At 39.4% G+C, this 144,179-nt stretch overlaps 3 protein-coding genes and 1 long non-coding RNA gene across 10 annotated transcripts; 1 reads left to right on the forward strand and 3 right to left on the reverse strand.

Annotated features, from left to right (window-relative positions):
* Window positions 1-7,034: 7,034 nt before the first annotated feature.
* LOC133273447 (uncharacterized) lies at window positions 7,035-8,838 on the reverse strand. Its single transcript, XR_009744807.1, has 2 exons — window positions 8,055-8,838; window positions 7,035-7,183 (listed from the first exon to the last, which is right to left on the reverse strand). It is a non-coding gene; the product is annotated as an uncharacterized LOC133273447 (long non-coding RNA).
* An 18,123-nt stretch (window positions 8,839-26,961) lies between these two features.
* On the reverse strand, window positions 26,962-78,253 carry SH3YL1 (SH3 and SYLF domain containing 1). Of its 3 annotated transcripts, none has more exons than XM_061460706.1 (10): window positions 78,132-78,253; window positions 64,720-64,830; window positions 62,651-62,764; window positions 62,078-62,142; window positions 58,655-58,767; window positions 54,630-54,758; window positions 53,354-53,516; window positions 52,600-52,672; window positions 51,888-51,944; window positions 26,962-27,543 (listed from the first exon to the last, which is right to left on the reverse strand). In XM_061460706.1, coding segments are annotated over exons 1-10 (1,026 nt in total). In that variant the 5' UTR covers window positions 78,133-78,253; the 3' UTR covers window positions 26,962-27,343. The 3 variants fall into 3 exon arrangements, with proteins under 3 accessions (XP_061316690.1, XP_061316691.1, XP_061316689.1); XM_061460707.1 differs by lacking the exon at window positions 78,132-78,253 and adding an exon at window positions 72,417-72,447 and having other exon boundaries at window positions 53,372-53,516; XM_061460705.1 differs by lacking the exon at window positions 78,132-78,253 and adding an exon at window positions 72,417-72,447.
* Window positions 78,254-78,520: 267 nt separating this feature from the next.
* Window positions 78,521-99,388, forward strand: ACP1 (acid phosphatase 1). Of its 3 annotated transcripts, none has more exons than XM_061460713.1 (6): window positions 78,521-78,578; window positions 89,399-89,472; window positions 89,585-89,698; window positions 94,273-94,334; window positions 96,574-96,679; window positions 97,619-99,388. In XM_061460713.1, the coding sequence occupies exons 1-6, from the start codon at window positions 78,536-78,538 to the stop codon at window positions 97,694-97,696; spliced, it is 477 nt and encodes a 158-aa protein (XP_061316697.1). In that variant the 5' UTR covers window positions 78,521-78,535; the 3' UTR covers window positions 97,697-99,388. The 3 variants fall into 3 exon arrangements, with proteins under 3 accessions (XP_061316697.1, XP_061316698.1, XP_061316699.1); XM_061460714.1 differs by lacking the exon at window positions 89,585-89,698 and adding an exon at window positions 89,754-89,867; XM_061460715.1 differs by lacking the exon at window positions 89,585-89,698.
* Window positions 99,389-101,487: 2,099 nt separating this feature from the next.
* On the reverse strand, window positions 101,488-115,731 carry ALKAL2 (ALK and LTK ligand 2). 3 transcript variants are annotated; one of them, XM_061460710.1, is made up of 7 exons: window positions 115,212-115,731; window positions 114,611-114,679; window positions 113,385-113,716; window positions 110,896-110,949; window positions 110,704-110,784; window positions 108,307-108,373; window positions 101,488-102,157 (listed from the first exon to the last, which is right to left on the reverse strand). In XM_061460710.1, exons 1-6 carry the CDS (start codon window positions 115,370-115,372, stop codon window positions 108,309-108,311), a joined length of 762 nt encoding a protein of 253 aa, XP_061316694.1. In that variant the 5' UTR covers window positions 115,373-115,731; the 3' UTR covers window positions 101,488-102,157; window positions 108,307-108,308. The 3 variants fall into 3 exon arrangements, with proteins under 3 accessions (XP_061316694.1, XP_061316696.1, XP_061316695.1); XM_061460712.1 differs by having other exon boundaries at window positions 114,489-114,679; window positions 115,212-115,271; XM_061460711.1 differs by lacking the exon at window positions 115,212-115,731 and having other exon boundaries at window positions 114,489-114,910.
* Window positions 115,732-144,179: the final 28,448 nt, after the last annotated feature.

The following is a 144,179-nucleotide window of genomic DNA, read 5'->3' on the forward strand; positions in this document are numbered from 1 at the left end:
AATTCCTTTCTCAGTAAGAGGTTACATACCAAGGAGTGGTGGTGGGTGACATGCTTACTTGTTTATTTGCTTTATTTTTAAACTTGGATGTGTTTTTTTTAAGTGTTGCCTGTAACACTACACGGCTGGGAGGGATCCCAGTGCCTTTCATTCCTTGAGGTTTTCGGATGTGTAGTTACTCTGCTGGTCTCTGGAAAGCATTTACTACACATGCTTATGACCAGGGAGCCATTCGTGCTATTGCAAACATATTGCTGACTAAATAACCCTGCTCTATTTTGAATTTCGTATTGCACATCTTCTCAGGGATACCCCGGCTTTCAGTGCGCACCAGGCAGACCGTGGTGATGCTGCCTGCTCCTGGACTGCTCAGCTAAGCACCACGGGTCCGGGCAGTTGTGCACCAAGTTTATTCTCCTGCTGCTCCACTGAGAGCAGTGATAGCCGCACACAAGGATGTGGCTTCTGTACATTGCTGAGCAAAGAAAGCAGCTTGTGCCTGGTTGACCTTGGATGTAGGTGGAGAGGGCATGAGGCTGTCACCGCAACTCCACATGCCTTTGCCCTGCTGTTCAGTGGTCACCTGAGGTTCCAGTTCTTCTCCCTTCTGCCATCTGCTTCATACAGGCTTTTCTCATGTTAATTACTAACTTAGTTATTTGCTTATGAATAGGATCAATTATATTTCTCCCTGGAGAAATCAAGTGCTCCCCATCTGAGGTTCCTTCAGAGAGAAACCTGTGTCCAGGCTTGACAGAAATAATTGCCTTTGCCCCAGTGAAATGACAAAGAGATAAGCAATCTCTATGGCCTGGCAGTTTAGCGAATCTATAGTCTCTTCCTAACAGCTGGATTAGATGCTTTGTGTTCCCAGGCTCTGAGGTAGTTTCCATGTCTCAGAGAATACAAATAATTGCTAAGAGCAAACCATGCTATCACAGTTGTCATATATCTCTTGGTTGAGTTATCAGCAATAACTTATCTGTTATCCAAGGTTTATTGTTTTGGCACCTTTGGGAAACATATGCGAAGCACAATGAATACAAATTATGTTCCATTTTGACAGTATTTTAAGATTTATGGAGAAACTAAAGAGAAAAAAGAACCACTTTGCATGTAGAAAGGATGGGAAAACTATTGATTCAAAAAACACTTGAATGTTCTTGGTCTGGTAAGACAATGTGAGCTTAACTTCAGATCCATGGAATAGTGCCAGTGACCTGAAAAGAGTCAGGGATTTTTAAACAGCTTCATGGAAGTCATTGGAGTGCTGGGAGGGAAATGTTTTTGATTTCCAAAGTCACAGGTAGACTGAACTGACGGACAATGCTTTTGAAAACCTGCCTGCAATTTGTACTGTTTAGAATCAGTTACCAGTCACAAGGAAGTCTTTTCTACTTGGTTTTCAGAGAAAAATGTTTGCTGTCAGAATAGGGGGAACAGCTAAAACACAGGGAAGCCTGATTACACCATGAAGCTCTGTTCAGCCCAGACAACATGAAACTATAACACCACTGCCATTTTCCCTGAAAAACATTTGAGTTTTAGTCTCTCTTGAACAAATTCTTAATTTCATCCTAGGTCTTATAATAGACCTCTAATCACTGAGGTGATTCCCAGAGCATGGAAGTGAGTGACCTAATTCCTTATAAACTTTATTCAGCCCACCTGAGTCCTAGGCAAAGATTTCAACTTTTAATCAGATAGAAAATACTTTGTGGCAGTAGGTGTTTCTGTTTCCCCAACACAGGATGAGGACAAGTTGGCTTTCAGTCTTGCCCCTGGCTGTCCGCTCAGCTAAAGGTGTTGTTATCATCTCTGATGAGAGCACAAGTCTGCATCCTCAGGAAGACACATCTTACCATTACATTGTTGCTCCACTAAATGTCACCTAGAATACCAGGTGGGTGCATTTTGATGAATTAAAATCTGATTACAACTGGAAAATGCCACTGTCATAAAACCTAGACAGTTTGAATCAAATTAAATGGCTTTGGGTTGGATTAATGCCTAGTTTGAGTAGTGTTTTTTTAAACATATGACAATATTTCCACCTTCAAATTAGTAACTGTATTAGTCTGGCCATAAACTTTCATCAACCCAGATTTTAGAGGTCAGCCATTAAACCAAGTTATTAATTAAGCACTTAGGCATAATCTTTAGTTTCTAAAATAATGACAAAGTATTTATAATTCACAAAAAGAAGCCAAATGAAGAGAGGTTGATTAGGAAATTCTTAGAAAGAAACCTAAATCTGAAGAGACAAATGTCTTAACCTGGTGATTATCACAGAAAAACATAGCGAAAAATAACAAGTCTGTAAGTCAGAAAGGATACAAATTGAGAAGAATATCTACACTAACAGCTAACAGGCATGAAATATTCTTGTGCTAATAAGGCCTTAAACACATATACTTCAATTTCGTGTCCTCTTAAAAAATACTGATGATCAACAACAGGAAAAGTGACATTACAGATTTCCAACAGAACATGCAGAGAAGCACATGCATCACCAAGTATGGAACATCAGGTCCCGGGATAATCACTTCTCCAAAGGCTTTTTTACTGCATGAAACCAACAGTTTAGAAACACAAGACTAATGCTCCTTTGAAAAGAAATGATAACTGATGGTTCTTTTAATACACTACACAACCAGATCTTTGATCATCAGTGACAGAAGGTGCAAAAGTTTTCATTGCCTATAAAGGACAGTCTGAACAGCAAACATCAAACATCACATTACCTACTCAATGGCAGTTCTGTTTACAAGATTATTCCCATTATTTCCACTTTTTATAATCCTTAGGTATTATAGGAACTAACATCTAGGCTTATCTAGACTCCTATCCTCACGAAAGATTGGACCAGATAGTTTTTCAAATTCCTTTCCAACCTGGGCTGTTCGGTGATTCTATGATGCTATGAAAACATTGTTTGTTCATTTTTTTTTTTATACTTTAAGAAGTCCAGGTTATATATACTATTAAATAATGAAATTCCTCAAAAAAATATAAACATCCTGGTTGTGTGCCATTCAGCAAACTTCTACACAGATGAAACAAACAAGCAGCACCTGGGATAAATAGTTTTTCTTTGAGTCTGAGGTAGAAGAAAATCTGAATTGAAAAAAGGTCAAGAACGGATTGAGAAAAGCTGAGAACAGAACAACTGCTCTGAGTATATTTTATTTATTTTAAGGAATTAGACAATTTTGAAAGAAAAAAGGAGTGACAGAGGATTTTAGAAGAGCACAGATGATAAGGTCATTAGTTTCAGTAGAACAAAAAGAAAAAGATTTGTGGGAGAGAAAGCTTGATAGGAAGAAGTATTTCTATTGTCTATAAAACAAGTGGAATTATTAATTTTAGTTTTCAAGTTCAGCCTTTGAAGGGGAACAGGGTTGGTAGCTCAAAGTGTCTGCTTTATGAAATATATTCTCCCAATGCTAACCTGATGTTAATGTACATTAGTGTTGTGTTCACCTTGGTACACGCAGCTTGGTTAGTTTTGTCCTCACAGCACCCACCATTCTCTGCTTGATACCTGGATGAAGCATTTCACATTCAGAAAAGGACCAGTGAACTGTCTATACATTTCTTTGGCTCTGTTGGCAAGGGACAATTACTGTGATGGCTGCAGCGTGGTGTTGACTGGTTTTAACACTTAAAAGGCATCATTTGGCATATCTGTTAGGACCATAACAATCAAAATGAGAATAAGGTATTTAGTGTTTTATCTCAAAGTAAATCCAAATATTTTCAGGTCAGCATCTCACCTTGTATCAAGGCATTGCAAAGAGCATAAGGGAGGAGCCAGGATCTGTCCTTACATTCAGTTTGTTCTTGGAGAAGACAACAATTAATCAAAAAGCAAATCTTAATCTAAAACAACCCCATACATGGTCTCATTGTTTGTTTGTAGCCCTTTTCATCAACAGTTTTAGCTATAAAAGCTGCATGCCTACTCATGAAACTCCACACAATTTACACATCCCATAGAGACTGGGCTCCTGTTTAAATAACCAAATCTTTCTCTTTTTCCACTAAACAGCACTAAGGAGCTATGCTGACTTTGCTATAAATGGAAACCATGACGTATAAGACAATTACAGCCTTATATTTGAAGAAGAAGAGTTTCTCAGAGGGGAAAAACCCCAACCAAACACAAGTAGCATTGTTTCAGGTTAGGCTGTGCACTTCTGACACAAACACTGTCCATTTGCTTGTAAATATTATGAGAAAATCCTCCCTGTGATGCAAACACTATGATTATTAAGTACTTGAAGCCTTTTATTTACATATGTCTGCACCAGGTATTTTTTCGAGTCTTTTTCACACCTCTACTTCCATTAAACTGTGGTCTCAATTAACTCTCCTTAATTTTAGGCTATGAACTGAATTAAGACACTGTGAGGCCCCTCTAACTGTCCTACAGTCATGTCTGTTTCCTTATGAGGCCATGGAGTGCTCTTGGATGCCTCAGGCACAAGCTCAAGCAAAGCTGGATGACTGGTTTAGTGCTGAAGTTATAGAGGGAGAAGGGACAGGGGGGATTTCCTCTCTTCTACACAAAACTTTTAAGACTCTTGATTAACTCTGTAGTTGAAAGCAGGCAGTATTTTCCTTCTTTAGACAATTAAAGTAAAAGATTTCAAGTGACCATGGAGGAACAATATATGCATAACTCTTTTTCTTCATTACCTCTCTAAAACACAGACTCCTGATGGATTCCTGATGGAATGGAACTTGGAATGGGGAGGAAGGGGAGAAATTTAAATGCACAGGGGATTCTAAAGAGTTTTTATGTTCACTGTAACTTGACTCTCTTCAAGTTAAGCAAAAGATGGCAAAGCTATAATCTAGTGTTGAATGGGTCCACATACCAGCCTGCAAACTCGCAACCTTCGTTCAGGCTATGAATCAGATTGCGAAAGCTGATGTTCACATAACTAAACATTCTCCAAGCCAAATGCCATCCCTGGCTGCTGCCTGCCTCAGCTTGCTGTGCTGGAGGGGATATTCATAGCACTGACCCCAGGAGGGGCTTGGAGGAACCCAGCAGCTGAGGAATACCAATACAATTTCATAGCATGAAATGCAATGTTCTTGCCATATCCCTTTGAAAGGAGAGAACAATAGGGAATTTCTGTAATAGTGGGTCCATTACCTTCATTCTCTGTGGCCTGCATTTCCTTCTACTTATAAAAATGAGCAGAGAGTAGAATAGCAGTAGAGCATTACAATAGCTTGACTTCTGGGATGGGTGGATTTGTGTCTCCTTGCCCAGAATCTCACATTCTGGGTACGGTGTAAGCAGTGCCTACAGTGCCCTCTGCGCTCAAATGTGGTCCTGAGGCTTTGGTGCTCCCCTGTATCTGTTGTTCCTGCATACTCCCAAATGTTGTGATGCTCTTTGTTCAGTTCCTTTGTCCTTGTGAGGGGGCAGGATGCAGAAACTCAGGGCACAGCTGAATGCCTGAACTGTGATTTAAACTGAGGTCATTTGAGTTAGAGCTAGGTAAACAAACTGGCTGAGCCTGTTAATAGGTCTTTTAAATGTTTATTTACTGCATTCCAGTGGTGTGGCTTACACATTATCAAAACTACTTTTGTCAAAAGCAAGAAGAAAAGAAAACCTTTCTCCTCTGCACCAAGAGTCTGGAAGCCAAGTTTCTGTCTGGAACGATCTTGAAGGGCTGATTTGCACACATCCAGAAATACAGGTTTAGAAAGAAGAGCAGTGTCCCAATGCCATATATACAAGCAAGGATTGCTACATTGCCTGAAAAAGCAGAAACACAACACACAACGTCCTCTAGAGGATGTTAATAATAAGTTTTTAATCTGTTCAGTTTGAAGTAGTTTGTAAATGAAAAGGAGTGAGGGAGATCTATTACTTTACTAGCTATCAAGGTTTCCTGCCTAAAAACTACTTTCATAAGATTTTTGTTAGGGTTTGCATATCCTTACAAGTGTAACTGTTTTTCTCCCCAAAATGCAGTCTTTGGGTAGCAATATCACACAATTTCATGAGATGGTGTATGTGAACATAAATTCAGAATTGAATTTTCCCATGCTGAGAAACTTCTAAAATGAAGTGGTTCATCACTTTTCAATGGGAATATTTGATAGAAAATGGGGAGAGCTGAATTATGGATATGAACATTATTGTATACAATAAGGCAGACAGTCTTCAATAGTTCACCATGGTTCAGCCAGAGGGATCAAATGATCCCAGGACACTGAGAGAACTGGCACGTGGAGCTGGAAGTCTGGTAGAAACTGTTATAAATACACCCATCACACTGACTGTGGTAGCTTTTGACTAGAGAATAATAAACTTACTAGCTATATTTAATGAAAGAAAAACACAAACCAGGCATCTACAGATCTATTTGTCAGTATTCATGAATTCAGAACAATTTTGAAGAAAAACATAAATAAAGACATGGAAGAAGTGCAACAATACTTACCAAATATGGATAACGCAAGGCTTATCTGGCAGCTTTTGTGATAAACTGTTCCTGGGTAAGGGTGATGAACCAGATATAAACTGTCCAGACTTGTCTAGAACACTTGCAGTAACCTTTGATTATGTTCTACATGAGAACTGAACTGAGATGGACAAGATGTATAAAATTGAAAGTGATCGTCAGAACAGAAATACTAGGGAGAAAGTGAGGTGTTGCTTCAACCTAAAAAGGGCTTTTTTTTGACAGAGAATGGTCACGAGATGTTGCTGATTTAATAGTTTTATTGATGGTCTTCCCTCAAAATGGGTCCTTAAAAAAATTGCTAGAAAAGAACACTAAGAAGCATTCAAGCATAGAGGAGGGTCAGGATCTGGATAATCTTGAGACTTGGGTTTGTAGAAATAGGGTGAGAGTTAACAGCACAAAGTGGAACTTAGAGCACCAGGGGACTGTGAATCAGCTTCAGAAGTAATGTCTTTTAAAGATTAAGCAGTGGACGGTCCACAGTGTTCTGATGACAAAGTATAAACTGGCTTTAAAAGCCCAAAGGTGTGTTTTAGCTCTTGCCAAACTCTTCTCAAAAATGTAGTTTTACTGAATAAGCTTGTGTTTCATGATACATTTACCTGCTATTTGGCTTTCCTTCTTCAGCACTGTATTTTTCTGTTTCTCAGCTTCTGAGTGTTTTGAAGCTATTCTCATGACAATTACTGGGAAGGAAAATGGAAATGATAAAGAAATAAAAGGAAGATCTTCTGCCTTTCAAGCTAGCAACAAAATAAGTAGCATGCTCAGTGAATTTGCTTTTGGCAGGATTAGGCAAAAGGGAGAAGAGAAGGACCTTTTTTAAGAGGTAAGGCAGATGTTTGCTAGAAAAAGTAGCTCCTACACAGGGTTTCAGGCAGCTTGATGGGGTCACACATTTTCACCGACGCACAAAAAGAAAACCTCAACATGGACCTGTAACACAGTTATTAAATAGGGTGCCAATAAGCACATTCGACGTGCAGATGGGCCTAACCAGCAGCTTGTGCAGGGTGAGACTGAGGGAGGGGGGGAATGATCTTGCCACGTTGTCCAGCTCTCATGGAACACAGTTCCTGGACCTCACTTGTGGGAAAACTAGTTTCTGGGGGTACCCGCAGGCAGTCAGGAGGATTACATTAATCAGTGCAGGTGCAAGGGACGAGATCTGGGTAGCTTATTGAAGAACAAGCTTGGGGAGAATCAAGGGAGTGTGTTTTCTTCTGGTGGGGATTTTTTCAGGGCAACCTGCCAAGCATTTCAGCAGCTAATTATATTGGTAGTTTATTTTTTGAAGTGTGTATAAGTGATCCAAAAAGAGGGAGGTTTGATTCTTCCACTTGACATGTGCCAAATATAATTGGAATGATCACACACTGGTCAATCTGTGAACAAATTGGATTTGCAATTTTGGCAATCACCCGGCTTTTGAAAGGCCCTCTGGAAATCAGGATGGTTTGTTTCATGCAAAGCTGGCAGTTTGTGCACAAAAAAAAAAAAGAATAGAAAAATAAGCACTTTCTTGCTAAACAAATAAGATCAAGGATGAAATCTTACTCTTTTGAAGTTGATGGCAGAATTCCCATTGGCCATGATTTCACCCCAAATCTTTCAACAGTGAACCTTATAGTGCCTAGGAGATCTGCAGAAAAAACCCTGTGAAAAGTAATCTGATAAAGTTATCTTTTCTCCTTGCAAACATTCCCAACTGTAAACACTCTGCATGGTGAAGCTGACATTGTCCTACCTGTAAAAAAAACATAATTTATAGAAATTAGGAAGCGAAGGAAGTCATTATTCTTTAAGTCAATAACACAACGGCAGGAGAAATGTCTAAAAGTACTTAAAACAAAGGCTGAGTACTTTTTCTGTCCTTTCTTTGATATTCTTTTCTTGTCCATCTGCTCCTTTAACTTTGGCAGCCTGTCATTCTGAAAGACTGGTTTAAGGTCAGCTGTTTCTAGTAATTTCCTTGCTTGTACTCCTTATGCACTCTTCTGGATTGTTTTTATCCTTTCTGTTTTCAAAGTTTGTGGGGCTTACTTTTTAAAAACCTGGAAGGAGAAATCAGAAATAAGTAACAATTTCTTGTTATGAATTTTGTCTATTTCTCCTTAAAAAAATAAAAAACTTACAATTTCCCCAATATCTTAATTAGAGATGAAAAATCTACAAGACTAGAAAACTCTTATTTTTTATTTTTTAAAACGATTTCATTTAGGCCCTCATTCAGCAAAGAAACTTAATTCTCTGTTAAATGTAAGCATTCATTAAAGTCTAGTGTGACTTAAGTACATTAAATGTATTTTTCAAAAGAAATGGAATATATCTTTCACCTATACAGCATTTTAGATTGCTACTGCAACTATCCATAACCTTGACCCTAGGTTCTCCTACTGTTTGCTTGGTTCTTTGACTCCAGTGGGAGCAAGATACATTTCTTTAGTTACTTTTCTTTGTCAGATGTTAGTTGTTAGAACTCAGGACAAAATCCAAACTTCAAGAGAGGTCATTTAAACTTTTCTCACTGATAGATATTTGTGTTTGTGACAAAGAGCAAAACCTCAACAATTACTTAGCCATGCTAAAAAATGGCATTTACACATGGTATGCTCAAAGCAAAGAAAATATACAAGTGTTTGTTCAAAGAAAATAAAAGGAATCCAAACAAAAAAATGCTGTTTTAAATGCAACGTATTTATACATTGACAATACAGACAAGGAGGACGCAAGATTCCTTTCTAATTCAGACTTTCAATTTCAATGATTGCAAGTTTTTGTCAATGCAACACTAGATAAAAATGCTTTCAAAACTGTTTACTAACACAGCTGGCTAGCAAGAAGCTCTATCTGTCAAAAGCCAAGTTAGCTATTACTCTGCTGGCTACCACTGACAACAGCTTAGACCGATAGAGAGCAAGGCTCCCACTGAAATGAACTGAGGCATCAGAATTCAGCAATTTTGAATGGCAGCCAAACTATACTCAATATTTGCTTCCTTCATAAGACTTTATCTCTTCTGTATATTATTTCCTTGGTAAATTTTATTCCCTAATGTGAAGTACAGATACACAGTTAATGGCTAGGTAAACACAAAAATTCAAAAGCAAATTAAAATCTATGGAGCTCATACCAATGTTAGCATTTTAACATCACATAAATGTGCAGAAAGGACTATCAGATCATGTAAGCAAATGAATTGTGTTAATTTTCTGTAGTGACAGAACCATCTGAGATGTCAAGATACTCTTTGTGCTTCTCTTCCCAAGAAAATGTCTGCGTAGGTAGGTGTGGCCCCTGCAATAATAGTAGTGATGTGACACAGAAGTATCTGAGAGGAAAAGTAACAATAATTGCCTTTTTCCCTCTCTTGCCTGTGTCCTAAATTTTTTATTGAGCTTTAAAGCGTAATTTTCTTTGAAAGGAACTGAACTGATATACCAGAAGAGAGTGTGTGTGTGAGGAATTCCAGGACAGGGAATGTGAAGACATCAGACTAAGACTTTCTACTTAGTTCTCAAATGTTTTGGAAATCACACACATTAGGGATAGGTGCACAAAGGCTGAAAGGAGAACTGCTTCTTTGGGATTACTACGGTCTATTGCTTACATATTTGCTCACTGCTGAACACTTTCTACTTACTGCTCATACCATTATCGTGGCACGCTCACCTCGGCCAGCACTCAGAGCTGCTATTAATAATACACAGGAGGGAAAGTTTTGCTATCAAACATTACAAACATCCTTGCTTGCAACATCACTTTTCTTGACAGGGCTTCCAAGTTTTGACCATGTTTCTGGCTTAGTAGAACACTTTACAGATTTCTGTGTAATCCCTGCGTGTGGGGGCCTTGCTAATGTTTGTGTTGTGCTAATTTTATGCTTTTGGCTTTATGGGAAGAGGATAAGGAGAAACAAAAGGATGTTTAGTATCACTGGTAACTCAACAGAACAACAGACATCTCTTCCATTTATCTTTAGTTTATGAGAGCACATGGACTGTTCTTCCTCCTAAAAGACAACTCCCAAAATAAAATGAGGCTGACACATCAGCCACAAAATATCTGTGGTTAATTGGTGATGCAAATCTTCTGATACAATCCTTTTTCACTCTCTGTTCTACAGCTTCTTCCCAAGCTTTCTCTTCCTTTCCCAACCTCTCATTTTCTCACAAATTCCAGTGTTCTCTGGCAGTGGTACTGCAGCTACTCTTTACTGAAGCAGACTGGTAAAACCACCTCAGCTGGTTGGATACTTATTTATCCTCTCTATTTATTTGGAATCACAGGATCTTCTTCCAGGAGTGACATATCCCTTTCTCCTTTCCCTTTGTCCCTCACAAGTCGGGCATTGACTCCTCCTGCTCCATACGCATGATGGAACTGGTATCTGGGCAGTAGTGTCTTCTATGTCACATAAATGCTTATCAAGAAGCCTTGATCAGCTTCTCATGTTGTCCAAATGAAATTAATTTGATTTAGAACATTTAAAATATTAGAAAGAAAACCCAAGAGGTAAGAAGATGGTAAACATAGTTACTCTTGAGCTAATGTAGAGCCCACTGCTGCTCTTGCTGACACTGATGTTATATTTAATCTATGATTTGCCTGGGGCTGTGACCACTGTAATTCTGTGAATGTTGGTACATTAGCCCACAGCTCTGTAAATGAATGTTTTTCACTTTACCCCAACCTCTTCAAGTCTGTTCAGTGAGGCAGCTCATTTATTATAAGAATGTCCTTAGGCATTCAGTATGAAACTCTCTCAAGTTAATTTCTTATGACTTCAAGAGCAATTGGATCAAACCTTTTTAGCATATAAACTGTTTTAATCTAGTCTCTGATGATGTTTTTTTTTTTGTGTGTGTGTGGTTTTTTTTTTTATTTTTTTTTTTTTTGTTGGTTGGTTCATATTTTTTACATTCTGGCATTTACTAGAGGACTTGTAGGACCATAGTGGAAAAGCAGCAAAAAATTACCCTTTTCCTTATCTTTTTTTCATTTCTGCATGAGAACCTCTTATCCCATATTCATCGTTCATATGTTACTTCTACTTTCCTCAGATGTTTCAAGTTAGGATATGTAGCATCTGTATACTCTCACCAGCCGACAGCACCCAAACTTGCCAAACTAGAAGGTGCATTTGCTTAGCCTGGTCTCCCACTGGCTCTGGACCTAGAAAGCACAAACTAAGGCCATTTTTATGGTCTATTTGCTCTCAGATTGCTTTAGGGTAAGCCAGGAAGATGCTCAGGCAACAGTGCCTTTCTAAATGATATGGATACGTATGCAATAGACTCTTGCAGAGACTTGCACTCTGCTGTGAAGGAGAGCTGCTGCCCTCACCACTTTTACCCCACCATACTCCCACAGTACAGATACTTATTTTAAACTTTTTTCTTTCCCATGTTCCTGCTTCTTTTTGATAACATACATATAATTATGAAAATATAAAGGGGTCAAAGGTTTGCTTTTGGAGTGATGGCTGCCCAGGACAGCTGGGGTTTACCCAAGATGGCAAGTCTTCTCCAGGATACAGCTTTGATTACTTTGCAGACACATAGCAGCATTACAGCTAATTTGCTTTCGGTTTCTTTAACACCATAGAGGCCAAAGGAAGCTCAGCATATTACTGTGCTGTCCCCTAAAATAAGCTGCTAGTCCAAAAAAACTCCACACAAGCAGTAAGTTGAACCTTGCTGCCAAGTTACCAACATGGAGAATCTAACAAGAGTGGTTTTGAAATACACTTCCATCTTTTCAAATGTGCCTGTGTTTAGTTCCTTCCATGTATGAAGTGTTCTAAACACATGATATTCCTCACATTGCACATGGGGAACAATAAGCAGCAAGGCTGGCTCAACCAATAGATTGCATGCAGCAAGGGCCAGACTGGTGAGCTGGATGGGCACAAATGCCCAGCTTTTATCTCTCTGCTTGCTGCTTTGCCATTTTTCCAGCCTGGCAGCTTGGTCCCTGATCACTTCTGTTTGCAAAAAATGTGTGACCAAAACTTCAGCTTCTGGCCTAAGGAGATGGTGCTTTCTCTCATGCCCACTCTGAAGTGAAAGCTGCATGTAACACCTCAATTCAGGACTATAAAAGACAAGGTTGTCAGACTTTGAGAACAAACTTACTATTTTTACCCAGAGACTACATAATTTTAATAATAGAGGTTACTTAAATTTCTATGCTGACTTTAGAAATTCACTTTATTCTTACTTAAAGGGGGAATTTTTCTGTGCCAGTTCACTTGAACTCCTTGCTGATTGAGTGCACTAACCTGTCATCTATGGGACAAAATACACTTCTTATAATAGAAAGCAATATTATTTGGTTCTGTTCTGTTTCGGATTCATCGGGTAACATCAGTGAAGAAATTATACCCAGGCACTCAAAATCAGTCCTCCATCGTATCTGCACCCTGAGTTATATTTGGCTATATACAAGTAATCTGAAAGTCATGGGAAGTGAGCAGACCTTGAGAAAAAATATGGATACTCCAAATGCTGCTATCGCTGCTGTAAACTTTTTCATTGCTCTGGTATTTGGAGTACTCTCCACTGTTTAATTTGGGCTATTAACATTCCAAAAGAAAGCAGCAAGAACTCCACCATAAGTTTATCTTTCTTTGACTATCTTAACATGCACCCAAGTCTCTGTCTAGCTTTCTAAGAACCACACGGTACGGTTATATTTCAGAACCACATTTTCTATGCTGTCTGCTTTAGTCATTTTAGTGACACTGCCTAAGAGGCTCCCTGGGAGCACTTACCTCTTTCCAGTGACTATGTAGGGAGTTTGCTCATTTTTCTCTTCTGAATCAGAGTAAAAATAAATTTTTCAGTAGATTAAACCAAATGATGCCAATATGTCCACCAGTGTCAAGTTAAGAGTTTTGATCCTTTAAATCTTACTCATGAGAGAAAATCAGTGGTTCTGTTTGTGGAGTGGAAGACAAACTAAGCTATGTTATTAAAGATCATGGGACCAGGGCTTCAGAACATCTCTAGCTTTTGCTCCACTCAGCCTTAATATTCCCATGCTCAGCCCCCTCCCTCCATGGCTGTGCTTTAGCCAATTTCTAATATTCTCAGCACAATATAATCCTGAACTTCAAAGCAGGATTTTATTTTTTTACAGATGTAGTAAAAGAATGGTTATGAAAATAAACATTAGCTAATAATATAATAATGATGGAAAGGGCAAAATGCAATATAATCCAATCAACAAGGTTCAGTCTAAATATTTCTTCACCAAATACTACTCCTAGATACATACGCATGCAGAGACACACATAAAAACTGCTACACAGAATGTTCCCTTATCTTACCCAGTCCCTCCACTTTATTACCTAGTGATGCAGTAAAGCTTTTCGACATTAATTTAATAAATTAAATAAATACTTATAAAAAAGATACCCAATATCAGGACTCAGAATAATATTCTTTCTCTGCAACAACATTTTCAGCTGGCTTCAGTGTGTTTTCCTCTAACATTTAAATCTGACACGTCAGTGCATAGGGGATAGTTTGCATTTTTCTTACACAGACAATTACTAGACTGTTGTACTCTTAGTGGAAGAAAAGTAATGCCAGGTGAAGAAAAAAGGAAAGAAAGAACTACCACCACAAAGTGCACATTTACAGCTTTCTGTATCTCTGATGCACACATTGTACTGCAAGGATTTCAATCCCTTTTTATTTCAGTAAAGTTTCTTTGCTTGGAACAGCCATGAAATGCATATACACAAAGCTAAAAGCAATATGTATGAAAATTAGAGAAATACTGCAGGATGACAAAACTACTGGGAACTGTAGAAGAAAAGTCTCAAGGGGCTGGAACACGTGAAACATATTTGAAGAAAAATTAAATTTGCCTGATTTTTATTGAAATTATCCTTCAACTTTTTTTTTTTTGGGGGGGGAGGGGGGACAGAGGGTTGGGGCTGGGGGTGTGGGAAGTAAATGTAACCACTTCCTTTTTCAAAGAGTAAAAAAAATAGACAATTCTTGTGAAAGGGTGTATTTTGTGTAAAATTCCATTCTGCTGAAAAACTGACTTTTGGTAAAAACAAAAACCACAGCTGTGATTCAAAGAATCAGAGAAGACCACATACCAAGAAGAACACATTCCCCTTTCAGCACCCAGAAACTTACCTTTTGCTACCTGCAGAAAACTTTGAAGAATGAACAGAGTGCATCTATGGAAATTATGTATTTATTTAGATCTGTCAGAATTTTAAGGCTTCTCTGGTAATTCCATTACTCTGGTAATTCCATTAACCTTTACCTACCTCCTAGTCTACATTGTTCAGACACCTATTCTGGTTTCCATGACAGCTTATAAAACACTTTCATTAAAATCCAGAAAGGTATTCTCCATCTATCATGGAGGTGCACAACTTTCTTTAAAAACAACAGCCTAGGCTTTGCTAAGGAAGAATGTCTTTTTATCTCTGTGACACAAATCCCAGCTGACAGCCCTGTTTACGCTACAGAAAATAATGACTGCTGACAGTCTCAAGGACCACCCAGTGGGTTATTTACATTTGAAAGATTTGAAATCAACTCTGTTTAGATAATGTTTCAATTTTGCATCTGGCTTGCCTGCACATGTTGCTTGTACACTGTATGAAAGCTAGTACATCTCATTGGAGCTGTAATCAATAACGTCCAAGTCGCACACTGTCAACCAGGATCTATTAATGTGAAACTGCTGAGTTTCATGTTAAATATTTTGTTCATTCGGATTTTGGAGCCCAGTTTTTAACAGAGAATTCTTCATGTTTAAGAAAACTAGCATCTTTAAAATGCAAGTGAATAACATTCAGGCTTTTTATTCTGACTTTACCCCCAGGAGAATATAATTTTTTAACATGATAACATGCAAAAGAAAGATACTCCAGGCTGAGTTCTTTAGTATGTACATGGTTGTTAGGTATGATCAACAATTAATACTGGTAAATTAAGAGCCCTAGATGAAGATAATCCATTTAGCAATGTATGATTTGAACAGATTTAACTTTTCATGAGATCTGTATTTTCTTCAGTTCAGGGAGTTCTCTTTTCAGATCATTATTTTCCATCTCTTTGTTTTGCCAAGAGTATTTCTAAACTGATCAAAAGAAGAATAATTTAAAGGCTATTCTATTGATCTAGAACAGTTATCTGAATATGAAGTTAGATTGACATGCATTTTTATCCAGCATTTGTCTTAGTACCAAAAAAGGGAATGATGAAATAAACAGATAGCTTGGGTGTGTCAAAACTAGCAACAAATACCCCGTATTAATTCCTATTACCTAAGTAGATAAAAACTTAAATTGCTGTTAATTACATCTTTCCCTTTCTTAGATTTTTCCATTCTTCATTCACAGTGGCAGTGATCCATAGTTTCAGTTCATGTTCCAGTTTTGAAACTTTCTGTTAATAGGATTTGAAATTGTGTCTCCTTGCCCAATTTAGTAGGTCATGGAGAAAAAAATCATCTTTATTTCTGAAATGAGAGAATAAAGTATTTATATACAGAGATCATCCTGAAGGATTGCCAACAAAATGACATTAGGATGACAGTTTCAAGGAACAAGTTAATCTTCTCTAGTACATATTCTAGAAGGCATTTCATGCAACCTACCTTTCTTGACTGACTGCTTTGGAAAAACAGACATCTAACTTGGCAGTACTCCTAAACCTACCTGAACAGCTTCTCAAAAGCAGATGGCACAAATATAGATGTATTTTCAAAAATAAAAATGCTCTTTGGATGATGTGTTGGTTGGTGCTGAATAACCTTACCCTGCATTTTGTTTTTTAACATTTATCAGTAGTGTAGCAGTGAGTGCTACTCTACAGAAGGGGAACTCTGTGTATCAGAAGAAAAAGCTTTGCCACAAAAGGAAAACTCTTGACATCATGAAACACTCTACCTTAAGCTGAGGTAATGTTCCAGACCTTGAAAAGGCAAAATAAGGAAATAGCTATAGGCTTTTACTTTTAATATAGCATTTATTTATTTTTTTAATATGCTATCCAAAGAGCAGTTGTGATTTGGAATCCTCACAAAGAAAGTCTGTTTCCTTTGGTTGCCATGTTCATGACCAGAATCCAAGGGATCTATAGGAAAAGATGCTGGCAGCCTGCACAGGAATCTGCAAAGGCCACCAGGGCTGCTTCAGAGCTTCAGTTCTAACTGGCTTCAAACATGTGAGATGTATGGGGTGGCCTTTTCAATGGCAGAAGTAACTGACCAGAACACATAGATGGCAATACAGGAAGAATCCCCATACTTAGCATGTCAAAGTCAGTATTGTTTCTGCTACAAAAGTGAGCTACTGGAAAGTTACATTCAGAGTATTTATTGCTTCAGAGTGTGTTGGCCATGGAGAAAATATTTATTGTATTGTTTTCAGAGGCATATAACAATAATCTGTTTTATACACAGTTTGAGCAGCAGCCTAGGCTGTAGTCAGCAGAGTAACATAGGTTTCAAGTAAATGTAACACCATGTAGTGTTTAAAGTCTACCTCAAAGCTACCAAAAGAATCCTACTGATGTAAAATCAGATGGAACAGGCCCAAGTATTTTCAGCATTGCCGGAAGGCAACAAGGGGTTAGTATGAAAAGCATGAAATCAGATATGCAAAAGAAGTGATCCAAAGCACATCAAATACAATCTTTGGCTGCAAAATCTTAAAGCAGCTTGTCCTGGTTCACATTTGTAAGACTCTGATGGCTGACAAGAAACCAATTAGTGTAAGAGACTGATGTTTTGAATTTCTGGCTTAACTGTGGCCTTAATTTTGACATCAAATATGACAGAAGGAAATTTGGAACATTAAAATACAAGACACACTGAATACCAAGCTGAAAGCAAGTAATAGCCTAAGACAGGTTTTAAAAGGTAATAGGCAGACCTAGTTTCCATTAAAAATGACCACCACAGAATGTATAATTCAAATCAAAACCAATATTTTAACAGATCACCTTTGCTTAAGAAAAGTTCATTCTGCCCCTAATGTCTGCAGGTGATAAAACCTTACAGAATGGCACCTATTTAAGTGACTTGATACTTTAGTAATCAAAAATGTCTCCCAAGCAGCTGGAACTGTCAATCTGTGACAATACTTTTGCATCCAGGTGCTTTATTTATTCCCTTCAACAGCATTATCTAAATTTATTGTGAGGCATAACTCACATTTGATTGCATGAAAATTAGAGTCTAAAATTATTTTAAACCCTTGGAGACAATAATTTGACTAGTATTTGCATTTGGAAAATAAAATTAAAATGTCTAAAAGCATAAAAGGCTCTGCAAATATTGTGAAAGAAGGATGTTCAGAATTCTAATGATGCTTGTTGTGAGACCATATATCTCATTTGACAGAACAACAACTTTCATTTACAGGAATGACGTGAGAATTTAGGCTGCCAAAGCTAGTTAAGTAGCCTCTTTTCCCCCTTGCCCCACCTATTTGATACAGTAGCTAGCATTACTCAGATGTTTCCAGGGAGGCCACAGGAAGGTCGGGTTTAATTGCCCTGGATACTGTCAAACACAGTCCTGAAGCATTCAGCAAGTCAAGATACTTAAAGGCCATGCATAGCACAGGAGTAGTACAAGACTGGAGGAGGATACACAGGTGGAAAAGAAGAAGAGAGGAGGGAAAATTTGCTTCAAAACTTCTTAACCAATAAAATTACTTTAAACATGATTATTGTTTTTGTGAACTGAATTAACTGTATTGCAGTAGTTTATGGATACACTTCATATACTTAAAAAGACCTTCAGGCTCGTATTACCACAGCAGACAACATCCTCAGATTCAACAAGCAAGCAGCTCCTGGTCCTTCAGCTAGGCAGATCTTCCATGTGGTAGACAGCTACGTTCTGCTCCTCTATGCACTGCCTGGCTTGCCTTCTCTGATTCTCATACAGACCCTTGTATGAAACAAATTCTCAAGCTGGAAGACAGAAGTATGAATAAGTGTGCTAGGAGTATTTGCCTTTTTCATAACATTAAATGGAATGTGAACTTTGCCAGGTAAAATGTTCAGGAACCATTGAAGAGAACTCCAAAGCTGATACTACCTGCAAGCTTTATAAAGGCAGATGCAAAGGCTCATCTTAATGATGTAGATGGCAGAATTCCTCTGCAGTCTACAGTTACCAGAATTTTTATTTCTACTGCTAAAAACCAGATGTAGGTAAAGAATTACAGGATGGATCAAAGATATAGAAGAACACATGGATATCAATCTAGTGTTACATTAGTTCATACACTCCTGATATTTAAGGAACTATCTGCACTTAATTTTAGATGAAATTAGCTAAAACCTTTTCCAAAGAATGAAGCTTGCTATTTCTTTTTATTTATTTTTCTTACATTAGTTATGGCATGGGAAAAGCCCAAAAGATTTTTTCTGCAGTATTTCTAATTCAATTAAGAGCAAGAACCAATCGAAAACTCACAAATATTTTCCCATGAATGTTCAGACTGAAGATTTGGATAAATTTAGATCTCAATACAACCTAATTCGATTTTAAAATGTTCTGGCTAAGTTTCTTAGAAATAGATGCCTATCGGTAAGATGCTGTGTCTAATTTAGGTACAACAGAAAAGAGGTCTACATTTCAAAAGTTCTGTGGATCTACATATCCACAATAAACCAACATAAACACCTGCAGTTCAGCTCCCTCTAGATCAGACAATTCTTTAAAAGATTTACTGCAAAGGCTAGTAAACAACTATTTTTGTCTTCCTTGTGATCCTACTGGCACAAGTTATACATAGAATTCATAGAAATATATGTGATACTCATTTAAGACTGTAAAGGTTGACACAATTGGTGAAAATCTGGTTTAGGAATTTGTGCAAGCATGATTAGAGCTGCTGTAGAAATTTACTGAGCTTTTAAAGGAGAAAATAAATTTTCAAGGAGATACCAGTACTCAAACTTGAGGAATTTCCTCCTGCCATCCTACTCTCAATTTATTAAGGTAAACAGAATAGAACATCACTGAGAAAGACATTTAGTCAGGCTGAGCTGGTCCTTATCCAAACATGGATCCAAAATAAGCACCCAGTAAATATGTGCATGCATGTACATACAGAAAGAATGAAACAGAACAGCTAATCAAGAAAGACTGTGCTGAGATGTTTTTCTGAAAGGGTTGATAAACAGGAATGTTTGGCCTATTATGAGAAGGGAGAATGGGATTACATGATTACTTGTTGCTGAAGAACTGCAGCTATTAGCCACAATGGAAATTTTGGAAATTTACACCTACACCTAAGAGAAATACTTTTTCAGAAGAAATGGTCTGCAAGGAAAAAAAGAATGGAAGAATATGTTAGTACAAAAGTTTTTCTGTTATACTATTTACCAAAGACATTTCTAAAATTATGATTTAAAATTAAATTACTAGTAAATTAACATATTTTTGCAAAACAGGTATTACAAAAAATAGAACCTGGGCACACTGTAATTATGGTTATGGTGATATACTAACCACAAATGAACATAAAGGGACAAAATTATGCAAGCTGTCAAACAGATGTTTGGAATAAACTGAATAAGGTTAACTTCTTGAAATTTCAGAAAGCATAGATACCATTTCAAATAGTTAATTAAAGTGTGTGCATTAATTAAAATGGATATGGAACAAAGATCTGTTGATAACAGTTTCACGCTGTTTCTGCCCTAACAACTAGCTGACAAAACACCTGTAAGAAAAAAACTTCTTTTTCAGTTTTCCCCCTGCATTTTGTATCTTTGGCTGGTATCAGGGTAAAATGAGTGCTTTGGGTTTTAAGCTAATCCTAATGGTTTAAAGATAAACTTCAAAATGTACCATCCTGCCCTATTACCAAAAGCTGAATACTTATTTACATAATTTGTTGACAGATGGTTGCCTAAACATTCTGAATATTGAAAATTTTGGAAGCATGGAACTGTCAGATATTATTGTTTCACCAATACAAACTTGGTGTATTTGGTGATTATGACTGGGTTTGGTTTTGTTTTTTTTTTTTTTTGTTCTGATTTCTTTCAATGGATTCTTCTTGCAAAACTGACAGAACCTGTAGTCAGCTAATGTAAATGTTGCTACATCCCAATATAAAACAGATATAATGTCATTTGAAGTTTTATTCCCTGGAATGGACAGACTTGAAGAAACTAAGTTGTCATATGACTTGAAACCACATAAAATACAGAAGTAGGAGAGCGAGTCTGGATCCAAAAGCTGGAGAGTATATGCATTAGGATCTTCCTGTGAGTTGAATTCTTGCTGGGTAGACCTGATAATGACCATCAATATATATTCTCTGGTAGTAATTCTCTTTTATTGTGGAAAAATGGGAATTTACGTGATGAACAGTGAACCGTCTCACAAGGAAAAACTTGCATGCACTGAAAAAACTCAGATCAGTGGAGAAGATATGTCATCTTAACATGTCTGAGGCTCTAGGAGTGCCTTCCTATAGGTGATACAGGTTGCTTAGGAATGAATTCAAACTCTGCCCTGTAGCTGTTGCGCAGAGGTAGGGGACCAAAAAGACGACGAGGGTTGGAAGCTAGTTCCGGGTCGACGTCGTGGGAAACCCTCCCCCCTTCCTGCCCTGCTTCCCCAGGTGTCCCTCCATAATAGGTTCGAGGCCCTGGATCTTGAAGGAGAGGTAGGTGAGAATGTGGGGCAAGGCCAGCCCACAAGGCCACATAGGAAAAGGGAGTCGACTTTGCACCTCAAGACTGCCTCTGTTAAGAAAGAAAGAAGGGTCATTGTAGTAGGGGATTCCCTTCTGAGAGGAACAGAGGGCCCGATATGCAGAGTTGACCCTCATCATAGGGAAGTGTGTAGTCTGCCTGGAGCCCGGATCAGGGATATCACCAGGGCGCTCCCCAACCTGGTGCACCCGACAGACTACTACCCGCTGCTGGTTTTCCAGACAGGTGGGGAGGAAGCTGCTTCCCGCAATCTGAGGGGGATGAAGAAAGACTACAGGGCCTTGGGGCGGATGGTGAAAGAGTCTGGGGCTCAAGTGATCTTCTCCTCTCTCCTTCCATCTTCCACTGATGATGTGGGAAGGAATGGGAAGATTCAGTTCATGAACAATTGGCTTCGAGACTGGTGCTACAGGCAGGGCTTTGGATTCTTTGATAACGGCTGGTTTTATAGGGCACCAGTCTGGACAATGACAAGTGAGAAAGGTTTGTCTCACAGAGGGAAAAGGATGCTGGGGCACGAATTAGCAGGGCTCATTTGGAGAGCTTTAAACTAGATTCGAAGGGGGATGGGGTTGTAGCTGGGCTTGCCCCAGTGGGGCAGCGCTCCAGAATTAATGAAGACTGGGAGGCCTCCTACAATCCTAGGGTGAAATCGGTGTGCTCAGCTCGCTCCCTGAAATGCCTGTACACCAATGCGCGCAGCATGGGAAATAAGCAGGAGGAGTTGGAAACCTGTGTTAAGTCAGGAGATTATGATCTGGTGGCAATTACAGAGACGTGGTGGGACAGCTCACATGACTGGAATATAGTCATGGAAGGCTATGTCCTTTTCAGGAAAGACAGGCCAGCCAGGCGGGGTGGTGGGGTTGCTCTTTATGTGCGGGAGGAACTACAGTGCACCGAGTTCTGTCCAGGGACAGATGATGAGCAAGTTGAGAGTCTGTGGGTGAGAATTAAGGGGCAGGCTGGCAGGGGGGATACTGTTGTAGGTGTCTGTTACAGACCACCAGATCAGGGTGAGGAAGTTGACGAGGCCTTCTACAGGCAGCTGAGAGCGGCCTCACAGTCACAGGCCGTGGTCGTTGTGGGGGATTTTAACTTCCCTGATGTTTGCTGGAAGGACCACTCGGCAACCCAGCCGCAGTCCAGGAGGTTCCTCCAGTGTACGGATGATAACTTCCTCCTGCAAATGGTGGATGAGCCGACCAGGAGAGGAGCGCTGCTGGATCTCATCCTCACTAACAAGGAGGATCTGGTCGAAGCAGTAAGGGTTGAGGGCTGCCTTGGTTGCAGCGACCACGAGATGGTGGAGTTCAGGATCTTGTGTGGCAGGACTAGTAGAATACCAAGTAGAATTGCAACCCTGGACTTTAGCAGGGCAAACTTTGGCCTTTTCAAGCAATTGCTAGGGGAAATCCCATGGGCAGGGCTGCTTGAAGGTAAAGGGGCCCAAGATAGTTGGTTGACATTCAAGGACTACTTTTTCCGTGCTCAAGATCGGAGCATCCCGACACGTAGGAAGTCAAGGAAGAGGGCCAAGAGACCTGCGTGGCTAAATAGGGAATTGCTGGGTATGCTCAAGTGGAAGAGGAGAGTTTACAGGTCATGGAAGGAGGGGCTGGCCACTTGGGAGGAATATAAGGCTGCTGCTAGAGGATGTAGGAAGGCAGCTAGGAGGACTAAGGCATCCTTAGAATTAAACCTGGCAAGAAGGGTCAAGGACAGCAAAAAGAGCTTTTTTAAATACATGGCAGACAAAACTAACACCAGAGGCAATGTAGGCCCACTGATGAACGGGATGGGTGCCCTGGTGACAGAAATTAAAGAGATGGCAGAGTTACTGAATGCCTTCTTTGTCTCTGTCTACTCTGCTGCGGGCAGTCCTGAAGAGCCCTGTACCCCTGAGACCTTAGATGAAGTCAGGTCGACGGAGCGGTTTGCCTTAGTCGACGAGGAATGGGTTAGAGACCAGTTGAGCAATCTGGACATCCATAAATCCATGGGTCCAGATGGGATGCACCCGCGGGTGCTGAGGGAACTGGCGGAAGTCATTGCTAGGCCACTCTCCATCATCTTTACCAAGTCTTGGGAAACGGGAGAGGTGCCTGAGGACTGAAGGAAAGCAAATGTCACTCCAGTCTTCAAAAAGGGCAAGAAGGAGGACCCGGGTAACTATAGGCCGGTCAGCCTCACCTCCATCCCTGGGAAAGTGATGGAACACCTTATCCTTGGTACCATCTTAAGGCATATCAAGGATAAGAAGGTTATGAGGGGCAGTCAACATGGCTTCACCAGGGGGAAATCATGTTTGACCAATCTCTTAGCCTTTTATGAGGAAATAACACGGTGGATGGATGATGGCAGAGCGGTGGATGTGGTCTACCTTGACTTCAGCAAAGCATTTGACACAGTCTCCCACAGCATCCTCACGGCTAAAATGAGGAAGTGTGGACTGGATGATCAGGTAGTGAGGTGGACTGCGAACTGGCTGAAGGAGAGAAGCCAGAGAGTTGTAGTCTATGGGGCTGAGTCTAGTTGGAGGCCTGTGACTAGTGGAGTGCCTCAAGGGTCAGTACTGGGACCGGTATTATTTAATATATTCATCAATGATTTAGATGAGGGAATTGAGTGTACTATCAGCAAGTTTGCTGATGACACTAAGCTGGGAGGAGTGGCTGATACGCCAGAAGGCTGTGCTACCATCCAGCGAGACCTGGATAGGCTGGAGAGTTGGGCAGGGAGTAACTTGATGAAATATAACAAGGGAAAGTGTAGAGTCCTGCATCTGGGCAGGAACAACCCCAGGTTCCAGTATAGGTTGGGGAATGACCTGTTAGAGAGCAGTGTAGGGGAGAGGGACCTGGGGGTCCTAGTGGACGACAGGATGACCATGAGCCAACACTGTGCCCTTGTGGCTAAGAAGGCCAATGGCATCCTGGGGTGTATTAGAAGGGCGGTGGTTAGTAGGTCGAGAGAGGTCCTCCTTCCCCTCTACTCTGCCCTGGTGAGACCGCATCTGGAGTATTGTGTCCAGTTCTGGGCCCCTCAGTTCAAGAAGGACAGGGAGCTGCTGGAGAGAGTCCAGCGCAGGGCAACTAAGATGATTAAGGGAGTGGAGCATCTCCCTTATGAGGAAAGACTGAGGGAGCTGGGTCTCTATAGTTTGGAGAAGAGGAGACTGAGGGGTGACCTTATCAGTGTCTATAAATGTATAAAGGGGGAGTGTCACGAGGACGGAGCCAGGCTCTACTCAGTGGCAAACAATGATAGGACAAGGGGTAATGGGTACAAACTGGAACACAAGAGGTTCCACTTAAACTTGAGAAGAAACTTCTTCTCAGTGAGGGTGACGGAACACTGGAACAGGCTGCCCAGGGAGGTTGTGGAGTCTCCTTCCCTGGAGACATTCAAAACCCGCCTGGACGCATTCCTGTGTAACATTATCTAGGTGTTCCTGCTCCAGCAGGGGGATTGGACTAGATGATCTTTCGAGGTCCCTTCCAATCTCTAACATACTGTGATACTGTGATACTGTGAATTAAGTTATCTGCTGACGCTGAACACAGAGCATACAGTCCTAACTATGACCCTTTGGGAATTACCTTGATCAAAATAAACCCTATGAAGACTGACAGGAAATTGGGCTGCCATATATAAAATATAGTCCCAAAATAAATACGTAAAGTACTTGTATTATATATAAATTACTACTGTCTGATTAACTGCACTTCACCGATAAAAACAGTTGGTTTATATGCTGAGGGCAACTGCTTCTAAGAGTATGATGACGAATGTACCTGCTCAATGCCACAGCAGTACTTTGCCTGTAATCTCTGTTGCTTTCATTAAAGTATTTCCTTCAGGGAAGCCCACGGCTCTGTAACTCATTTCTTCTCTTCTAGTACAGGTACCCACTGATTTGGTCCTATCGACATCTATCCTCCCAACTCCCCACCAAAACTCAGATGCCAGGCCATAGCTGCTCTACAAACACATTTAATGCTTCGTGCTGGAGGCACCACCTTCTTCAGTATCTTTTCTTTCCTCTGGATCTGAGCAGGCATCCTACAGCAAAGGAACACATACATAGACTTTTTTTCATGGAAAACCCTCTCTTACCAGAACAGAAGTCTCTTGGGTGACCCTTTATCTCTAGGTTTTTCTTTCTACACCTGCTTCAGGGAACCCTCCTATATAAACTACTGGTTTCTTACACATCTCTTAAGTTTACTGAGTCGTGCAGACTGCCTTTAACTGTAAAATATTTTTAATGTAAAAACACTTTTGGAATTAGCCTGAGCCCACTGATGTGGGTCAATCCAGCCTGTGTCAAAGGCATGTAGGATGAGACAGTAGAGTTCTGTATTGGTTTAGGAAGGTTTGGTTTTGACAACCAATAGCTTTTCTTGCATTAGGCTAATTCACTGAATCCTCTCTTTCCTCCATTATATTTAGATGAAGAAAGGAATGTTCCAGGTATGAGATACACTTCCCATTCAATATTTTCTCCTAAAAATGCAGCCTGGATTTAGTAATTACTCAACACTATCCTGCAAAGTCTACAGACTATCATGAATACTTAGATTAGCCAATCCTCATTTTCCCCCAAACTCAGCTAAGGCAATCCAAGAAACCGAATTTATATAAACAATAAAATGATTTTACTGTGCAAGTTCAGAAATACTGACAGTTTCATGGAAGAAGACACTTGAGATGAATTAAGAAGCTTTAACAACCCTACAGAAAGGCAAGTACACTGGCTGAAAAAGCAGCCAGCATCTGGAAATGAGTAATGAGGTACTACAGCACAATTCAGCTAGTGGATGCTTCAGCTTTTACTGCATAACTAAAGTGCAGCAACATGGTATGATAAATGCAGGAGTGATTCTTCATGAATATGAGGCATATAGAGCTTCTGGGACTATGATATTAATTCTATTTGCTGAGTCTTCATATTGGACAATTTACTGTTTTCTTGCTTAATAAGCAATAGATGCAGCCTATGATAGGTAAACACAGAATTTGCTTTCTCACCTCAAATTGGCAGATGCTACAACAGTCCTTCTAAAGACATATATTAACACTTCCACTGCAGCTATGTAAGCCTATATAACTTTTTCCAGCTGGTTGGAAAATAACTTCTGAAAAAAATACCTGCAACAGTATGGATCTGTTTGGTGGTGGCATCTGTCTGAAGACAGACCACAGGCATCTGTTCTGTCTGTGAGGCAAAGAATATGAAGGATTTTCATTGAAAGCTAGTAAATACATTTCACTATTCCTTCAGTCTCTTCTGTCTCATTTTGAGTTTCTTAAAAACCTGCAGCCCTGTCTGAAAGAAATCCAGGAACTTTTGCCAGTGAGTGTAATGGAATGATTTCCTAATGATGCCTTCCTCTCTACGAGGCTAGAGGAAGTATAATTTTCTGGGAGGGACTATTCATGCATTTTATTAAGCAAACTTTCAGAAGTGCTTAAACTCTTCAAAGTTGAGGGCAATATAAACAAGCTATCAGAGAAGCTGAACTGCTTAACTGTTACAGAGTTGTCTAAAAAAAGGTCTTAATATGCCTAACAAGGATAAATACTGGGAACAGGACCTACAGTAGTTACTAAGAAGTACTGCAATGCCTAAAGTGATTTTTAAAACCAAGTATAAAGGTAATTTCTTCCCCTATACCTGTGAATAAAAGATCTGTGTTTACTAAAAGTAACAAACTCCAACTCAGAGATGCTTTGAAGCAAAATTGAGAGCATTTATTAGAGACCATAAATTATAATTTAATAAATTAGTATTTATGTTTAGTTTGAAATTGTTCATAATTTTTCCCTCATGTGAAAAATAAATCCATATAGCAAGGCAGAATTGAAACAAGACACAAACTGGAGTAGATTTATACAGCAACTTGCTAAAAACTAAAACTTTCTCATAAATGGATTATCAATTACTGTTTATTTAAGAAATGAATTTAGAGGAGAGTTAAGGTCATTTGATGCATTTCAACTTTATGTTAGAATAGTCTTGACCAAGAATCTCATTTTAACAAGATCTGAAAAGTTAAAATATATTTTTCACTGTAAATATACTACTGCTTCAACATTTTCTTTTATATGAACTCAGTTGTTACTTATGGCAACATAATTGGCTGGAAAGATGCCAGTTTGTCCTCCTACTCTACCTTCCCACCAATCAAACTGGGAATCTGTTTTGGTTGTGACCATGATTTTGTCTCCAGCTTTGAAAGTCAAGTCACCTGGCTGTTGTCCTTCGAATGAATAAAGTGCTGTCACTTCTACCGGCTTACTCCAAGAGTTACCTGAAATGACAGAAATTAAATAAAATTACTAAACTACATATACAATAAGTCCTTACATACAATATTCTTAAATGACAGTAGAAATCTGTGACAAAGACACCAAAATAATTTATCTGAGCGTATAAACTGCTGGTGAAAAAAACCCCTCCATTTCCACTACAAGTGAATGGAATATGGATTCCAGCCTATCAGCACAGTCTATTTAATAATGTAGCCTATGCAAAATAAAGATCAGCAATTTTTTCTATATGCCTCATATGTCAGAGACAGTAGGAACAGAAGCAGTGGGTTGAAGAAAGCACGAGCACTTTCTGAAAGATTGCTGAAAATAAACAGTTTTGGATTTTAGTTTTGGTATGTGTTCTCTGTGACATTTTCACCACAGAATCTGCAAAACTTAAACCAGGTATTTGATTTTTTTATCAATACTCAGGATAGAAGATGGCAAAATACAACATCCACAGCACTTCCTTACTCTTTCCAGGGGGTTTACTGCATCTAGATGCTGGTATACCTTGCATGTTAAACAAAACACACAAAACATGCTAGCAGAAAGAACCGAGTATGGTTTGATGTACGGGAAGTGACTTGGCTTGCATTGTGGTATGTTAGACCACATACACATGTGGCTTTTATTCTCTTCCCACCAGTCTCTTACATAACTCTTCCAGTCCTTAGCTGAGGTTGGAATCATGCCATGAGTTTTCTGATCTAGTTTTAAAGGGATCTAAATTCTTGGATACCATCATCCAGCCTCCATTCCTGCTGACACATTTTAGCCAGTATCTCAATGGTTATTACTATTGAACTTTTAATCTAACTGAATATCTTTAATTTGATAATAACTGTTTTTGCTCTCAATTCCTTCAACTGTCTGAATTATAAGAGGTATCTGTGTCTGTTTAATGTTGATGTAGAAAGTAGTTACATCTCTTGCATGAATGCACCTAAAAGTGAAAAATGGAAGGTACAATGGAAGCATAGTCAAGACGAAATAATAAAGATGTTCAGACAGTCAAGTGGAGAGATTTCAGGAGGTATGGATCATATGGACATGATGGCTGCACAAATGCTGAAGATTAAAGGTTTCTAGCACGACTTGCACCTGCTTGCTGGCAAAACTGTGCTGCAAGAGAGGAAACCCAGGCTCTTTTTAGTCTATATGTTGCAAGTACAGAGCTAGAAAGGATAGTGAGAGAAGCACTGATACAACTCTTTTTTTGTTTGGAAGTCTGTTGTCAACAACTGATACCCGCAGAACTTTTCTTCTAGTTGCTTTTAGCATTTCAAAAGAAAGAGGAAAAGTCCTTTCCCCCAGGCCTCACAAATATAAACTGCAGACAAAACAGGACAGGCAGAGAAGAATAATGGACTATAAATACATGCATGAACACCATAGATTTCCTCCCCCCCCCACCATCTGTCAATATATATATTCATTCCATAGTCCAGTTCTTTGCCTTCATGATCTGCATTTGTAGCAATTATCAAAGATTTATGCAAAATTATTTGGTTGTGTGCTGGGAGAGTGTTGGTTGCAGAGAAGCCAAATCCTGTTTTCCTTGATTCCAGTCTCTCCCTCCTGATATCTATATTCATGATCTAAAGTCAGACACCAGTATTCCTTTTAATGTGAGAACAAAACCAGATGAGAATATCCATGTTTATCAGGTCCGTATCTCCAGCAGTTACTCAAACCAAAAGAACAAAAAAAAGGCAGCAATACAGCTTTTCTAAATATACTTTTACTTTCACACTTGAAACGCACCACAATATTGCCTCCAATTATTATTTGCACTGTCATATTAAAAAGATTGGTTTATGCATTTCCCTTCCCACTTTCTGTATCTGTGTAAACATACAGAAACCTCAAAGCACTACAGCTAATTACGAACATGGGTTCTGTGTCCTTGCTCCATTTGCTACTTTGCTACCATTTAAAAGCATTTTCCAACTTTATTCCTGTCAGCTATTTCATAACAATTCCTATTTAATTTTCCCAGCAGCTCTTTCCCATCCCATAGTTCATTTTATTTCTCACAGAGATTCTAATCTCTCTGTTTTACTTCTGTATTTTTGTAGCATAAAACCAGATAAAATACGTATTTATTGCCTCCTGATGGCAGTATCCCATGCCTCGTATTTATTTGGATCATCCTGGCATATAGGTATCTTAAATGAATGCATTGTTATGAAATCTACCACATACATTATAAGGGGGAATTATTTCATGCTCCTGTTTCCCCAATTTCAGTTTTACATGAAAGGGTTTTAAATAAAATTGTTACAGTCAATATGAAGATTGCTGAATGCATATACTGAAACCACATTTGAAGCTCACACAAGATGGTGCTACAGGGCTACACACAGGAAAAGATACTGAAATCATTGAGATTTATGAGTGTGCACACTGAAATAAAAACAAATTACATTGTAGAAAATCATTAATTAATGGTATCTGAATAAACACAGCACACTTCTACAAACAGTGGTCAAAACAGAAATACAGAAATTTTGGCTGAAGATCAATTAGTGCAGCAGCCAGCATACATACTCAATGCTCTAGCATACATGTGTATGGTGTATGCTTTATAACAAACTGCTCTGACCACAATATCTTTTCATTTTTATTCATCTTTACATACCATAATGATTTGAACCTTTTGCTAAGGACTACTGCTAGAGACTTAATGGGGTATAAACTAGATTGAATTTACAGCCTCTTGGCTGTGCTGCAGTACCCATCCCAGAGTGACTGAAAGAGTGATAAAATTACCTTTAATTAGAGGGCATTTAGCACAGAACAAGAACATTCTCTAGAAAGTTGCTACAGAACAGATACATGGTCTGCATTTCTAATAATTGGCTGAAGAGTGCCAGGAGCCTTTTTTTGACTTCAAGACCAATCGGCATGTACTGGCCACATACCTACCAGTATACACTCACCACACAGGCGGGAGAGCCAAACTACCTACTGTTTCATGCTGGAGTAACTCCTAAATTACATCTGTGAATTATATGGAAAAGTGCAAGGTGAGAATAACGCCAAAGAATTTTATAACACCACAACCACACAGGTAACTGAGTTATAGTGCACAGGCCTGTGCCTTCACACTCTTTAATGTAGTAGTAAGTGTAGCCATTAGTTTCACATTCTAATGTAAACCTACAAAATATTAATTAAACCATAGGGTGTTTCTAAGACTGTTTTTTAGAGAAGAACAGTCATTTTACATCATTTTAGGTTCAGCTTATTATGCTTCCATAAATCTGAGCTGGAAGACAGAATAATATAGTTCAGCTGTGGGTCCCAAATTTAATTTTACTGGCATAGATGCACATATACCCTAGCCACTGAATGTCTGATCTTGAAGAGCTTGCAGAAGAATTATACAAAAACTGTAAAGTGCTGCTTTTAGTCCTTGGCACAGCAAACTGAAACAAATCTCACGTATTTGAGATTAGTGGTGAGAATGCTAAACATCCACTTTGGAAAATTTACTAATTATCAATAATTAGAGAGTTAGCATGATTTTGTGGGTCATGTGTGCACCTATGTCATGGTTCAACCACAGCTGGCAACTAAGCACCACACAGCTTCTCACTCACTCCCCCTTGATGGGATAGGGAAGAAAGGAGGGTAAAAGTAAGAAAACTCACGGGCTAAATGGGATAGGGAAGAAAGAAGGGTAAAAGTAAGAAAACTCATGGGCTAAGACAAGAACAGTTTACTAGTAGAAATAATGATATAATGATAATAATTGTAATGAAAAGGAAAATAAGGAGAGAAACGAGCCCCAAGAAAAACAAGTAATGTGAATGAAAAACAACTGCTCACCACCAACCCGACTGATGCTCAGCCTGTTCCCAAGCAGCAGCTCCCTGGCCAGCTTTCCCCCTAGTTTATATGCTGAGCATGATGCCACATGGTATGGAATATCCCTTTGGCTAGTTAGGGTCAACTGTTATGGCTGTGTCCTCTCACAGCTTCTTGTTCAGCCCCAGCCTGCTCACTGGCAGGGCATGAGAAGCTGTAAAGTCCTTGACTTAATGTAAGCACTGCTCAGGAGCAACTAAAACATTGGTGTCTTATCAGCATTGCTCTCATTCTAAATCCAAAACACAGTACTGTACAGATACTAGGAAAAAAATTAACTCTATCCCAGCTGAAACCAGAACAATCCATATGACAGAAATGATAACTGTACTAACTCAAACTAGTACTTCTGGCTTTGGGTTAATCTAAACCACATTAAACAGCTTACACAAAAGGAGTCCTTGGACTCAACTGCCACGGCCAACAAGCCATCTGATCAAGGTGACTGATGACTGGCAGGGTAATCCTACTGTTGACTGTCCATATATTACACACTTTCTGCTAAATCTCTCCTTTGGTAAATGGGACTGGTTTCTTCTGCAGTTGAAAGGTCGTAACATTGCTTCTATTGGGATGCAACATACCATATGGAGATGTGATTGTCTAGATAGATATATTTTTCCTTGGAACTGAATAGTCTATCATACTCTTTTTTTTTTTTTGTGCAACCTTTAGAATGCATGGCTAGTAGCTTTTGATATTTAAAAAACAGTGTGGATGAGTAACACATTCTAAATACTAAATTCTACTTTCTCTGCATATTGTAAAGAAATACAAGTGACTGGAACTGCAATACAAAATGTTAAAAGTCAGATGAGTCTCCAGCATCAGAGATGACAGAAGTTGTACCCTGCTGCCATAAAAGCTCCACCAAAAAGTGTCAGCTTACAGAAAAGCTGCAATAGAATTCTCACTGGTTAAATGGAGACATAGAAAATTAAACAACCACATGAATCCTGTTTGTGCAGCAGAAGTAAAAGAAAACTGACACAGAGACCAAAGCACAGAAAACAACTAATCAATCTAGGCAGACTTAAACATCTATGCTTTTAAAAACAAATATATCAAGTATCAAAAAGGTTACCTATCGCTAATACACTGTTCAGAGACATTGAAAGCTTCAGTACTGCTTGTAGGTTTAGGATGAGAGCTGTAACTAGCAGGGGACAGAAATCTTAGTTCTTTACCTGTGATGGGACACTGGGCTTTTGTTTGGAAAGAATTAATACTGAGTTTATAATTAGAATTCGGGAAAGGATTCAAGGCAGGCTAATGAACTAAGTTAATTACAGTATCCTGCAAATCTCCAAGTGAAAAATGATAGTTGGTGCCAGCAACAACGAAGAGTTTATAGGAGATTTTAATTATTATCCTCAGCAAATGGTCTGGACAACACCACCTGCTAAGACACTATTATGAATATAAATACTTGGATGACATGGTCTAGGGTGAGGCATCCCTGCCCATGGCAGGGGGTTTGGAACTAGATGATCTTAACGACTTTTCCAACCCAAACCATCCTATGATTCTATCAAATACATACACTGATTATAATAAACTGCCTGAAGGATATCTGTCCCAAATTATCATATTAAAAAGGAAGACTATTATCAGGCCCCAAATGGGCATGTTAAAGTGGAAGACAAACATCAGCTTGATTCAACATCGTTAAATGAACCAGCAACACGTTGTTGCAGCAAAGAAGGTGAACAGTATCCTGAGCTGCATTAAGCAAGAGTCAGTGGAGGAATGTAAAGGATGCGCAAAGTGATAGGGCAGGAAATTAGCTTTGAATCAACAACTGAATCTAAATGAAAATAAAGGAATATTGAATTTGCAAAGGTCAGACAGAAGGATGTTGTAACAATTGAATCATAACAAGACGAAACCCTGGACAAAAGTGGAGACAGAAAGAAAAGGCAGCATCTTTCAAATGGTACTGAAATGGAGGAGAACAATCTATAAGACTTATTGCTCAGAAACTGAAATTCCAAATTGATGATCACATGTGCTCTGCACTGGTTAGGAACAGGCAGTTTCAGATTCTATTTGATCATTTTTAGCTTGAATTCATAATTAATTAACAAAAGAGAACCAGAGTAAGGGAGGAAGAGAGAGATCTGGAACAAAGATAGTTATGAATTGTCTGCAGAAAATGTTATTTAGCAAATGAAAATGGACAAAGGCCAGCTAGCTGGGAAATCTTAACAGAAAAATAGAGGGCTGATAAGAATGCCTTCTCATTGAGACATTGGAAATATACAGAATCATAGAATCATAGAATAGTTAGGGTTGGAAAGGACCTTAAGATCATCTAGTTCCAACCCCCCGGCCATGGGCAGGGACACCTCACACTAAACCATATCATCCAAGGCCTCATCCAACCTGGTCTTGAATGCTGCCAGGGATGGAGCATTCACAACCTCCCTGGGCAACCTATTCCAGTGCCTCACCACCCTAACGGGAAAGAATTTCCTTCTTATATCCAACCTAAACTTCCCCTGTTTAAGTTTGAACCTGTTACCCCTTGTCCTGTCACTACAGTCTCTAATGAAGAGTCCCTCTCCAGCATCCCTATAGGCCCCCTTCAGAGACTGGAAGGCTGCTAGGAGGTCTCCACGCAGCCTTCTCTTCTCCACGATGAACAGACCCAACTTCCTCAGCCTGTCTTCATACAGGAGGTGCTCCAGTCCCCTGATCATCCTCATGGTCCTTCTCTGGACTTGTTCCAACAGTTCCATGTCCTTTTTATGTTGAGGACACCAGAACTGCACACAATACTGCAGGTGAGGTCTCACAAGAGCAGAGTAGAGGGGCAGGATCGCCTCCTTTGACCTGCTGGTCATGCTCCTTTTGATGCAGCCCAGGATGCGTTTGGCCTTCTGGGCTGCGAGCGCACACTGCCAGCTCATGTTCATTTTCTCATCAACCAACACCCCCAAGTCCTTCTCTGCAGGGCTGCTTTGAACCTCTTCTCTGCCCAACCTGTAGCTGTGCCTGGGATTGCTCCAACCCGGGTGTAGGACCTTGCACTTGGCATGGTTAAACCTCATGAGGTTGGCATCAGCCCACCTCACAAGCATGTCAAGGTCCCTCTGGATGGCATTCCTTCCCTCTAGCTCATCAACCGAACCACACAGCTTGGTGTCATCGGCAAACTTGCTGAGGGCGCACTCAATCCCACTGTCCATGTCAGCAACAAAGATGTTAAACAAGACCGGTCCCAACACCGATCCCTGAGGGATGCCGCTCATTTACTGGTCTCCAGCCAGACATTGAGCCATTGACGACAACTATTTGTGTGCGGCCATCCAGCCAGTTCTTTATCCACCGAGTGGTCCATCCATCAAATTGATGTTGCTCCAATTTAGAGACAAGGATGTCGTGTGGGACAGTGTCAAATACTTTGCACAAGTCCAGGTAGATGACATCAACTGCTCTACTCCTGTCCATCAGTTCTGTAGCCCCATCATAGAAGGCCACCAAATTGGTCAGGCAGGATTTCGCCTTAGTGAAGCCATGCTGGCTGTCACCAAGCACCTTGTTGATTTTCACGTGCCTTAGCATGCCTTCCAGGAGAATCTGCTCCAAGATTTTGCTCCAAGATTTTTATATATAAAGGCAATTATAGACATAGGCCAGCAATGGAATTCAGGGAGCACAAGTATTAATGAAGAAAACCAAAGGTGACAATTAATCTGTCTATTAGGGCAAGGGAGGATGGAATGTGATTTCTAATATGTGGTTATAAAGAGGTCACCAGAGATTTGGAAGTAACATTTACATCAGTGAATGGAGCAGTACCAAGGCCAACTGCTAGTCTGGCCCTGTCCATGCTATTAAGTTCCATGTCTCCAAATCAGAGTAGTTTCATTTACATTGACTACTGGGGACAGTCTCTGGCACATCAAACTTCCAAAATACTAAGAACAGCCCACTACATTTCCTAGATCAAAATCACACTGGGAACTTGCTAGCAATTTGATAGAATAAATGATAACATTTCAGTGCCAAAGCACATTCTCTGGCAATGTTTAATTTATCAGCATAGGCAGAACTGATGTTTTGAACCACATGCAAGAGAAACTGTTTTAAAGAGGGTCCAGCATAGTACTGAAAAACGCCAAAGCAACAACATAAAAGATTAGGTTAACAGGATTGTGATCAACTATGGGATTTATAAGATGAAAAGGGATGAGATGCTAACACTGGAAAGATATCGCTAGATGAGCTTGAAAGCTCAAAAGTCAAAAGGAGCAACAAGATATGATGGAAACCTGTAACAGAGAGGTGATAAAACAATGAGAATCTCCTGAATCTGTGAAAACTCAAAAGTTTATAGAAGATATGAGTTGAGGATGAGTAGAACCATCATATCTGTTATTAGCATACTCCTGAAAGATACCCGGTATGTACTGCTAAGAAAGGACAGGAACTGGCTAGGATCTAAGGAATGTTATAGTAATGCAAGACCTCCTTGCGGTGAGACTGGGAGCATGTAACTAAATAAAGCACATTCTCTGAGACCCAGGTTGGAGTCTGGTGTGTTGCCACACATTAAACCACCTTTTTGGCCTGTCCTCTTTTTGCCCCCTCTATTCATTTGGAGAGGCTATTTAAGAGCTGTATTCCCCCTGCTGGCAAAATTGCTTTCTTTATGTCCAGCTTCAAGTAATGTGCTACCAGTTTACATCTATTTTGTTGTTTGTTAACATTGGCTTTTGGCTGAAAACTTGCTTTCTTGACAGTTACCTTTCTTATGCTTTTATAGTCAAACCCCATTTTATTTTTTTAACCTACAGCTTAGACCTGGATTTTCTAGGAAATCACTAATTATTACTACATGCTAGTTTCCTGCAAGCTGTTCAATCCTTTAATTTTATGGATCTCATGCCTTGCATCATTATTACATTTTGTAATTGCTTTTAACTAAGAATTTTAAACAAGAATGAATACTAGTTTTAAATTCCAGGTATATGAATTAACAGTGGTTTTCATCATAATAGTTCTTATGAATCACACTCAAATGACTTGGAACAAAGGATACTTTTGAAAAAACAGAAAAAGATACTCTAGGATGTAAAGAAATAAAGGCGCAAAAGTACATAATTTTATGTTTATTAGTAACTACATGCACACATCCAAGAAAAAAAAAAATAAATCTCAGATTTTAGAAAGCAATCAAGATCATTAAAACTACATCAGAAAACAGGATTCTGTTACTGGAATAGAAAATATATGGCTTGTAATGTATGTGACTACCAGTTTAAATATTTCCTTAAACTTAAAAACCTCTTGCATACGTAACTCCTTAAAAAGGACTGGTTCATTTATGTGCTAGAATGTAAACCAAGAAAAAAAATATTATAAGTTTTATATAATTAAAAAAATATATCAATGATGTTCTAAAATATTGAAAAAAACCTGCCTTAAAATATCCACTTTATGACCACATGCACTAATAAAAACACGACAGATACAACATCTTGCTTCATGTGACTTTTGGAAAATAGGCACCTTGGAGATTAAGACTTCAACAGGTATAGTTCAGTGGATCTTCATAATGCTTTATGGATGGGAGAATTTTAATGCAACTAACAGTCCATGCTTTGATGATATTTGAATTCCAACGCTTTACTATTCTTAAGTATTTTCTAACAAATATTGTTTAGGTAATGTGAAATTTGGCTCAAAGTTGGGGTTCAGACCCACAAAGGTAATGCTGAGTTCCTATTCACAACTAGGTTGCACAGAAGTCAGATTACTGAATTACCTAGGTTACAATGTCATGATAAGCAGAAAAAAATAATACCTGATAAGGTTAGATTCTCTTATTAGGCGACATCAGTTCCCAGGCTTTATCATTCACCATTCCTACCGATAGGTCTAAACCAGCAGCATTTCTGGAAAGTGACAAGGGGTCAGTGTTTAAAGACTTAAAATGGAAGTGAAGTAAGGTAAATCAGAGAAAGGATGAAAGGAAGTGCTATATGAGTGTCCTGGGTTCAGCGGTAGCAGTCATTTTTCTCCTTCTTAGTAGCTGGGGCAGTGCTGTGTTTTTGACTTTCAGCCTGGGAACAATGCTGATAACACCAATGTTTTCAGTTGTGGCTCAGTAATGTTTACTCTGACCAAGGACTTCGTGAGTCTCATGCTCTGCCAGGGAGGAGGGGAAGCCGGGAGGAAGCAGACACAGGACACCTGACACAAACTAGCCAAAGATGTATTCCATACCACAGCACGTCATGCCCACTATATAAACTGGGGGCAGTTACCTGGAAGGGTTGGTTCACTGCTTGGTTGGGCTGGGTATTGGTCGGCCGGTGGTGAGCAGTTGTATTCTCTTCCCTTGTTATTTCCCTTATCATTATTATTACTGGTGGTAGCAGCAGTGGTTTGTTTTATACCTTAGTTACTGGACTGCTCTTATCTTAACCTGTGGGAGTTACATTCTTTCGATTCTCCTTCCCATCCCTCCGGGAGCAGGAGAAGAAAGAGAGGGGAGTGAGTGAGCAGCTGCATGGTTCTAGGTTGCTATAACAGAAAAATTGGACAGCAAACTAGAAGATGTCATGGGGTTCTTCTCAAGACAAGATGAAACATCAGCCAGTGGAGTGGGGAAAACTAAAACAGCAGTATACTGTAGCATGTCACAGAATGGGACTCTGAAGAAATTACCTTTTCAGGACCTGCAGAACAACCAAATATTACCTGTGCTAATATACCAAGAAAGAAAGTCTCCATGAGCTCCCATTCAGAAAGAAAAATAATAGCCCAACTGTATCTTAAAGAATAGAAGTCATGAAAATAATTTCAGTTCCTGATAATAACAGTATACAGATAAGTTGTTTTTCAACCTAATGTACTTTATTTTCCATATTCTTGGATCACACCTCTCAGGCTTTAACCTAAAAAGAAAGGGTTTTATCCTAGCTTTTAGAACAGAACAGACATATACCTACTTACAAAGTTCATTTTAATTGTTTCTAGACAAATTACAAAGTGTTTGTTCAACCTTAAAAATGAAATCTCAAATGTCCTATCTACATTAAACTACTAATTTCCATAATGGCTTTTACTTTGTTTGTTACATGTAGATTCACCTCAGCATACACAACACAACAACATCAGATCTCACTGAACAGATGTTTGGGAAGGCCGAAATATGCACAGTAGATTTGACATTTTAAAGCTACAGGTACTAATCTGCCATAATCAGATATAAACATAAATCTTTCCATACAGGTACTTGAAGCATCTCATATGCCACCAGTGATTCAATTAATCTCTAGTAATGCTCATCTGATCAAAGGTCAGGAGACATGATACCCAGCAAATCATGCTCAGAACAAATAATTTCTTGCCTTAGTTGTTGCTCTGCCACTAAGTATAGCTTGCTTGCGGTAAGTAAACAAAACCTCTTGTCTTTCTCCGCTTCGTGAAAAAAAACCAACAACAAAACCTTCAACAAAACCAACTCTTTTAAGATTCTCAAAGTGTTTAACGTTAACACTGAAATTCGAAAACAATTCCTTCTTCATAACTAAGAAAATAAGGATGGATTTTTTTGGGGAACCTGAGCTTCAGTGACACTACAGTAAAGGAATACTCCTAAATGCCTACAGAAATTCCTCTGTGCTATCAGTCACACAAACCTGCTCTGAAAGGGAGGTTAGGCACTAGCTGCTTTGCTCTATTCTACAATCACAGGCAAAGAAATGTCCTACATCCAGAAGACCTGATGTCTGTTTTGTTACAGCAGCTGTAGCTTTAAAGCAATTTCAAAAAGTTCAGCATACCTTGGATAATACCAAGGAAGGCCTGTATCATTCTAGGAACTACACTCTTTAATATCTCTTGATAATAAATGTACACCCGTCATGGAAAGGAGTGCAAACCCAAGTGTTAAGCCCTCTTCGACTTCCATGGGAACTGCCTCAGCAAACCCTATGTTCTGAATTAGCTGCAGAGACAGATGTTACAAATTACTTCAACTAGGTAATTCCTTCAGATTGCAAGTGTTACAAAGCCCTCCAGTTGATTTCTGGAATAACTTAATAACTATGTTCTACATTAACAAAGAAATGGCGTCTGGAAAAAACTATTCCATGCTGTTAAAGACAGTACAAAGCAAAGTTAGCCACAGCTGTTCCATACAAGGGATGCCACCCTTAATTTTGCTCCAGAGCCTCAACAGATTCATCATTAGCTGCAAATCTGTTATGCACAGAAGAGAGATATTATACACACTTCTGCAAAAGACTCACAAAAATGAGAAAAAGGATCAAGTATTTTTGACTTCTTTCACATAAGCTAGAAATGGGCAATTTAAAAGCAGCTTCCAGGTCATCAACTTGTGTCACTAGCTGAACAGTCTCAAGTCTAGCAAACAAAACTGGTGGTTTCATTGGTGGTTGAAACAGACCTTACTATATTTAACATTTAAGTTACTGTGCAAATTAAGCTCATTCAGTATGAAACATATTTCACTGTTTTTGAGTTTCTGGCCTAGTAGGGAACATGCTGGCTCATCATCTTCATCTGCTGATGGAATGCTTTCTATCTTTGTTGCAGCACAGTCAGCTTTTGCATTAAAGAAGTGCCTTTTCTGTTAAGCATCTGTGGATGTATTTGATATTTAGGGTATAACCCCCCCCCCCCCCCCCCAGCTTGCAAGAGTCAATTCCATAATAGTACTTCTGCTGACTACTTTTTGGATTTTTCTGCCTTTCCAAAAAGCATTTAAATTTTCATTCAGACTGAAATGGTCAAATAAACTATATTAATACCAAGGCTTTATTATGTTCAAGATTACTTTAATGCAAATAATGCCTGTGTTGAAATCATACTGCAAAAGCTGAAATGCAATGCTAAGTATAACCTTCATATTTTGAAAAGAAATAAGCACTGTTTTATTCAGGTCAAACTGACAATATAGGAATGATTTGTGGATCTTTTATTACATTGACAAGTTTCTCCATGTTTCCTCTACACATACTGAGTTAACATCTCAACTTGAATACACTGTCTCTGTATTTTGCTTCTCAAATTTCTGCACTATTAGATTCAAAATTCTGATAATTAGGTACTTGCACATGATTCTTGATGTAAGTCTTAGCTTTTTTCCCAGTCTGGGAAAGAATAAAATAAGCCAAACCCAAACAACCTCATAACTAAAAAACTCTCCAAACGCCTAAAGAAATCCCAAATCAAAAGGAGTAAACTCATATTAATTCTATATAGTTTCTGCCAGTTTCTTAGGGTAATACCAATTTAAAATTATTTTCAGCCTTTCATGGAAAAAAACTTCTTTGCATTGGTTAGAAAAAATAGTTAAAAACAGCAAAGTTATATGAGACAAAGAGTCATCTCATATAGAAATATAAAAAATAATTGAAATAATATCATTGTATAAGGCCTCATTTGAAGTGCTGCTGACAACCCCCATTACCAGTGTTTAAAACTGGACAGGGAATAGGATGACCAGGAACAGAAACCCTTTTTCATGGGGAAATGAAAATGAGCTTCACAGAATAAAACTCAGACGAAAGAGGTTACTACTACCAGATAAATAGATAAGACAGAAAAGTATTTCAGCGAAAGAGCATGAAACAAGAAAGATTTAATCTTGCTAAGAATGAATTTAAATGAAAAGCATAAAGACATGGCAAGTGATTCAAGATCAAAGTCAATCAAAATCAAAGTCATCAAAATCAAAATAAAAAAAAATAACAAAAGCAAAGGAAAAAAAAGCTGGAATCTCATCTCTATTTTAAGCTAATTTATGTGAACACCTGCAATATATAGAAAAATTTTGTTAATGTTAGTTGGGTTAAAGGGTTCAGGGGCTGTTGAAATCTATGCTAGAATTTATTCTTGCCACAATTACTTATTCTCATTGCTGTAACATTACTCTACTGCAAGTACAGCTATTATTAACTCTACCTATACCATAGTCTCCATCAGCTTCTAAATTCAAAAGGTATTCAACAGATGTTTCCTTCCTCTGCCAAATGGCCACACAAGCAATTGTACTTCCAGTTACAGCATCCCATAGCACAATCCTGTATCATCTGAGTACAGTGTAAACTTGTAGGAGAAAGGCAAACACCCCTACTTCATCACAGAACAATTTCTGTAAACTGAGGCTAGAAACAGCACATATCCATGAACTGATGCCTAAACTGATGACTGCAAATATTGCAACTTACAACATTCGCCCTCATGAGGATGAAGTATCCTGGACTGTCACCATCACCTAACCTGTGTTCACACTATGATTCCCAGGCTAGCCCTCCCAGCCTTTGCCGAATACTCACTGCATCCGTCTGGCCAAAAAGCACACAGCTACGACAAAGTTCATGAAATGAAACAGCAAACAGTTCTGAAGCTTTCAGTTAAAATTAAAAATGGTATTGGCAGTTGTCCTGGGTTCAGCTGTAGCAGTCATTTTTCTCCTTCTTAGTAGCTGGTGCAGTGCTGTGTTTTTGACTTTCAGCCTGCGAAAAGCACTGATAACACCAATGTTTCTAGCTGTTGCTCAGTAATGTTTACTCTGACCAAGGACCTCGTGAGTCTCATGCTCTGCCAGGGAGGAGAGGAAGCCGGGAGGAAGCAGACACAGGACACCTGACCCAAACTGACCAAAGAGGTATTCCATACCACAGCACGTCATGCCCACTATATAAACTGGGGGCAGTTAACTGGAAGGGCTAGATCATTGCTCGGGTTGGGTATCGGTTGGCGGGTGGTGAGTGGTTGTATTCTCTTCCCTTGTTATTTCCCTTATCATTATTATTACTGGTGGTAGCAGCAGTGATTTGTGTTATACCTTAGTTACTGGACTGCTCTTATCTCAACCCGTGGGAGTTACATTCTTTTGATTCTCCTTCCCATCCCTCTGGGAGTGGGGGAAGGAAGGGGGGAGAGTGAGCGAGCAGCTGCATGGTTCTGAGTTATCAGCTGGGCTTAAACCACGACAATAGTATTCTTCATACTTTTGTGAACATGATGCAGTGCTGCATATGCTTTAGGTCAAGTGAAATATTGGATGTGCAGATGCTCCTTCAAAAGCAAAAGCTTATAGTAACTATATTTGTGGGGGAAAAAAAACAAGCCAAACCCCTGAAAAACAACCCACACAAGACAACAAAACCCAAACACAAAACAAAAACAAACAAACCAACCAACCAACCAAAAAAAAACAACAAAAAACAAAAAACAAACCAAACCCAAAACCATCCCTTAGTTCAAATATGAGGAAATTCTAACTTGCGGGTTGGATTCAGCCACTAACTCAAATTCATCCAATGTGCAACAAACATGAAGGCAGATTTTGCCCCAGCTCTACCTCTAAACTGCTGCCCCATACCCAGCTGTACCACTAATCCCAAATTCTTCCTCATCCTTCTATCGTAGCTGACAAACAACAGAACTGGTGGAAGGACTAGGGAAGAGATGGTCTGAACTTCACAGCAAGGGACCAGGTACATAGAATTGTGTACCAGAGCAAGTTTTTCCCTTCTATTTTTCTTTGCAGAAGAGTCTATTTTTTTTTTTTTTTATTTTCCTTTGACATCTTCCTTGCTAATAGCAAAGGGTCTGCTAAGAACACAAACATGAATCACTGAGTGGTAACAGGGACGACTGTTTCAAGCCTCCCAGTGTATGAACAGATTAATAATACCTCACACTTCCTTTCCATTAGAGGTCATTTCCAGCTGGGTTTCTTAACGAAACAAACAACTGGAAATGGACTATTTGAAGGTTGCCTAAGATAGTGATAAAATTGTTAATGAGAAAGTGAAACTCAACGGAATATAACCACAGAAGCCTCAATTAAATCCTTGCCAGACCTCCCCATGATCAGGTAAGAAACTCTTGAAACTGTAACTTTTTGTAAAAGTGAAAGCATTATTACACCAGTTCTAGAACAGTTATTTGTCACACTAATTTAAGTTTGTATTAGTGTTTGCCTTATTGATTTATTTTTGCAATTTTTATTTATTTTTTTTTATTCAGAAACCTACATTTTTTTCTACAATATATGAATGACCTTCTTGGTGCAATCAGCAATATCCAGCTGTCTATCTGCACAATCTAACACTGAACTAGCACAGCCAAAGTAGAGGCAGGACCCCAGGTCCCTCCATGACAGAGAGCACATCACTTTTTTGGGAATCATGGCACTTAATTTTACTGGTCATGGAAAAATATATTTAAAGTGTTTTTTCGATCAGGGCAAAACCAAATGAATTCCCAATGAAAGGAAAGTAGTATCAGAGTTTTCCCTTAGCACTTAGTATAGATGTTCAGTATCCTTCCAGGAACTTGTACACAGCATTTCCTTCCATCTCCTTCCTGCCCCTTAGCAGAGATAAGGGGACTATGTGGAAAACAAGATGTTCTCAAACATTCAATTTTCAGATAGAGCAAAACTTTTTGTCCCTGCTACCGTGATGGATCTGTAGGCATCACCTTACCATTACTGCAAAATTATCTCCATTTCTTAAATCAGTGTTGGCTTTCATCTCAAGTCGATCAAGCACAGGGCACTTTGCCACAGTCTGGACAAAAATCCTGTATATCTATCACTTCCTTGAGGTACTTGAAAATCCTGTTTGGCTTCTACTAGTATTAATGAAGCAGAAGCTCTCATACTCCCAAAGACTTTGAGATAAATAGATAGGAAAGCAATTTAAACTTGCCTTTGTCCTACTCCTTGAATAATAAAGAAAGAAAATACTATCTAATGCCGGACACAGCATCGAAACAACTTTTTAAGCATTTATTTATAAAAATGCCAAAACATTACGCTGCCTGATTGACAAGGGCTTCAAACAAAAGACTTTAACCCATACCATTTAACATTTATGTGTTCACGTGAACCTTTTCATATTTTATCTGCTGTGAACCACACTTAAAAAATAAGTATAGATTGCACTGAGATTTTCCTGTGATTTAGCTCCAGTTATCTAATTTTTATTCCAAAATGCCAAGAAAAAATACTGCTCCCTGTGCCAATATATGTGGTTCATATTTAGCACAACAGCTCTCTGCCCCTGCATGCTCGCATCAGAAAGACACCAATTTCATCCTAGCATGTCTGACCTCAATCTCTCTGTGCCTTGTTGTATTTTGAGTTAGTTGATTAAATACAGTAATTTATTTGTTTCAGTATGACCAGTGAAGTCCTGCATGCTACATATTTTCCTCTCAGCTTGCCACAACATAAGCCACAAGCAGCTTGATTATCTGACTTATTACATTCACGTTAGTAATAGTATGAACCTAGTAAAAACGAATCAGGGATAAAAATAGTCTCAAAAATAATTTCCTGGGATTTCCTGGGTTCAGTTAGTATTAAGAAAGAGCTCATAATAGCAAGAAAATTAATACTGTGGGGGACCTCCAGATGGATGTTTTATTTTTCTAAATATAAACACGTCACAAGCCTTGCCATGAAAAACAAAAATAGACCCAAGCTTAGCTAAAACTCGTCAAACAAACAAACAAAAAAAACCCAAACAAAATCCCACAAAGAAAAAAAAATAAAAGGTATTTTTTTTACTTTTCTGGGAATTAACTTCTTCACGTTTACTAAATTACTAGACAGTGTCATGAAGGATTATGACAGATACATCATATATCTTACTTTGTAAAATTTTTCTACAGCAAATATCTATTAGTCACACTGAGCTGTCTTAACTGATTTTACAGTTTATAATCTCCTAGACTTCCTCCTCAAATTATAGTACAGAAGGAACAGATTTCTGCACAGCTTGATGAGGGTTCTTGCTTACAATGTGAAATGGCTCAACTTGATCCTACAGCAAATCTCTGCCTTTCCTGGAAAAGGAAAAGTTCATGAACTGAATAATGAAGAGTGGCTTTTTATCAGTTCCAGATATACAGCATCTAAAGGAATATGCACCTATGTGATTTTATTATTTTATACAGTTTCAGTTAATTACTGAAATAATTATCTTTTATTCACCATAAAAAATGTTTACCCCACTCCATGAATACACACAATGGGAGAAAAATTTCATTAACCAGTTAACTTCCTTATCTACAAGGAGTGAGTAATAGCTCAGAAATATGACAGGAAAACATGGAAAATTCAACTGAAAGGCTTCCTTTATCAATGCTCCATGAGGTGGAGCAGATTTTTCTATTTATCTCCAAGTTATCATACATCCATTACTGAATAGACTTTTTAAGTGTACAGTCTAATGCCTATGAAAATGACTCAGGGCCAACATTTCTGAAATAATCAGCTAGTGACAGAAATAAATCATATTTCCATGGATGACTTCATTTCCAGTTCAAAAACAAAATGCATTTTTTCCCTTACTGTGAAACATGGAGCCTTCCTTCATCCTTAAACCCAACAGATTTTGGATTCCTTCTCCATTCCAGGTCTATGCAGATAGCATGGTACAAAAACCACTTCTTAATCTCGCTTAAGTAGAAGTTAAAAGCTTTGATTCATTTTTCCTTCAAGTTGGCAAATCAATCTCCAGAATGATGACACTATTTTAAATCATCTTGATTCAGAATATACGGAAAGAAGCAAGACCTACAATAATTGTCAATATCCTAGAAAAACAGGCTTTCAGTATGTTTTTTGACAACAAAGGAAAAGCAAAACTTCAGGTATTACAACAAAGCAAAAGCAAAACTTCAGGTATTACAACAAAGCAAAAGCAAAACTTCAGGTTCAGGTTAAACTACTGGCTTCCAAACTGATGAGATACTTTTACTTTACTGTTGCAGTGTTTAGTTTTAATTACCATAAAAATACACAACTCAAAAGTCACTCATCAAGCGAAGATTTGGGAATGCTTACGTTTCTCTTATAGTTTAGTTGTCAGAATTTTTTTGTCCATGGGTATTTCTAAATATGGAACTGCATAGCTGATATAAATAGCCGCATGTTAGATTTCCAGTTAAGTTTGCGTTGGTCTAAAATAGTACTAGTTTTGTTAAAACTAATCTGAGCTGCATATTAGAAAAACAAAGTGATTGCTTCAACACACATTATGTGCTTGGAACTTAAAAACAGGCTTGCTTTGCTTAGAGTGATGCTCTCTTCCAGCAGCTCGAACTAAAAATTACATCTTTTCACTACATTGTTTTTAAATAAGCTCAGCAGTGCACATGATTAGAGGTACTAACTAATGAAGAGACAACTAGAATGCTGTCAACGTTCCAGGTTATATTTTGTCCTTTCCCCGAATTTGATCAATATTATTCTACAGGATAACAGTTCTAAGAATAACAAGATCATAAGTCAGATGGAAACTGCACTGCAGAACAAGCATGCATGTAAAATAAGAAATGGGAGATGAAGTTACAAGTAAAAATTATGCTATCGCCCTCAGAGAGCTGCAAAACAGAACAACAGACATGAAAAACAGCATCTCTGAGAGGGTTTTAGTTAACACAAATTGAGGTTACCGCAGCTTCATGATACTGCCTAATCAAAAAGGGTTTCTTCACTATGGGAGTGGAGAGGCACTGTAACAGGTTGCCCAGAGAAGTGGTGGCTGCCCCATCCCTGGCAGTGTTCAGGGTCAGGTTGGATGGGGTTTTGAGCAACCTGGTCTAGTGGAAGGTGACCCTGCCCGCGGCAGGGAGGTTGGAACTGGATGATCTTAAGGTCCCTTCCAACACAAACTCTTCTATGAAACTGTGACACTGTCTCAACCATTTTAACATAGAGTAGCAGTATGTAAGAAGGTTAAAAAAAAAAAAAAAAAAAAAAAGGTAAGGACTGGAGTTTTGTCCATATTCATTATGGTTTTTAGGAGCCCAAATCTTAATGAGCTTGCATCTCAGAATTTGCTATTTGTAGTACTATTTAAAACTGGAGAGGAAAGAGAAAATTACTTATGACAAAGAGCTCATCAGTCTGTTTAGCAATCAAAAGAAAGATCAAGGAAGATCAAAAGGTGACTTGATTACAGCACAAGTGTCTCAAAGGGAACAAGAGGGGAACAAAAAAAACCCTGGGCAGGAAAGGACTCTATAATATAGTGAAGAAAGCCACAACAAACATCATTGTCTAAAAGATGCAGACAAATTCATATGGGAAGGCAAGAATTTTCAATAATAAGGTTGGCAAATCACTCAAACCATCACTGAAGGAAGGAGGGAAACCAGTAACATTTCTCATTTGCCTGTGTCTTCATCAGTAGGCTTGATATAGCACCTCTTTCAGCATGTAAGAATACAAGTATATGCCTAATGGGGCAGTAACAATCTATTAATATTTTCATGGTTTTTCAAAGTAGAACATTTCTGCTAAAAAATTAGATTAAAAAAAAAAATTACTGTAATCATGCTTGGGTGTGATGACTTTATGCACAATAATAATCTTAAGAGTTCAATGTCTGCATAAATAACTTATTCGGTTCAAAAATCAAAATCAGAGGGCACACATTCTCCCCAAGATAAAATGAAATTTAAAACTATTTAGCTCAATTAATTGTGGATGGTAAGAAAGCCTTCTGAGAGAGTTTGAGAGAAATCTAAAGAAAACCTTGAACACAGGCTTTAGGGTACAAGTTCTTATGAGTTTCTTAAGCAAATCATGACTGCCTAAAAGAGGCAAACAGTATCATTACTTTTGCCAAATTATGACAAAATTATTAGTTATACTGTTATAAAAAGAACTGCTTTTGTGTTTACGATTAGCATTTGGACTTACAGTATTGTAGCCGTAGGCCTTGTTATAAACATTTTTGAAAGGAAACACATTACTGAGCAAAGGCAGAATGAAGCACTAAGCAAGCACGCATTTGTGAGGCCAGAGAACTCAAGCCCATAATGATTTTTGATAACTGTGAATGAGTAGTGAAAGAACAGTGCTTGGATGGAAAACCTTTTTTTTTTGCATTTTCATCCCCTTTCCTGCCTCACATCTGTTTCCCGATTGTTTCTGCATCTTGGCAATTTGAAGGGATGATTTTCCAAACATGTGAACAAGTCCTTCCCTGATTAGCTGAGCTAAAGAAAAAGTGAAAAAATACCTGACTTCCAATTCTGAACAATTTGTCTGTTCATTATTTGCTTCTCACCAACATTCACTTTAACCCAGCTCCTACTTTTACTAGAAGATTGCTACCCCTGCTACTACCAGTTCAGCTGGGAAATCATGGCACTGATGTTTTCAGAATCCTACAGTATTCAGCAAACTATTAGGAGGATAGAAAACTAAGTCAAGTAACCATTTATCTACATTTTTGGTTACTTGCTGCTCCATGGGAGTACCCCAAGCAGAAATAATTAGAAATCATAACACTAATGAAAAACTACCATGCATAAATAGATATTCTAGTGTGACAAGCTACCAAACTAATGTATCTAAAACAAAATGTTCTAATAAAATAAACTTCTCCTGAGTCTACAATGCTGAATTAGTCCATTGAAGAGTCATGGGTCATTTATATTATAGATGTAGTACAGAAACTGTCCATCCAGATAAAGTGAAGCTAGATCACGGTAACAAAGTTGCAATGCCTTGTCGACCCTTTTGTTAGATTGTACAGCATAGAGGTGAAAAGTAGTAAAACGAAGCTGCAAATCCCTAATTTTAGTAATGGAGGAGGTATGAACTATCATAAGCAAATCCAATTTCTTTATCTGAACAGTCACCAGAAAAATCTCTGCTACTGTAGAAACTTCGTACTTCACCGAATCTCAATAGCTGTATCAGTTATTGGGTTTTGGTTGGTTGGTTTGTTTGTTTCTTTTTCCTCAGAATTGTAAAAGGCTTTTGCAAATTGATAATTAAAAAAATAATAAATTGTGGTATTTTCAAGTTTCTGGAAACATTTTAAAGCATTACTGAATTAATTTTACAACTAAATGCATTACCTTAAGTACTATTCAGTTACATGAAAACAATCTACTTGCATCTGAGTTCAGGTATCACACTGTCAGTTAAGAAAAACATGTTTTTCATTTAAAATTCTTCTTGCATTTGAAATAGGTTATATTATATTACCTATCTAGATAATACAGCCCACATAAAATAATTAAAAATGTTTCATCCAGAAGTCTAGCTCTTCTTCCACCCGATGAGAAAAATTAATGTTTTAACCTCTCTACTACTTTTGTAACTGTTGCAAAACCAAAGCTTCATAACACAATGCCATCCTCCTCCCTTCCCACCCAAAAGCAAGTCCTTGCTACTGGCAATCCAGAACAGCTTATTGCTCAGCATCAAAACCTACACCTGTATCAGCCATTACACCTAAAATGTAGCTTCCTAAAGGTTAGTTTCACACAGTCTTCTATTAGTTAACTAATACATATATTTTTTTTTTAATTAGGAAGATGCAAAAAAATGCTGAAGCCTTTTTTTTCAGATCACTGCAGCACATCAGTTGCAGCAAGTAATCCTGCAATCAAAATTGGCTAGTATGAACTGTAGGTGCTAGGCAGCTCTACTGAAATCAGCCGGACTATAAACATGCAGAAAGAGATTACTGACAGGTGGTATGGCCTTAAACCTCCTTCTATTCCACCATCCAGCATTAATCCACTCTTATGTTACTGCTGTAAAAGGGGCTTCAACTCTATTCCAGCCTCCCATCAACATGCATGTAGGCTATAGTATTGAAACACTCAGGGTAAAGGACTTTAACCTTGATTTTTCCCTGGGATAAGAACAATTCTCTAGCCTTTAGAAACATACAGTACTTCTGAGGATTCAGTTGGCATTTGAACTGTTTCCTATGGAAATACAGTCTGCAACAGCAAGCAAAATATACCATGCCAAGCTTGTAAAGTAAACAGATTTACCATGAGACATCATTTCTTGCAGGGAGTAACATTTACACAGATGCTACTGCCCCTTGCACTCCTCAAAAATAAGCTTGTGTATTTCTAGAAACTGTGAGAAATCATCAGTAGTAGACTGATCAAGTCTACATATTTATTTCAAAGAATCCTGAATCAGAGATAGTTCTTGAAGATTTCTACCTTGTCTCTTGCACCTGAGAAAGAACACTCCCTTTAATAGAGCAAATGTGTGTGCAAGATTTTCCTACTGCTTTAGTAATCTTAACTGGTCCAAGAAAAGTGAGAAAGTTTAATTTGAGTGGCCAGAAGATTAATTTTTTTTGTTTGTTTTGGATCACAGCTGCTGAGTACAGATCACTAGGATCATCATTCTTTTCCTGGTAAAAGTGATAGAGCACAACAGCAAACTTTGATTCTCAGAAAGTCTCTAATCTGGAGAACTCACATCAACAATTGAGCTTAAGATCCTGCTATGCTGGTCCCCTCAAGAGATACACACATCAACAGCATGTATACAGAAAAGGTATAAAGAAGAATGTAAAGACAATGACACAGATAATTTATCTTGCTTTTTAGTGAAAAATCTCTAATTACATTAACCAAGAAATGAAAAAAACAATGATGATTTGACCTTCAGACAACTATTTAAATAGCGTGTTAAATCACAGTACTCTACCTAAAACAGACTTTTCACTGTGATCTATTATCAAGCTTGACTTTAGCTCCATTTTCAAAAGTTTTTTTACTTTCAAGTGGTGCACGCAATATATGCAACTGTGCGTACACATTCACATATATATATATATACACAAACATATATGTATGTAATATATAATGCCTTGGTCTTGGTTTTGATCATAGCAGAGACCATGAAAACATTTGTTTATCAAACGGACAATATATTTCATGGTAGGAATAATTAATTTCACTGACTTTAAACAGCTAACAGTCTTCTACCTGTGAAACATGAGATCCTGGTGGGAGAGAACACTACAGCAGGCAAGTGAACATAAGCACTTTTTATTATGATTTTTTTTCTAACAGATCACAGATTTCCAGATGACAGGCTCCACACAGATCAACAGTACTGTGCAAGTACTACACAGTAAAATTCTTCCATTAGAGCCAAAAGTGCTTTAAACTTAAGAGAATCGGAACAGAATAAAAAAAAAAAAAAAGTCCTGAACTCAGTACATAAACCTGATGGAGTATAACTGCAAGAAAATCTGTGTTTATGCCAGCATAATCAGATATGACCTGCAGAAACATTTTTTAATTAAAACACCAGTTACAGTACCTTGCATAAGGAGTTGGGCACAAGCTTGTTATATCAGTTTTCTATTTCATTTCAATTAGGTAGTAATATAAAACAGTTTTACTGCTTTCAATTAGTTTTTCAAGCTGACTGAATAAAGCAAAAGAACTTGCGCTGTTCAGAGAAAGAACACTGATAGTGGAATATAAGGCCAGGGAATAAGATTCACATTTGTGAAATATTTTCAGAAAAGCATAAAAGATCTGAATCTCATTTTAACATATGGACAATGAAGAAAAATATGTATAGCCCGATACTGTTAGATGTCTTTCAAAGTACTTTCAGGATTTCTCAGATTGCACATTCCATTAGTAAAATATGTGTAATCTTAGTACTTACCCACAGAGGCATAATCATTTGGAAGCTCAGGATAAAGTTTGTTTGTATTCTTTTTAGCTGAAAGAGAAAAAGTAGCAAGTTATATAATATACATCACATATTATTATATTTCATATACTGCTTTTGTAATACATGTTCAATAGTTATAAAATGATTGCAGTTACCTAAGGAGCAATACCCAAGAAAGAAACAAGGACTTTGCCTTCTATCCTTGTCTGGAGAAATAAATCAAGTTAACAATAGGAGCTACACATTAAAGCCTCACTTTCAATGACAGCACTTTGGTAGTCAAACTGTTACAGAGCCCAAACTCTGCCTCCTCTGCTCTGTTGTGAGATAGATAATGACAACCTAAAAGAGAAACTAAGCTTTCTAGAAACCAGAATTTCTAGGAGTAGGACTAGCAGTTTCTAGTAGAACTGTTGTTTTTACTAAGAAGCTTCATTGTACCATGGGGCTTCTAAGCATGCAATAAACATGAATGGTTCCTTTTGAACACTTACATGCTTAAGTAACTACACAAACACTATATATAGCAAACCAAACAAAATATTTACCTTTTAGTGCTCATGGCACTATCCCAACATGCTTTCAATGTTTGCCCAAGTTTTTATAGAGACAGCTACTACTATAATAATTGCATAATATTCATTAGCTTCAGTGTCTAATTTTATTTAGAGAATAAATTAATGATTATCAAAATGCTTTTAACCTGGTGGTGTTGGTCTAACAGTGGGTTTAGGTGGTTCAGGTCTCAACGATGGTCTAGCAGGGGGGTCATTTACCTAAAATGTACAAATTTTAATAAAAAATTTGTATCACACCTGGAACTAGATTGTAACTTCAGAGCCTAGAGGTAGGACAAGTTACACTGGAAAAAAAAACCCATAAAAATCACTCTTTCTCCACTGAAACGGTGTGAACTCCAGAAGCACACTGAAGAACCAGTGACATAAATAACTGTAATGTAATTCACCATAGTTTAACAAAGATGTAAGTAAATTACTGTTTATCTGTAACATTAACATCTACAAGAAAATATCTACAGTCTTAGTATGACCTTGTAAATGTGATTGTTTAAATGGAAGAAAAGAAAAATAGAAAGAAAGTATCCACATCAAACCTGGTATTAACTTCATTATTATTAAACCCACGTTACTTGCAGATTAACTTGATTAGGAATAGTTGAACAAACTTTTCTAATCATCATCTCAGATTTGATTACACACTACTGTAAAAACAAGGATGTACTTTATTATCCTGGAGGATGCAAAGCAAAATCAAAAACATTCTTGTCCACAAGAGCCTACCAGGGCAATGCTTGAATGAATGTATTACTCATATGAAGTATCTGCAATGTGCTTAAGCATCCAATAGTGAACAATGGTACATGACCATCAACATTACCACTGACTAGGAACAGCTCAGGAGCAGAGAAAGCCTATGTGAAAGAGAGGTGCACAAACCCTTCTTTGTTCCCTTACAGTTTTCCCTGGATTATTTTTTTGCTCTTCATTTTCATATACTTCAGTGAAGGATGCTAGAGTTTCATAAAGATCTTCTGCTTGTGCAGGAAAAGGCACATCACCAAGCAAGATGGCACTAGCACGAATATCTTGGCCATAAAACCTGATACAGGAGAAAAGATGCCAGGTATTTGATCATCATTACATTGCAATGTCTAGATAAATTAATGTGTGCAAATGTTGCCCCCCTCCCTGTCCCTGCATTTCTCCTACTGATCATACATTGAGAAGCGACAGAATTAATTCAATTATGTAAATCTCGAATGATAAGTAATTGCAGCAAACCTCAATGCCTATCTACCATCTTACTTCTACCTATTCTTTGTGAGTAATATTTTGTTCCTGGTCACACAGTATAAATCAACTAGACCTTCTGAAATCCAATCACATAGCAAACTGAATAGAATCATAGAATAGTCAGGGTTGGAAAGGACCTTAAGATCATCTAGTTCCACCCCCCCCTGCCATGGTCAGGGACACCTCACACTAAACCATGTCACCCAAGGCTCTGCCCAACTTGGCCTTGAACACCACCACGGATGGAGCATTCACAACTTCCTTGGGCAACCCACTCCAGTGCCTCACCAATAAACACCACACCACTTTTCAAAAACACTTTAATAGATTCTTTCCTGAATGGAATTTTTTGAAGATAGCTAAAAGTTACTGACATGCTGTGATTAAAATCAGTCTTAAGTCTTTGCTGATGTTACCAGAATCACAGTTTTCAGAAACACAGAACATAGAAGTGCAAGACACAGAGGTTCTGTGGATTTTAAACTTAACAGGATGCAAAAAGAAAGCACCATTTCATAAGCTGGGCATTTTTCCAATTTCACTGGTGCTCTAAACTAGATATCTTTTTTTTGTTTCAAGTTGCCTAAAAGAATATTATTATGCAGTAAACACCTCAACACCTATCTTCTACAATATGGTGCTGGGTTTAGATGGCGAGGTTTTGGTAAGAGGCAGGGCTGCAAGGGCGGCTACTCTGAGAAGCTGCTAGAAGCACCTAATATATACATAATCTTTGAACATTCAGCATCACCTCAACACCCATTAGAAGATGTCCAAATTGAAGAAACCCTTGTCCCTCAAGAAACTCTAAACTCAGCACAGTATGTTCTTACAACAAAGATTTTTCCAGATTGAATGTGTCCTAGTTAATTTTATCACTATGAATTCACTGAATCTTCTAGATTTAAAGAGAACTTACTTGCGATTTGTTTCTTTCCTTTCTATTAAACAGGTTCCTTCCAGGGATACACCTGCAAACAGACCTCTAGATTTGCAGTATGTATACACAGCCGCAGAACTTCTCAGGGCAACATCCCCTTCTAAGTTTCTAGGAGGAAAAAAAATTTGATTAACATTTTTCAATATGGCTTTTCAACAAGAATAGCAACTGTCTTTTTTTTTTTTAATCCTACAAAACACTGCAAAATTTCACTTCCCTCTGCTCTTATAAACTCTACTGAATACACTTAAGTGGGTCAGACTTGAAATCCCTTTTCAGTTCTTAGTTTAGACAGGACCCAGTACAATGTAATTTAGGTTGGTTCCTCTGAAGCACAGAACAATGCTGTCTCGTGTGAATGTTCCACATTAGACCTCCTCTTGCATTCAGAAGTCTGAAATATTACCCCATGTTTTAATCATGTTTTCAAATTATCTGATTATGTTTGTGGTGACTTGGGACCCTATCCAATACATACAAATCTTCCCTGATTTTATGGTGCCCAAAACAGCACAAAATATACCAAGTCAGACCTTATCAAACCTCAACAGAATTGGAAGATTACAATTTTTGTCCTACACAGGACCACATAATATTCTAGGTTTAAAGATACTTCAGGCAGTCAGCCAGTCCAAAACAGATACAACATCAAACTGAGAGCAGGCAGCTCTGGGCTTTGTTTTGAAGACTTTCAAGGATACAGATTCCACAGACACTCTGAGCAACCTGGATGAGTGCTCAGTTATAATCATAGAATAGTTATGAAAGGACCTTAAGAACATCTAGTTTCAACCCCCCTGCCGTGGGCAGGGACACCTCACACTAAACCATATCACCCAAGCCTCTGTCCAATCCGGTCTTGAACACCGCCAGGGATGGAGCATTCACAGCTTCCCTGGGCAACCCATTCCAGTGCCTCACCACCCTTACAGTAGAGAACTTCTTTCTCATATCCAATCTAAACTTCCCCTATTTAAGTTTGAACCTGTTGCCCCTTGTCCTATCAATACAGTCCCTAATGAAGAGTCACTCCCTAGCATCCCTATAGGCTCCCTTCAGATACTGGAAGGCTGCTAGGAGGTCTCCACTCAAGCTTTCTCTTCTCCAGGATGAACAGACCCAACTTCCTCAGCCTGTCTTCATACAGGAGGTGCTCCAGTCCCCTGATCATCCTCATGGTCCTTCTCTGGACTTGTTCCAACAGTTCCATGTCCTTTTTATGTTGAGGACACCAGAACTGTACACAATACTGCAAGTGAGGTCTCACGAGAGCAGAGTAGAGGGGCAGGATCACCTCCTTCACCCTGTTGGTCATGCTCCTTTTGATGCAGCCCAGGGTAGGATTGGCTTTCTGGGCTGTGAGCTCACACTGAAGCCGCCTCATGTTCATTTTCTCATCGACCAGCACCCCCAAGTCCTGCTCCACAGGGCTGCTCTGAATCTCTTCTCTGCCCAACCTGTAGCTGTGCCTGGGACTGCTCCGACCCAAGTGGAGGACCTTGCACTTGGCATGGTTAAACTTCATGAGGTTGGCATCAGCCCACCTCACAAGAGTGTCAAGGTCCCTCTGGATGGTATTCCTTCCCTCCAGCGTATCAACCGAACCTCACAGCTTGGTGTCATCAGCAAACTTGCTGAGGGCGCACTCAATCCACTGTCTGTGTCACCGACAAAGATGTTAAACAAGACCGGCCCCAACACCGATCCCTGAGGGACGCCACTTGTTACTGGTCTCCAGCCGGACACTGAGCCACTGATGACAACTCTTCGCATGCAGCCATCCAGCCAGTTCTTTATCCGAGTGGTCCACCTATCAAGTTGACGTCTCTCCAATTTAGAGACAAGGATGTTGTGTGGGACAGTGCTGAACGCTTTACACAAGTCCAGGTAGATGACATCAACTGCTCTACCCCTGTCCATCAGTTCTGTAGCCCCATCATAGAAGGCCACCAAATTGGTCAGGCAGGATTTCCCCTTAGTGAAGCCATGCTGGCTGTCACCAAGCACCTTGTTGTTTTTCATGTGCCTTAGCATGCCTTCCAGGAGAATCTGCTCCAAGATTTTGCCAATAATGCAATAATTTTGATCCAATTATTTTTGTCATAATCATGTTTTTTTTTTTCTCATATCCAGTCATAACCTTTCTTGTGTCAATTAATGACTATCATTTCTCACTGCCTTGACATGCACCTCAGTAAAGAATTGGGCTCCGTCTTCTTGGTGATTCCCTTTTGGGGAAGACCTCAAAGTCTTCTCCAGGTTAAATAAACTGAGCAATCCCATCTTCATTATACATGTAATCCATGTCCCTGGCCATCTTGGTAGCCACTCACTGCACAGAATCAAATTTATAAACACCTTTATTGTAATGTAGGGCTGAAACTGGACGAAATATTCTAGACTGTCTATGAAATGCCAAGTAAAGGGGAACAGTTATGTCTCTTATCCACTGGTTAGAGCTTTACACTGTTCAGGATGCTGTTTTCTGTTCTGTACGCTTTCATATTCAACTTACTGTCCACCAAGGTGCTGGTACCTTCCCAATAGGGCAGCTATCCAGCCTGGCAGGCTTGCCTACATGACTGCAGAGGGTTCATCCAACCAAGGGTGCAGAACTTTGCATATGTCCTTGTTTAACTTCAGGAAGTTTCCTGTTGGATATTCCAGGTCTATCACTCAAAATGGTGGTCCTACCCTGAAGTGCACCCCCTGATTTGGTGTCATCCACAAACTTGAAGAGAATGTTTTGCAACTGCTCCTCCAGGTAACTGATAAAATATCAAGCAGGAGTGGTCTCATAAGACTCTTCTGAGGAATTCCACAGAAACCTGGCTTCTGAGTACAACATGAATCATTCACCACTGTTCTTAAGCCTGCTTATCTGGTTTTTCACCTATTTGCTAGTCTGTCCCATCCTGACACCTAGGCCGAAATAGCCCTGCTTGGACATGGAGATGTTGCAGAACGCTATATTGAATGACTTTGAAAGGCAGATGACATTCACTGCTCACCCCTGATCCATAGATCTCTCTCATCTGTGGAACAGGAATCATCTTATCCTTTTATTTTGTCAGAGAACATGGAAAAAAAAAAGGTCAGTAAAAAAAACCCATAATTAAAAAAGGCATAACGAGGCACATGTCCCATGAGAATAGCCTGAGGCAAGTGGGCTAGGTAAGTCTGGAGAAGAGATGACTTAGGGAGAATGTAGCAGCCTTTAAGTATCTGTGAAGAGGCAATCCAGAATATGAAGTCACCAGCAGTATATGGTGGAAGGATAAAAAGGTACGGACATAAATTGAAGCAACAAATGTTCTGACTGGATGTAAGGAAAAAAATTAACCATGAAGACAGCTGAACAGTCAAGCAGGTTGCCCAGAGAGCCTAAGCAGTTTCCACCTTTTGAAGTTTCCAAGATGCAGCTGGAATAAAGGCCTGAGCAACCTGATCTGAAGTCAAAACAGACTCTGCTTTGAGCAGGAGGATGGAGTAGAGTTCTCGTAAGATCCCTTTTCAAGTTAAATTATCCTGTGATTACACCATCTTAACCTTCAAAGTCAGCTGGCTTAACCTGCTTTAAGGTTTAAAAGTAATTATTTGGTATATTTTTATTTACTGTCAGGCAGATCTGTGGTGACAGAAAGCAGAACCTGTAATTAACAAAATGATAGCTCAGGCACAATAATGCCTGTGCTCTTTATTGAGCCTACTCAAGCAGTCTCCTGTAAAAAGAGAATAAATGTCGGAACACTTTCCTTCTACCAATAAGTGCCTTTATCAAAAAAAGAAACCAAACCAACCAAACAAAACCCCCACAAACAAGTGACTTAAAAGGTGTAACACTACAAGAACAGTATGATCCAGTCAACATACAGTACAGGTTGCCCAGGTTGTTTTGTAACATATCAGAAAAAGCCACATTAATGTCTATATATAGATTTAAAAACTATCTTCCTTACTTAACTACCCTATACTCAAATCTATTAGGAAAGTATTTCACTCACCTCCCCAGAGGTCCAATTGCCACAGTAAGATTTCCTCCAAGTGTAAGATTACCTCCTTTGGCAAAAGCTTCTACTGCTCTTTCATGATTCAGTATGATTACTAAGTCTGAAACCTACAAAATATCAAATAAAAGTAGTATGCTTTTTAAGAAGAAAATTAGAACATCATGGGAGGAGTATCTTCAGTTTTGTAGGAAAGCAGGTGGAAGCCGCAAATGAGCTTGTTTAAGCTCAGCTTGTTTAAGCACCAGCTTGTTTAAGGCTTTAATTCAAGCAAGAATCACTCATTCTCTCAGAGAATTACTTCTTTACTTGTAAAGGATTCATTTGAAACAGTTTTCATACTAAAGTTGGTTCTTTTTCTGCAAGGTATTTTTAAACTAAAAATCAAATTTGACTGATTTTTTCCCAAGCATTGATATGGTCAGTATGTGATAAGCAATAGCTGCAACTGAAACCCTGTTTTAATTCAAAATTTCCAAATTAACAAATTTTTATTTTCTACAGCTTTTGCAAGCAGTTATGAAGGCATTTTCAGATGAGAAGTGAGATTAGATTAAGAAAATAATTTTGATCCTTCAATAATGGAATCAATAATAGCAAGACAGATCTTAGTAAACAAAATTACTGTTCAAAGAATAAACAGTAAAAAGGATACAGTTTATCCCATTATTGACTTTATTTTCTTGAGAAAATTAGCTGTTTAATATATATATGTATATATACATATATAAATGTATATTTATTTTTTTAAGATTTGAATACATGAGATGTAGCCAGTTTCTTCAAGAAACCTAACTAAATAACTGAAAAGCTAACGAAGTATTTTTGAAAGGTTCAAATGCAAAATGGAAAAAAAAAAAAAAAGAAAAATCACTATTTCTAGAAGACTTTATTTGCCTGAAGTGTGACAGAAAATTACATCAAAGAACTTCTACTAGTATTTAAGTTTATGCCAATTACCATCAGCACTGTAAAACTATAACTGTCTTTGATTACAGAGCCTTGGGAGACATGGTCTAGGGTGAGGTGTCCTTGCCCACGGCAGGGAGGTTGGAACTAGATGATCTTAAGGTCCTTTCCAACCCTAACTATTCCATGATACTACGATTCTATGATTTAACAAATTTCAATAAAAGTCTCCTACAACTCTTCTCAAACTAGGAAGAGTTTTAAAAGAAAGAAAAAGTCTTTCAAACACAAGCATGATCCTATAAAGATCAATATCTTATCTGAGAGCTCAGTAAACACATTACATGTATTAAAAAATATACCAGCCTGATCAACAAAGTATATTACACTATTGCAGCTTACTGTGTTGGATTATCTTTTCAACAGATACCTTGATTATCCAAGAACTGCTGTGCTTGATCTTTCATCCGATGGACTTGACTGAATGCCAGGTTCAGAAAAATCTTTCGACTTACCCCACATTCCAAACAGTGACAGCAGGGAATACAAGAGGAAATACCAAATTATTTGCAAAACAAAGCTGGCCCAGAAATATCACACAGTGTAAGACAGGCCTTTGTTATTAGCCCCCTGGTAAGCTCCACCCCATCCCAAAGAAAAGATAGCTGACATGAGTACTTTCTGAATCATCCAAGGATGGAAAGAGAATGTCATTCATGATGCTGTTACCTCCTCTAACCCATTAAGAGGCTGAATCCACAACTAAAGCTAAATTAATCTATAGTGAGAAAATTCTCAAGGAAAGCATCTAGATGAGTTTAAAAATTGGTCTTTAATTTGAGGTACCAGGTTGCTTACAGTGACTTCTGAAGTCTGTGATTTCCTTGTTGTTTAAAACCACCCATAATTACCACTACAACTATGCCAACTATAATCTCTCCTACAGGAATAAAATTCAACTTATTTCTACAAGGTTTAAGTTTATATATGACTGATATTGGATGCTGATATTGGACTCTGGGCTACTAAGCCACTTAAGTATTTCTGAATAGCACCTCTTCTCTAGAAGAAATAAATAAGATTGTGTTATTATAATGCCAATAAGGAAGCAGTATTTTGTAAGCTAAAATTTCAAATAAAGGAAAATACTGCTCAGAAAAAACACACCATCTCAGAAGTAGCTTCTGTGTCAAAATTATTTCAGTAAGTATCAGTAATGGTTACATTATCTAAAATATCAGATGGAGATGATTAAAGGAAAAGTTTCATAGATTAATCAAAGCATGTGAAAAATCTGTTTCATTGTCATAAAAGCAAAGCTAACCCCCCCCCCCCAAAAAAAAACAACAATCCCTCCCCCCAACCCCTTAAACCCCTGGATGCTGTGGCTCAAACTCAATGTTTTGTAATGTGTTCAGAACCTGTAGCCATGAACACTGAAGAAAAATCCCTACCAAAAAAAAAAAAAAAAAAAAAAAAAAAAAAAAAAAAAATCAATAATTTCATATTCACAGCATCCTTTAAAAAGTGCATAGCAATAATGGCTGAGATCACACAGCAAACGAGGATACAACAAAATATTGATCCTTCGCTCATTATGTGAGTGATAGCTAACTGGCTGTCAAGAGCTGTTTAGCTGTAAGAGACACACTGGGAACCGGTGTGGACCATGCATGTCAGCTATGCATGGATTCTTCTGAAGAGCAGAACACCCATAGCAACAGATTTTGCTGGCAGCATACTGTTACTTTGATTTTCTGTGGGAATGGCAGAAAAGAAGCTAAACAGAAACAAAAGAGGGCAGAACTGGAGGCTAGGGTGGAAAAGAAGAAGAAAGATGGAAACAAGCACGGGTGAGAGCTGTGAGAAGGAAGAGACAGGAAGCAGAGGCAAAGTGCTGACAGGGCTCAGATCAACAGGATTTTTCTGAACATGCTGAGAATCCCTTACTTGACCATTTCTGCCGGCTGCAAACTAGCTTGTTTTCTGCAGCATTCTTAGACAGGAGAAACAATCAGTTTTGGTATTCCCAAAGTCAGTAATCACAAGTTTGAGTGGGAAATGCATGAAGAACAGTAACATTAGCTAGGCTCCATTTTACTTAGCCTTCAATTCCTTTCACTGTTTCTTGCCAGATGGAGTCCTTGCACTCTTTCATAAAGCATTTGATACTGTATGAAGTCTAGAATACTTTTAATTAATTCCAATTGGATTGTATGTGAATACTGAAAGGAAACTTTCCATAAGGGAAAAATTCAGTCTTTCAGAAGTGAGAAATCAAGTAAATAGCTGTTATGTCACTTGTTTTCATTTAAATCACTTCAAGCAATTAGACTGATAGGATAAAAATCCCTGTTTTGTTTGTCTTATATATATATATATATATGAATTCTGTAACAGCTTTTTAACATAGAAAAATAGATTCTGCTATCTCACTAACATTTAGATCTTTGTCAATATAATTTCTTACAAAAAAAGTTACCAACAAGTATTTCAAATGAAAAATTATACCTCAATTCCAATTTCAAATCCACCACCCAGGCCAGCAATTCCTATTGCAGAAGGAGCAGACCAGGCTGTTAAGCAAAACAAGACAAATTTACAGAATCTTTACCACATGTTACAAGGAATACTAATTTTACTATTACAGTTAAAAACTACTAGCAAATTCTCTCTTTAAAACTATGTTCAAACCCACTATAATAGAATCACATAACTATACTGGTTTGTTCCACATGAATGCATTTAAGAAATACAAACCCTTGTGATCTAACAAACCTTTATTACAAATTATTTATCATAGAGTTGTCCATAATTGGATATAATTCATTCTTCTTATGAGTTTTAATCTATATGCTTTTATATCTCACCCTTTTCTACAAAGATACTGAAAGCATTTACATCTGGTAAAAAATACGTACAATATTTTGAAAATAGCTTTCAAACCAAACATTGTCACCTACTGGCTTGAATCCTCACACAGCTTTTGTTTTATGCTATGAAAAAAAATACTGAAGTTTTTTTTTATTGTTATTATTCTCTTTTAATTCTCCCATGAAGTAGAAAAGGAAAATATCCACTTACTTCCATTAGGAAGACGAGCTAATACAATTCCACTTCCGCCTCGAGCAGTCACCAAAAATCCAGCTTTGATAACAGACAAAACTGCAAGGCCTTTGGCCTTAGCTATTACATGAGCTGAAACAGCAAAATAATTTCTTCAAGATCTTGCAAGAAAACTTGTAAAAGAAGGGGAAAATAAAACTTTAACAATTCTGAAGACAGAAGAGTCAAATAATCAAAGCAAAAGCTTAAAGAAAAATACAGAAAGAGCTGAACTGATGATGCCTTGTGCTGATTTTGGCTGGGATAGAGTTAATTTTCTTTATAGTAGCTAATATGAAACTATGTTTTGGATTTGTGCTGATACACTGTTGGCAATACAGGGATGTTTTAGTTACTGCTGAGCAGAGCTTACACACATTCAAGGCCTTTGCTGCTCCTCACCTCACCCCACCAGCAAGTAGGCTGGAGGTACACACGGAATTGTGAAGGGACACAGCCAGAACAGCTGACCCCAACTGACCCAAAGGATATTCATAGAATTATAGAATAGTTAGGGTTGGAAAGAATCTTAAGATCATCAAGTTCCAACCCCCCTGCCATGGGCAGGGACACCTCACACTAAACCATGTCACCCAAGGCTCTGTCCAATCTGGCCTTGAACACCACCAGGGGTTGAGCATTCACAGCTTCCCTGGGCAAACCATTCCAGTGCCTCACCACCCTCACAGTAAAGAACTTCTTCCTTATATCCAATCTAAACTTCCCCTGTTTAAGTTTTAACCCGTTACCCCTTGTCCTATCACTACAGTCCCTAATGAAGAGTACCTCCCTAGCATCCTTATAGGCCTCCTTCAGATACTGGAAGGCAGCTATGAGGTCTCCACTCAGCCTTCTCCAGGCTGAACATCCCCAACTTTCGCAGCCTATAATTCCAGACCATACAGAGTCATGCTCAACAATAAAAGCTGAGGGAGGAAAAAAAAGGGAGGGACATTTGGAATTACAGCATTTGTCTTCCCAAGCAATTGTTTCATGTAATGGAGCTCTGCTTTCCTGGAGATGGCTGAACACTTGCCTGACAATGGGAAGTGAATGAAGTGAATGAATTCCTTGTTTTGCTTTGCTTGTGTGGGCAGCTTTTGCTTTACCTATAAAACTGTCTTCATCTCAACCCATGAGTTTTCTCACTTTTCCAATTCTCTCCCCCATCCCACTGGGAGGGACTGAGCCAGTGGCTGGCTGGGGCTAAACCCACATCTCCACAGTCAACCACAAAACTTGTCACAGGTCATGGTAGCCGGTGTACTGACCCCTAAACTGTCACAACTGCTTCATCTATCCTGGTTAGCACATCCACAATTAGTTTGCATACTGCCATGAGCACTGTGAGTACCCTTAGCAAGATAGCTGACGTCTATGTCTTCACAGATTTCGGAGGAAAGGAGTCTGAATTTAAATCACAATGATATACAGCAGCCTAATGAGCTTATTATCGTTAGACATATTGTGGCAAATAAAGTGTCATCATCTTGCAAGTCTTGTTACAGACCTTCTGGAACATAATAGTTATTAATTCAAAGCCACAAACAGCAATACCAGATGAAGGAGGACACTAGTAGAAACACAGAATAACAACTGCAGAAATAAAGAGGACAGCAGAAAATAAGAATATCAAAGGAGAAAGATACCCTGATCTCTCTCCTTCAACTTATTTTCACCTTGCTAATTCTAACAAACACAGATATTCTCAAGAACTAGAGCTAGTCTTCCAGGTTCTCCCTTAAAAACACATTCACAGGGCAAGCACGAAAGACAGTTGTCCACCCTAAAGGGAAGCTTTCCTGTTCAGATACCCTGTGGTTGTAAGCATACGAAAGCTCTTCCCCAGCAAGTAGTGTCTGACTAGAATATAGCAAAATGAAACTGTTCAATTCCAAAATGCTTTCATAAGAGATATAGCACCCCAGATCTTCATTCCTCTCTAACTTATGGCCAGTGAAAACAGAAGGAATTGGGAAAAAGAGCATGAGTGCAACACAGGGGAGTGCTGGAGGTTTTAGCGGAATCGGAACATTTTCTTTACTCACGAGGTATGATTTTATCGGGTCCATTTCTAGAAGTTATTTCAGTAAATTCTCGCAATATTTTAGCTGCCTTTTTAGCTTCTGACTTCAAGTTGGAAGGTATAGGGTTATTCACTGTAAAACATGAAAAAAATTATATCTATGGTCAGCTCAGTGTAGCTCATATAAAGGTGTAATTTGTATGAGAAAAGTGATTCTTCACAAATAAAGGGTAAACTAAACAAATGGGAAACAGCAAATACAAGAAATGATTTTCTGCATCAGACCTACATTTTGTCTCTGATGGCTGTAACAGAAGATGCCACTTAGAAAGAACACGCAAGCCCAGTTCTTTTCCACCATCTGCGCTCTTGTAATTCCCCAGAGTCCATGCTGGTAACAGCAAAGGATGTAGGAAATACATCCTGTTTTTCCCATGACTATTGATGTGCTTGTTGCATATGAATTTGTCTAATACCTTTCAAACCTGCTGATACTCTTTCCCCTCCAGAACGCCTGCAGCAGCAGTTCTCTACCTTATACTTGTATAAGTATACTTAAATACTTGATTTAAAATAATCTACTAGTTACAGTGAACGCCTGCTAGTTCAAATCTCACTAATTCTGGTGAACAACTACCTTATTCAACAAATCCACTATCTTCATGCTTTTATAGAAAGCCACAGCTCCACAGCCTTCTCTACTTCTTCAGCCCAGCCTTCATAGTCTCTCCTCAACGTAGTTGCTCCATCACTCTGATCAATCTAACTGCTCTTCTCTGTAACACCACCAACTCTGCTGTCCTTCAAATCAGCCACTGTTGACCAATGACCACCAAAAGGTTATCATCTCTTCAGGGAACTTCTCTTACAGAGCTAAATTTGCAGTATGTTCTCAAAATGAACAAAATTCTGTTTCAGACCTAGACATCTTCTTTAGAAATCTACTTGCTCTTGAAGGGCTTATCAATATTTTCTCTCCAGTGTGACCCAACATAAGCACCTCTGTAGATTTCAGCTCAGGAAAAAGCAGGGATTTGAGATAGACTGTTTGCTTTATAAAGCTAGAGACTACAGCAGCAAATACAAAAGACCTTGAAATTTACCTCCAAAATCCATGAGATTATAAATTCTACAGAAAAGTGTTGAATCCATTTAGATCTACCAGATCACCTGTCATTAATCAAGTAGTGAACAGGATCAATTATGATAAGATAGTAATACTCTGCTATAGTATAAATACCACTTTATGTATGAACAGTAACATTTCACCTGTAGATTGTCAAAAAGAGGCCTTAGTGCAGATAAAAAGATATGAGTTAGTCTTGGTTCTTCTACCTACTGAAACCCATCCAACCTACCACTTAAATTATTCTTCTTGTCCCATCTGGACCTATCAACACCCACAACTTTGAAGTTTACCAGCAAGAAACTGTCCCAGTAATACATTAATTCATTTTCAGACCAAAGATGCATCTAGTCTCATGCCTTGTCCCTAAAAACAGCTATTGACAGTATTTCCATTAAATTCCACTGTTCTTAAACTCACAAAAGCACAGAAAAGACTATGCATAAAGAAACAACGTTCAGTCAAAAGTGGCCTAGTTTTTTTAATTGGTGTTCCCTGAACATTAATTCAGCTCTTCACTCTAGGCAACACCCCCACCCAAAACCATGAAGGTGAGGCCTAAACACATTTTGAGATTAAATCAATGAAGCTTGGAGAGCAGCAATTCAGCTCAGACTAAGTGAAACACTTGGCAAGTCAGCCAAGTTTCTGGCCAGGTTCCATTACCTAGAATAGGAATTACACTTCTATTTTTTAAAATTAGCTATATTCCTCAGTATGTTCTCCAAGCAAGAGGGAAGACTGCCAGAACAAGAAAGGTTTTGACAGCTGAATCTCTGAACTAGCTGCCCCTGCAAAAGCTTGAAGCAACACATTTGGCTTTGGTGAAAATGCAGCAGATATAACATTGGAGAGTGGGAAGTGACAGCAGACATCACAAGGCTGTGCAGAAATATCAGCCTCTGGGAAAGGAAGGAAATAAGTGCGCAGCATGCCACAGGCTCTAAACTGCATTGCAGTAACAGAGAGAAGACATATTAATTCTATCTCCTAATAATCCTTTCTGTTTTCAGGAATTTAAGATTATAGCCTGATCTCCATGTGTGAAAGGACAGGGGAAGACAAAGCATTAATCACTGAAGCCTCTGAGGACCTTCAGAAAAACCTATTAGCATATGCAATTTTCTCTTAGCTGTTACGACACTAGAACTGTAAGTCAGCTTGCAGGAGTTTTGAACATACGTTTCCTCTTTGGTTGTAAGCCTTCTCCAGGCTGGATCCCAGCTACACAGACACAGGAAGGAGAGACGCCAGTGTAGCCCAAACAAAACATGAACAATTGCATTTGATTTTTTGATTAAAAAACTGGGCTGGAGAAAACGTCTCCATTACTTTTACTTTTGACATTGGATTTTCAAGGTCAGAGAGAAAACATTACCAACATGTCATAAGAGAAAAAAATAAGACTTTTACTTTTGCATGGACATACACCAAGGCAGTCAAAAAGCATATTGCAATGCCATTCTTCTCAAGAACATACAAAAGCTACACTTTTAGTATATTATTTAGTATATTATTATTATTATTATTATTATTTAGTGGCCTGCTATGATGGGGCTACGGAACTGATGGACAAGGGTAAAGCAGTAGACATCATCTACCTGGACTTGTGCAAGCATTGAAAATTGTCCTGCATGACATCCTTATCTCTAAATTGGAGAAACATCAGTTTGATAGATGGACAACTCGGTGGATAAAGAACTGGCTGGATGGCTGCACCCAAAGAGTTGTAGTCAGTGGCTCAATGTCCAGATGGAGACCAGTAATGTGTGGTGTCCCTCAGGGATCGGTGTTGGGACCTACACCTGGGTCGGAGCAATCCCAGGCACAGCTACAGGTTGGGCAGAGATTCAGAGCAGGCCTGCAGAGAATGACTTGGGTGTGCTGTCAATGAGAAACTTAACATGAGCCAGCAGTGTGCGCTTGCAGCCCAGAAAGGCAACCGTATCCGGCGCTGCATCAAAAGGAGTATGACCAGCGGGGCAAAGGAGGTGATCCTGCCCCTCTACTCTGCTCTTGCGAGACCTCACCTGCAGTATTGTGTACAGTTCTGGTGTCCTCAACATAAAAAGGACATGGAACTGTTGGAACAAGTCCAGAGGAGGACCATGAGGATGATCAGAGGACTGGAGCACCTCCCATATGAAGATAGGCTGAGAAAGTTGGGGCTGTTCAGCCTGGAGAAGGCTGAGGGGAGACCTCATAGCAGCCTTCCAGTATCTGAAGGGGGGCCTTACAAGGATACTGGGGAGGGACTCTTCATTAGAGACTGTATTGATAGGACAAGGGGTAACGGGTTAAAACTTAAACAGGGGAAGTTTAGATTGGATATAAGGAAGAAGTTCTTTACTGTGAGGGTGGTGAGGCACTGGAATGGTTTGCCCAGGGCAGCTGGGAATGCTCCACCCCTGGCAGTGTTCAAGGCTGGGTTGAACAGAGCCATGGGCAACATCGTTTAGTATGAGGTGTCCCTGCCCATGGCAAGGGGGTTGGAACTAGATGATTTTGAGGTCCTTTCAACCCCAACAATTCTACGATTGTTATAACGCATAATATTGTAACACACAGTGCATGTCCACTTGCATAGTCAGATGCACACTTTTGTATGTATGTTTTCACTTAAGGTATTTTAGACGTATAGATGTCTTGAATACACATTTTATGGTACTTAATGTAATTAAGTACATTTCATAGTACTTAATTATTTTTACAGTTCGGTAAGGTTAACGTGGAAGATATGCTTTACTTTTACTGTTGTAGAATGGACAGCTACATGCCTGACAATGCACGATTCCTAGCAGAGTTATTAAGACAATGAAAATAAGACATGTATACACTGGAGATAAAAAAAAACAACAACAACAAACCCCAAAACATGGCTAAGATAAAAACATTCTGCGGAGCAAAAGCAAGCACTATCCAGCTTTTAAATTATGGAGAAGCTTTGTGCTATTCTCACTCTCCTCTTCCTTATCTTCACATGCATTCCTTCTTCTCCTTTGCTTCGCTTTGCCCAACCTCAGAACTTGGAGGAATATCTCAAATTAATTTTTGTTACTACTAAAAAAAGGAAGAAAAAGCTCGTATTTCAAAAGGATTAGAAGAGAAACCCCTTAGCTAAGTCTATGAAGAAAACATGAGATGTTTTCAGACCTAAAAGTCTGAAAGAATAAGAAAAAATATTTAGAATTGCTTCACAAAGATTTGATGCTTACCAGAAAACAGTGGCCGCATGTTTATGTGCATGCAGGCCTTACTATTTAATTGAAGACCATTCAAAGTTGAACTTCATGAGCCATCAAAAGTAATATTGTTACCATCTCACCGTTTCTTCAATTCTCAACATAGAAGTGGTTTCAAAACCAGGTTTTGGTCACACCTTGGGGCAGGAGGGAGGATGTAACAAACAACCTTCTCAGTATATTTTCAAAGTTTCACAAGATACCTAGGACAACTCCATGATTTTCCTACCTGGCTTATTGCTTATCCTGATGTTGCTGTTTAGGAAGAATTTTTTTACTATGAGGATGGTGTTTTTACAAACAAGTTGCACAGCAAGGTGGTAGATGCCCCATCCCTGGAAACATTCAAGTCTGGGTTGGATGGGGCTCTGAGCAACCTGACCTAGTTGAAGATGTCTATTGTCTATTATCCCCTGCTTCTTCCCTTCCTGCCACAGACTGAAGCAATGCAGGATTATTTTTCTGGACTAAAACAGCAAGCAGATTTGACAACAACATTCAGCCAGTTACTTTGCATGGAGCCAGATCTATGCACTTTCACAAGTGGTCTAAGAAACAGGTGATCATCCTAAAGCACAGAGGCAGGGGAGAGGGAAGGAGAAAAGGAGGAGGCTGAATGCCTGCCAATGGAAGAGCTCAAAGCTACACCTCGTAGAGAAGGATTGCAAGAAAGATGACTTATGCCCCAATGTTAATTTAGACCACAGAATGTATAAAAAATAAAGCGACTTTAATTGGTAAGCAAGCATGGCACAGAAAGGTTTCAACAACAATTGACAGGATCAGTAAGCCAACTGATTAAACACTTTCATTGCTGAAAACCAATAGTTACTCCAAGTGGCTACCATATGATTATTTTCATAGTGGCTCGTTTTGAGTTCCTCTATTTATTTCCATAATGTTATACAGATACTAAGGAACTGGCAGGATGCCTACAGGAGGTCCTGAGGAACTGATAAATTGTCTAAAAACCCCCACAACCAACAAGCCAACACCCTGACCTTAATTAACAATATGATGTTTGATAAAGCCTGGCTGGACTCCCATTTTTGCTACAAATGTTAAAGCCACAGCAAAAGAAAACTAATATTTTTATCACTGAAAAAAGGGGGAGGCTTGGCTCTCCCTCTTGGACTATGCCATACTCAGTATTTTGTTGACAGAATTAAACATTAATTAAGGACACAAACAACAATTAACACTTAAAATGCAAAGGTTAATGCTTAGCTATAAAGCATGGATGAGGCCTCACATATTATTAAATTTTAGATCAGTTTCATAAAACCTTGTTCAAAACGAAAGAATAGCTTTTTCAGTAAAAAGAAAAAGTGGAAAATCACACAAATATGTCAAAGGCTTCAAAACTACTTATTTAGTTAAAAAAAAAAAAAAGTGTGTGGTGGTTTGCACTCTGAAATTGTGCCGTCTCTCCCAAAATACAATAGAAATAAAGTTCCTAAAGATTATAGTGAAGGTTAGGAACAGAATCTCATTTGTACTTATTTTAATCACTGTATAAACAGACAACACTTTAAGTGGGATTTCTGTGACACGAAAAATGGATTAAGCTTCCGTTCACCTATTAAATTGTCCTCCTCTCCTCAAGTTTACCTTAAAATTTAAACCATGAAAATCTTTTCTTAAAAACTGATTTAATATTGCAAGTCTATTCGAGAGATATTATAGAAATACCTGCTTTTTAGTAAAAATACTGTATGAAATATTTAGACATAAGCATTAGTTCCATGTTTAATTTACCCTTCAATAACTTATGGAATAATCATGTAGTATTGTCTTCACTATCAGCTTTTAAATATGCATATATAATTGTCTGTTTCGTATGCAAGTAATGCTCAGGGAAGAGGTAACCAGGAGCAATACGACAATAACATCTATCAGGAGGATATACTGACTGATGGATTTGGAATGCCATGACCAGTCAGTGTTCAGCTGGGAGCAAGCTTCATTTGCACTCCTGCTTGCTGTTGAAAGGAGAAGAGATTGAGCATATGTGAGTCAGCAACACAAACCCCATGGGGGAATATCACACCAAAATTGATTAACTGCTTAATTTGTAAGCTGATGAGGCAAGTGCGTCAGCATCTAATTTACATTCTGACTAACAGTAATAATGTGTTGGCTGAACATTTGGTGAAATTATCTGAGCAAGGTGTAATAAAGAATAAATAAAGCCTTTTTACTTTAAAACTATAACTTATTCTGATATAATCAAAATTCTGCTGAATATAAACAGATGAAATAAAGCATGGTGGTGTTATGAGAATCTGAACATCAAAAATACAGTTTCAAAGAAGACTGATGATAAAGTGGAGACAACACCTCACATGCAGATTCCCTATGTTGCTCATCTATATATGAGCTTTAAAGTATTTGGTGGGTGGGTCATGGTTTTGTTTTGGTTTTTTTTAGCTACAAAATAAGGTGGTATTTGCTGTAAGCCTCAGACAGTAATTCAGTCTTCACTTTCACTTCCCTAAAAAGTTTAGTAAAAGCACAATAATACATTAAAGCATAGCTGGCTTGCTAACACCCATGGTTACAGTAGCAACACCAATGCTAAAAAGCTTGCATGAACAGAGACAATTCAAATCTATAATTAAGAGCATTCATAAACATGAGAACTAGCATAGCCAAGAAAGGTTACAGGACATCTAATGGGAAAGAAGAACCTGAAAAGCAAGACAGTGCAGTGATAGAAAAGAGCCTAAACAAGAGATTTCAATTCAGCATTACAATTAAAGAGATTAATGCAATTTTGGTTTCACAAATATATAACATTGTGGTAGCCAGCTCCAGCCTTGGGATTCACCTGGTACTTGGAATTCCTAGAAGAGCGTGCAAGATATGAATCATAAGCATTTTGCCTAACCCAAGAAAAGTGAGGCAAAATAGAGGAGTGGATAACAAGGAGCAGACTACGTTAAACATGTCTCCATCAGTCTCCCTCCATTTACTACTTCCAACCCTTGAAGCCAGTGGTAGGCAGCAAAGAAGCAAGGTCAATGAAATGGCAAGAAAAGTCTGTGGAGTCCAAGGAAATAGTGGCAGAACTTGAAAAGAAATTTGGGGGAAAAGGATGGAATAAAATGAAAACAATAACCACTCCCTTTAGCAGAAACCCAGCAGACTTCTGTTGTCAGAGCTTGAGCATCTTTCTCCTGGTTTTGGAGCCAACAGCAAAAAGCAGATACTTCTTCCCCAAGACTCCAAGGAGCATGAAAGAGGAAAGCCTCAGAACGCACACTTTGATCATCCTGCTGGAAAACACTAATTGTATGGCAAAAAGTAGTCTAGGAAAGCAGTAGCAGAGAATGAGAAAGTAATAATTACTGACACAAAAGTTCATGCCAATTGTTTATGTTGTACAATTCTGCCATAGGCACCTGGAGAACAGCAAGTGAGGCAGAAGACAACAGAAAATGCATCAGTGTAAGGCAATGGAAGCAAAGTTGAAAAGGCAAAAACAGGGTCTCTCCATACAAGGAAGCCTTACGCTAATGTCATGTATTTCTACCATGTTCCTCTCCTCACTTAGATGCCTGAAATTTTACCAGTTTTCAGGCAGTACTTTCTTCAACAGGCTTGCAGTACGTAGTCAGTGCTGTGTCAAGAGACAGAGTTATGGCAGGGTAAAAGTACTACAGCAGGAGCTACACGGCCTTGCAGAGTGACAGCTGAGCTGCACTTGCTTCATAGCCCTAGAAGTGTTTGCATTGTTGATTACTGTAACTGCTTTTACCCCCTTTCCCCACCCTGGATAACAAGAAGTTTATTGGATGGTATGACATAAAGCTGGTGCTGGTAGGAAGGTGGTGGGGGAGGGAGGGAGAACAGATTTGAAAATTCTGCAGAACCTGCAGCCTTCAGCATACAGAAAAACAAGGAGTTGGAAGCATTTTAAGGCTACATAAGACAGATGGAAATATAAGAAATCATATTTTTATTCCCAAACACTACATTGGAAGGAAGTGAAGTGGTACTTAGACCCGAAAATTAACACCACCCCACCCCAATCCATGTTAAATCTAGCCTGTTTTTTCTTGGTGTACCTGCAATAACCTACTAAAGTTAGCCATTGATGATATCCTGCACACAGGAAAAACCTCATGAGCAAAATAAAGTTGCAACTAAATTCAGCCTTCAAGAACTCAAATATTAAAAAGCAATGTCACACACCAAAAGTCAGCACCTTCTATAAAAGGAAAAAAGACTGACATTTATATTTCTTAAAATCAGCATCTCACAGACATTTCTATCACTACATAAAGCTATTTACAGTATTTTGAAGATTTATTCTTTTATTGGATCGGGGAGAGGGCTATAAAAAGAAATCATTCTTGAATTTATGAAGCTTATATTTCCAAAGTTACCTCTGTGTATATACTTATGTATTTACAGTAATTGGGGGGGGGGGGGGGGAATGACAAATACCATTTTAAAGATTAGTACTTTTGAAAACTTATATGGAATCTTGCATTGCATCTGTGTGCTTAATCCATGACAGCTAAGAATTCAGAAAATAACAAGAAACCTAGACATTTATATTTGGATTTTGGTACGCAAATACACAGTATGAAGTCAAACCAAAATCTACTACAATCACAAGTCTTTATTCAAAAAGGAACTACTTGAAACACAGAAGCCTTTCCACTGATAGAAATGAAGCAATGGAGATAAAAAGCACATTTATTCATTTGCTCTCATCTCTGCAAGCCTGTAGGTTTGTTTGATTTTTCTGTTTGGGTTAAAGTTTTGTTAGGTTTTTTTGTTGGTTGGTTTTGGTGCTTTTTGGCAGTATGTTACCCTGAATTATGGAAATCAAAATACCTCTGAAGATAATTTGAAGGAAGCTAGTATTATTGGAAGCTTCTAAATGTAGTAACTCTGAACCTGGAGATGGAAAGTGCCTCACCCCCAGCCCACACCTGTACTACTTTTACTATTAGCTGGTATTCTGAGGCAAGTTGCTCTTTGATGCTTTTAGAAGCACGTAACTTTGTGCTTTCTGCTATGAATTTTTTAATGGAGAAAACTTCTCCTTCCTGGTCAAGTCTTTAGGCTGCTGTCCTCTCAGCACAGGGGTTTTGTAAACTCAAGCTTACAGACATACAAACTGAGATATTAGTCAATGACATATCTGAAAGCAAAGAAGATTTTTTTTAAATACAGTAATTACATAAAATAATACATCCAAAAATAAACTTAGCCTCTGCATGGGCTATCTGAATAAATTAAATTGTATGAAATGTGATAAAAGTATTTAAGCGTGTTAGCTATATTAGTGTGAATATTGTCATGTATAGTGTCCAAAAGCATACAAGATTTTTGGTCAGCTGCCGGTGTAGACAAGCTGCCGTTTTGCATTCTGCTACCAATTATATAAGTACTTCTACACCATGGTAGCTTATTATTTTTCATGTAGAATACCCATTTTTTAATGCTAAAGAAACCCTACAACAGGCAAAAGCTCCCATGCCCACAGTTTCTTTGTGTGCATATTCTTAATTACTTTTTTCAATTAAGAGGAAAGGACTTATCCAAACACAAAGTGTAAACATAAACACAAAACTTAACGGGGTATCGATCCTGAATCATGGAATGTTTGGAGCTTGAAGGGACCTTAAAGATCATGTAGCTGCAACCCCCCTACCACCCGCAGGGACACCTTCCACAAGACCTGGTTGCTCCAAGCCCCATACAACCTGGCCTTGAACACTGCCAGGGATGGGGCAGTCACAACTTCTTTGGGCAACCTGTGCCAGTACCTCACCACTCTCACAGGAAAGAATTTTTGGCTAATATCTAATCTAAATCTACCGAATTTGGAATTGAAAAAGTAACTCCAGATCAAAAACTTGTAACATACAAATCCACCCACATCATCAAAAGCATTTGATGAATTGGGTTCCTAGCTGTTACTTAAGTCATCTTGGAGGAAATTCTACAGATGGTGAATTTCCTCTGATCTCCTAGAAGGATGAACTTTCTTATGAGAGCTAAGTTAGATGAGAGTTAAATGATACTGGCATAGCTGAACAATGCACTTTGAAGAAAAACGCATTCCCTTTGTATATGCAAGATGTTACAACTAGGTAATGGCTCCTAATTTTTAAGGCACTGTGGCATATGAAGACAGTCGCTAACTGCAGGAGGTACAGCTGAATCAGAGGATTTGCTCCAAAAAACACACCAGACATCTGTTCAACTCTATGGGAGGCAGAGCAGCGAACACCTGTAGCTAAAAGTCTTCAAAAATCTTTGTAACTTAGCAATTACAAGAGTCCAACTAAATTGTAGCCTCTGCACTAGGAAAGAGGATAAACACAAGGGTCATGAAGAAGAAATCACTGAGTTTGTGCAAAGATAGTCAGAAAACAGCATTTTCAAGAATAGAGCCAGTGGTATGCTCTACAACAAGCACCAAAGGCAGTTACCCTGGGGGTTGTCTGAGACTAACAAGTGAACTCTTCCAATAGTTTGCACTACAAGAATTGCAAGCTTTTGTTCAAAACATGCCACACCTATCCACCCGGCCACCCAGGCCCTGGGAAACTGTCTACGTGAAACCCTTTTAGCAAGTCTTCCACATACACTTGTAATATGTTTGATGTGTGAACAGTTGGTACCAAAGGGGTTGGGTGCTGCCCACCAAGCAAGATACGCAGCATAGCCAAAGCTAAGTCAAAGCTAGGAATTCAGTTCTGCCTGTCTCTCCTTGTGTCAATACAAGAGTTGGCATGATATAGGAAATTTATATATGGGATTAAGGGAGAAACACCAAAGGGAATCCCAATTTATGCTTGCTAACTTCATTTTAATCATGAAGAATAAACTTCAGGGTGATCCAAGCCTGTAAACAAGTACATTAACCTCTGTGGAAGAAGCTCCAAAACAAAGTCTTGTTTTTCAGAAAAAAAAAAAAACTTAAAAAAACATCGTTTATATCCTCACCAGGGATAGAAGCATAGAGAGCACAAACATGTAACTTATGACAACCCCAATGTGTACTATGTGATAGTCCTGTCTGTTAAAATAATAACCTACATGAAAAAAAAATTAGCTACACTAAGAAAATACAGACTCCAGTTATTTACTGCATAAAACATTCAACACTTCTACCAGTAAAACCATCACTATCATCCTGACCTTCTCATGCCCCCACTTCATAGATGTCCCGATTCTCTATGTGCATGCATCAAATCTAAGAAATTACCAATTCCCACAATGAATTAATTTCTACAATTAATCAGACAGGAAATTTCTTCTAAATAAAAGGAATAAACATTAAAGAAAAATAAGTGCTTGATATTTGTTATTCAAGGGTTTGAAAAACCCTCATTCTACCTAAGCTTTTAGATTGTCTTGCTCACAATAGCACTCCTCTCCCACAAAGTCATACTGTTCTTCATAGTAGCCTTGCGTTACAGGCTTGTTTATAACAATGTAATGGATGTCTAAAAAAAACCCAACAGAAATACAGAGAGAAACATCAGAAATATGAATTCTTAGTGGTGAGAAACCATGATATAAGACAAAGAACAACAGTGAATTCTGTTACAGTTCATTCCAAAGGTATGAATTTGATGTTAATTGAAGAAGGTACAGACTGTGACTCTCTTCCCCTGCTGAGGGCTGAGAATGCAGGAGAATGCTTAAGATAACAATCCTCCCCAGGACTGCAAAAAATGAAATACTTCATCTCAAAGTTAGAGCTAGGCATACACCTACATATTACATACACACACAGATACTGGGGTTTAGAAAACCTCCAGAATGGTCTTTCAAAGCATCTGCTTCTATATATAGCTTCAATCTCCCCTGACCCACACATGCATAGGAAGTTGGTAGCGAATCTGCTTCCTCTATTGACACCTCAAGGCACTCCACCTGATAGAAAGCAGGGGTAAAGGCAATCTACGCTGCTCTGGTTGTGTAACATGGCAGAGCTACGTGTGAGAATTACACAACTGACTCACCTCACCCTGCCCTCCTTTGCTGAGGCCACATCTGACAACTGAGCAGTGCCACAGCCCCCTTTGGGGTCCACCACCTCACAATCCTCACACCAGCAAGCAGGCCTGTGAGACAGCAGAATGCTGCAGTGCACAGGGAGGGGAGCGATGGATAGAGAATCAATGTTTCTGATTACCAGTAATTGCACTTCCAAGTAAAATAAGTATTTAAAAAATGCAGTTGTACAACTGCATTTACAAACAAACACAAAAGTGACATATGCAGGTCAGCATATGAAGTTCTATAAAAGGAAATGTGCTATCTGTTCCACTCAACTGAAAATATGTTATATAAGCTTTTCAGGTTATAAGGTTACTTAATCATTGCTTTCATGTGTAAGCCAAAGATTTGGCACAATTTTCAGAACCTGGTATTTTTGTTTAACCTCCAAAGAGCTTCATTTTGACTGAAAACCAAGGTAAACAAGCCATAAAAGCAGCAGAGGAATCCAGCCCTGGCCACACCTTACCATTGCAAAGCCAGCGTTGCAGAATGCAGTCAGGTACATGGATAACCCTACAGGAGAAGCCACGCACAAAAAAAAAAAAAAACAACGCTCAACCTTTTCTGGAAAACAAAGCATTTGTGCGTTCTTAACTTCACCAGCAGCTTGGTGAGGTCGACACCGGATTTGGCACCTCTGAAATTTCTTCTTGGAAGATGCACTACATGCCACAACGTTGGGAGAGATGGCAAATTAATGAGAAAATTACTTGTTGCTCGCCTGTTTGCTTGATCTGTGGCAAGAGCCTGACCGGGGGCAGCCACCCAAGCTGCCCGCCAGGGGCTGACTGGCCCTGTAGCCTATTGTCACCCCTTCTGGGTGCCTCTCGCAGCTATAGGGGAGGCGAGGGGCTTCCCCCCAGTACACCAAGCCTGGTCCGCCGGACCAACTGATCCGGCTACCCGGGAGGAGAGCGAGGGAGCCGCCGCCTCAGCGGGGGAAGCCCGAGCAACAGCCGAGGAGGGCGGAAGCCCCCCCCCCACGGTTCCCCCGCTGAGGAGCCCACCTGCCCCCACAACGATACTCACTCCTGCCTGGGCCAAAGCGCCCCCACTTCCCTTCACCTCGCTCCTCCTCAGCGCCGCGGCACTGGACTGCGCAAGGGCGGCCCCACAAAGCCGCGCACCTGCCGCAGGTGAGGCGGGCGGGGCCGGGCGGAGCCGGACAGGGCCGAGCCGTCCACAAACCGCCTGCCCGCCCGCGGCTCCGTTCCGTCCCGTCCTGTTCCGTCCCCGTCCCGGTCCTGGTCTCTCCCCTGCATGCGCGAGTGCTCCGTATAGTGCCACAGTTTACCCCTTTTAATTTTGACTCAAATCAGGCAAAAAACGTAGATGGCTGTAACGTCCGGTGCCGTAAAGTGTGGCGCAGGCTGCACGACAGTCGGGAAGGTTTTCTCTGCGGGTGGCTGAACGAAGATGGCGGCTGAACGAAGATGGCGGCTGGGGAGGTGAAGTCGGTGCTTTTTGTGTGCCTGGGTGAGCTGGGCGAGGGGACAGGAGAGTCGGGTCTGCGCTCCTCCGCGTTTCTTCTGGCTCCTTCCGCCGCTCTTCCGTAAGGGGTCCCGGGTGGGGGTGTAGGGAGCGCGGTGAGGTGAGGATCGGAGGACTGCGGGTAGGCCCGGCTCGCAGCTCAGGCGTGCAGGACGAGGGTGGTTCTGCGGGTGTCTGTTTTCTCGGGGAGGGTCGGAGCGATAGCCGAGAAGGGAGGCACAGAGCAGTATCCATCGTTTCCTCGCGCGTCTTTGTGGTAATAAAGCAGCAATCAGTAGGAAATAACGTGGAATTCAGCAATAATAAAAGCGAAGGTTATGTGTGGGGAAAATCAACTTGAGCTCTGAGTTAAATACTGCTGTACGCAGTGTGGTGGGGAACAGCTTTCTGAAATAGGCTGTTCGGTGCTTTGCTTCTAGAGCAGCAGGGAGGGAATACTGCAGCAGTGCCACATGGACATATGGTTCTGAGCATCTGGCACTAAAAAGGGAGCTAAAACAGTGACAAGAATGACCGAAGTTAGTAGAGCAGCCTCTGTAAAAAGAGAGTACATATGGTAGGACTTCTATAAAAAAGGAACTTGGTGGAGGTGGAAGTCATTTTGAGCTATAGAATTCTGGCCAACATGAAAAAAAAAAAAAAAAAGACTTGTTTTGAAGGGCTATGTAAATGAAGTACTAGGTTTTTTATTCACTCTTTTTTAAGATGTTCTGTATGTTTTAAATTGTGACTCTCATGTGATAAGAGATCATGAACAACAGAAGTGTAAATGGGATCAGAAATGTTTTGGATGCTTTCCTGAGAGTTAAGACAATTGGTTACTCATAAGCAAGGTGATCTGCATCTTCAAAATCAATAGATTGCAAACCTGACTACCTGGATTACAGAGCCATGCCCCATTTTGTACATGCTTTCTCTAAACATCTGCTTCGGCTCCCTCCTGGGGATAACAAGCCAGACAGCTCTTTGCACTGATCTAGGAGGGATTTTAACATTATCTGCTTCGTAGTCCTTATAATCTTACCTATGTGCTGAGAGTTGATCCCTATGAATCCCTGGCATTTTGACATTTTTGTTACAACACCATTGGTTAATATCTTTGGTTTTATTTTAGTACCTGTGTTTCTGTTGTAATAGAAGTGCAGATTAATTAAACAGCAAACCAAGAGTTTAGTTTTGTGAAATATGTGCTAATGTTTACCTTAGAGAAAAATTGGCCCCTAATACTAATTAAGGGAAAACTTCTTAGGAAGGGATTGTCAGTTGCTTTATCTTTGGGAGCCAGTGGCCTAGATAAACATTTTTTTGCAGAAAAACATGTAATTAATATGCATCCTTCTTTCCAAACACTATGTTCTAAAGGCAGTAATCACCATCTAAAGGCAATAATCATCATCCACATGTGCTGACAGATGAGCTGGCAAGGAAGAAGCCTGGCTGAGCAGAGCTTTGGCTCACACAGCTTTGGCTGTGTTAGGGAGACTCTGCTGCCCAAGCATTCACACACCATTCGAGGAGTTGTCCTCACAATACCTGGGACTTTAACTGCTAAGACCAGAGCTCCTTTGCAGCGGGCAGCTCCAGTGAACTGAGGAGTGCCCCTTTCCACCCCTCAGTCACATACATACTCACTTTTGGACATGATTCCTACTCCTTTGTGCTTGATCCTAGATTTCCTGCAGCAGTCTCACTCATTTGATTCCAGGAAAAAATAATTTAATAATTGAGTGGTACAGAAAAAAAAAGCAACAAAAAAAACAACCAACCAAAACCAACAACAACAAAAACCACACACACACACAAAAAAAACCACCAAAAACCAAAAAGAACCCCCAAAAACAAACAAAACTGGGTACCTCCAGAGATGAACCCTGAACAAAGACATCACTGGGCAATTGGACTGTTGTGATTTATGCACCTGCTCCTCATGTGCCTTTTTTTTATCTTATGGTTATATTTTGGTCTAGGGTCTTATGTTACTGTTGTCTTCATACAGGTAGGTCGTTAACTGTTCTTACCTTGTTCAGTTGCAGCTTCTGCTGACAGTGGTAGCCCTTTTCTGATTTGTGCTTCTTGTGCACCTGCTTGTTGCCAGAGCACAGGACACTGAAAACGTCCTAAGTCTGGGATAAACATTACTTAGCAATAGCTAAAACATCAGTATTAACAAGATTCTTCTTATACTAAAGACAAAACACAGTACTGTACCATCTTCTAGGAAAATTACTAAGAAAGCTAACTCTATTCCAGCTGAAAGCATATCTAGGTGAAAGTCCACAGCTTACAGCCTAAGGCTTCAGTAAATTTAGCTGCTCATGGTACGCAAGTAAAGCTAAGCAAACAGCATTCTAAACCACACAGTATAATAACACTGACTCAAACTATTTAAAACTTACTTATTCAAGGTAAATAATAATATCTCTCAAAAGACTGAACCCAGGACATCAGGAAAAAAAGAGTTTATGACCATTGGAAGAAGGGGTGGGCAACTCAGGATGATACAAGGATATCATGAGGTTCTGCAGGAAGAAAATTAGAAGGGCCAAAGCCCAACTAGAACTTAATCTGGCTACTGCCATGAAAGACAAAATGTTCCTATAAATACATTAGCACCAAAAGGAGGGCTAAGGAAACTAGACATGGCAGGAAACGTAGTAACAAAGGATGAGTAAAAAGGCTGATGGACTTAATGCCTTCTTTGCCTTGTTCTTTAATAGTATGACTAGTTCTCAGGGTACCCAGCCCCTTGAGCTTGTGGACAGGGACGGGGAGCAGAATGAAGCCCTCATAATTCAAGGGGAAATGGTCAGCAACCTGCTACACCACTTAAACACACACAGGTGTGTGGGGCTGGGTAGGGTCCACCCAGGGGTACTGAGGGAGCTGGCAGAAGTGCTCACTAAGCCTCTTTCAATTATTCATTAGCAGTCCTGTCTAACTGGGGAGATCCCAGCTGACTGCAAGTTAGCAGATGTGATGCTCATCTATAGAAGGGCTGGAAGCAGGATCCAGGTAACTACAGACCTGTCAGTCTGACCTTGGTGCCAGAAAAGGCTATGGAGCAGATCATGTTGAGTGCCATCATGTGACACATACAGGACAACCAAGAGATCAGGCCCAGTTGGCCTGTGTTGGTAAAAGGCAAGTCCTGCTTGACTCTTCTGATCTCCTTCTGTGACAAGGTGACCTGCTTAGTAGATGAAAAAAAGGCTGTAGCTGTTGTCTATCTAAACATCAGTAAAGCCTTTGACACAGCATTCTCCTGGAGAAATTGGCTGCTCATGGCTTGGACAGGTGTACTCTTTGCTGGGTAAAAAACTGGCTGGATGACTGGGCCCATAGAGTTATGGTGAATGGAGTTAAATCCAGTTGTCAGCTGATCACAAGTGGTGTTTCTCAGCTCAGTATTTGAGACAGTTCTGTTTCGTATCTTTGTCAATGATTTGGATGATGGGATCGAGTGCACCCTCAGTAAGTTTGAAAATGACACCAAGTTGGGTGGGAGTTTTGATCTGCTTGAAGGTAGGAAGGCTCTGCAGAGGGATCTGGACAGCCTGGATCGATTGGCTAAGGCCAGTGTTAGGAGGTTCAACAAGGCAAAGTGTCAGGTCCTCCACTTTGGTCACAATAACCCCATACAATGCTACAGGCTTGGGGAAGAGTGGCTGGAATGGTGGCCTGTGGAAAAGCACCTGAGGATGGTGGTGGACAGACAACTGAAGGTGAGCATGAAGTATGCCCAGGCTGCTAAAAAGACCAGTGACATCCTGGCCTGTATCAGAAATAGTATGGCCAGCAGGCCAGGGTAGTGATCATTTCCATGTACTTGTCACTGGTGAAGCCACACCTTGAATACTGTGTTCAGTTCTGGGCCCCCCACTACAAGAGAGACATTGAGATGCTGGAGCCTGTCCAGAGAAGGGCAATAAAGCTGGTGAAGGGTCTGGATCACAATTCTTATAAGGAATGGCTGAGGGAACCAGGGTTGTTTGGAGGAGAGGCTGAGTACTGCTCTCTACAGTTACGTGAAAGAAGGATGGAGCAAGGTGGGTGCTAGCTCTCCTCCCAGGTAACAAGCAGTAGGACAAGAGGAAATGGTCTCAAGCCTCCCTGTGCCAGGGAACGTTTAGATTGGGTATTGGGAAATACTTCTTCACCAGAAGAGTTGTCAAGCATTGGAGCAGGCTGCGCAAGGAAGAGGTGGAGTCACCATCCCCGGTGGTATTTAAAGGATGTATAGGTGTGGCACTTGACATGGTTTAGCAGTGGACGTGGCAGTGCTAGGTTTATGGTTGGGGGTGATGATATTAATGGTCTTTTCCAACCTAAATGATTATAGGGTTCTATGAAAGTGTTCATATACATGGGTCTGTAAACCCATGATGGTGATTTGTACTGTTACAAATTCCTAATCTAGTTGAGTCTCTGAGAAACTGTTATTAATGGAAGATGATATAATAATCTAGGTATGGGAGTGATATTATTACTATTAAGCTTGAAGAAAGGGTGAAAAGGTGAGGGCCAATGTTAATGGGGGTGGATTTTTTTTTTTTTTTACAATTGTTATAAATACCTTTTAAACTCTTATGTTACTGCGTTATAAAAAAATAACCATGACAGTGTATGATGACAAGCACTTCTTTTTCCAGTCAAATGCATACTTTTTTCAGTTAAGTTTCAAAGGCAACTTTTTCCTGTTTTGTTTTTTTCTGGTTAGTTTTGAAGAGTGATACTTATGCCCTAATAGCTTTTTTCCTCCTAAATTTAAGTAGAAAGAGTACCTATGGTTATTGTTGAAACGAGTACTAAACAGATTTCTGGAGTTGCATTTATCTGTAGTATTCTGTGCTGGTTAATAAAGCACATTAATTCTGAAGTTTGCTACATTCAGTAAGAGCTGATCCCAAAAACTGCAAGCCTTTATGAAAGATTATTTTATTCCTACATTATTTTGGAAGAAACATATTACTGAGGTATCTATTGACTGTATTATTTGTTTGTAATGAGATAAGTATATATTCATTACACAATAAAATACAGTCTAGTTAATGTACATTACTACATTAATTATAAGGGTTCCTCATCACTGAGAAATAAATGAACATAGGTAATTACAATATATGAAATGGCACCAGGAAATAATATTTTTCATGTAAGGCAAAAGAAATAATTAAAACTAGAGGTGAACCAAAATGCAGTTTGCTCTTTTTACACTTAGCTAGCTCATTTAATTAATGGTTGAATTCCAGAAATGAGCTTGATATGATGCTGTGTTGACATAAGTCAGTCTCTCTCTGCTGACTTGTCTGCTCTAGTGTAATAAACTGCATGAGCATCTTGGACCAGGCTCTGGTGTACTTACCTCCTCCAGGTGTGGAGGAACAGCTGTAAGGCAGGTGAACAGTAAGCAGCATGGGTTTGGCTGGGTCCTCTGAAAATTGATGTTTGTTGTGAACCACTGAGTATGAGTATTGCTATCAGTGATTCTAGACTGCACAGATAATTTGAGATTTGAGTTCCTAGTTGTTATGGTTTAAGCCCAGCTGGTAACTCAGAACCACACAGCTGCTTGCTCCCTCCCCCACTTCCTCCACTCTGCTCCTGGAGGGATGGGAAGGAGAATCGAAAGAATGTAACTCCCACAGGTTGAGATAAGACCAGCCCAGTAACTAAGGTATAACACAAACCATTACTGCTACCACCAATAATAATAATGATAAGGGAAATAACAAGGGAAGAGAATACAACTGCTCACCACCGGCCGACCAATACCCAGCCCAACCAAGCAGTGAACCAACCCTTCCAGGTAACTGCCCCCAGTTTATATAGTGGGCATGACGTGCTGTGGTATGGAATACATCTTTGGCTAGTTTGTGTCAGGTGTCCTGTGTCTGCTTCCTCCCGGCTTCCCCTCCTCCCTGGCAGAGCATGAGACTCACGAAGTTCTTGGTCTGAGTAAACATTACTGAGCAGCAACTACAAACATCGGTGTTATCAGCATTGTTCCCAGGCTGAAAGTCAAAAAACACAGCACTGCGCCAGCTACTAAGAAGGAGAAAAATGACTGCTACAGCTGAACCCAGGTCACTAGTTCAGTTGTCACAATCCATTACATATGTTTAGGTACAGCCAAATACGTGGGATAAAATGCAGTTTATAGCTGCAGAATGGGAAAGCAGTAGGTTGGATAAGACATTGAAGACGTTACAGAAAACGGCTGCTGTAATGAGGGTTCTTTGCAAGCTGACAAAAAGAAATAATGCCATTTTTTTTTCTAAGGAAGAGAATGTTGGATAAACATAAGAAAAATACCTTTCTTCTGTGGAGCACTGGTAAAGGTAGCTGTAGGAATACATGCCTTATTTAGTCTGCGTTTCAGTGATGCAGAAGTACTAGAGATTTTGAAAGCATGGTTGTAAAAGTGATCTTGGTATTGGAAAATACGATTAAGATGTATGCTTAAAAAAGTCTGTAGTTGTAAGTAAGTGCTTATTTGTTGGAAATCCTAATTTGTTATTGGGGAACGTTTAGATTGCTGGGATAAAGCTTAGTATTCCAGTAGCTGGTAACTCAGTATCATAAATCTTGCTGCAGGGGAAGATTTTTAAAATGTGAACATGAGCAAATTAGTTGATGTTTTGACTACCGTGAATCCTGGCAAGTCATATTGCTATTGACATCGGTTACATTGACTAAACCTTGATTGGCAAGGGACTTTGAAACCTAGTGCTTCTGTAGAGATCACTATTTAGATCTCTTGAGCCAAAATGGAGTTCTTCTTAGATACATATACATGCACTGGCTAATATTCTACTTCTGAGAGAAATCCCACTGGGTCTTGATAGTGGGGGGCATATACGAAAGTCAGATGTCATTTTGGTAGCCATATACTTAAGTGTTTTAGATAAAGAGTGTAAGTATTCAAGGAGATTGTGAATGGAAAAGCCAGGGAGTCTGTGCTAATATCAATCTTGAGTGGTTCCTTACAAAGGTAACTGTTGAGTGTGATGCGATAGACTTAACCATAAGGAACTAGGACTCATGATGAGCTTCAGACAGGAGTCTGAGTACAGAACTGAATAGAATGAGTAGTAAGTTTTAAATGCTTGCTTACAAAGGGAACCTGATGGATCATGCAAATGGGACTGGGAAGCATTATTATAGTCACTCAGATGAAATGTGCATGGAAAAATAAGTAGAGTTAAAAGCAGGTTTTTAAATGTGAAAGGATGAAAGCGAATAAAACTGCTGTAATACAATAGAAAAACAAAGGAGAGAAAAACCTTTGTTTGCTTTAGGGAAGCTCTGAAAAAGCTGAATAAGGAACAGTGAAGATACAAAAATGATTGAGAGAATAGATGATTACATCAGCAGTATCTAGAGATGAGTTATGGACCTGAGCATGAGATGGATTCAGGTTGTCTATCTTGTCAGTAGAAGCAGTGCTTCCATTTCTGTGGGAATGGGTCAAAGCAGAAACTGGAGTAAGAAGTCTGAAAATGAAGCATTGGCTTGGATAGCCATCAGTGGAGTCCTTGTTCCTAGCAAATGAGTGAGAAAGCATGACTCCGTAAAAGTAATCAATAAATGGTTCCAGTACTGATTCTGTGATTGAAATTTAAGTCTCTTATCTTTGAATCATCACATTTGGAGAATTTTGTAGGATGTATTTCAGTGGGCAGACTGTCTGGTACCTTAGGTACTGTCTTTCTGTGATTGAAAATGTCACTGCAACTTAAAGAGGTTGAAATATAAAAAACAGAAAAGATGGAGATTCAGAGAACTTAATACTGTTATCTTCTACATAAAAAGAGCATGAGCACATCAGTCAGAAATATGACAAAGGAGAAAGGAACACCAGAGGAGGACAGAGAGCAGAGATAGAGTGTAGATAATGTTTAAGGGAAATAAAGCTCAATATCAAGGAGGAAGGTAATCTCCTTATGAATATTTTTCTGAGATTGCCCCCTTCATTCCCCAGTTCCAGCTGTCAATCCATAGCTTTGGAAATACTATGCACCTGTAAGGAACCTTGGCAAAGCCTGGAAAGACAGATGTGGGATGTAAAATGGAGTCCAAAATGGATAGAGATTATATTTGGAAAGGGACAGTGACTGGAAAACAAAGATTGAGGTTTGCATAAGTCAGTGAGAAAAGATAGGGCTTTGCATTAATGATGAGCTGAATGGTAACAGTCACAAGGTGTAGCATGAATAGGCAGAGTTGGTTAGGATGAAAATAATATTGCAGGGCATGAGGAGAAAAGAGGTTCTGTTAAGTCAGCTTTAGGATTTGGGCCATAGTCCCCAAGAATAGATTTGAATGATGGCTGCAGTTCCATAATAGAGTTAATAATTCTGGTAGTATTTGGAATGTGTCATCATGGAATATGTTTATTTTTAAGTCACAAACTAGGTTACGTGTTTTGTTTCAGAAATAATGTAACTACAGTTTCTAATTATTGCTAGAAGTAGTAGTAAATACATTTAATCAGTCAGTGATCATGGTGCCATTCATGATGATATTTTTTTTATATGTTATCATCAACGATGATATTTGTGGCATTTATTTTAATAAGTGAGCAGGTTGTAGAAGGGTGAAAATTTGGAACAATTCATTCTATCCAGGTAAAGCAGAAGGTTAAAACAAATAGAAAAAGCAATGAAGGATTTATTCCAAAAGAAACATTTTGAAATTTTGGCAGGTGGTTAATGAATTAGTAGGGCCAATAGTATTAATCATTGTTTATTACCGAAATTTTGAATGTAGTAATAAAACTTACTGTTCATGCACAAATTGTGTGGGATCGTTCATACAGAGGAAAAATATTACACAGTGGATGTCCTCAACAGCTGATTTAATAGAAACAGAATTTAATAGCTTAGAAAGAAGACTTAAATGTCACCTGTTTCATGCAACAGGAGAAAGAGGGAATGGACAAATTAGAAGTAGGGGATTATGATCACAAATCTTGATACTCACGAAGGAGTCAAATGCGATTGTAGAAGTTATCTCAGGTAGTTTTCAAAAGACCTAAGTAAATATTTAAGATTTTTTATTTTTCTTTTATAAAACAAATTGGTAAAAAGCTGCTTGCAGTGTAGTCTGTGGCTATATTTGCCTGTATTCAAGAAAAATAAATTGAAATTAGAACAAGCACAGAGCTGGCTTATTTGGACTGATTGGATAAGGAGTCAGTTACATTTCATGAGGAGACCAAGAGCTTGGTTTGTTTAGTTTAGCACAGCTGTGCTGTATCTGTTAAAGGAAAGAAAGGTTTTTAACATAGTGATGTTAACAAAGATCAGATGAGCGTAGCCATGCAAGAATAAATACTAAGTGGGAATTTGAAGGTTTCAGGCTACCGTGGGAAGAAAGTATTCATGTATGTTACATGTTCCTTCTGTTTCCTGTTAAAATTATATTGGTTAATGCCTAACTCGCTTATTAAATTAAAAAAGTGAGATTAACTTTTTAATACATTACCGCATTCTTTAATGTTTTTATCATTAATTGCTACCCTGTTTTCTTGCTTACTTTATAAATAAAACCAACTTTCCCTGCTTTATTTTTCTTGTAAGACCAATTTAGTTTCTCTGCTTGGAAGAAATTACTTCAGACAAAAGAAATAATATGCTTTCTCCTGGAAGAAGATTTGCTGCCATCACAATTCCCTTAATGTTTCAGCAAGATCTGTTTCTCAGTGGTTAGCCAGTTCCTTTTGCCCATTTAGTGATTTGATATTTTCTAAAACTTTGACATCAGATTTCTATTAGTGGCTCACTTCCCATGCTGGGCTTTTTTATAGGTGGTATGATTGATGGCAAGTTATTAAATGCCCAGATCATAGCAGCTTCTTTTTCTTTAGCACAGAAGTATCTACCTTGATGCTTAGTTTGAAAAATACAGGCATGAAAATGAGGCCAAGTGCCTGATCTGATTTTTATTTTTTTTTTTTTTTTTTTTTTTTTTACTGTTTGAGGTTTGAAAAGATCTCTATCAGTAGTAGCAGAGTGATTACTTAAAGGTATAGAAATGAGTGTTGCCATTTGTGGTCTTTTATACTTACCCGTTCAAAAGTAAGAGGTGAGCAAAGTCATACACTCTCTTTGGTGGAAAGTGGAGATTTGTTTGCATGATTCATTGTGCAGCTGGGTGGCATACCAAATATTATGGATAGTCATCTAGTTACTCAGTTTCTGAAGTATGAAAATGTGGGAGATAAAGTAATAGTTGAATAGACTTTTTATTGTTGAGATACTTCATTCTTTGTCAAAGACTGTGTATTTTTGCATGCATTTTTGAGAGGCCTACCTTAGGTGGTTAACTTATTTACACCTTTGTCAGTAGAGCATTTCTACTGCAGGTTGTTCAGCCATTTCACTGCATTGGTCTTTTTTGTGCTAGTGGTCTCATCAGGGTGGAGTACAGTGGGGGAATCACTTCCTTTGACCTGCTGGTCACGCTCCTTTTGCTGCAGCCCAGGATACAGTTGGCTTTCTGGGCTGTGAGTGCACAAGGCTGGCTCATGGCCAGTTTTTCACTCACAGGTATCCCCAAGTCCTCCTTCACAGGGCTGCTCTCAATCCCTTCATCCCTCAGTCTGTATACTGGCGATTGCTGGAACCCAGGTACAGTACTCTGGGCTTCCACACTTACAGAATCTCCTGGGTTATAATAATGTAAGTGATCCACATTCTTCCTAAGTAACTAAAAATCTTTGATCTGTGCTGACAAATCCACACAATTGTTGATTATTTGGTTTTAATTGCCTTAAATTTCACTTTAATCTCCTGTTTCTGTAGGAAACATTTGTCGCTCTCCAATAGCTGAAGCAGTTTTTAGAAAACTTGTAACTGATGAAAAAGTTGAAAATAAGGTAAGCTATTTATTTCTGTTCCTGCCTAAGAAATAACTGTCTCCTAGCCAGTTCAGTAGAAATATAAACAGTGAGAAAGGAAACATAAAAATATAAATCTGTTTTTCTGTAGTGGAGGATAGACAGTGCAGCAACATCTGCCTATGAAATAGGAAGCCCTCCTGACTATCGAGGACAGAGTTGCATGAAGAAGCATGGCATTACCATGAATCATATTGCCAGGCAGGTACTGTACTTTAATTTTCTTTAAATATATGTGTATATTTGTTTTGTTGTTACAGTGGATGACAGACAGCGCTGCTGTTTCAGACTGGAACGTGGGGCGCTCCCCAGATACAAGGGCTTTAAGCTGTCTAAGAAATCATGGCATTGAGACAGCACATAAGGCACGGCAGGTAGAAGAGAGTATATTTTCTTTCTTATTCATACCGATGCTTTGTTTAGTCCTAACCATTCCAATCACAGAAGTCATTTGACCAATGCATGGTTAAGGACCAAGTAACAAATACTATGTTTAGTTTTTCAAAGGTCTCTGAAGTGGCCTAACTCTTAAAGTTGAGGTTAGTGAGTTTCCTATTATTAAGCTTCAGTGGAAGTATAACTAGGGAATATAGGAGCAATTGTGGGAAAATCCTGCCTTCAAGTATTTACTATTTTGTGACTTTTTATGAAACAATATTTTTTTTAATACTTTTTAAAATGGACCTACTCTAGTAATCCATGATGCTGCTTGGAGACAGGAATTGTATTTTTATTTAGCAGGTCCAAAAAGAAGTAGAATACCTGTTCACCTGTAACAAAAAGCTGCTGCTCTTGCATGAAGACCATTTACAAAAAAAAAAAAAAAAGGGGTGCTAAGTTAGAGTGAAGGCACTCAAACCCCAGATTAATAGCATGGTTGGTGGTAAATTCAGAGGAAAATGTACTATTGAAGCATTCTTAGCTTAAATGCGGCTCGTCTTCTAATGAAATCGTCTCAGTTTTCATGAACAAAAGAATGTGTATTTACATGCTGCATTCCAGAGAGACTGGAAATAAATGTGTATGCATCTATTTAAATAATTCAGACACTCCAATAAATGCACATAACTTACTTCATTTAACTATTCTCTGGATATAAGGTAGTCCTTTAGGGCTTGACCTTTAGTTAGCTTGAGTTTATGCCACTAGTTTTTGTATTGACAAAAAGGTCAAGTAGTCTTGTTATTACCTTCCATTTCTGTTCCCTTCAGAATTTCCTAGACCTCACTGAGGTCATATTTACTTTGTTCACTTTCAAAGACTACATGTTTAGGTTTTTAACTTTCAAAAATAAATTCCCTCAATTAGTGAATTGCCCTCTGCTGACCCCTCCTTATGCTGATCTCCGTTATATAATAAGAAACAGGATCGAGCACAACATTGTTTCAGATGTTCAGTGTTTTACTATTGGAATAAATATAAGGGAAGTCTGTTCTGATCTTTTCGTATTAGAAGTTCTGGATTTACTATTTATCAGTGCTTTATTATTACATGATTGTGTAATGATAAATGATACACAGTATTACTTATCATTACACAAGCTAAATGGTACTGAAACTAATCAGTTGGTGTTTGTCAAAACAGTGTAATTTGTTTGCATTCTTAAAAGACAAGCCTTGGAAACTTGAGAACTGTTCTTGGGTATTACTAGGGTGGTTTATAAGTAGTTAAATTAAAGCAAAGCACTCAAAACTAGTTGATCCTCTCCTTTGAAACATATTCATGTAATCTCCTTTGGCAGAGAGGGAATGAAAACACTGTAATGAAGACATTTGCTTAAACATTCTGGCAAATTAAGAGATTCTTAAAGCAGAAGAGCCTAAAACGTTACATATAAAGGGATAGAAAATTAACAAGAATGAGACAATAGAATGAAAGACTAAGAGGATTAATTTTTTTCTAAAACATTCCAGTACAAGCAGTTTCTTTTATGAGGAAAATTTCACATCCCTGAACTAGAGGTAACTGTTAATTTTGCACTGATGTTAACTGTGCAACTCAGATAATTGTTTTCAAGCTTCTGTCAGATGGTCTCTGCTGATTCTCTAAACTGTGGACCTGATACGGTCTTGTAGTTCTTCTGGAAAGCAGGGAGACTCAACAGTGTAGAATAGGAGTTTTCAAAGTGGTCAGGTTAGTACAAATGGAAGTGTATTTGTTTCACCATTAGAGACAAACTCAAGGATAGAATTTTGTATGTGACTTGTTTCAGAATAGATTAAGAAAGATTTAATACAGGAGCTGCAGGAGTAGAGAGGAGGGATTTATCTTCTGTTGCCTTCGAAATACTGTCATATGATGAGTACCTCATGCAATTATCCTCTTTACTCCTGTGGAAAACTGTTACCCATCCAGTGAAAGGCATTTTCTTTCATGTAATTTTGTGCATAATTATGACAATCATGGATTGTATCTTTAATGCAAAACTGGCATAAATGCTACAAGAATGATTTGTGTAAGAGAAAATGTTAAATTGGTTACATCCTACCATCATATACAGTGATCAAGTGAATTTTAAGTAAAAAGTGAAGTATAACAATAAATGTATATATTCATATATAAAATAAAGGGTATTTTAACATTTTAGTTGATGGTAGGTTGCTATATGTTTATGCACTGGTTGAAATTCTCTAAACTCTTATTCTTCATGCACAAAACAGATAGGTATTAATTGTGTTTCACTTTTGTTCATGCTGAAACCAAAATTGATTTCTATATGACTCATACTGTGCATTTGCCTTTAACACAACCTTCCTCTAATCTCCATTTGCTATTTAACACTGTTTCACAACTGGATAAATTTGAGGACTGCTGCCTCTCTTTGTTTTTTAGACAGAGGAAAGATTTCCCTCCTCTAAACAAAGGGAAATTTTTAAGAAATAAATTAGAATGTTGATATGTTTCTCCATTGATGGTCTTTAATAATGGTTATATGTTTGGGGTTTTTTTTGAATGTAAAGTTACCGTTTGTGTAGTTCCATCCAAACTTGACTACTTGAACTCTCCGCTACTCTCTTCAAAATGTATATAAATTTTTACGTCCTCAATTTCTTCCCCCAGAGTACTAGTTTTTACAGTTTTTGAGGAGTATCTTCAGTTCACTGGAGTTTGCTCAATTAAGCTTTTTGTATCTGACATTACTGTGAGGCTTATGAGCACAAGCGAGCCAGTAATCTTGTTTTTAGGGCTGTGCTAATGCTCTTTCACAGGGAAGTAACTATCAAGTTGTCAAGTACACAGGGAGTGTGGGAAGTGTGGCGGGTATGCTTTTCCCTTTCACTGGTTTTTATTTTATTCCTATGTATGCCTGCACTACACATATTTTCATAGGGGCTAGTATTTAGCCCTGTAGAGTGATCAGAAGCATCTTGTAGAGGTATTGCTTAGAGTTGCCAGGAAAACAGAGCTATTTCCACTGCAAAAATATTTTCGTAGGTCAAAGGCACTGCATGAATACAGCAAATATTTTTACAGTGAAAATAAACAAGTTTGCATTAGTTTCCGCTATTAACCCTTTCTTTTCAAATGTTCCCTCCCCCACACCTCACTCATTCAATTCTCCTTGTGTGGAATATTTCATTTAATGGCTTTACTCTGGTGGTGATTTCTGTGTGTCTTTTCTTACTGCTATTATGGGGGCTTGATCAGTATCTATCTGCTGCTTGCACAAAAAACAAGTGGGTGTTTTGCCATCTAAACTTTTCTTAAAATATGTAAATGAATTTTACAAGTTAAAACTCTGACTTAAAGGATAAAGTGTTTTGCCCTTTTGTCTGTTCACTTGCTCACTCACTTGTCTGCACATCCTTCTCAGAGATGCCTGCCAGAAAAACCTGTACTGAACAAACTTCCACAGACTGTTAATGAAATGCAGTCTTAATGTGAACTCATTACAGATTTTATTCCATTTATGCATTCTCATTATGGACACTTTGTTCAGATATCTTATACTAGCATACTGTGCATTGTAGACATGGTCTGAAAAGGTCTTATGCTAAGGCTTAAGTGTAAAATAAAATATAATTATACTGGTAAAAATCTGCAGCCATCCTTATTCAATACAGATAACATTAGTACTTAAGTTAGTGGTTTATCTGCAATGTTTGCCTACCTGACTCTGAACTCGGATCTTGAATTTAGAATGTAGTTAATATTCATGCTTAGGAGTCAGTAGTCCTACTACAGGAAAGAGAAGGAACATGGTATGGTGGTAGGAAGATGTACAATAGATCCCAGTGTTTTTTTACATCATACTATAAATTTTGTGAACTTTATATGGCCTAAAATACTGTGAATACATTTGTGTTTAAGGGATTGTAACTCATACCATCTTACTTTAGCTTTGAATTTCATTTGGTATCTTTTTTCTGTGTATGTAATGACAAATTTCTAGATGAGAATTATTGCAGCTGATTTCCAGGTCACCTTCATTTTTGTTTTCCTATCAAGCAAGTAATTCGTCTACATTTTCACTGCATGGTGTCTGTAACTGGAAACCTACTTTAGTTTTAGTAATTGGAAAGCACTAGAAATGTCAGTTGTATTGGTGAAATAGTTAACTTGGGTTTTTTGTGGAAAACTTGCAGAAGTGGGTAATTACGGCAGAGTATACCTAAAAGGTCTTAAGTTATTGTAAAAGTTGATGAAGGTACACAGTTTTATTCTTTCCATCTGTTTTTCTTTTAATAAATCAGAACTACAAAATTTGAAAGTACTTTCTTTCCCCTTTTTATAAATCAAACACAGTTTATAGGCTAAAGCACGTATTTTTAATTCTAGGTTACTAAAGATGATTTCCAGACCTTTGATTATATACTCTGTATGGATGAGAGCAATCTAAGGTAATGTATGAAGATATGAAGCAAATTCATGTGGATTACTTCTAGTGATGCCTTGTAAATCACTTCGAAGGCAGATGGCACATTTTACTGTTTAGCTTGTCTTGTGGGTTTTTTGGAGGGAGGGGGTATGGTTTGTTTCTTTGTTTGGTTTAGGGTTTTTGTATGTTTGTGTGGATGATATCCTAATAGATAGACTCTTCACCTCTAATAAGTGCAGTGAGCTAGAACTCAATGGTTTATTTGTGTGATCCATGCCAATTAAGGATGTGAAAATTGAGTATGCTTTGTGCTATACATGTGCAGCTGATGCCTGTACAGTTAAGAATGAGGACGTACTGTCTTGATCAGTGATCTGGCTTTCTAAGTGCATGGGATTTAAAAGACACTGTGGAAATTTGGAAAGGATTAAATATGTTGTGTTTTTTTTATTTTTTAATAGAAATAGAATAAGCTGTGAGATAAGTAAGGTTGTTAGCTGGGGAAATCTTGTTTGTTGCTGTTAGCCATGTTGTAATTAAGTGTGTCTTTGAGACAATTTATGCTTTAGAAAGATTTGGTGACGTAGCTGCCTAGTGTGAGAATTTGGGTATCATTATTTTTACTTAATTACATACATATTGGTGATTGGGATTAAGGAGCTGAGCTTTAATAAAGTACTAATATCAAAGTGCTTGTAAGGACTGTTACTTGTAAAGTTAGTTTAAAAAACCCCAAGGCCCAAAAACACCCTGTTAGTAGCACATAGACTTTCAGAAGCAGCACTACTTAACGAAGTATTATTTTGTTGAATTTTCTAGATGTGTGGAATGACCTCTCTTACACAGCCTGCATGAATGAAACACTTTGCTTGATTGCAGCGTGTCAGGCAAAGGCATGACTAGGCTTACTTCTATTTTCACTTGAATTCTTGAATGAAACTTATTCTATATTAAAAATTTATATGATACGAGCTGTAGAGCAGAAGAAATGTCATAACTGTAATAGGGATATTGATACTGCTACACTTAAGTTTCACCTTAAACTTGTACCCATTTCAACCATTTTCCCTGGGAAATGTGCCTTTTTGTAGCACTCAGAGTCTGATTCCAGGTGTTGATGGAGTGACAGAAAAGAAAAATTTGGAACATCCCTTTTCCTTAGTACCATAGCTACTTGGCCCTCTCCTGTTCATTAATTAGTATGCCAAAAGCCTTGAAGAAAAGGGTTAGCCATTATTTTAATAATAAAAGACTAGAGAATTTAATGAGAATCTGTAATTTAAAGCAATAACTTTGTAGAGGAGTCCTGATTTTTCAAGGAAAACCAGTATTTTGGTCTCACTGCTATTCTAGACTTTCTAAAATTATTTTCTTACTCAGAATTAATAATTAGAATTTAATTTCTTAAAACTGATTATGCTTATGACTAAGTATTCACAGGGTTTTTCACTTTTTAATGTTGGGTAAGTAAGCTGCTATGGAGATGTGTAATCTTAAAAGAATATTTCTGGCTGTTTAGCTTTGTGAAAATCATAGTATTGAGCTGCTTTTAATCTGAAGATGATGAGAGGTACATTATAACTGCATTTGGGTTAATAGACCGCTTTTTATAAGTAGGTGGGGAAAATACCATCTCAAAACAAGTATGTTTTATCAATGGAAGCCAATGTAAAAGAAACAGGATGTGACAACTGATCGAATGTTACAGTATCTCAGAGGGAAGACCAGTCTAGCTCACCAGTTTACCATTTTCTGATAACCAAATGCAATAGGGCTTGATGGGAGTTACAGAGGTAGTATTGAGAGCAATACTTGCAGCATGCCAGTTTAAAACACTGGTTTTGAACAAATGGGAGAAGCTTACTTATACTTCTGGAAAAATATCTGGACAATTTCCATTATTTTTTGTTCAGTAGAAGCTAAAGGTGGATATTGAAAGTACTAATAATTGATTTGAGGAAGAAGTTGATAAACATACTGTTACAAAGTTCTGTTAAACCTTAAGTGACTGACTGCTTGTTTATGCTTTGAATTAAGTTTATGTACATGTTCTCCATACTCAATTAAAAGAAAAAAAACCAAACCCCACAATAAGAAACAAATGAAAACAAACAGCAGAGTAGAAGGTCCACAGAACTGGCAGAGTCCAGATGCATATTGTTTTCCTGTGTTCTTTAGAAACGGTCATTGAGCATCTCATGCTGATGCCAAAAAAGTTCTGAAGAAAAATTCACAGAAAAATTTTACTTTCTCTTTTACAGAGATCTGAAAAGGAAAAGCAACCAAGTTAAAGACTGCAAGGCCAAAATTGAGCTGCTTGGGACTTACGATCCACAGAAACAACTTATCATTGAAGATCCATACTATGTATGTATAAAAGAATTCTTCTGGTGGCTTGATTAAAAATTATGTGTATATGGCATATGATCTTTTGAGATCCCGCATATTGACATGTGATATATGATCTGATACTACACAAAACCTAGTGTAGATGTATTTTTTTAAATGACTTAACAAAACAATATGAATTATTGGGATAGGAAAAGAGAGCATGTCCATGCTTATAACAATAGCTTAAATTTAAATAAGGCAGTGCATCTATGTTTTCAATATTGGATGATGCTCTAGTTGGTCAGCCTCCTTGCAAAGAGGACCTAATCAAGACAGAGACAAAGACATGGACAGAGATGGTCAAAGAAGTTGAATAACATGAACTAAGAGCAACCAATTAGATTAAGATTCTTCAGTTTAGAAAAGTGAAGTAGATGAAGGTGCAGGAGGGTTCTGTAAAATCTTGATATCACTGGAAAAGGTGAGTAAGGAATTGCTGTTCATTACCCAAGAAGAACAGAACTATCAAATGGCATATGTGGGAAGTGGGTTCAAAACGGAAACAGGGTGGGGGTTTGAGGGGGTTTTTTTGGTTGTTTTTTTGGGTGAGGTTTTTTTTTCACCAAGCCTTTCATCAAACTCTGAATCTCAAAGTGACAGGTTACTGTGAAAGAAAAAAAGAAAAGGCTTATAAGGGCTCAAAAACTGAATGGAAGAATTTCTTGGAAAGTTTATCCAGGACAGCTGAGTACAAAGTTATAGTGCTTGGCTGTGGAAACTCCTGAGCTGCAGGTAGTTCAAATTAGGGAGAAATATGCATAAGCTATCACTATGTATTTGTATTGTCTTATCTTATTCTCCCCTAATGTCAGTTATTTACCATTGCTGACCATGGGGAAACCAGTCTGCAAAACCTTTTTGTTTGAGCCACTACTGCTGTTCTTACGGGTTTTCTTTTCCTCTGTTCTTTTCTAGGGGAGTGAAAAGGACTTTGAAACTGTTTACGAGCAGTGTGTTAGATGCTGTAAAGTGTTTTTGGAGAAGTCTCATTAATGCTTCGTCATTTTATTTCTGAAAGAAAATAATTAGCTTCTCCTGAAATATGTAAGGTTTACTTGATTGATGTATGTAAATTGTAAAATTATGCCTCACGGGGTTCAAAACTGTTTCAGTATCATTTTATATTTTAGGTTTTCTGTCATTAATTAAAAAGCATAGAAAAGTTTTAATTGGATTAGCTGATCAACCGTTTTATCACACATCAATGTTGTAGTAAAGTATGTAATTCAGAATAAATTTATCTCTAAACTTTTCCAGTGCTTTCTCGCAAGCACTGCAGAAGTAACATCTTGCTTCTTTATCTGCTGTACTAACTAACTGAGGTCTTATTGTGCCATTAGTGAGTTAGTACAAATGACTTTCATTGGGAGTCTGTGAGATAATACTTCATGTATGATAATGTAGGCGTGTCATCCTGGTGTTGTTAGACAGCCTTTGGACTGATGCTGTTCCATATTGAGCCTACTAGACTAAAAGAACTGCCTGCCCCCAGACAGATGCTGCTCTTAGCACTATTTCAGAGCTTAAGCAACCAAAACCTCTGTGTGTGTCAACAGGATCCTGTGAAAATGTTTTTGTGTCAGTTTAAGTGCTTAGTTATTTAAAGAAAAAGTAATATTTGTTCTAATACATTTTCTACTAATTAGGAAGAACACAGTTCAGAAATAATGATTGATGTTAACAGGACTTCTTCAGCTAGTCTTCTTTTGGTCTTTTGGTCAATTCCTAGTGCACTGATACAAGCACAGTAATATTGTATTTACTTTAGGGACAGAACAAGTCAGCATAAAAGCCTAATTGTGAAACGTACAGTTTGTATCTCACAGTAGTAAAATACTCAAATCCATGCAATATATTCAGTGAGATTTGCTGTAATCCTAGTTCCTATGTGGGTGTCAGACAGTATTTTCAGATTTACTCAGGAGAATTGATAGTCTGTCAGAAGTGTTCTCTGAGAACATAGCTCAGCCCAGAGACAGTCCATCTGTAATGTAATGCAAAGTTAACAGAAGGCCAGTAAGTAGAAAGTTCTGCTTTTGGAAAAAAAAATTGAATGCTTTGTTAAAATCCATTTCTTTTTGTCTGACTATCACCTTTCATTTCTGCCTAGAAACGCAAGTGTACTGCGATCAGTAAGATCAGTAACGTAAATGATACCAGAAGAATTGTCCTATTTTCAATAATGACAACATTGGTATGAACTCACATTACCACATTGTCTGTAAAACTGGATCTATAAAACTTGCGTTCTTACTTATGGAGCTGTGTTTTTCCCTCTGTTTGCCTTCCTAGCTACTAGAGTAGCCTCTATATTTGTCACCCACTTTCTCCTCTGAGAGAGGGGTGCGTTTTGATAGAGGTCCCTGTTATTCCTGAGGAGGAAAGAATCCTGTTGTCACTCTGCCTGTGCAGCAGCCTGCGCAATGGGGATGATCCATCCTGGGACTCTTGCTGTAGAACAGCTGTTTGTGTTAGTAAAGTTTCTGTTTTGTGCTAAAATTTCCATCAGACATAAAACTTAAGAACCTGTTTACAGAAAGGCAAGTGGTAGGTGGAACACTTAAGTACAGAAATCTGGATCTTCGTGCTTTTTTGCTTTACCAGTATCTTTGACTTTAAAAGAACAAGCTGGGGATTTGCAAATTAATAGATGTTTCACTTCAGGACAAAGAGTAACCGATATATGTAGTATTTCAGGTGAGATGAAGCACCGACTCTGGAATAAATTATTTCCCATTTCTTTTATGGATGTTTTGACAAAGTAAATGAGGGAGAACAATGAGCAGCTAGAGACAAACCATCTTAAATCTGGTTTTATGCGCTGACCTCAGATGTGGAAGTATTTAGGTGTAATCTAACGTTATTCTCTGGTATAATGACCACTTAAAATACTCCAGTGAAAATAAAATAATTCAGAAGATTGAGAACATGATGGTTTGTGCTTTGCCATTCATGGCTGAGTAGGACCATGATGGAATTGAGCCTATATTTTCCTACATATTAAACTTAAGATTTAAAAGTCTTAAATCTTTGAGTTGCTGGGGTAACAGAAGGGAAATAAAAAGGTATGGTTGTTTAACTTCACTAGGCTAAGGAATCTCCCTGCAAAGTAACATGAAGTCAAAACTGTTTGTGTTAAATTCAGTTAAGATTTTAAAAGTTTTTGCCTTAAGATATTTTCAGCAAGCAATCTATTGGCTAAATCATTCACCAGCTCTGTTAGGAGAAAGAAGCTGATGGATTGATTTTACCCTTAGTAGGTTCCTTTTGGAGAAGGGGAAGGAGAGCACCGTGGTATTTTACATCACTTGTAGAACACAAGAATACAGAGAAGGGATTGCCTTCAGGAGGGACAGTTGTGCAGGACCGTTATTTGGGTTCCAAGAGAAGCAGTGGACATTGGATTAATATACAAGTTATCATCCAGATGTCTAAGCTCTTACAGGTTTAAAATACCCGTCATGAAAAATGTAACGTTGAATGGAAAACTACAGAACGGACTCCTCCTTCCCTCTCTTCTCCCCCATGGCTTGTTTTACATCAGGTAGTAAGGTTATATCCAAGACTAAATACAGAAAATTGTGCTATAGTATAGTTGTATCTTCTTTCAAAGCACACAGACCTCTGCTAAATCCAGAGAAGACTTCCATGGGATTGATTTATTTATATTCATCCATTAAATCATTAAATAAATTACTTTTTTCCTTTTGCAAGATTTTCTAGAAGATTTTTATTGAACTGGATTTCAGGTGTTTTACGACAGAAAGAAAGATTTGTACTAATTTATAACTCATGTTCAGTCATATGCTGTGATCTGATCTCAGCCCATGGAACCACAGAGAAGCAGAGTTCCACCCACCCATATGTTTACTGCGGGTGAGCAGCCAAGTGAATCCTGTAGTAGTAGATTCTTTTAACTACCAGTTTTTCAGTATGCATGTGTTACTCCCATTGAGCAATGAAACTTCAGCATTTAGTGATCACTGAAACCAAGTAACAAATATGTACCTCTCTTTTACTAAATACAGCCAAGTTCTAGGCTGGCATTTTGTACTTCTGCCTTTTCTTTCTTCTGAAGAGCTAGATGCTAAAGCCTCTGAAGTGTGCATTTCCAGTATCCCAGCTTCTAGCTGTTTCTCAGGGTGGAGAGGGGTATGTTTGGTTCTGTTTCTGCATTTTGTGGTTTGAATTGAGGGTAAAATGGAAGCTAAATGACAGTATGAAGGTAAGAGTACCTGAGGTTCATGTATAGTTCACAGATAAAATTTTTCTTCCTGTTTAAACTATTTTATAATGACAACTGGATTTAATACCTGATTTAAGGAATAAAGGGAAATGTGTGTTAAGGTTTCTTGAGTTCACTAACTCCTTAAAAATGTTATGACACTGAAATGATTTATTGGACGTTTACTGATTTTTATTGCCTGGCAATAGCATAAATAGACTGCAGATTTTTTTATTTTTATTTTTTATGATTTTTTAACATGCAAACAACACCCTGAAACAATCATTGGTAATAAAAAAGATTATGAGGCTGTAGAGAATTGGAGCAGCCTTGTGGTCTAGACTTGAACACACAGATTGGTCCATCCTCACAAATCCATACCAAGTGTTCACATGACCAGACTCCTCTGAGGTGGGTACACCTTTCTTTCTCATTCTAGGGAAAGTCTTATCTACACTCAGATCTCTTACAGAAAGAGGTTTGAGTGTGGATAAATGATAGCAGCTACCAGAAGATAGTTTATCTGGATTCAGTGAACAGAAAGCAAACTGAGAACAACTTAATACCAAACACTTTATTACTTACGCTTATTATTTACAGTATTTACATATTGCACGTTTGCTGGAATGTTTTATACATTTATTATATAAAGTAAATTAATGGCAGCTTGTGTTTGTGTACAAAATCCATGCTCCATTGTCCCAAAAAATATGTCTGCTTGGAATCACATTCCTGCTTGTCATGCAATTTGTACTACTAGGGTACAATGTGACCCCAATGCAAGTCTGTTTTAACCAAACTTTTAAAAAATTGCATAAGCATGAAGGATATCAAGTGACCACAACTACTGTGGAGCAGATCTTTAGTAGTTCTAGATATACAAACAAACATTCCTTGAAACTGTAGAATTAAGCAACAGAACATCAATTTTCTTGGTGAAATATTTGTGTTTACATAATTTTTGGTAGCATTACACATCAGTTGTAAAGTGTAAAGAATGGAGCATTAAGTACTACTGGCAGTTACGCTACTGGAAAGAATGTCACTGCAAACTGTTGATGACATACAAAACGCATGTTAAAAGAATTATGGGAAGTAGTCTGTCAATCTGCAAAAATAAATCTCTTGTTCACAATGGAATATGTTATAAAGGTAGTAAATTCTATTTCCCTGTTGGTTTCCAAGGCACTTCTCTTGGTTCTTGGTATTTCTTTTCATGGTAATAACATCTGGTGGATTAAAAGAAAGAAGAAAATTGCCTTTCATCATTTTTATACTTGTATGCATGTGTTTTAAGAATGTATTCATCATATTGAGTCAATAGAACTGGAGAATTCAGTAGTAACTTTGGAAAGATCCAGTAGTGCAGTTCTGATTTAGCTTAGTTTAGTTCATGGCAGCCTGACTGCTAAATTACTGTTTTGTTTATTAATAAAGGCTGAAATTTTGGAAAGGGTCCCTTTTTGCACTGGTTCATTTTAGGTAAATAGATTAGGAAAATACAGTTCTACCTATTGAAAATGTGCTATGGTTATGTTTAGCCTTTTCTTAAAGTGCAGCTGTGAAGTCAAAAAGCCTCAATGATAGTATTAACAGATTGCAGATTTCTGTCTTAATGTCTTGGTGTCTTGAAGCTGATGGTACGATGCCCAGTAATACAAATTTGTCAAGGTAGGGCTGGAAGGACCTAGGAGCGATTTCATGTTTAATTGGGCCCATTAGTGAAGAAATCTGGACTCATGCAGACAAGAAACAAACAGAAATTTCTACAGTTTGATCATATAAATGCAGCCCTTGGGATATGCAAACACTAAGGCAGCACCAGCTGAGTAGGAGTTCCAGGATTTGCTGCCCATTAACTCTTCCCAGAACAGTTTCTTGGAATGAAATCAAAACCATTTTTATGACAGTGATATCAAAATCACTGACAGAAAATTACAGGCTTCAACCCTTTTCTCCCACATCTTTAAGCCTTTTGAGAAAATGTAGCGTAACTGTCTCAGCTTATACCTATCTAGTAATCCATCCTCTCTCTAGTAACCTCTGAGTTTGTTTTCAGCAACCACATCTTCGAGACTTGCAGCAAGTCTCCTCAGTTTCATGTGGTTTTAAGACAACCTGTTAATGCCATTATTTCAAAGTAAAAAATGCACTATGTCTTACTGGTCAACAGGACCTGCATGGGTTCCGTACTTTTGCATGCCAAGAGAGTTCAGCTGAAGCTTGTGTTTCATGGACCCCAAAAGTCCATGTAGGAGATAAAACAGAGGTGTTCTCTGATACTAGAGTTCTGCTGATGTCACTTTTCACAGAAAAAGATTTCATATTGTCTATCTGACTATATGTAACCATCTCTCCCAGGATCAGTGGCAATTCTCTGATTTGGGTTTCTCTGCATTTTCTACTGCTGAAGTATAACTTGTAACAGAATCATTTGTATGCAGAGTCAGTTGGACTTGACATAATCCATTGGAAATCAAGCCATTGATGCATGCAGAAATTTTTTTTAATAGTATTTAAACATATTTAGTTTTGCAATTTTTAAAAGCTATTAAGAAATGTAATAATGTTACTGAAAAGCTTAATGTAGTTTAGGGTTTTTTTCTGGCTTTGCAGATAGGACACATACTTCTTTTAAATATCCTTCCGTAGAGGGGAAAATGACGTAAATTTTCCTTGTCTTGCATTTTCATCTAGCTTATTTTCCGTATGTGTGCTTCTGCTGTACCCTGTTTAAGGTGTGATGCTTAAAAGTGATGTTTAAACATGCTTTTGATTAGTGTGTGGTACAACTGACAAGTTAAACACTGAGAATTTAATAGTTTTTTTTTCATTACTAATACTAATGGGAACGTGCAGCTCACTGAGGGTGAAAAACTGGAAGTAGGTAGGATGCTCATTTGTCATCCATACCTGCCTTTGGATCAAAAGTTGTGGGTCCTAGATTCTCAGCTGAATTGCAGTTTTCTAAATCCCTGGCATTTTCAGAAACCCTTGAAAAGGCCCCAGATTTGTTAGCATCAATCAATCTGTTGTACTTTTTTCATGTAGTTATGTTATATACGTCAGTCTAGGAAAATTAGACTGGAATTTAGCTGAAGAATGGCAGGTAGTCTTAGTGAAGATCCTGAGTGCTATCTGATTAAAGTCTCTGTTGGGAACCTCTATCATCAGCTCATGATGATAGAATTAAACTCTCTAAGATAAAGCTGATCTATAGTAGAGAAGAATTTAGTGGCTTAAATATTAATATAAGCTTTAAAATACTGTGCCAGCAGGATTTTGTAGCTCAGCTTCCAAGTGCTATAAAAGAAGTTCCTTCCCTGGGTGAATATCCAGGTGGAAGTCTGCTCTAATGTCAACAGATCGCAGTGATCTGTGCATTGAAGCTGATAAAGCTCATAATTTTACATCTGGTGCTAGCCACAGAGAGACCCCATAGTAAGGAAAATGCAGAATTGCTACTTAAATTAAAAATTGTACTCTACCACACTAGTAACCATTTACACTGTCTGCCTCTCTAGTTCAAAGCAGTAGTTCTCATAAAAGTCTTAAACTTGTTACTGTAGGCACTGCTTCCTGTCACCAAGCAGAAGTGATAGAACATGTCATAGGAAGTAATATGTGATAAATCTAGAGAAGGGTCTGCCTTCACTGAATAGTATGCAAACCCCACATCTTAATTCTACCTTCACTTCTTTTATGAAATGAAAGCATCTGACATTTCTTGAGGGCACTTGATACTAGTTTGAATTAGAAGCTGTGTAAGAGAGAAAGCAATTAAGGGCTGTTGGTTCCATTGTTACAAAACACCTGAAGCAAAACATAAGAGCTGAAATATTATTTTGGTTTAAGAATAGTTTGAATTAATGGCTATATTAAATGGTGTACAGGAATTGGATATTTATTGTGGTAATTTCAGTTTTACCTGTAGGCATTTAAAGTTTCTAAGTTTATCTTGTATTTTCAGCTTTTTTAACATACATTACTAGTATGGTCAATATATCCTGAGGGGTTTACAAAGATTGAGTTCCAAAGACAATTTCAGTTATCAGAGTGTTTTCGCTGTTTCTGAGTCCCTGCATTGCTTACAGCTGTGGGACAGGCAAAATGTGAACATGTACTCTTAAAGAGAAGAGGGAGCCCAGTTACATATGTGTAGGATAAATGAGGAAAAGTGAAGGCTCTGTAATGCACATTGTATCACACATACCTTTAGGTATGTACTGTGACAGTAACAGATGCCCAATTCCTGTTTTCACTTCTTCCTGTTTGATCTTAACAGTTAGTTTCAGTGTCTTGAGTGCTTTAAAGCTATGATAGTCCAAAATACATTTAAAGTACAAATAAAAATCAAATCCTTTTTTTTTTAACTTCCCCCCAAACCAATGGACAGATATCTGTGTATCTGAAAAATGTGTCATCTTAGTTTGCCTAAGTATCAGAGAGCAGTAATTCATCTGTAGCCCAGCCCACGCGTAAGCATCCAATGAAGTGAAAATCACATACTAAGCAAAACAGGAAATCTAATTTAGACCTTTGTGGAGCAGTATCATATAAGAAATTTTTGTTAACTAATATTCAAGCACTAGTCTGAGCTTTAGAACTGATACTAAGTAGTAGCCTTATAGCAGAAACCAGAAGTGTTTACCTATTGCCTTACTACAAATAAACTTCATATACCAGAAAGCCATCTTAAGTATGAAATGGCTTTGAAATCTCTTCTTGCTACATACAAGTGGTACCATGTTCAAAACTTTGCAACTTCTTGAAAATATTTTGGACTAATGATAACTACATGCTTCATGGTGAGAAAGGTAAATGGAAAAATGCAAAAGAACCCATTTTTCTACAATTCAGTCTATGACATGACAAAAACAAATAAGGCCTGCATTATACTTCTGCGTGAGAGGAGATGTCTTACGCACATAAATTGAACTGATGCAGTGGAGAAGCTGTGAGGAGGGATGGTGCTTAATTTTATGAAGACACCTGTAGTTATCAAGGCATGTGTGGTAGATAATAACCTTCCTCTTTACCAATGGAGGTTACTTATGAGTGCTGATAGTATTAATGATTTGTGCCTGTGTGGAGAATAACAGAAGTGAGGCTTGCTATTCTTGCTGAAACATGCCTGCTAGTTGAGCCAAGGCACTGTTTGGCAAAATGATGTGGATTTTTTTTAAAATAGACTCCCAGCTTGAGCTGTGAACTACTTCAGTTACTATTCCTTTGTATTCTGAGTTTATGTTTACATGACAAGATGTAAAGGTACATATAAAACTTTCTAAGAAAAGGGAGAAAAGAATTCCCTAGTCTGATGTATCTGCTTATTAGCATTGGCAATAACATTAGTCACTTATCTTTCACAGGTGAGTAGATAATGGCTTATTTGTTCCTTGCTTTCTGGATTTCACAATTGAAAGGTTGAATCACTAGCCTTTCTTCAGTTAGATAAAAGGAGTTACCTATTGCTAACTTTTATTTATCCAAATACTGTATGCAGTTGTTTCCAAAATTCCATTCCTGAACATATGATGTATGATGTATTCACATCCCTAAGTGTTCAAGGCCAGGCTAGATAGAGCTTGAGAAACCTGAGTGAGTGGGAGGTGCCCCTGCCCATGGCGGGGGCAGTTGAGCTGTATGATCTTGAAAGGTCCCTTCCAACACAAACCATTTTGTGATTCTGTGAGTAAGATTCCTCTCCATGGCTGCAGGCTTCAAATTAAGACAAGTAGTGTAAAAGTTACTGAACGTTAGAAACATTCCACATTGAAGCTGGGCTAGTTTAGGTTTATTTTAGGAAGTCAGGGAGAAAACACTTAAGGAAATGTTGAGGAGTTTAGTGTAAATTCAGGATGCTGAATTACATCTAATGTATTATCTCTGCCCTTGCCACTAGAAAAGTCTTATATCTAGCTGGAATCCTCTCTTGTTGCAAAATTAAAAAGTATTTTTTTTATCAACACTGGATAAAAAGAATGGCTTGTAGCTACTTTTTATTAAACTCAATAGCTCCATCATGTTTTCCTGCAATCATCTTGGTTTTAGATTAAATAATCCCAAATCCTTTTAGCTGTTCTTGTAAATTGAGTTTTCTAGGTCTTTGGTCATCTATGTTGCACTTCTTTAGATCCTCACAGGAAGCACCCATAGGTCTTCAGGTGTGGTGTCCTGAAATGTAGTACTGCAGCAACACTGATTATTTCAGGTGGTTTATAAACAATGATTCTATTCATGAATTCTAGTATGTTGTCTTTTTCCAAGTGTGAAATGGTTGTCACACTTGGTATGTGATTTACTACAGCCCCTGCATTTTCTACAGAACTGTGTCTGCCTATTCACAACATCCCATGTATTTCTGCAGTTGATTACTCCTGCATGACTTCATAATTCTGCTCTTTAAATTTTATCCTGTTTTAGACTCTTCAGTATGAACAGTGTCAGTGCTTTAAAAAAATAAACTAAGATGCTTAATTTACTGCTTTTTCTCACAGACTCCCTACAAGATGTGTAATTTGTGACAAAGTATCTTGGTTTGATAGCATTTGTTACTGACAGATCCACAGGGGTTATTATTTATCCCTTTGTCAGAGCTCACATTTTTTGTCTCAGGTAAAGGTTGAGGACAGAATGTAAATTAGTCCTTCTTTATCCTTATGTGTTGGTTTTCTATAAATACAGATAGTTTGAAAGGGTTTTTTTTGGTTTTTTTTTTTATTTGGTGGGGGTTTTTTTGTTTTTTTTTTGTTGATTGGCTTTTGGTTTTGTTTTGGTGCATGGTGAAATTCCCCAAGTATTTGTAGGAGATAGAGGTACATCTAGGCAAAAGTGGAATACATAAACCCATAGATATGAGAGGTGAACACAACGAAAATGCCAAAAAGTCTGAGTAGCTTAAAGTTGGTTTATCAATGCTACTAATAATACATTTTAATGGAACTGCTTGAAAGCACCTGCAACCTATCTGCATTTCATGTGTATATCTATGTATATATTAACTCATCCTAAAATGCACACCATAGATCTACAGCTGCACACATAAAAGGGCTGCTGCAATTGTGTACTGAGTCAACTTTTGAAAAATAAGCTACAGCTGTTGTGTTTTGTTCTGTAACAACACATTCTGATAACTGTATACTGCTATGAGTAATTCCCAGCTGAGGCACATGGACTTCTCTATAAAGACTTCCAGTAGGGGGTACCCTTTACTTATTGCCAGTATTTGCCAGATTGAGACAGTTACTTAAAGTACTCTGAAAGGGGATACCTTAGCCAAAGGACAAGTGATATTACATGCCCATAAATTTTCATGTATAAATTTTCAGTGCTTTGCTATGCACTTAAGTGTCATTACTGCTATGAGAAAGCTTACCTTTATCCTTCCATGCACATTGGGCTTACTGCCAACCGAGTAAGAAGCCTGGCACATCTTTTATAGTCTGTCATGAAAAGAGCATAAATAAAATTACTAAAGTAACCAATTTTGCCTCTAAAAATAAAAATTTGTAACTGTTCGAATTATTGTTGTTGTAAATGAACACCTTAGTTTGGTGTATAGAAATCAGTATAGAAATCAGACTTTTAGACTTAGAAATAGTGTGTAAAAATTGCATTACTGAAAGCCATGTCCAGTGGCACATATGCAACTGACTTCTGCACATGTACTGTCTATAAACAAATAGCATGAATGTGCTTGGAGGATCTCCAAATGTATGTACCTACGAAAATGTGTATATCCTTGTCTGTGTTTAAATGTGGGATGTAAACATGTCACTGCAGTATTTCCATGCTAGAGGAAGAATAAGTAGTGCACATCCATCTTTAAAATCTAGCCCTCAGGGAGCAAGTCTATCAACTTAATATTAAGTAATGCAACCCCAATAAATTTTCTTAATGGAAAAACTGTTAAATTAGACAAATAACATCTCCTAGTTACAGGAATGTTAATTCCAGCCTGAGTAGGTGACCACATCATACAAATTAATTCATAACTGTATGGAGCTTCATCTTAAAACTAATAAAATTATTTTTTTCCTATTGTTAGTAGTCCTTATTTTGAGTACCTTCTGCTTTTTTGATGCATCATAATAAGGGGCAGAAACAATGTAAAACTGAAAAATTAAGAGGGGGTTGTTTTTATTTTTTCAACATGGAAAACTGAAGGCAAATATTGTGAAATTTAGTTATGGACAGATAGCAGAGTATATTACTTTTTAGGTGCCAATGCTGCTATGCTGTATAAAGTCTCAGAAGGTATGCTTCTGTACTGGCTACCACCATGTTGCAGTACCATAGACACTTTTAATTTCTTTGGCCTTTGAATTTCTACACAGAATGAACAGAATTACCTGAAATCAGAATATTTTCATAAAGTAACATCATACTGTGTATGATGCAGTATGAATGCAGAATTCAAGCAGGTTGTTTACCTCATTTTCCTAGAAGAAAGTTACTGGGAAGAAAGTTACTAGAAAGATGCTAGTCATACAGTCTGGTGACTAATGTTGATTTTCATTAGGCATTATTTCATTAATGAGTATCTACATCTAATGTTTCCTAGAGATGCAGTGTTAACAATATTATAATATTGTATAATTGCCATTCATATAAATTATTCTCTATTATCCAGACGTGATACTGGGTATGTCACCTGTCAGGAGGAAAAGGCAAATTCAGACTGTAAGAGCAACTAGATTTTAGCTTTGAGTACTCATTAGTATTGAGTCAAATGATGTTTGTGTTGTGGTCCTTAAGAAACAGGTAATGTGACCATTTGATGGTTCAAAGCAGACTAGTTATGAACAACTTCCATCTCCATCCATGTAAACGGAATGTGATCTGGTCAGCCATTATGTGTAAATCCTTATCTTTCCCAGGTACTCCTCATGTGAAGCCTTACAAATAGGGAAAAAGTCTGCAGTTCTTACCAAATATGCCTTTAAAATATATTGGGCTGAAATATTTATTAATACTTAAAACTTGGAATCTCTAACGCTTGTTTCTATTCCCAGCTCTGCTACTGACCCAACTGGTTGACCTCAGACAAGTAAAATAAAGTGTGCTTCCATTCTGAAAAGGCTGTACTAAAATAGCATCTGCTTACACAACAGGTCCACCTCAGTATGAGTCTGGAGTCACATCTACTGACTGATAAATGTCAATGTTTGATTTTTTTTTTTTTTAAATTCTCTTGTGCTGTCAGCACTGATGAGATCTTGTAAGTTGAATTTGCTTATCTGTGTCCATCAGCTAAGCCTTAGGAAGTGACACTTTTCGAATGCCCTAAGGATTGCAAAGATTCACTGGCAACATCACTGGTAGATTTGTAGCTGACCAAAGAATAAAATGTCTATAAAACATATTCAACTTAAATGATCACTGAAAAGGAAATAGCCCCACTTGGATTTCTTATCCTACCTTGAACTTGCAGCACTAGAAACTAAAGGTTTGTGAGAGAGGCTTGTGAGAGGAGTTATGTGTTCCTGCAAAAAGCAAATGCCTTTTGAACGAGAATCATGTACATCAGTCCTGTGTTTACAGCCATTCTGAGCCGTATATCTGCAGTGAAAAAGCTGTGTTTCCATTTTCCTCACTGTAATGTTGATGCTGTTTTGGCAACACTGTAAAGCATACCCGGTACATTTTAGAGCACTCCAAATTCTTCATTGCACAGAATGTAATGTAACATGGTATCACTACTGGTACCTTATAGAGCTATTAAGTTTTAGGTTCTAGGTTTTTTATGAAGGCCTCTGGCTTTGGGACTTACATGCTGGGATGGTGCAATCCCTTGTATTGTGGTAAAGCCGATGAAAGTGTTTACTACATTTTGGGCTAAAGTAGAGTGGACCTGAAATAGAAATTAAAAATACGTTATGAATCAGCAGAACTCACAGGAAGAGTAGTGCAGCTTATGGTATGTACATGAAATGATGGTTACAAATGCAAAATTAAAACATACCTGTTAAATGCTTTAAGAACTTGTCTTTCATCCTCAGATCTCTGGGAACTATTTCTGTCAAGACAAAAAAAAAAAAATAGAACAGTCATTCTGCTGCACTGGAAATGTGCTTGCCAAGCACAGGATGAGGACAGGGAATAAACTGTCCAGCAAACATCACCACTCCATCTTGACAGACACACAGAGGTCAAAAGTCCTTTGCATACAGTAGGCCAGATTGCAAACATTTGTTTTACATAAGAAGCCACAGTAAAATGCAATGTGAAATACACTGTGATGATGAAAGAAGTTATGTCTGTTAGGTGTGCACTCATTAATGATGACAACAAGTAAGAGTCAGATTATCAAGACTACCTAGATTTAAATTCTTCCACAAATTTTAGTTCATGGTTGTATATACTGCTAGTAATGAAGACTCAAAGGTGTATTCAAATATATCCACTCTTTTGTCACAGGTACGTTTGTACAAGCGCTGTCCTGCTGCAGTCATGAAGCTGGACTGATCTACTTACAGGAATCTCCCCCTGCCTCCTTTAGCAGTAAACAAAATTCACAGGAAATGATCCCAAGCAAATTGCTCTCTTCTGGCTCCCTACGTTTGTGGTTTACCGCCATGCATTTTGCGTTCAGCACATAGCAAAATGAAACTGGTTTACTGAAATTCATTTTAGCTCTAACCCTTGCTTGTGTCCTCCTGATTTACAGCTATTTTGACTGCTTTCCATTACCAAGTGTATGCTGATAGCATAGTGCTGATTGTGTATGATACACTACACGGTACTTTATTTATTTGACCAAAAATGCCTGAGCAGCCTTTTTCATTCCCCTGGCACCTCTTGTCAGATATAAGGGAGAGAGCATTTCCATCGAGATCTGAATCACTTGTGAGGTTAGACACTTCTCGAAAGTCATTCTTCATTTACTTCTGACTTTAGTCAGTGTAAGTAAAATTGACCATATCATATTTGACCTAATTATGTTGTGAAGAGCATTAAAAACACACATGCTTTACTCAGAAATTTCCCATGGGACAGGCTTACTGGGAAAGTGATGCCAAAACTGAAATGAAAGACTCCAAGCAGTAGTTCCTTTTCAGAGTTGCTGGGAATAACTCCATTATAATAACAGAGTGAAAAATACTGCTTAGGAGTCAGTAACACCACTACTAAATAATCTACTCTTAAGTAGGTTTATTATTTACATAGATAACTTAGCACAAACCAGATGTTTCACACCAATATGCTGATGCAGAGTGACCAAAAACTATGCCCATGTTCCAGGTTGAGATTGAGAGTCCTGCAGATCAGGGTTCCCTGCTTAGTTGGGCCTGCTTAACTTTTCCGCATTTATAAAACAAAACGTTCTCACTCTGCTGATCTTAAGTGGAACAAAACTGTCTTCTTTTGTATATTCATTAATCAACCTGATGGAGAAGTAACATTTTCATGACAACCACCAACAAATGCAAGTCATGAGGATATTTGAATATGAATGAGAATGAAAAAGAGGTACAATGAAGCTTCCTGAGACCAATAAAGGCAAAATAAACAGCACACTAATAAATGAAAGCCAGTTTGGGAAAAGGTGAGTAGGCAGCTGCTAACAAATATTCCTAACTAGTAGCAACTACTCCGTTCAGTAGGAGGGGTAAGATGAGCAGCAGTAATGCTGTAGGGGTTTGAGAGTGACAGCAAATGGTATGTTAGAGGTGGCAGTAAGAGAAGCCACATCAACTTTCAGCTAGATGCACAGAAGCACATCACAAAACTGAGTGGTAACGATCCATCACTGTGTGGCTTAGTATGACTGTTTCTGGACTTATCTGTACAACTGTGAACAAGGTCTTACAAACCAACTGGGGCTTCCACTGAAGGTTACAGAAGAGCCATTCCAACGAGTAGGAAGATGACTGAGGAGGGTCCCAAAGTGGTCATAGCTTGCACTGTGACAGAGGAGTATTCTGTTTCCCTTCCTAGTATTTCAAAGGTGCTATCTCTGTAGTACAAAAAGGACTCATAAGCAGGGCAAAAAGTTTTAATGAAGCTGAGCTGCAGGAAAGACTTCTAGCTGTGAGATCTACGAGGACATACTATAGTCCTGGAGGGGAAATTCTCACTAGGGTTGTTTCCAAGAAACACTTAAAGCACATTTTAAAAAGTGGTAAACTTTCAGGAGTGGTTTCATCCCTTACTTCTTTGATCTCAGACCATTTAGATTTTTTTTCCCTTATTAATAGGTTTTATTCGAAGCCAGCACACAGGAAGTTGGACTTTCAGTTCAGCACATTATCCAGAGACTAAGAGACTCTGAGATGTGAATGGAGCTTTTCTATCCCAAATTGCCATCTGTGTCTCTTTCTAGTACCAAAGGGAATCTGCAGGTATTTTGAGCAGTGAATTCTTTATATAAAATTAGTAACCTGGTGTGACGTCTCATTCACCAAGGCATCCCAGGGAAAAAGATCTCCCAAGTCATAGACTGTGACTTACCAACTCTCTGCTCGTCCTGATATCCTCCGTAGTCGGCCACTTCCCTTCTATCTAAGTTATAGTCGTGCTTGGAGAAGTACTGCATCCCACTGTCCTTCTCCAGGTGGTACCTTTTCAGTTCCTGAATGATCTCCATGATCAGATTTAGGAGACTCTGTCTGTCCTTCAAATCTGAGGAGTCAGTTTTCTCTTTGCAGTACCCTGCTGAGAGCATTAAGAGCACCAGCCCCAGCAGCCCAGGAGACCTCAGTCCACTCATTGCGGTCTGACCCGAAGGGTTCAGGAGCAGACGAGAAGGAAGGATCCGCTGCCGCGGGAGGCCGCCTCTTTCACTGGAAGAGAAAAACGGGGGTGGGTCGGGGGTGGAGAGACTCATGGCTGTGAAATCGGAAATGTTACAGGAGGAAAGCGGGGAGGCCGCTTCGCAGCTTACGAAGCGGGGAGAGCAGCGGGCAGAGCAGCGGGCTCACGGGAGGGCGGGCTGCGCAGCTGAGCAGAGGGCCGCAGAGCGGGCAGCCTCGGCGGGAGCCCCTTGTTCGGCGAGCTGCCGGAGCAACTCCCCGGTTGCGGCGGCTAGCGGTGCGTCCCGCCCCACCTCGGAGTGGAGTTGAGGAGCGGGGCGAGGGGCGACAACTTTCCACGAAGTTTCTTGCTGAAGAGCGGCGGCAGCCGTGCATCCAGAGAGTCCCCCGCCCTGCGACGCGCCGCGATGGGGCTGCGGGCAGGAGAGCCGGGACGGGCGGTGCACGGCTGGCGGACAGCCGTCCGGGGGCAGGGAGCGGTAATGCCGGCCTTCCCTTCGCCCGTCCTTTCTTAAGGGGCGCGGACGGTCCCGGCCACCTCCACAGGGAGCGGCAGCCAGCCGCAGCGGAGGTACCTCGTCCCGGGGGCCGTTCGCCTTCGGACGAACAGCTGCCCCCTCGCCAGCCTCATGCACCGGCTGCCCCGCGCTCCGTGCGGCGGGTCGCCACTAACTCCCGCGGGCGTCCGGCCCGCGGGCTGTCACCGGCACTGCCCCGCCGGGCCGCTGGCCCTGCAGGACGGGAGGGGTGAACACAGAGGAGGGGAGGAAGAAGGGCTGCTGGCCCTTCCCGGCTGCGTTACCTGTCTCTCGTTTCCCCGGAGCCAAGGCGCTGTTCCCCCGGGAGCCGCTCCCCGGACGGCAACAGCTCGCGAGCTGCGCGGAGTCCCAAGTTTTCTGCGGCTGGCCCGCCCGCCCCTCTCACGTCCCTGCGCTCTGTCGTATCCACAAACTACTCCATCGCCGGCAGCCCGGGCGCAGCTGCTTATATAGGCTATAGGATGGACATAAGACGGCAGATAGTATCGACTTGGAAGTGGGTGGAAAACAATAAAAGTCCACTTGGCAACCCCGGGAGCGTCGCTGCTTGCACAAGCCCCCCCCTTCCCGCCCTCCCTTCCCTCCCTCCCCGGTCCCCCCGTCCCTCCCCCTCGCTCGGCTCTCCCGGTAGGGCTCAGTCACTCCTTCGCCTCTCTCCGACGTAAAGAGACGGTCCCAAGCGTGTGTGTGTGGAGTGGGAGGGGGCGGCCGCGGGAATATGGGGGGGGGGGGGTGTCCGCCTCGCCCGAGCCTTTAATTAGAACCGTGTCGAGGAGCCGCTGAAATATTGATGTGCCTGGCGCGGCTCCCCGTCCGGCGGGTCCCCAGCACCGCTCCTGCCGTTCCCCCGCCTGGGACCGGTGGCGGGGGCTGGCGGGGAAGACGCCTGTTTACCGGGAACTCCGCGCCTGGCCGCGGCGGGGAAGGGGAGGTGTTGGGGCGCGGGCGCGCTGCCGGGGAAGAGGAAGGCTATTTTCTGCTCCCACCGGCCGGGAAGCACGCGGAGAGGTGGCTGGAGCGGGGTCTGGGCGGGCGGGAGGGAGAAGCGGGCGCGTCGCCCTCCTCGCCGATTCTTGGCACGGGCGGTCCCGGGTGGCCAAGCGGCTTCCTGGGCTTGTGGCGCGGCGCTGCCTGGAAGAGCTCCCATCGGGGCCGGGTGCGGTGGGGAAGAGGGAGAAGGCAGCGCCACCGGCAGGAGAGCCCCGCCGGCCCCTCTGCCGCCGGCTCCCTCGGAAGCGGTGACAGCCCAAGGGAAGGGGAGGTGGTGGCCGTGGTGGGTGGGGGCACCCCGGGAACGTAGCGGTTCCCTGTGAGAGCTAGAGCTCCCTCAGCGAATACCAGCAACCCGAGCCCCTGCCGCCCTCCCCGCGGAGCCCCTCGGAGTGGAGGGGCTGAAACACGATCCGCCTGAACTTTCCTGTTTACTTTGACTGTGTGGATAAACCTCTCCCTTGGCAGCCGAAACGGGCAAACACGGAGTTGGACCGCGCTGCGGGCGCGCTTCCCAAGCCCCGCAAGCTGGCGGGCTGCGAGCGGGCGGTGCCCCGAGCCCGCCCCCTGAGAAGGCAGCGGCGGTGGGACCGCAGCTCTGCTGAGCACCGCGCACAGGTAGCGCGCGCCGCCGGCACCTACTCAGGCAGAGGCAACAGCGGCCCCCAGCGGCCGGTGCCCAGCCTCGGCAAGGCGCTGCCGCCGGGCGGCGCTGAGGGACGAGGCCACCACGAGGGTCCCGCCACACTCGCGTGAGGGCCCGTTCTGCGGCCGTTAGCGGTCACCGCCCCTCCACTCCCCGGAGGAGCCGCCGTGTCCCGCCGGCCACAGGGCGAGCGGAGGGAGCGGGGCGGGAGGGCTGCAGGACAGCTGCGAATAGCCCTTCACAGCGCTGCACGCCTCCATAGAATCAACCAGGTTGGGAAAGACCTGTAAGATCATCAAGTCCCCAGGACTACCAAGTCCACCACTAAACCATGTCACCGCAGGCTTCATCCACACGGTGTTTGAACACTTCCAGGGACGGTGACTCCACCACTGCCCTGGGCAGCCTGTTCCAATGCCTGATCACCTTCTCTGTGAAGAAATTTGTCTCAATATCTGATCTAAACCTGTCTTGGCACAGCTTGAGACCATTTCCTCTTGTCCTATCACTTGTTACCTGGGAGGAGAGCCAGCACCCACCTCACTACAACCTCCTTTCACATAGCTGTAGGGAGCGCTAAGGTCCCCCAAGAGCGTTCTCTAGACGAAACAACCTCCAGTTCCCTCAGCTGTGTCTCATAAGAATTGTGCTCCAGACCCTTCACCCTCTTACTTCATGCAGTTGTAGTCTCTGACTACTGCTTTATTATTCTTACCTGTATTACCCAATTTCCTTTAAAAGTAACGTATAAATGGTATGTACATGTGTTTTCACAAAAATCTCTGTCCATGCTGTCACAAGAAAGTTACTAAAGAAAAAGGGACAAATACAGCACAGGATGAAGAAAGACACCCAGAGGCAAGACTGAGCAAGAAGGCTCTGTCAGGAGTCCAGAATCCTTCCTTCTCTTTGGCTTCATGGTTTGTTTCCAGTCACCTTAAGGCTCGTGAAGAAACACATAAATTGAATGAGCACTTCAACAAATAGGAGAGAGAGGCCCTTTGCATGAAATAGCTTGGTATGGCTGTATTTACAAGTTAGTCATACCAAATATTGACACATTAGGGTCACCGAATGGAGATAGGGAAGGTGCAAAACGAGCCAGGTAGTATACAGCCTGCTGTTCTGTTTCTGTGATTACATTTCAAGTAATCCTTCACCCACAGTAATCTCTTTGGAAAAAAAGGTAGATAAAGCTGCAGAACTGGAAGAGGTGTTTGGGAAGTCAACTGAACACCTGGGTGGGTTCTCACCTAGCTTATAGCTACAATTTCTGTGTCATTTTTGGTCACCACCCCATAAGGAAGGAACAGGCTGTGTTTTGAATCCACACCAGTTCGACTTAGGAACATTAGTCTGTTTCTTTCCTAGTAAGTTAGGTGTATCTAGACATGCCTGTCATGTTTGGCACAGAGACGAGCTGGCATGGAAAGACCTGTGATTTGTGAGTAATACTGCTTATGTAGCTTTCTTCCTTTTGAGGTGACAGTGGGCATTATCAGAAACTTCATTAATCCCTCTTACGAGGTAACTCCACCATGAGTCTGGGAATAGGATAGCTGGCACAAGCCCAAGAAGCACTGAGGACAAATTAACGTCATAGAAAATTTCAGTCCAGTGCTCAGGAATATTCCCTTTACATTTACCAATAGACATGTAGACTCAAAGTACAATAGTAATACTGGAATAGGAGGCAGATAGATAAACAGTCTGTTGCATTTTTGTGCATGCAGAAACTGAGGCAAGGGTCTATTCTCATTTGTTTACTCTGGATTATATGAATGTATGAAATAGCTCTCATGGCTTCAATGGAGTTAACTGAAATTCACACTGATAGTTTTAGGATGATACTTGGATGTTCCAACAGGTTACGTTTTCTTAAGGATGTTTTCTTAGGGCTCCATCTGAGCTAACCATCTACATGCTAATTACCTAAATGTTACCAAGCTCCTACTCCGCATGTATATTACCAGAACTGCGATCCCTGAGATTTCCACCCACCCTCTGCCTGACTCTTGTGGCTTCTAAAGTGAGTAGGTGCACTGTCTGCCATGACTGCTCACAGGTTCTTGGACTTCTTCCCTGGATACTGGAAAGCACCTGACTCTTGTCAACACCAAGCAGCCAGGATGGAGAAGAAAAACATTCTTCCAGGGTTTACAAGATGTAAGTTTTAATCCCTTCAGGCAGAGATGAAAGATAAACACACCTTCCCAGCCAGGACAAAACCCTGCTTGAGTTCCTTGAAAGAAGATGGAGGGGGAGATATGAAACCTAGTGTCCAAAAGCAGCATGAACCTGGGAGAGCAGATCATTGGAGGTAATGTTATACAGTAGTATTTTGCCTTGTCCTGGAGTGGTAGATTTCATTATAAAACACCTGGTGCAACTTTTTGCTGTGTTTTTACAGGATATCGAGTTAGTGAATTCTTCTGCAATCAAAATTTGTGAGTAGATCAGTCTACACTGTAATTAAAAATGCCCCATCTTTAAAGTAAAATTCATGATCCTCAGAATAAGGGCCTTGTGAAGTAAGCATACATGAATGAGAAGATCAAATACAGTATCTGGTGGATAGTTTTAACTTGTATACTCTCCTGTGTTCCCTTGCTGGTTATGAAACAGAGGCACTACATTTGGTATTCGGAGCAAATGCCAGGCAGAATTTCTAACTTTGTTAAATAACACACATTAGTCACTGTTTTCACCAATTCCATTCTATTATGCCATGGTGAGACAGTAAAGGAAAGATGTCTTGACTTCTCTTACATGGTGTACATGAAAACAAGAAAATGTGTTCTCCTTGTTTCAAAGACTGGTGAAATTTTCATGCTAAGAGCCCTACAGTTTCAAGCATGCTCTTGTTTCAGCTGATTATAACAGACATAAGGGTTCCTATCTATATTTAATAAAAGCAAGTGCAATGTTTTCTGAAGTGATTGCAGAGCAGAGCTGATTGTCTAAATCAGGCTCATAACCAATACAGGAACTGAGTGTACACTTAGGATAAAATTCCAATGGGCATTCATATAGCTAGCCTACAAAAATGCTGCTTCTGTTGGTCTTTACTGAATTCAGAACCTCAAAATGATATTTTTAAATAAGGTTTTTTTTTTTCCTTAAACATTACATCAGATTACAAAAATCTTAAAAAATCAAGTTGCTCTTTTTGGTTTAAAATCTAGACTTTCCACTTTTCACAGAAGAAAACCAGTGTTTAATCTTCAGGTTACACATCAGGCCCATTAGACATAAATGGGATGGAATGAGATGGGGCTGGTAATTCTGTTGGGTTAATTGAATGGGTATCAGTGGGATGACATGGCAGTTGGACTTCTGAAATACTGACAACACACATGGCAGTGTGTGATACATGTGTGACAGTTACTTTTCAAATCTATATAGAAAAATATATACTTTGCATCCAACAGATGATACCTTCCAAAATTTCTGCTTCAAGTTATGAAAATGCAGAAGATGTTTTCAATATAATGTATTATACATAAGTATAAAATAATATTTATGCACCTGGCTCAGTCGTCTCTGTCAGCCTCCAACTCTCAGAGGCAATGCCCAATGACAGCTGCTGGGAAGAGTAAAGATGAGGCATTAAGAATTCCTGTATCAGCCAGAGAACATATATAACTCAAACAAAAACTTGAACAGATGTTAGGGATATTAAAGCCAATTGATCATTTTACGGGCTTTCCCCACTTCCTACCTGAGGCAAATGTCAACAGGATTAAAATCCCATCAATCATTGCTGCAACCAAACCTGAAGAACCTTGATGCAGTTCCCAAATGTTTTATCAGTATTATGACCAGGAACAGCTTGATGGCTTGATGTTCGGTGAAAAGAAAAAAAGAAAAAAAAAAAAAAAAAAAATAAACCCACCACAGAAACCCCAAACCAGATTTCTGGCTATAACTATTCTCTGCATATAAATTCAAACCTAAAGAAAACTCTGAGTTTGCCAATGCATCAGTTACTGAGCCAGTTTCAGGACTGTCTTCAGTCAAGTTTGCAATGCTGCAGCAGTGTAAAGCTGGTGTGGAAATTCTGCTGAACCAGCAGGAGACCATTTAAGTCTTACCAGAATAGCCTTGCTTTTTTTAGTTGCCTCTCATGGTGTTCAGAGTATTGCCTGAAATCTCCAGCGACCACCACTCTAAATTATTCTATATTTAAGTTTTCAGAGATACTTTATTTTGCACAATAAAATTAATGCCCCAGTGAAGCAAGTCAAACCTCTCTTGGCTGTAGACTGTTGCCTGTGTGCGGACACTAATGTAACCCGTAACTTTGAAGCAGCTAACAGATGGTAGGGGGGCTTAATCATGTTCTAAGAAACTGTCTTTCAGTCCATAAGCATCTCTCCAGCTACAGTGCAGCAGTGAGCCTTCTATATGTGTGTTCACTGTTGAATCCTATCTGTTCGATTAGAGTTGTATAGCTGGAGCTGCAGAAACTGCCTTTCCCCATCAAAATAAGATTATGAGTAAAAGCCCTAGCTGATGTCTCATTAGCTGATGAGTGCATTACACTTTCTGGCTCACTCTGATCTCTCTGTGCCAGAAGGAGAGTATCTTTAGTGTACATAAGAACTCAACAGTTTCAGAGGCAGAGTAGCTTCCTCTTTCATTCCCAGCCACAGTTCTCAGCTTGAGGAGACAAGTGGATCACATGTGTTTTTTAGAGCCATTGCTGATAAATGATAACATGTTTTGATAGTATAGCCTAAATTTGAGAATGTTATCTCACAGTATGTTTGCACCACTTCTTAAAAAATTTATGCTGAAAAACAAATGCCATTTCAGGCAACATAAGGATATCCCATCTGACTCACTGTCATCATCTGAATGATAAGCACAAACACTGGGAACTTTAAAGAGCAGAGGTACATCTTTTCTTCTGTGGGTCACCAGTAGGCAGGCATGCTGCCCATTAAGTGAGCAAGCCGCATGACTGGTGGAGAGCTTTGTACAGATCAGCTATAGAGTGGGCCTATTGGCATGATCATGGTCTAATGACTCCTTGTAGGCAAGTGTACTCTTTGCAAGATCATGTGCCTACAAAAGCAGCTAAGGGAGGGTGGGAGGTTAATCCAATTCTAAGAAACCATGAGCAGCTCTATAGCTACTGTGCAGCAGTGAGCCTGCTATATATGTGTTCACTGTTCACCAGTGGTTCTCTCCTTCCAGAAATTAGCATTGCAGTCCCAACTTATGACCAGCTCTGTAATGAAATAAACTTCCTTCCAGAGTAAAGTTAGAAGGTTTACTCAACAGCAGCAGATGACTATAAAGACAAGTCTATAAATTTAAGATGTCAACTCCTAGCCTTTCTTGATTTTGCACTTGAAATGGTACAAAGATACAAAAATGCAGAATATATTTTCAATATAATGTATTGTACAACCACTAGCCCAGATTTGTGAATGGTGTTTCTTCTTGCGTGGAAGTCTGCTGTCCTTCAGGGGGAGAAAAAACATCCTGAGTCAGCAAGACTGCGGGAAATCCAGGACCTGGCATATAGAGGCTTCATCTACAGGAGTAAACCTAATGTGCTCAAGAGCATTGGTAGTCTGTGGCACTTAAGCCAGCTGGCACAGGATAGGCCACATTTGTTCTGTCCATTCTTCTTAGTGCCTGTGAGAGGACAGCCTTACTCAGACTACTCATTAGGAACAATTCCTGGACTGTCTAGCTTCCCAACAATACCCTGGAATCGATCGGGACAGTTGTCACAGGCTAACCACATGGCAGGGATTTACCAGTTTCAATAGCTGGGTTCCAGTGCCAGGAGCCCTCCCTGGTAGCATTCAGTTTTGTCTTCTGGTATAGTCACAACCTTCCTATGATGGAAGGGATAGAGGTGGCGGCAAACAGGCCATCTCTTTGGAGACTTTTACCGTTTAGTAGAATTGACAGGAGGGCTTTTTGCATCGTGGCCTAAATTGGAATAAAATAAGCATCAGAATCTGGGAACTGCAGCAGCTTCTAAAAACAGCTTAAAAACTTGAAATCAGCTTAAAAAGAAGAGTTCCGTGTCTTTATGGTTAGGCAGCTGTACAAGGCCTCCACTGGAGGCAGCAAACAATCAATGTAAATTGGGCCGAATCACAGTGAAATCAACTTAGTTACAGAACAGAATAAAAAGATTTTGTCTGTATAAATGCAAGGGCTTCTAGATCTTATATGACAATGGACCAAAATTATCAATATCTTTAGTTTTAGCCCAAAAGAAAAGGTTAGAAATAAATTTTGTATGACCTTTACAAGCTGGTCTTTCTCCTAAGACAGAAAATGACTTTACCTCACATTACATTATTTTTAACAAGCTATAACATACTTACTGAATATTTTGCTACTGGCCATTGATCTCTTCAGCCTCTTTCCTGACCTGATTTTTCCCTCAAAATTACAAGTCTATTTTTTAATAAGTTTTCACACATAATAGTGCCATTTTGAGACCAGTGAAAATGTTCTATTCGAGGGGTTGATTAATATTATTATTGTTGTTACTATTCTTCTTCACTTTTTAATCTTATTCTAAGCTAAAATGTCAGTTTTTTCCAAATTTGTCTCACAGAACATTAATGCCAAATGGTTCTGAAGCTGAAAATTTACTTGGATTTGACATTTATCACAAAGTGGGACAAATCTTCAATTTTTATGGGTTCTTCCATCGCTGATATTGAAGTGTCATATTAATTAAAAAAATCACATTGTAGTAGCCTTTTCTGCAATTTTTGCTCTAACTTGTTCCTGTGAAGGAAACACAGCTAAATGTAAAAGAACCAACAACAGGAATAGCTATGAGAAGACCTTGTGTTGCTGAATTAGTACCGATTTGTTAGCATTAAAGATAAAAATCTGAGTGACAATTCAGTATTTATGTAATTCATTTAGATTTTACATTGAGCTTAGCCTGAATAACAGAAGCAGTGCAATTGTTTTCACCTTTTCCAGTTGGCACAGTCATCTGTGGAAGTCTTCATGCGTTTTTATAATGATTTGGCAACAAATACCACAAGGGAAAGGTTTCTGTCTTAAAATGTTAATTTCCTATTAAAATATTCAACCAAGGGGTTATTTCTCTTTTATGCAAATTTTGTAAAATGTTGTTCTGATATACCAAAGAACTTGTCTCTGTAATTAAGGAAATGCAGATGGGCTTCTGTAGCTGCTATCAGGTATTGCACACAGATATGACTATTTATGCCCATCGTCTTACTTATTTTGCACTGCTAATTTAGCAAAAATATCACTTTGGTAGCTTCAGTTAAGTCAGGAATTGCAGTCAGATGTTTCTGTTAGAGGCTCTCATCAAGGGAGAATGTTCCCTGGTCAATGCTGCCCAATGCAGCTGTGACCTCTGCAATTATTTTATTTAAACACAGGATTCGGAGTAAAAAAAAAAACCTTCTTTCAGACAGAGCTGTTTGTCTTCTGTTCTTTGTTCATTCCCCACTTGTTAGAGAATCAAGAGGGCAGTACTCAAAGGAAAAGGGTTTTGAACAAGTAATAGTGATTAGGAGCTAGATGAAATCTGGAACTTCCATTCTCTGAAAAAGTACTAACATTTCAAAACATCTTTCTTTCAATTTGAGACAGTCTGAAAGTCAAATAAAAACCCTTCCAAAATATTGATAGTGGAAAATAAATACTAAAAGAATTTCAGAAAATCAGAATATCCTGTAATTTTTCCAAAATTAAATGGTGAACCCAGCTAATACAGAAGTGGGAGCACTCTTGGGAATTCCCCTGAATTGGGACTAGAGTGTGGAATATGTGGAACAGGATGTCTTAACAAACCAAGTCTTGAAAGGCTTTCCAGGGTCTTTATAGCTTGACTATAACTAGATTTCCAAAGGCTATGATGTGCTTGGCACCTTGATGTCCTGTGACTCCTGACTGTGCCAAGAAACTTGATCTCGAGATTGGCTGTTCAAACTGTTAAGTCCCCAGTTACCTGTCTGTAGAGCAATATGTTTGGTGCAGCTTACTAGGGAGCTGTGTTGTGGTTTGTCAGTGGTTGATAGAAAGTAAAATATTCCAGCAGAACTTTGTTTTTAGCAAAGGAGTACTCCTCTGATGAAATATTGCCTTGTTTGAAAGCATCATACTAGCTTTCTTCATGTAGTAGAAAGAGTAAGTTCTCAGTCTGAGAAATGGGGTGAAGGAGTAGAAATTAAAGGAACATGATCCATTTAGGGTGTTTCTTAGTAGCAAAATGCTAATTCCAGCACTCCCCCCCCCAAAAAAAAGGTAAAACTTGCTGTGTTCAACAATGAAGTCCTTGTATAGGCAAGTAGTTACCTGCCAAACAGTGAGGCATAGAAAAAAAACAGAAAAACTTCTGGGGTTTATGTGCATTGCAAAAATAGGTATTTTCATCTTATTCATAGTAATCTACATTCGAGGTGAGATGACCCTGCCAACAGAGCAGCTGTCTGCAGTGTATCTCAGGAGAATGCCAAATGGATCTGGCAGTTTTTTGTAGCATCCTTTGGAAAAGAAACAGTATTTCAATATTGATCATACATGTGTCCAGAGTAGATGCTCTGATTAGTTGCTCCAGATAATGTGGAAAACAGGTACCTTTTTGTGGCTATGAAAGGAAAATTGCTTTGTTCTTTCTTATCTTACCCAAAGGAATACCTACAGAAGATCAAATTCAGGTGATATTTAACTCAGCAGAACCACATTAACCTTTGTCCTAGTTCTCTCAGCTGATGAAATATCCATTTACTTTATGCCTCCAGAAGAGTTCTTCATGAAGTCAGCCCCAATTAACCATTCAGACATCAAGAGGTTAATCGTAGCTAATGGAAGAAAACAGACATAAGTTATTGTGTTTACTTGCCCATTTTAAGGGATTTTTATGTTATTCAAGGAAAGAACAACTGAGTTGTTCTAGATTCTGTTAGAACGTTTCTTTTGTCACTTCCTACAGTCCTTATATTGTTTTTATGGTGGTTTTTTTTTTTTTGGTACTTCCACTTCTCCCTCCGCACACATCCTTTTGTAAAAGGAAATATCAAAAGAATTCATAGCATAGAATAGTTAGGGTTGGAAAGGACCTTAAGATCATCTAATTCCAGCCCCCCTGTCGTTGGCAGGGACACCTCACACTAAACCATGTCACCCAAGGCTCTGTCCAACCTGACCTTGAACACTGCCAGGGGTGGAGCATTCACAGCCTCCCTGGGCAACCCATTCCAGTGCCTCGCCACCCTCACAGTAAAGAACTTCTTCCTTATATCCAGTCTAAACTTCCCCTGTTTAAGTTTGAAGCTGTTACCCTTTGTCCTATCACTACAGTCCCTAATGAAGAGTCCCTCCCCAGCATCCTTATAAGCCCCCTTCAGATACTGGAAGACTGCTATAAGGTCTCCACATAGCCTTCTCTTGCATGCCAGCAGCAGTCTCATTACTGCTGTATCTGGATTTACAGCTGTATATGATTTGTTAGTAAACTCAAGTGACAATTCATTCTGTCCTTTTCCTACAGGATGGCATTGGGTTTTTGTATTTGTAGCACATAATTTATCTCCTTAACAACATATCTTTGCAGTTACTTTTGGAAACAAAATCTACCAAAAAAAAATATCCATCACACTCTGTTTGACAAAACCTATTTTTTTTCTGTAAAGTCTGTGTTGACTGAGATTCAGTAGATTCCCATATTTTAATTCTTTATTTATGAATTTAAAAATAGTTTTCTATTCCTTTACCTCTGACCGTAATCAGACGAATCAATTATCATCCATATCTCTCCATTTCCTCATCCTGAAGGGTGACAAAAAAAATGAGTGTTTTCAATCTTCTACAGTTTTGTTCTCACTGTAATAAATAAATCAAATTAAAATCAGAAGGCTGGATATTTCCTCAGCAAACAATTAAGTGTTACTGGAAGCATCTTACCTTCTATAAGATGCTTATGTGTTTTTGATGTTGTCTAATATCTTTTCTCAGTTACTAGTGAATTAAGAATCTTTCATTTATTCCTATGTGATCCATGTATCTTATCTGCTTTCTTCTAAGGACAGAACAAAAGTATTAATTGAATAATTGTTCCTTTTCTGCACTATTAATAATTTAACAATTAATGTCTAGTTAAAAGGCCCGTTTCATTGCTATGATTCATTTCTTTTTCAGTGCATTAGAATTCCTCACTCTTAGCTGTGCTACAAATGGATTTTTTTTCTGCCATTGTTAGCTTTCCTATAGTTCAGGTCGTTTTAGCTGCCTAACATTGTATTTCAGTATTATTAACACGAGTTTTGTAAAGGAAAATTATGCCTCAAAATCTACTGTGCTTTTTTTGAAGGAATCAGATTGCATTAGGGAAATCTATCTGATACAGTCAACAAAATCTCTCGAAAGTCTCCTATATAAATAAACCATCCACTGAATTAGAACCAAAGTCATTATATGAGTAAATAGTTACCTAGAATACAGAAAATGGAGATTGGAGTCAGAAGTATATTTTCATAGTGCAAGAAGGTTATCTATCAGTAGAGCCCTTTAGGGATCTGTGCCAAGATTGGTAATTTCCAGCATATTCATAAATGAGGCCTTCCTTGGAAAATGTGGTGGTGTTTATGGATATTAAGTTATCCAGAAAATCCTGACCATGAAAAATCAGTCTTAGAAGACTGAATGGTCACTGTAATAGAAATGAACCTCAGTATAGACACATCCAATGTTAATGAAAATATATGGGGAAAATAATCTAAAGTTATTACTTTAATACTACGCAGAAAGCAGTATGATCTCTGAGCTAACTACTATTCTTTTGGAATGATGTCTTGGAATTAGAATAGAAAGTTTTGTTAAAAAGGTCATCCTCAAAATCAAGTCAGTATTAAGAACTACTTAAAAAGGAACAGAGAACGCATTATAAACAACTCCTTCCCTCTCCATGGAGTGGGGTAATCTGTCTGCAGCTGTTTTCCCTCCTCCCTCCGCACTACAGGAATATATACTAGTACTGGAGGAAGTTATGAAAACTTTAACAAAGGTGGTCAGATATGTAAAATAGCTTTATACAGGGGGCGACTGAGTGGGTTAGGACTTTCAACATGGAAATTATATGAATAAGGGGTATGTGATAGATGAAGTCTGTGAAATCAAGAGTGCCATGGGTGGAGTAGTGAATAAGAATGATTGTGCTTTCCATTGCAAGGTCTGGGGGCCTTAGATTCAAAAGAGAAGATAGGAAGCAGTTCTTAACAAAAAGTCTGCTTTATCTGCAAAACACCCTGACACAGAATGGTCCAAATGGTAAAGGTTTAAATGTATTCAGAGGTGACTGGAAAAATCTATGGAAAAAAATAAAACAAAAGGCTACCTAATTTAAAAAGCTGACACCTCTTTTCTCTGAAGTCTGAATGAGGTCCTGGGGATTCCGAGAGTAATTTTTTCTGATAAATTTATCATTAAATGCATGCACTTCTATGCTATTTCCTATGTGCTCTATTGTCAAAGTCTGGGTGCTGGCCTGTGTGGAATCATGGTTTCAACAGGCATGACCACTCTTCAGGAATGTTATGGGTGAGAGAAAATTCAGTGTAGGCCATTAAGAAATTTAATTAAATATATTTAAGAAATGTAAGAAGTCCAGATCTATCAGAATCAAAATTGGCAGTCGTGACTGTAGTTTGGTGCTACATTTTAAGTCTATCTAGAGCCTGTTTGCCTTCAGTTACCTCAGAATCAACTACAAACTGTGTCCCTGGCTCTAACTTTTCTCCAGGCTCCAAGGACACCATAAAAAAATATCAATTACTTATCATTTCAGTCCTTATTTTTATAACTATAACCTTATTTCCAACCTAACCATAGTTTTTAACTGGTTTGGTTTATATCAACTGCAGAATTTAGTCAGTTCACCCTTGCTGGTGTCCAACATACTTGCTCTGCAAATTTCATAGAATCTAATAATAAATACGCTTTCTGTCATTATTTATAAGATGACTTTAATCAGAATATGATGCCCAGTGTTGTGTTTAACAGAAGTCAGTGAACCAGCTTTTCCCTATAGTTTTTGATAAAAGAGTTGCCCACATTGTATACAGCCCTCATTTTAACCACACAGGCTTTGAGGGGCCCTGACACAACCCCAAGCAAACAAACCATAACACAACAGCATGGGAACCTGCAGTTGTGAACATTTTGGTCGTACAGGAACCAGCCCACTTTGTAGGCTTTTGGGGTTTAGCTTCTCATTACTGCTGCCATAGCCTGCAATCCCAATCCCACCTCTCACCTGAATCTTAGTTACAAGCCTGCAAAACAATCAATCTGCCAAAGTGATAGACCTGAATAGAGGACATATGAGCAGTCAGCAAGGGAAGCTGGATAGTTTGTCTTCCAACATGAGTCTGAATTTACTTCAGAAGTCTAGGCAGTGCTAGGTAGCCTCCATCGACAAGATCTGTTTGTGATTTGTGGGACAGATGTATTGGGAAACCCTCTCATAACTGAAGAAGAGATACTTCAGAGGTCTGGGCATATTCAGTTCCTTTAAGTTCCAAATTCACCAGTCCAAAGCATTCACGTATTTGTTGTTTCGTTTCTTTTTTTTTTTTTTCTAACTGAGGCTGGTAATGTCTCCATTTTCAGTGGCTGCTGTTCTGCTGTTTCTGCACTGGCTGTAATATTATCTTATTTCTCTTCCCAAGGACACTTCCTCAGATTTTCTGTATCTTATTCTTTTGCTATTGTGTTTTGGAGTATTAAAGTACTTAACAGCAACTACTCTACTTATTTATGGGGGGAAGTGGAGAAATGCAGTCTTAGGTTATTTATGCTGCTACTCATGACAGCAACAAGTTACTTTATATTTAGAAGTGAATTCAGAAAATTTTAACCATAAACCATTTTGTTAACTCCTTCACCCTACTCAATCAAAGATCTTAATTGTACAGCACTCATCCCAGTTATTTGTAGGCCTGAGCCCTAGCCCATCTCCAGACCACACTGTTAGCTTAACAGTAGCCCATGATCCCATCATGCACTATAACCTATTTTGAGTTGCTGAAAACCAACTATTTTTCTCATGTGATAATATGATCATACTTGCTTCAGAGTTAAATACCACTAATGGCTCCAAACCTCCACGTATTCCTGGAGATCTTGTAAAAGCTATATAATAAACAAACAAATAAATAAAATAGCATCTTCTATTTAGAAACCTTAATTGGAACCAGAATTAACTCTGCTGTAGACCAAAGCCAAATACGCACAACCAGTATGATCTCTGACAGTCGTTATAATCCTGTAGATGCATATGCTTTGCTCTTCAGCCCTGTTACCCTCATAAACTACCTATCCATACTTTCTAGAAAATAAAATAAAAACCATTATATGCCTGCTGGTTCCTGGTTTTATCCTAACCCTGCAAGCTTTGCATGGTTCAAGTTTAAAGCTAATCAATCTATCCTTCCTGTTCCAAATACTTTCACCTTACCAGCAATGCTGTGATGACTCACAAGGACTAATTTTGTTAGCACCCTCAAATAGAGTTCATGTGTCTTTTTCTGAATCTAGCAAATCGACTGTTTGTGTTCCGTAATAAAATGATAACGCATGTGCTTGCGATAGGCCCCAGAGGTTAATTCCTACCTCAATGAATTAAGATCCAGGCTAGAAGGAGTAGGAGAGCTTGCATATCAATTTTTCAAGTATTTGTAGATTTTAAAAGAGCAGGGCTGCCATTATGTATGTCCAGATTCTTCCATAATAACTGAAAAAATATCTTTACTTGAGAAAGAAGGGCTTTGTTGTTTTGTTCCCTGGGTAGAATTGCTACATTTGCACTGTTTTGAAGTAATGATCAAGAGCTGTTCAGTGGAGTGACGCCAGCAGTCCTCCTGCAATGGCTGTGGCTCACTAAGATCCAGACAGCCTTTGGTTGTCAAACCATCCAATTTGTGGAAGGCAGTTTAGGAAAATCCCAGACTTGCTGCAGGAACTCTTGCAGGAATGGAAGATCAGAAGTCAAAATGTGGTCTAGCATTGACTAAAACTAAAGGCTAGATCTTACTGGTTACTCAATATGAATATGATATGAAAAGCATTCTCAGGATCTATTCGAGTATCCATGAACCAGTACTGTATTTTAATTCAGTAAGAAAGAGCAAGTTGCTGATCTTCATGGGATTCTGTGGCATGTTGTGTAGTATTATTATACTATACAAGTCCTGGGTGTCTTGTGTTTAGTAAGTCCTTGATGTTTTCAACTGGCTCAGTTTCAGGACTGAGGCACAATCAGAGATGCAGAGATTCTATCCTCAGGATAATAGGGGAACATAAGCAGCTGCCTGGAAAGTTTTCAGAGATGTTTGTTTTGATTTTAAGGACATGCATTTATTTGGACACTTACATAGAGGAGCTTGTACAACTTCTGAGTATAGAAAGCCTGCAGCATACAGTAAAAGGGTAACAAAAGATGGGTGTTAATAACATTAAAGAGTTAGGCAACCATGTTAGTTACAAAGCATGACAGATCTGACTCTATCGACTCTGACACAGCTGGTGGCACAATTACCTTTTGTGGGTGTTGGAACGTTTTGTTGCCTTTATCTCAGCTGAAGTATCAGTGAGCTAACCTTTCTGTCTTGCATGGGCTGCAACAATGTGGACAGGGGATAATACTGCAAGTGTAACTGAGAAATGAGCTGAGATACTGATCTACTTTTGTATGTGCCTATTCCCTGTTAGCATACATGCATTCAGGTTTCATGGTAGGAGTTTCCCACCTACTCTTGCTGTCAGGGCCATGGGTGCACCAACAATAGTATTCTTTTCCCTTCTCTGAGAAGTTTGACTACCTGTGGTCAAGGCCAGCTCTGATACAATGCAGCCATATCACCTGGGATCAGACTGCTGTGAAAGGAGTTGCAAAAGAGATGTGAGAAGCTGTGTTGGAGGCCTCAGATGGCTTAGGAGCTGAATTTCAGTTCAGGCCCTTGTCCTTGGTAGGTATTGAGCCCTTACATTCACCCCAAATGCACTTTCACCATACAAAAGTGTACCTGTAGTAGCTAGAGAAACAGCTGTAAAACATTTACCTGTGTCACATCCAGCACTCATCTCATTTTTACTTTGCCTCTTATGCTCCTAAGTGGAATCTTTACTAAAATGATAAACTTTTAATTTTCAATAAATCAATGACCCTAAGAATTCAATAGATGGGAATTATAGCTGGTAGTAATTACACTGTAGCCATTCACCTCTGTAAGTTCAACCATTGCTTTTCCTGTCCTTTGAGAACTCTAAAAAGTTAAGTTTTTACTGTGTCTTATACAAGAACCTCACACCTTTTCCAAAAGCCTAGGCAGTCAGCTGTGGCCAGGAGATTTCATTCCTCCCTAAATCCTCAGGTAAGATAAAAGTGCCAAACAGTTTCATATCATTACCAAGTGTCATAAAGTGAGACCAAGTGGCTGATAATACTGTATTGGAATAAAGGCTCATGCTATTGTAATGAAAGCTGGTACCAACAGGAGGAGTGGGGGTCTCATGGTTCCTTCTGTGGCAGTTATGACTAACAAATGCAAATTGAGAGCAAATATTAGAAACAGTGCTGCAGTTAATGCTGGCAGGATAGATACTGAACAACTTGATCTTGAAGGCATCTTGCAAGCCATGCAGAGCTAGGATGAGTGTGGCAAACACTTCATTTTTTTTTTCTGGCTAAATGTAGATTTACATTTCGAGATCAAGTTCAGGTTAAGGAGAAAAAGGATATAGATATTCCAGACCCAGCCTTCATCCAGTTTCTCATGTTTAGCAAGATCCAGCAATAATCTTAAGAAGCCAGTTGCTCCTATTCTTAAATTTAATCTCAAAATCAGGGGGCTGAGGGGAATGCAAAAGGGGTGAGAGGAGGGGATGTAAAAGCACTATTCATAATATGGCTATATCCCCCAATTTCTATAATCTCCTCTCCTACTGACACCAAACTCAAATCTTAATTTCAGTCTTATTTTCAGCCTAAAATAGCCTAGGAATTAACTGTTAAGACTTGATCTGTAACCTTGCCAGGCCCAGACCAAGTCCCACTTTGCCAACTAGCATGCCTTGACAGTATAATGCAGTAAACTCTTCATTTTGCCATAACCGCAACCTTTCCTTTATCTTAACTGCATGCTAGCAGGCTGGAATAGCCACAGGGTTATCTCCTAGACAATAGCCATTAGAGACTTGTTCCTCCAAATCAGACTACTGTGAACAAGTTTAAAAATAAAAGGGATTATCATAACCGTGCCTGCAGATTTGTCATAATGCTTTGTCTTTCCTGCAAGTTCTGTAGGACCAGAATTCTAGCTGGTTTTGGTCTGAATGAAAAGTTTAGTTCTGCAAGGGAAGGGATCATACTTCCGTGGAAAAGGTAAAGTGTGGGGCTGATTTTATGGTATGGAGTAGTACTAGGAACAGCAGGTAATGAAGTTTTTTCATATGTATTTTACAGAGGCAGAGTGAGGATAAATGTTGTTAGAAAAAATTGTTTCTCTTGATTTTTTAGGTATGATGGTTCTGTTGGACAGTTTACTATTTTAATCAGGTTTACAAATCGAAATAAGGTGAGAGAATCAGATGAAGAAATTAAGTTTATTGCTAGACTGAGCAGAGTATACAGGGCCAAGAAGTTCTTTTAAGGAGTTTATAGGTCCTTAAAGCATAGTTGAGGAGAGGGTTAAATATGAATTTTGTACAAGAGGTACTGAAAAGTTTTGAGAATTTTGTGTTTTCTAATGCCTGCAGAATTAGGATGATCCCACAGCTGGCCTGGATAAGTGGTTTTATTTCTGGTTTGAATATGGTTTACATAAATCTAGGACAGGTGCTCTAATGATTGTAAGGGAGTATTACAGTTTATCAGAGACTGAAAAAAAGTTAATTGTTGCAGCCTGTGTAGACTAAAACAAAGACGGGTATTTAAAGGAAAATTTTGGTTAAGACTAGAGTAGGTGCTGATGTCTTGGTTAATGACTAGTGCAGAAGATACCCAAAATCTATATTTATGCTGGAACTGAAACTACAATGTCTCACAAAGCTGGGATAAAAATTTAGCAATAGAGGCAAGGGGTTTTCTGTAGATTTGAGACAGATTCAGGTTGTATATCTTATTTAAAGGTAAATTTATGCTTATTTTAAAGATTAGGTGCTATAAAATGAGACCTCTAGAGCTAAGCTGGTTACAATATAGTTCAAGATATTCTGAGCCAAGACAAGGGGTGGTCTTGGAAAGCCTATTGTCAATTGTTGGTGAAAAGAGGTTGTATATTACAGTTAGGTTTGTGTTGGTTTTGGTTTTGGTTTGGTTGTTTGTTTTTTTTTTCTTTTTAAGACAGGAGATCAGCTGCAAGAGATTTGTTTCTAAGATTTCCAGATCTTGTTTTCTGCCTCTTTTTGCAGCTTCCATAAATAGTCTTAACTATTTCACACTTTCTGTTCCTGACTGTGAGTCTTACGATCTATAACCTGCAACTTCAGTACTTCCTAAAATTAACCTTCAAACTGAAATGAAATATAAATCAAACTTTAATAACAGACTTGTTGGCCAGATCCATCTAATTCTGACTTTTCTGACCCTGTAAATCACATAAAGAACTGAAAAATTCCGTTCCTGCTTTGTAAAGTTAAACTGCCACCCAAAATAGAAATTCTGTTTGTATCCAACAGTTGTGGACTACAGCATGCCATGTATGAGACACACTTCGAGCCTCTAGTACTGTGCGTTCTAGAGTGCGGGACTACAGAAACCATAAAAAAACCCTTGTTAATCTCTTCTTCATATTCACAAAGTTAAAGCTTTCTTCAGGTATACTTTAATCCATACCTGCATAGATTAGTTTACAATTGCTGGTAAACCCTTCAGATGCTGGAAAATTCTTTTTATGATCATAGAAACATAGAATAGTTAGTGTTGGAAAGAACCTTAAGATCATCGGCTTCCAACCCAACTGCCATGGGCAGGGAAACCTCACACTAAACCATGTCACCCAAGGTTTCATAAACATGGCCTTGAAAACTGACAGGGATGGAGCATTCACAGCTTCCCTGGGCACCCCATTCCAGTGCCTCACCACCCTTACAGTAGAGAATTTCTTCCTTATATCCAATCTAAACTTCCCCTGTTTAAGTTTGAACCCGTTACCCCTTGTCCTATCACTACAGTTCCTAATGAATAGTCCACCCCCAGCATTTTCAGAGGCCCCCTTCAGATACTGGAAGGCTGCTATGAGGTTTCCATGCAGCCTTCTCTTCTCCAGGCTGAGCAGCCCCAACTTTCTCAGCCTGCCTTCGTACAGGAGGTGCTCCAGTCCCCTGATCATCCTCGTGGCCCTCCTCTGGACTTGTTTCAACAGTTCCATGTCCTTCTTATGGTGAGGACACCAGAACTGCACACAATACTGCAAGTGAGGTCTCACAAGAGCAGAGTAGAGGGGCAGGATCGCCTCCTTTGACCTGCTGGTCATGCTCCTTTTGATGCAGTCCAGGATACGTTTGGCTTTCTGGGCTGTGAGTGCACACTGAAGCTGGCTCACGTTCATTTTCTCATCAACCAACACCCCCAAGTCCTTCTCCACAGGGCTGCTCTGAATCTCTTCTCTGCCCAACCTGTAGCTGTGCCTGGGATTGCTCCGACCCAGGTGTAGGACCTTGCATGGCTTGGCATGGCTAAACTTCATGAGGTTGGCATCAGCCCACCTCACAAGTGTGTCAAGGTCCCTCTGGATGGCATTCCTTCCCTCCAGTGTATCAACCGAACCACACAGCTTGGTGTCTTCGGCAAACCTGCTGAGGGCATACTCAATCCCACCGTCCATGTCAGCAACAAAGATGTTGAACAAGACTGGTCGCAACACCGATCCCTGAGGGACGCAACTCGTTACTGGTTTTCAGCTGGACATTGAGACATTGACCAGAACTCTTTGCATGCGGCCATCCAGCCAGTTCTTTATCCACCAAGTGGTCCATCCATCAAATTGATGTCTCTCCAATTTAGAGACAAGGATGTTGTGCCGGAAAGTGTCAAACACTTTCCACAAGTCCAGGTAGATGACATCAACTGCTCTACCCCTGTCCATTGGTTCCGTAGCCCCATCATAGAAGGCCACCAAATTGGTCAGGCAGGATTTCCCCTTAGTGAAGCCATGCTGGCTGTCACCAAGCACCTTGTTGTTTTCCATGTGCCTCAGCATGCCTTCCAGGAGAATCTGCTGCAAGATTTTGCCAGGCACAGAGGTGAGACTGACTGGTCTGTAATTCCCCGGGTCATCCATTTTCCCCTTCTTGAAAATGGGGGTTATATTTCCCCTTTTCCAGTCATCGAGAACTTCACCTGACTGCCACGATTTTTCAAATATGATGGCCAGCGGCTTAGCAACCTCATTTGCCAGCCCCTTCAGGACTTGTGGATGGATTTCCTCAGGTCCCATGGACTTGTGCACGTTCAGGTTCTTAAGATGGCCTTCAACCAGATCCTCTCCTACAGTGGGCCCAAGGTCTTCATTCTCACAGTCCCTGTGTCTGCCTTCCAAGACTTGGTTGGTGTGGTCAGAGCCTTTGCCAGTGAAGACTGAGGCAAAGAAGTCATTAAGAATCTCAGCCTTCTCCAAATCCAGGGTAGCCAGTTCTCCTGATAGCTTCTGGAGAGGGCCCACTTTGTCCCTAGTCTAGTTTTTATTCGCCACATACCTATAGAGTCCCTTCCGGTTACCTTTAGCATCCCTAGCCAAGTTTAATTCTAAGTGGGCCTTATCTTTCCTAACCTGGCCCCTAGCTTCCTGCACAACACCCCTGTATTCTTCCCAGGGCGCTTGTCCTTGTTTCCACCTTTTATAAGCTTCTTAAGCCTCTGATATGTAACCTGTAGTAAGTTTACTTCTGAAGAGCATCATGAGGTTCCCTCCTTCCTAGGGTCTAGTTAAGAAAAAGCTGTATGAAGCAGCCGTTTTCTTCTATATGCATCTTTATTATGCATGTGTATATATATATATATATCTTCATTACAAAATACATGAATCTCTTTTTCCTAATAATATGGATAGGTTTTAAAATATTCCATGGTCTGAAAGAAATTTTGTGAGAACTTCTCACGTGCATTAAACAACAGACTTTTCATCCCCAATTCACCATATAAATGAGTTTGCTGCCCACCTTCAGAATGAAAAGTTAGGACTGTGTTGCCAAGCCTAATTAAAATAGTGTTATGTTCTCTGTATCAGTTTAGTGTTTATCTTTTCACAGACGCTTCCTTGCGTTTCCTATTCATGAGTGAGTTCTTAAATGACATAACATGCCCAAAAGGACTGTTTAATCCAGAATTTGTGCTTACTAAAAATACTTACATTCATTTGCTTGCTCATAAAAAAAAAGTTACAAAACTCTCAGAATTCATGGGGAAAATAAATGTGGTTGTTTTGTGTGGGGTTTTTTTGTTTGTTTGTTTTTTTTTTTGTTTTCTATAGGAACTCTTGAAATTGTTACTGGAAAAAATATCAACATAAAGTGCTGCCTTTCACTTCTCTATTGTAAATTATTCACAAATATGCATTATATGCGATGATAAAATGCCAAGTTTTAAAATTATTCCTTAATTTACCTAAATTGTGTAATTAAGCCAATTTAGATTTATTATCTGACTGTTCAAAGAGCCACATTGATTTCTGAATAATTGAGAGCTAGAGCTTTAGATTTTGAGATTTAAATTTATGTTACCAGTATATGTTACATTTAAAATGATGACTTACTGGTAGGTTGAGCTAACTACAAGGTTTCTTGTAGATCTTATGAAAAATTACAACGCTTTATTAGCATTTTTTTCTCCTTTTTGTTTTACAGTTACTTCAGTTATAGTGTTTCTCTACCTCCCTGTCGTGGTTTAAACCCAGTTAGGTAATTCGTTCGCTCACTTCCCCCCCTTTCTTGCCCTCCCCCTGCTCTCGGAGGGACGGAGAGGAGAATCGAAAAGAATGCAACTCCCACGGGTTGAGATAAGAACAGTTTAGTAACTAAGGTATAACACAAATCACTACTGCTACCACCAATGATAATAATGATAAAGGAAATAACAAGGGAACAGAATACAACACCTCACCACCCGCTGACCGATAACTCGCCCCCCAAGCCCGACCAAGCTCCGACCGATACCTCCTCCAACCCTGCAGTCCCCCAGCCCTTCTGGCTAACTCCCAGTTACATCCTGGGCATGACGTGCTGTGGTATGGAATAGCTCTTTGGTCAGTTTGGGTCAGGTGTCCTGTCTCTGCTTCCTCCCAGCTTCCCCTCCTCCCTGGCAGAGCATGAGGCTCACAAAGTCCTTGGCCAAACCAAAACATCTCTATCAGCTCTGTTCCCGAGCCGAAAGTCAAAACACTGCACTGCACCAGCTACCAAGGAGGAGAAACATGACTGCTACTGCTGAACCCAGGACACTCCCTTCCCTAAAAATCATCCCAAACAACAGAACATAGTTGTAACAATGACTTATTTCATGCGTATAATCAGCCCAAGGTATGGATGAAGCATGCTAACAGGTGCTGAAAAGAAAGTTGTCTTAAGACTGGTATTCTACCCTCAATTTCAGTGTCAACAAACAAATAAAATGAAGTTACTACAAATATACATTGATTCTGTCCTTAATAATAATTGGATGTATCATTGCATGATTTCCTCAAAACTGAATAAATTTAGGAAAACCACAAATGATCATTTAATAAACATAAAGAAGTTAAACTGAGGTAACACAGGAAACCTTAACGTAGGTATTTCTGAAATTTATATTATATAACTAACTTTGGACCAGAAATAAGGTAATTTTTCTATAGCTGTTTTTAGGTACATAAAAGTGAATTACTAATTTTTATTAGATCTCCCTTCCTCCTAGAATCTTTTAAGTAGAACCATTTATTTGCACAACAGGTGGATTCATCTTGGGGAGCTATGAACACAGTTTTTACATTTAACTTAGACCTCCTACGATGCAGCAGGTGCTTATTTATGTCTTTTTGCATCTTAGCATGATGAAGTTCAGTCATAGCTGGGGGCTCTTTAACTGTCATTTATCTACAGTCTCTGGTCTTGAGAGCATGTAGTAAAACATATAGCCCTCTTAAGCTCCATAAATATACCCTTTTCTTGTCAAAACCTGTTAAAATATTTCTCCCAACCTTCAAAAGCCCCTTGGCCTTGCGTCTTCTTCAGAAATAAAAACATAGTAATACATCTTTCTAATACTTACCCCAGACTTATTTCAAGGAATACGTGTGCTTTTTCAGTGGTATTCAAATGAGATGAAGGGATTAACATCATTAGAGTCTAAATGTGCAAAGCCCTCTACTGAGAAATAATAACTTTCAATCATAGTTAGTCCTAATTTGTAAAAAAACTGCATTAACTCTACCAACTGCCCTACCTCTATGTAACCAGTTTTTCTCCCAACATTGAACCTATCAGTTTTTCCTTATTTAAATTTATTTAAATTCATAGTTGCCATCAGTTTTGCAGTCAGTAGCATGGTGCTCAAACTGATTTTTTTATATAAGCTTTTCCCACATTATTGTATTTCTTTAGGAAAGACAGAGGTTAATGGCCTAAATGCTAAATTCACATGCAGCCTCCCTTTTCCTACATTTTGCTCATTTTGTACATGCTTAAAGCATTTAGGTGAAGAGTAGAGAACTCTGAGCAGAAATCTTTTACTTCTGTTCCACCATATGGCTGGGATTGGTGCTGAGCTGGCACAAGGCACCCTGTATAAATAGAAGCCTTTGTAAACATGAGCACAATTTTTTGCCAAGCTCAGCTGAGCTCAGTCCAATCCTTCTTCCCCTCTGTATAGTAGCATGTAGTTATAGCTTTCATCAAAAAAGCAGAGAACCTGAATTGTATGCCATATGCAGCCCAAGGGGGACCATGCAGTCCAGGAGAATACATCTCCATGAGAATATTATTTGAAGGCTGCTTTGGTGGTGTTGACCAGGCATTTCACACCTCTACAGAAGCTGCGTTGCCATTCTAGAAGGAGTTCAAGATTAAGAGAGTAAGAGAAACAGAGAGCCTGGAGGACGGACTGTGGACCAGGCATCTCTGCTAAGAAGGCAGATCTATTTTAATCTTCTTCCTCATTCACTTCCTACGTTTTATATTAAATTGTTACCAGTTCAATAAACAGCCCTTCTATTTCCCAGTAGATTGTCCTAGCCACCTGGCAACGGTGTTATGTCTTTTTTTTTTTTTTCTTTTCCTAAATTTGAAAACATGGATGATTTTTCAAAACCTTCAGTGTAGAAAATGTCCGTAGGATATATGAAGAGCATCCTTTCTTCTTGCAAAGCAATAACTCTTCGAGAACTACCTGAGACACTGTAAGGTGCGTGTGTCTGTAAGTGCATGTGAGGCCCCTTCAGACTGAAGAACAAAGCGAGTCTTTCTCACTCTACACAAGGGGTGGTTGAGTGTGCACGCACATGTATGCACTAATCAATAAAATATGGAAGGATAACATTCTTAATATTTCTCTGGAATAAAACATTAAATCCCTCTTAGCTCTTAGCACTGAAATAAGCATGTCAGGGACAATTTAGACAATACAGACGCTCAAGGACTCATTTTCCTCCTCATATTGTTTTCTAATAGCTGCTTTGACTTCATGTCCTCTATGCTATTTGATTTGTGTCCTATTCTGAGGTGCCCAGTATCCACAAATACTATCAAGAGACTAGATCTGAGTTCAAGTTTCAGGGATCTAAATGTTAGTTGCAACATGTAACTTTATTATTACCTAACTGAAGCTTGACTGTGAAAAATGTGCTTTTGTTTATCTAAATGTAAATAATCAACCAAAAGTTAATTTTTTCAGATTCATATTTTTTTTTCAAGCTACCTTGTCAGTATCACAAAGAGAACTTTATTGACTGATATATCTACTTCCCTCAACATTTTATGCCTTCTGAAATTTTTTTTTTTTTTCTGCAGGTTTGTTTCCCTCATTCCTGTATAAATTCTCACTGAGGTTCCATCATAAAAAAAGAGACAGATAATCCTGGCAAAGTATATGCATCCCTTATATGTCCATGTTTAAAGAAGTCTGACTAGACAGGACTTAAACCCTATAAGCATTCTCTTCCTAATAGAAAACATCTGTTGAATGTGTTACAGGAGCAGCACTTCATAAAGCTAACAGGAGTTTTTCTTTATTTAGCATGAAAAAGAATGGCAGAATCCCCGTGGCAATTCAAAAAGTAAGAATATATTTGGAGTGTTTTCTCCAAATCCCTCACGGTATATGATCTAATTTTCTTTGGGAAATAATAAGTTTTAGCTGCCTTTTATTTAAATAAATTGTTTTATTTGGCTTTACGCTCTGTAATGGGAGAAAAGAGAAAAAATGCAGATGTGAGAACCGTACTTAACACTGAAAGATTTTTCTGTCTGCAATTCGGTTATCTATGGTCCCTAAATATTCCAATCACCTCTGCTATTCTGTGTTACATGGTAGAAATAGTAGGGTACCCCTGTACTGGCAGGTGACTAGTCTCTTGCAAGTCTTCTTTCTTTCTTCTCAGATGATTTTGTGTCATGCAGGGTGAAAAATGAACTCTGCAGTTTTAGTTAATTACATTCAGAATAAACTAGGGATTAATTAAACTGGAATCATCAAAGATGGGTTTGCTGTCCTGCAGGGGGCTGAGGAGGAAATGCACTCGCACCAGAAACAACCGTATGATGCACAGGCAAAGAAGATCTTTACTGGTGCTGCCAGGAAAAAGCAGTGGGTCATAGTAGTAGGGCACTCTACTTTGAAAGGGACAGAAGCACCCACCTGTGGGCCTGACCCGGTCTCAAGGGGCTTGTGTTGCCCTACCAGGGGCACGGATCAGGAATGTTGCAGAGAGGCTGCCTGCTCTAGTAAGTCCCAAAGACTATTACCCACTTCTAGTGACCTATGTGGGTGCCAGTGATACAGACAGTAGCAGCCTGGGGAACATAAAGAAGGACTACAGAGCCCTGGGGGAGGTGGTTAGGGGCTCTGGAGCTCGGATTGTCTTTTCGTCAATTCTCCAGGATACAGGGGAGGACCTAAAAAAGCTAGGAGGATTGGCCAGGTTAATAAATGGTTAAAAGGGTGGTGTCATAGTCAGGGGTTTGGGTGTCTTGAACATGGGACCCAAGTTTGTAGGCCAGGTCTACTGGGGGCTGGTGGAACTGCTGTGGTTTTGGTAGGTGGCTTGCCAGACTGGTCAAGGATGCTTTAAACTAGATGTGTTGGGGGAGGGGGGCATCATTCCATCCCAACACACCCAGTCAGTTACCAGCACCTGTAATAAATGCTCAGAGCAATGTAGAGATATTCTAGCCGCTCCAGCCAAAGAGCTGGCTTCATTTGGAGCTCAGCTCAGATACCTCTATGCAAATGCCCATAGCATGGGGAACAAACAAGAGGAATTAGACATGTGTGCACTTCTACGGGGGTATGATATAATAAGCATCACAGAAACATGGTGGGATGTCTCCTATGACTGGAGTGTTGGGATGGAAGGTTACAGGCTCTTTAGAAAAGACAGGCCTGGCAGGTGGGGAGGGGGAGTTGCCCTTTATGTTAGGGATAGTCTGGAGAGTATGGAACTCTGTCTGGGGACAGGTGAGCAGTCCACAGAGAGGTTGTGGGTCAGAGTTAAAGGGAGAAGAGCTATGGGAGACATTACTGTGGGGATCTGTTACAGACCACCTGATCAAGGAGAACCTGCCAATGAAGCACTCTATAGACAGATAGGAACAGCCTCACACTCGCAGGCCCTTGTTCTCATGGGGGACTTCAACCACCCTGACATCTGTTAGAGCAATGGTATGGCCCGGCACAAGCAATCCAGGAGGTTCCTTGATTGTGTGGAAGACAACTTCCTTCTGCAAGTAATAGAGAAGCCAACAAACAGAGGTGCCATGCTTGACCTCATGCTCACCAACAGGGAAGGGCTGGATGGAAATGTGACATTGTACGGCAGCCATTCATTGCAGCGATCATGAGATGGTCGAATTTGAGATCCTAAGGATAGTGAGAAGCATGTGCAGCAGGCTCACAGATGTGGACTTCAAGAGAGCAGAGTCTTGCCTCTTCAGGAGCCTGCTTAGTAAGGTTTCATGGGATATAGCCCTAGAGGGCAGGGGGCCCAAGACTGTTGGCTGATATTCAAGGATCACCTGCTACAAGCTCAGGAGTGTTGCATCGCAACGAGAAGGAAGTGCAGCAGGAGGGCCAGGAGACCTCCATGGATGGATAAGGAGCTCCTGAGGAAAATTCAAAGGAAAAAAGGGTCATATAAAAGGTGGAAGCAAGGACAGGTGCCCTGGGAAGAATACAGGGGTGTTGTGCAGGAAGCTAGGGGCCAGGTTAGGAAAGATAAGGCCCACTTAGAATTAAACTTGGCTAGGGATGCTAAAGGTAACCGGAAGGGACTCTATAGGTATGTGGCGAATAAAAACTAGACTAGGGACAACATGGGCCCTCTCCAGAAGCTATCAGGAGAACTGGCTACCCTGGATTTGGAGAAGGCTGAGATTCTTAATGACTTCTTTGCCTCAGTCTTCACTGGCAAAGGCTCTGACCACACCAACCAAGTCTTGGAAGGCAGACACAGGGACTGTGAGAATGAAGACCTTGGGCCCACTGTAGGAGAGGATCTGGTTGAAGGCCATCTTAAGAACCTGAACGTGCACAAGTCCATGGGACCTGAGGAAATCCATCCACAAGTCCTGAAGGGGCTGGCAAATGAGGTTGCTAAGCCGCTGGCCATCATATTTGAAAAATCGTGGCAGTCAGGTGAAGTTCTCGATGACTGGTAAAGGGGAAATATAACCCCCATTTTCAAGAAGGGGAAAATGGATGACCCGGGGAATTACAGACCAGTCAGTCTCACCTCTGTGCCTGGCAAAATCTTGCAGCAGATTCTCCTGGAAGGCATGCTGAGGCACATGAAAAACAACAAGGTGATTGGTGACAGCCAGCATGGCTTCACTAAGGGGAAATCCTGCCTGACCAATCTGGTGGCCTTCTATGATGGGGCTACGGAACCAATGGACAGGGGTAGAGCTGTTGATGTCATCTACCTGGACTTGTGGAAAGTGTTTGACACTTTCCGGCACAACATCCTTGTCTCTAAATTGGAGAGACATCAATTTGATGGATGGACCACTTGGTGGATAAAGAACTGGCTGGATGGCCGCATGCAAAGAGTTCTGGTCAATGTCTCAATGTCCAGCTGAAAACCAGTAACGAGTTGCGTCCCTCAGGGATCGGTGTTGCGACCAGTCTTGTTCAACATCTTTGTTGCTGACACGGACGGTGGGATTGAGTATGCCCTCAGCAGGTTTGCCGAAGACACCAAGCTGTGTGGTTCGGTTGATACGCTGGAGGGAAGGAATGCCATCCAGAGGGACCTTGACACGCTTGTGAGGTGGGCTGATGCCAACCTCATGAAGTTTAGCCATGCCAAGTGCAAGGTCCTACACCTGGGTCGGAGCAATCCCAGGCACAGCTACAGGTTGGGCAGAGAAGAGATTCAGAGCAGCCCTGTGGAGAAGGACTTGGGGTGTTGGTTGATGAGAAAGTGAACGTGAGCCAGCTTCAGTGTGCACTCACAGCCCAGAAAGCCAAACGTATCCTGGACTGCATCAAAAGGAGCATGACCAGCAGGTCAAAGGAGGCGATCCTGCCCCTCTACTCTGCTCTTGTGAGACCTCACTTGCAGTATTGTGTGCAGTTCTGGTGTCCTCACCTCATAAAAAGTATATGGAACTGTTGGAGGGCCACGAGGATGATTAGGGGACTGAAGCGCCTCCTGTATGAAGGCAGGCTGAGAAAGTTGGGGGTGTTCAGCCTGGAGAAGAGAAGGCTGCGTGGAGACCTCATGGTAGCCTTCCAGTATCTGACGGGGGCCTCTGAAGATGCTGGGGCTGGACTATTCATTAGGAACTGTAGTGATAGGACAAGGGGTAACGGGTTCAAACTTAAACAGGGGAAGTTTAGATTGGATATAAGGAAGAAGTTCTCTACTGTAAGGGTGGTGAGGCACTGGAATGGGTTGCCCAGGGAGGTTGTGAATGCTCCATCCCTGTCAGTGTTCAAGGCCATGTTTATGAAGCCTTGAGTGACATGGTTTAGTGTGACGTTTCTCTGCCCATGGCAGTTGGGTTGGAACTAGATGATCTTAAGGTCCTTTCCAACCCTAACTATTCAATGATTCTATGAGTCTAAGGAGGTAAAAGGGAAGTCTTGCACTGTAACTCATAACTCAGG

Source organism: Pezoporus flaviventris, unplaced genomic scaffold (genome assembly GCF_033815535.1).
Source record: "Pezoporus flaviventris isolate CSIRO_AGI_PZ_B2104156 unplaced genomic scaffold, CSIRO_AGI_Pfla_v1 ptg000031l, whole genome shotgun sequence".
NCBI classification, from domain to species: domain Eukaryota; kingdom Metazoa; phylum Chordata; class Aves; order Psittaciformes; family Psittacidae; genus Pezoporus; species Pezoporus flaviventris.

Coding starts and splice junctions, on each gene's coding strand:
- SH3YL1 (XM_061460705.1), bottom strand. Junction 58,768..62,077: donor GATTTGAAATTGGAATTGAG/GTATAATTTTTC, acceptor GATATTTTGTAG/GTTTCAGACTTAGTAATCAT. Junction 54,759..58,654: donor GCAATTGGACCTCTGGGGAG/GTGAGTGAAATA, acceptor TTTTCCTCCTAG/AAACTTAGAAGGGGATGTTG.
- ACP1 (XM_061460713.1), top strand. CDS start 78,536: ATGGCGGCTGGGGAGGTGAAGTCGGTGCTTTTTGTGTGCCTGG. Junction 89,699..94,272: donor TGAATCATATTGCCAGGCAG/GTACTGTACTTT, acceptor TTTTAATTCTAG/GTTACTAAAGATGATTTCCA. Junction 94,335..96,573: donor ATGGATGAGAGCAATCTAAG/GTAATGTATGAA, acceptor TCTCTTTTACAG/AGATCTGAAAAGGAAAAGCA.
- ALKAL2 (XM_061460710.1), bottom strand. CDS start 115,372: ATGGGAGCTCTTCCAGGCAGCGCCGCGCCACAAGCCCAGGAAGCCGCT. Junction 113,717..114,610: donor ATACGACAGAGCGCAGGGAC/GTGAGAGGGGCG, acceptor TTTCTCTTCCAG/TGAAAGAGGCGGCCTCCCGC. Junction 110,950..113,384: donor TCAGGACGAGCAGAGAGTTG/GTAAGTCACAGT, acceptor TTGTCTTGACAG/AAATAGTTCCCAGAGATCTG.